A 110,732-nucleotide genomic window follows, 5' to 3' on the forward strand; every position below is an offset into this window, starting at 1 on the left:
ATGTAAAGCAATTTCACTGTGGAAAGTCCCAGTTTTGCAAATGCAAAACTATCACAAAATATCACAGAAAATTTCCAACAATCCTTTCAAACAGAATTTAGAAGTGATTGTGGCTCATTGGAGTTGTACATTCAACCGGATTGGACTCTAATTCCACTTTGTGCAGAACTTGAACTGCTAGCTAAAGCTTAAAATATATACAGAGAAACCTCGATTATCCGGCATTTAGCTACACGAATATTGCATTATCTGGCAAGATCGCAAGGTCCCTATGCTTTGCTAAACTGTTATCCAGCATTTGATTAACCAAACTAAATACTCCCAGCCTGTGTCCTTTGGATAATCGAGGTTCCTCTGTAGTGATAGCATTTGAGATGTGGAATAGCTTAATCACTCAGTAATTGCAAGATGTTTATAAAGGAGAATACATCTGAAAAATCCTTTTGAACCAAGTCAGTCTATCGTGTTCAGTATATATCATCTTGGTGACCAGCAGGGTTTTTTTTTGATGAGGTCAGAGCCAAGATAATACTTTCACAATTGCAAAAGACAATGGTTCAGTGCTATTGCCAGACTCAAAACCTTTTTTTTCCTTCCCCCCCCTTTCAGTAACCTGCGTTATAATGCAAAAGAATGGAGCAGGCTTGCACACTGCTAGTTCATGCTTCTGGGATAATTCCGTTGATGGTAAGAAAAAAAAGCAACTTTATTTTGTTTAATCCATTACTAATGGTAGAGCCAGTATATGATTGAAATTAATTGCACATAGGCCGAGCTGAAGGCATAAAATGCATCTCACTGTTCAGTTTCAAATTTATGGAATTTTGTGATGGCTTGTTTGTGCAAAATCCCAAGACCAACTTGTAAAGAACTCTGCTACAACAGTGGTCCTGGATTTTTCAGTTATGACGACAGTGGAACTGCCAGTATTCACAGTCTTTCTGCACAAGAGATAGCAGCTTAAAGTGTCAATGGATTGGTCAGTTAACTGAGAGAACCCAGTTGCTGCAATGAATCCATCCAACGAACAATGTGCACTGTTGGAAATTCTGCAAACAATCTTTAGAAATCAGCGAATTGACAATTTCCCATTTCAAGGTGCAATATCCCAAAAAATTAAAAACTAGTTCCAACTCAAGGCAGAATGACAATATAAACAAAATTATGAACAACCTCTCTGACCCTGCGAACAATTTTGAATATCAATTTGCATGATAAATTCTATCCTTAGTCTTCTATATTATTTACTCCAGCATGACCCAATCTTTTCAAATACATTTTACAAAGAGCAAAATGATAAAAAGACAATCAGTGCATTATTTGCTCTTCAGAAATTCTTGAGATTGTCTGCTTTGCTACTTGATGCCATCACTGGTAGTCACACTTCACTAGCCATCAGATTAATAATGTTGGGAAAGGTGAGCTCCACATTGTAAGAGAATGCTCAGTCTTTATTAGGACAGCATTATTCATGGATAGCAGCAAACATGGCCACAAAATTGTAAAAATCCAAACTACCACTTTAACTTCTTAATGCTTTTCCAAAGTTAACACTAGATTCTACTGACACAATCACAAGTTATGAGTTGTCTTCACTGTTGCATGTTTCTTTGAACATGCCAAATTCATAACATAACCAAAAGGAAAAATGCTTTCATTCATCCATTGACAGAATTTAGGTTCAAGGGAGTGTTGCTGAACAAAGAGACCTTAGAGTGCAAGTTCATAGCTCGAAAGTGGAGTCGCAGGTAGATAGGATATTGAAGGCGTTTGGTATGCTTTCCTTTATTGGTCAGAGTATCGCTTACAAGAGTTGGGAGGTCATGTTGCGGCTGTATGGGAAATTGGTTAGGCCACTCAATGGAATATTGCGTGCAATTCTGGTCACCTTCCTATCGGAGAGATGTTGTGAAACTTGAAAGTGTTCAGAAAAGATTTACAAGGATGTTGCCAGGGTTGGAGGATTTGAGCTATAGGGAGAGACTGAGTCTGTTTTCCCTGGAGTGTCAGAGGCTGAGGGGTGACCTGATAGAGATTTATAAAATCGTGAGGGCATGGATAGGATAAAGAGACAAAGTCTTTTCTCTGGGATGGGGCAGTCCAGAAATAGAGGGCATAGATCTAGGGTGAGGGGAAATATATATGAGACCTAAGGGGCAATAAATGTATGGAATGAGCTGCCGGAGGAAGTGGTGGAGGCTAGTACAACTGCAACATTTAAAAGGCATTTGGATAGGTTTATGAACGGGACGAGTTTGGAGGGATATGGGCCAGGTGCTGGCAGGTGGGATTAGATTGGGTTGTTTCCATGGTGTACACCTCTATAACTCTAAGTCTAGTACAAGACTATGCTCTCACTGAGCATGACAAGTCAGCCATTTTTCCTCTAGTTTTATCTAATTTGGTTGAAATTCAATGAAGTATCAATCCACAACAGTCAACACCTCAAAATGATTCCCAAATGGCTTTTTTAAAAAAGAAAGAGAACCTAGACTGAGTATCAAAATGTTCAACTTTTAATGCTGACTAGTGCCGCATCTTTGGTTGACATGGCACTGTCCAGCAGGGGGCACTTCATTATTAGGAGCTAGAAACCTAATCAACTTGAGTCTCGCCTCCAATATAGCATTATGGAGTGATCTAAGGTGAATATGAAATTTGGGACCTTATGGTTTATAGCCCGTTTGTGCAGTTTCCTCATCAAATCCAGTAGGAACAGTTTCAGAGACCAACTTTGGCACATCATAATAGTTAGCCCTGCATGTGCACTCAATACTCAGTTTACTTTTAAATCAAAGCATACCAAATTAATTATACAAGATACAATGCCACTGTGAATGTGCCAACAGGACAAAAAAAAGGCTAGCGTTTATGGTTAGCACACTACTGATGACAAAGAAAGCTGTTTACAAAGACCTGTAAGATTCCTTTCCAATGTTTTCCCCATTTCCAACAGCAGTTAACATCTGGACGTTGGGGATGTAGGGGGAATGGTGTGCAGCAATGACATTAGCAAGACATTAAACAGCCAATTGCTTTTCCAAACAGTAAATTACGAGGTAATGGCACTTAGTCTTTCACTTTTATTTTAAACTGTCAGAGTAAATTAAATGATTGGATTAAGTTAGGAACCAAAAGGTAATTTTTTTTTTACATGTGGAACTTGGAGAAATGATATTCTACAAGTATCAAATCAAACTTAAGGGGCAGTGAAGGTGCACAGAAGTAATGATGAATGTAGCACACAAAACCAGTTACACCTCATCTTACCAGCTGTAATGCTTTCAAGGGGTTGTACATGACTATTAACAGAAGAATTGAAAGTTAATCAATGCAGTTGATTTCTATTGTGGTAGGTCCTCTCTGGCTCATCCTCTGGTAAAGTACAGAATCACCTAAACTTTTAGATTTCTGCTTTGCTCTGCAAAGGTGCAGACTTCAAAAGGCTGCTGTCAGTTTCAGTGGAGCAGTGCTGACAATTGTCAGTTATGGTGTCTTAGTCAGCACAAACTGTGGATCAAAATAAACAAAGGACGCCAGATCCACCACAACTTAACCACCCTCCAAATGGCCCTGCTACATAAAACCTGCAATACAAACCGAGCATTGTCAGATCGCCTCACACACTGCAGCAATTCAAGCTCACCATCACCTTCTTCGAGAATTGGTAATGAACACTGGCCTTCATGTCTCAAGAATAAAAAGTTTAATAAAAAATGATTCTAAAGGAAATGAACACTACACAGTAAATGTACAATTGTCAAACAATACATTTTACTAGTTTTTGCACTTATCTTACCTGATTTTGTAATTATCACTTATTTTTGTTTTTAGGAAGCTGCACTGTCAGATGGGAGAACAAGACCATGTACTGCATTGTTAGCATCTTTGGCCTTGGTGTTTAGAACTTCAGTTATTGCCGCATTTTGTCTATAAACCATCTATAAAATCATCTCAAGTCTATTATACCAAAATGCATTACTAAGGGCTGATTTTTGTCATTAACTAATACTGAAATGGCATTCAATAGAATTACAAATGAAAGTTAATGCAATGCAATCTTGATTTGAATTTTAAATTGTTCTAACTCATTTCTGATACATAATATCAGGAAAAGGGTGGCATATTATTTACAGAACTTTGCATATCTGGTGCCTGATTATCATTTCATTATCTCTACCCATTTGCATCATCCAAAAACTAAGAGAAGATCGAGGAAACAGCTGTATTGCTCATTTTAAGTTTTTATGAAAACGATATACCCAAATAGGAAGTTCTCAGTTTCTTTCCTACACATGAACCATTTATTAGAGTAATGAAATTACAAAAAAGTAGTGCAGAATGATCTCTACTTCAGGATACAGACGCTTAGCTACACAGACAGGGTGCATGACAGGTGGTTAAACCAAACTGACTGTCCAGTTACAGCTGGAGCGTATTATTTTTGCAAATAGCTACAGTTCCCCTGCCCTGGTCAGAGAATCCAGATGATCACCGCAGATGGGTTGCAATGAGATAAACAGAATTAATCAATATGCAGTAACTGATTCTGTGTGGTGCAAGTTTACAGGGATTTTAAATGGGAGTGGGGGCAGGCAGGATGCGAGTAGGAATGGTCTTGCCCAAAGTAGCCTGATCTCACCATAGTGAATTGTTTAAGCAGGCCAGAGATCTCAGCTGGTACCTGTGGAACAGATGTTGGAATTGGGAGGTGAAGGGAGAGAAAAACAAATCCACACCAATAGACAGTTACAGCAATACCAATTCATCACAAGACCTCAGAACCTTCAAATTAGAGTTGGGCCAGAGCTGATGTGAACACTTCAAACAAGGCAACTGAAATCTGAAACCCTCGCCAAAAGATGACATTGAAAAGAGATGGAATTAAGGTAGCAATCGGGTATGATCTTCAAAACAGATTTTAGGGCTGATTGGCCTCATGTTTTCTTGGCTGACTCACAGGGTTTGAAGTGCAAGTCTCATTTCAGAGCTACAGCACAAAACTCATGGTTTGCATGCAACTACAATATTGAGTGAGTGCTGCACCACCGGAAGTGCCATCTTTTAGAAATGTTAAACCACAGCCACATCTGCTGTCACAGCTCGAAGTTAAAGATCCCCTGGCACTGTTCAAAGAACAGGGGAGTTACCTTCAGTGTACTGACCAAAATATTTAGCCTTCAATGAAAAATAAATCAGATCACTTACAGGACTGCCGATGACAGCCTGCTACAATGTCTACTGCACAATAAAGTACTTAATTAGCTTTTAGTACTTTGAGACATCTGTAGTCATGGAAATCATTGTATAAGTGCTCATCTTTTCTATCACTTCCTCAAACTGCTCATTAGTTCTAATATTCTCCTAGCCAGAACATATGCACAAATTCAGTTGTGATATATTAGACACCAAAAATCATTGCATAAGGCTGTTTAGATTTTCTTTAAAAACCTTAATACAATCTTCGGAAACCTAACTCGGAGGCATGTTTGAAGCCCTTTAAAACCTCTTTTGTAAAAGCCAAGGACAGATTTACCAATTAGTCTCAGTATGCATTAGACAACATTGACCAGTTGATATCTATAGAACATTACAGCGGAGTACAAGCCCTTCAGCCCTTGATGTTGCACTGATATGTGAAAATCAATCTGAAGCCTATCGTTCCTACACTATTCTATTTTCATCCATATGTCTGTCCAATGACCATTTAAAATTCCCTTAAGTTGGCGAGTCTACTACTATTGCAGGCAGGGTGTTCCATGCCCCTACTACTGAGTAAAGAAACTACCTCTGACATCTGTCCTATCACCCCTCAATTTAAGCTATAATTGTGTTTGTTACATGAACATTTGCTAGCGACATAAACTAACTATGTCTCAACTTAATGGCAGCAATGTCTGCAACCTTAAGAGATTAGAGACAGGAAACAAGACTGTAGAGGAATGAGAAATTAAATTCTTGAGATTTAGCCAGGAGTCGATATAGGATCAATGAGAACAGGGTTGATGGATGAATATGACTAACATGAGTTGCAACAGTTGCCGCAGTGTTTTGGACAATAAATTTACAAGAGAAACTGATCAGGAGTGTAAGAGTTAAGTGTAAAGATAATAAAGGTATTGTCAAAGATGTCAGCACATCAACTAGCTGAGGGTTATTGGAAAATGTTAGAGTTGGAGATGGATGGTCAAACAAGACACCGAGGTTGCCAATTGTCTGATTCAGTAGGCTGTTGTCAGGTGAAGGGAAGCAGTAAGTAGCTAGGGAACAATTTTACAGCAAGGACCAAAGACATAGATTTCTCAATATATAATCAGCAGAAATTTCTACTCACCCAGTACTGAATTTTGAACATACCAAAATTTAGACAGTAAAAAGTTTGATGGGGTTGATGAGGGATAGAACTAGAAGTCATCAGCTGTAAAACTGTTTTAAAATGATTTTACTGAGGATCATATAGATGAGAAATAGGGAGGAGTCAGATAAATCTTCAGGGGACATTCAAGCTGAGAAAGCAGAGGAGCCACTGCAAGTGACTGCTGGTCAAAATTAAGCATATACGAATAGAACTAGGAGAGAGCAGCTGCTCCCCACTAGACAATAGTGGACAAATGTTACACTATGGTTAAGAATGTCAAAGACTGCAGACAGGGTGAGAAGAGTGTAGGAATAGGTTAACTTCGTCACAATCTCACAGATGTTATTTATGACTTTGAGAAACCTGCTATAAGGGATTAAAATCATGGAATTCCAACAATGATGAAGACATTTTAGAAATGACAACATATTCAAGAATCAGGAAGACAGCTACAAAACTGGTAAAGAAGCAGTCATTTGCAACGATGGCAGGATCAGGGGATAGTTTTATTTTAAACTGAAAAATGATGCCAGGTTTGAAGAGTAAACAAAATTGGATAATATGTTAAGAATGAAGGGCAAAGTTGGCTGGTCAGTAGTTTAGATTAGATTACCTACAGTGTGGAAACAGGCCCTTCAGCCCAACAAGTCCACACCGATCCTCCGAAGAGAAACCCCTGACTAAACCACCTAATACTATGGAGAATTTAAGCATGGCCAATTCACCTAATCTTTAATGGCATCTTAGACAATGAAGTCTATAAATTGGTACAAAATCAAACTGCTTTGAGTATGGGAAACCGCATAAATCACTGTGGTGGAAATACTCAGCAGGTGACTTGGCTGTGTCTCTGAAGAGTGAGAAACAGAAATAATTGAATCAATGTTTCAGGTCAACTTGGGTTCTGATGAAAGGTCACTGGCCCGAAACATGAAGTGTTTCTTTCTCTGCTAGACTTGCTGAGTAATTCCAGTGTCGTGTTTCTAGCTACAGCTGAATATTTGATGATCTATTTGGAATACACTGAAGGATAATGGAACAAGGTCAGTCAAGACCAAGCTGCTTTGGTAGCCCTTGAAAGCAGCTCTCAATGAATTCTAAACTGTTTCCAATGTTTGGTATCCAAAACTTGTGTTGAGTTTGATATCAGCAACTGAGATTCACCCTTAAAATTAGTTACTCCTTCAGCTCTTTTCAGAGTTAACTTACAGGTTTCAGATTAAGGATCCAACACAACATACGCTGGAAAATGCTCCACAAACTGAGGTGCTATACCATCACGTGGTAATGTTTGAAATTCTAACTTTTCCCTACATTCATACAAGTTAAAAACCAAGTGTGGTTAAAAATGACTATGATAATTTGTTCACCTGTAGGCAAGAATGAATGTAAATGACAATTGTACTTGCTTAACTGGACGAAAGGTGACTGAAGCTTTTATCCTCGAATATGTCCCTGAAGGTGACATATTAGTTAATTCAGTTAAAATTAGATAGAATGCAGAAGTGACTTTTTACATTCAAGGGAAAATGTAAGAATTCACAAGGAACAGAAGTCAGGTTTTCTTTTGGTACTTTTAAACTGAACAGTCAAGTGAGAAAGAAAAGCCTGGTATTATGTATAATGTAAAGGGGTTTCACACAGTTAAAGTACCTAGCAGAGGAAGAAATCACTTCCTGAAACTGGTACTTGTTAGCTTCTGTAGCAGTGAGAGAAAGGATTACATTTCTTGGTCTGAAAAGTATTTTTTTAAAAATATCAGTGTCTCGGTGATTTCGTCCAATTGCCTTGTTTCAAAAAAGTTGAAGGTATCAAGGATAAATTATATTCACCTGCTTTGGCTTTGTTTGCATGTCTTGGATACGCCTTTCAAAATGAAAGAAACAAATATGTATGGGGATGTAGAATGAAGAGACAAATCAGAACGTCTCAAAATAGAAGAAAGCAAGAAGGGTGCTCTCTTCACTTCACAGAAGTCAACAATAAGAGGGAATAAGAATAGAAAGGACAAGCAAATCAAGGAAAGTGATGGAAAGGAGTGGCAAAGCTACAGTTGTCTCACGTCCTCCAACCCATATGTAGCCTACACCTCTGGCTAGTTTCTACCAATACTAAGTGATCCCCATATAAAAAGGAAAGGTAGAGTAATTAAAGGGCTCACTGAGAAAAAAAATAGGTGGAAGACAAAGAGAAAGGAGGAGAAACAAAGTCACACAGCAAGACAGACAAGTAATCACATTCTGAAGACTTACTGTTGCATACCAGGGAGAGACATGAAGTGTCTGAAGTCCATTTAAATCAACTTCCTGTTAATAATGAAATCATATGGTAATATTTCCTTAACAGCATTGTGAGTTACCTACAGCACAGACTGCAACGATTCAAGGTAGCAGCTCACCACCACTTTCTCAAAGGAGGTTAAGGGTGGGCAATGAATGTTGGTCCAGCAAGCGTCATTCTCAACACTTGAACAAATTAAAAAAAGCTTCAATTGTTAGAAAGTATCACTCTTATGATTGCGAGATTCTGGGTTCTTTTCTGACGGGTATAGGTGGAAGGAAAGAGACAGAAGGGAAAAGAGAGAAAATATGGAAATCAACATGTGAACATGATTTGTTATTTTATTAGTTTAAATGTCTTCCTCTGGCCCCACTACCAAGTTGGAGTTTTCCTTTTGAAGTAAAGCATTTAGGGTTGAAGCACAATGGTTTACAGTGAACTGTTACAGTGTCATTATACAATAGCAGAACGTGGATTTAATGAAGTTTTTGCAGTCTGCAAGTTTATTAGCAGTGAAATTAGAAAAAAGGAGACATGATTGACATCTTACAGCAAGGAGATAATTTGATGGTAAAGCTCAACAGAGCAAAGGCCTGCCCGAAATTTGCTGCAATGACATTTAAGATGCAGTGAAATAAAACACTTGGCTCGGTCTTCAAGTAAATGTTCGTTAAAATACTAGAAAGTGTGTGACTGTGCATTTGGGAGGTTTAACATTTTCATTTGCATTTTGGTTTAAACTCGGCAAAAAGTAAATGAATGCATTTGTTTCAAACTAGCATTGCAGTACTTAAAACGCAAAGGCACACAACAAGTAAGCTATACAAAGAACAAGCACGTTAAGGTCAAAGACTGCCTCATTTGCTGAGACGACCCATCAAAATTTAATACTTTGAACTTACTAAGCTGCATCCCATTAGTTTAATGGATTTCAAAGCATGAGTCAATCCAATACTAATAGTAGTCTCATGAACTTAACATAAAACTAATAGCTCAGTAGCCTAATCAGCAATCACAAAATTAGGTTAAAAACAGAACTTCATTCAAATTTGTACAAAGTTATTTTATAACTGCAAAGTGTAATTTGACGTTCTATAATCAGGCCAGCTAGTAAAAATCTTCAGTTCACTTTTTCATTTTGAAATTAGTTACCATAGATTTAATTGTCAGTTCCAACTTATTCCTATACTGCTTAGAATTCCTAGCAATAGTTCAGGAAATTCACTTCAAAGTAAACAAACTAAGATATTATTATAATAAAAGGAGTAGGCTGTTCAGCCCACTGAGTCTACCACGCCATTCATTCAGATCACGATTAATTTTCTTTCTCAACACAACTCTCAAGGATTCTCCCCTAAATTCCTTCTAATCTGCTCAGTTACTGGGAAGGTCCACAAACATCAACTAGAATTCTTAAGAATGACTTGCACTTCCAAAAGCTGCTAACAGATCTATGTAGTGCCAAAGAAAAAGGGAACATGGTTTTTTTTCCTCCTAAACCATTCTCTGCACACTCCAAAAAAAAAAGCTTCTGAATGAAAGCTCCTACACAAATACCTCCTACACAGGTATAGTAGTCAAGTTTAAAAAAACTTGAATGTTATTTGCAACACGTAACTTCCTTTATAGAGTTGTGATGCTTTGGAACTACAAAACCCCAAAAAGTGCAATGCTTTCCAAGAACAAAGAGCATGTATTTAATCAATTTTGTTATGCTTCAGGGGTCCACAGGATTAGTCTAATTTATCCAGTTATCAGATGGAAAAATATTTCAATAGAAACGGATTAGAAGCCCACTGTAAAATCTACAGAATAAGAATCACTGTATTTAAATCACTTATTAGGAAGAACATTATCTTCAGTTTTCTCATGATCCTTGAAAAAAAATTCAACATATCGCTGTGTCAAGGCATATGGCAACAAAGACAGGATTAATTAAAATACACAGCAAAGTGCTGCAGTGTTCTATTGGAGCATTTTATAAGGAAAGTGGAATCCAAGAAAGAGCTTCACATTAGTAAGCTCAGGAAAAATTCCATTTATAGCAATACAAAAATGGAGTCCATTTATGATCAAATTTTAAGCCAATATGTGTGTAGAAAATCAAGTTGAACAGGTGGAAACGTCCAAAAACAAAGTAAGCCACAGTATTTGTATAAATTGAGCAATTGGTTTCTATGTCTTTGCAATTTCAGAGTAAGCAACAGGTTTTACTTAAAACTGGGTTGATCAAAGCTCTACTGCAGCACAAGAAATATCTTCTTTATTGATAACTTAGCCATCAAGACTATATTGATCCCCAGAAATCAATTAGGTGACCAATGTGCCTTTTTCTCCCCCAAATGCATCAATACAAGTCAACTTATGATACAAATCCATCAGTACAATGTTTTGTGAAAAATTGCCATTTAATTGACAGTGTGTACTATCTCAAAACCCATACATAAAGGAGATGTAGTGTACAATATATTACAGAAGAGCACCAGTATGTGCACATTCAAGTCAAGTTCTTTTAGTAAGAACTACTAATCCCCAATAAGTACCCTAATACTTGTTCCATATACACACACACAATCATGCACAAAAACCAGAACAAACCAAGGTTTTGTTTCCCAAACGGAAGTTCCAGGTGTATTCACTTTTTATTCTCTGCAGCACTGTTTTCACTGTTCTAAATAGGTTACAGTATAGTGATTTCAGTTTGCACAATAGATACACTAGTTCTATGAACTTCCCACACAAAGTTCATCACTCTTTTTCGTTGGAAACAGTTTTAGTAAGGGGTTGGAAAACTCTGATCTTTCAAGGACTACTACTGGGCGAAGAAAATGAAGTTGCTTTAAGGCTAAATCTCCACAGTCTGTGAGTGCCTTATCCAATATTGTTCGTAAGTTCTCCAAAGATGGAGACTGCCCCGGTGAAATTAGAGGCTCAATTGCTGGAAAACTGCTATGTACAGAGTTATTTTTGTTGCAGTCTGAATTGTACTCTTTATAGTTTTCCATTGTCGGTTCTTTCAATCCAGTGTTAACTGCTGACTCCCTCTTTTGTGAACTATATTTTTTGCAGCGCTTAGGTGGCTCCCAGTGCCACGTGTCATCATCATTCTCAGTGTCTTCACTTTCTTGAATAAACTTCAGAAATGACGCTTCAAATCCTATTGGCTTATATGTGGTCAAGTCAAATGGTTTCTGCTGACCATTCTGGCTCTGTTGGCCATCTTTGGTGCCAAACATTGAGCCTTGTGTCAAAGTGGTATTTGTTCGCTGTGCTTCCAATTCAGATTTTCTTTTCAAAGGCTGCTTCAATTTCGTGAAAAGTAAATTATTCTGGCTCCCACTTTGTTTTGCTGAGTTTGTAATTAACCCTCCATTTTTAGGTACAAAAGCCCGATTTGCAACATTTTCTTTGAAGCTTGGACTTCGGTGTGTCATCCCCACGGCAGAACCGCTACTTACAGTTTTCCCAGTGAACATTACACTTCCACCACTGGAAAGACCATCATTTCCATTTCCTACGCTGCAGTTATGCAACTGGTGTCCTGTTCCAATTTGCTCCTGCTCAATTTTAAACTCAGTTTTCACAGGTACTTCTCCATTTTGTTGCCTGAGAACACTACAACCTGGAGTTTCCTCGGTTTGCTCAGGGACCACATTTTTAGCATGTTTTGGTGCATCAGATCCCAATTTTTCACAATGTGATGGATCAGAGTATTTCTTGCACACTAGGAGTGTGTTAATGTTCTGTTCAATATATTTAGCTGTCATCTTATGCTGTATCTTATAGTGTCTCAAAACACTCCGCCGGCTTAGGACAACTGCTTGACAGTCATCAACCATGCATGGAAACTGATCTCTCAAAACCTCCACTTTGCACATGGCAAACCCGTGATCTATACTCTTCAACAAAAAATCACGACACTTGCCCAATTTTCTTGAATCCTTTTCAGAGTCATTCACAAGGGAACCATCCAAGGACAGACAAGATTCGTTTCTCTCACTATTCACCTCGTGCAGTACCGAGTCACTTGTGTCGTCAGAATGATGTTCAGTAACGCTCTTGCCTGAGTCGAATTCCAATCCTGTTGCTTTTCTAAACCCTTTATCTTCAAGATCACCACTGCTGTGATTTTCAAAGTTAGATTCATGATTTATTGCTGCATTGAATGAGTCTAGATGCTCCTGGTAACTTTCAAAATCAGGCTCAACGTCAGATTCCGTTTCACTACTGCCTTCATCAGAAACATGGTTTGCACCGACTCGTTCCAAGTTAGGCTGACTCAGTAGTGCAGAGCCACAGCTGTCTTCATCAGTGAGATGTGCTTGCCCAAATAGCTTATCAGGTCCTACCATAGATGAGCTATGAGCACCTCTATCAATTACATGGCTGAGGTCACATCTTTCCAAATTAGGTTTATGGTCATACTGAAAGTTTTTGCGAGGCCTCACTAATATTGACTTGTAGTGGGCTTTATGCTGTCTTTGGACATGGCGCAGGTAACTGGAGCGGATAGTGTAAGTGCGGCTGCAACCATCTATACTGCACTTGAATTGTAAATCACCCAGGGTCTCTCTTTTGACTTCAAGATTAATCTCATGAGCTTGTTGCAGGTGGCGTCTAAGGTTGCTATACACATTGAAAGAGGCTAGACAATCTGGCTGATTACAGGCATACTTTCCAGTTTCACCACCTGCAACCTTGTGAATTTCACTGTAGTGTCTCAGAAGCACTCTAGGATATTGAAAGCGTTTGGTGCAACCTTCAAATTTGCATTTGAAGATTTTCTTCACTTTGGTATTGTCTTTCTTGGCATTTCTTTGATCTTCTTCCAAACACATTTGTTCCCGGTTGTACTGGTGTACAGTCTGGTAATGGCGTATCAAATTTGGTTGGCCAGTGAAAGCCGCAGAACAGCCCTTATGAATGCAGTGATAAGGTTTGTGATATTTATTTAAGATGTAACACAAGTTACTTTTAGCACCAATCCTTCGGCTTCCTCTACCTTCTTCCTTGGATTCGGAATCATCTGCACTATCTGGCATTATACTAGATTCTATGCTACCATTCAAACGCATCTCCTCAGATTTTATAGATTCGGTGGATTCAGAACATTCCCTTTCAGTAGTGAAGGATTCGTTCATTGTATTCTCTGAATCACTTTCAGTGTGACGCCAACTTCCACTCACTGTGCCAAGGTGTGAATGTTCATCATCGCCAAATAAAGTCAAGCTTTTTGTCTGGTAAGAAACACTCATTGGGTAATGACAACTCTCTTCATTCTTAATAGGCCCAGCATTCTCAGACAAACTAAGCCTTTCAGTGACATTCTGAGCGCGATTCACAGTCTCTTCATTCATGTGCAGACTGTCATTCTCAGTTTTAATTATGATATTTGGCACATTCAGCTGTGGATTTGTATTGCTAGGAACAGAAACACAGTTTATATAGGAAAACTTGCCCTTCTGCATGTCCTCTTTACTGAATCTATGCATTTGTTTATAATGAGTTCTAAGATTAGTTTTTCTTGTAAATGTTCGTAGGCAGATGTGGCATTTGAATGGTGCAAACCTGAGTTGAAATCTGCTTAACTGAAGAACCTTCTCCTTAGAGTACTTGTGAGTTTTCACATAATGGTTGATGAGGCCATCTTTGGTCATTGCCTTAAAGGCACATCCTTCGTTGTCACAGACAAATGGCTTAATGATTCCAGAATCCTCTTTAGATGAATCACTTTGGAAGAGCTCTTGAGAATGTGGTTGCAACTGAGAATCATTATCTGAACGTGCGGAAACGGAAGCATCGCTGGTGAGGATCGGTGTAGAAGGCGGCTTTGCCAGAGGTGAAGGTAAAGTGGAAGCACATGTCATCACTTCATTTCTAAACACTTCAGATTTATCTAACCGCAGCTTCTGCAGAGCTCTTATAAGGTCTTCCAGAGTTGGCACTGCAGGAGCACAGCTGGCGACACTTGCAGACTGGCCTTCATATCTCTTCATAGGAGTGGTCTCTGCATTATTCTCAGCAAGTAACGGGCATTTTATTTTGCGAGCCAGGTGGCCACCAAGTGATTTGGGATTCGAAAACTCTTTAAAACACCTGGAGCATACAAACTTATTATCCTTAAAAATGGCAGGCCATTTGGCATTCCTGTTGTTCTTAGGCTTCTTAGCTCTCGGTGTTTTGAGCAGCACACTTTTACCTCCTGCAAGATCATCAATTACAGGTGGAACTGACTCACCTTCCAATCCAAGAGAGGTCGGTAATCGTGATGCCTGTGGTCCTGCCTCAGTTTTAATTTTGACTTGATTTGATACAGAACTTTTCAAAACATCTCTGCGGTGTTTATCAATTCGTTTCTTAGCCTTGTAGTAGTTTGGATGAGCCATTTTGATATGCTTCCTGAGGTCCTTTGTCAAGGCATACACCATAACACAGCCATCAATCCCACAAGCAAGCTTATTTAAGGATGGAGAGCTACCTCCAACCCCTGTTGGGATTTTGTGCCTTGCCAGGCTCCTGTTAATTTCTGGATGAAGAGTAGCTGCTTTCATCATATCCTCAATGTCACTGAGTTCTTTAAATGATGCCAACTTTTCCAAGGGCACAAGAAGATTTTCGGAATAAACATTCTGTTGATTACTATTTCCAGATCGATTCTTGCTGTCAAAGCCTAAATTTGCACCATCAGTACCTTGTACCACTGGATAACGTGAACCGCTTGGGCTGTACTGTGCTTCATTTTCCCTTTTAACAACTTCCTGGGGCAGGGAATAGCTGCAACTTTCTGAAGATCTTTCTGATACTGCATTCAACGTCTCACTTGTATTTTCTGTGCAACTGTCAGACAGGGGAATGAGTTGCTCTTCTGAAGTCACAAGCTTAGGGCCATCATCAACCAGACCTTCTGTCGTGTCACTCTCTTTTTTCAGAAATTTGGCCTCAAAGTCTTCCAGTCTTGTTATACCATGTGTTTGCAGATGATTTTGAAATTCACTTTTTGAAAAGTAGAATTTCTTACAGCCAGATAAATTACAGGAATAGGCTGCTTCCCTGTAATGCTGAGCTTCATGGTGATACAGCAAGCAAGATCCACTGAAAACCTTATTGCAACCTTTAAATGTACATCTGGATCGGAATTCTTTATGCTGTTTTCTGTGCTTCACTAGATCAGCAAAGGCCTGAAAGCTTGCATTACAGTCCATCTGAATGCAAATGTATGGTTGCAACCCAGAGTGTACCTTTAAGTGAGCTTTAAGATGGTAGTCACTGACAAAATGACGCCGACAGTACTTACACAGTGCCTTCCTGTTATTCATTTCAAGGAAATGTTTCACATTTTCATCATTGTCCAAGTGATCATTTTTCAAATGGGCTGTGAGATTTTTGTAGTATTTAAATGACCTCAAGCAATCTGTACCTGGGCATGGATAACTTTCTGTCCACTGCGAAACAACAGCTTCATCTACTTCAGCTTTGGGCAGGTCACCTTGACCTTCTTCCACCGAGTCAGTTCCACTGAAGATTATGTAGTCATTTTCCTCAACTTCTTTTTTCGCCAAACCTTTCACTTCATCCACAGAAGGTTGCTGCTTTGGAGGTGTAGCTGCACTTAATACAGGAAGTGAAAGTTTTTCAGCTGCTTCTAGTTTCTTTTTCTGTTTCTTCTCTCTCTTCGGTTTCTTTATATGCTCCTTTACATGTGGAGTAAACTGTTCCTTTCTCTTAAACTTTTTTGCACAAACAGGGCAAGAAAATATCCCGTCCCTAATGTGCGTCTTCGCATGGTGTACAATTCTTGCTACAACATAATCTTTCTTGCACAGCACACAGAAGAACATATTTTGAAGCCATCTGTAATATCTCTCAGACATCACCCTTTCTTTCTTTTTGTTTAAATTTTCTCCATCTTTCTCTCTTCCATCAGTCACTGTCTCTGGAATTTTACTCATCTGATCAAAGAGTTCATTACCATCCAATTCATCTTCACTGAGTTCATCTTCCGAAATGGCACCAGCTTGGTCCCCCAGATGCCCCCGACAATGACGTTTGAGTGTTTTCCAATCCCAGAATTCTGGATCGAAGGGCCAATGGGATTTCAAAACCAGTAGAAGTTCACAGTGTAATGAATTGGGAATAGGACCATTTTCCTCATCATATTTTTGATCAGGCTGCTTATATAACTTTTCCACTTCACGGTAGGCATCCACTGTCGGTTCCAGCAGGAACTGAGTGAGCTGACAAGCACGTCGGACTTCAAGGTCATCTGGCATTAAGCATGCAATGGTTTTACAGATAGAAATCTTCATCTCTGCATTTTCGTTAGACTGAATACGAAGGGCTCCTACACACAGTTCAATAGAAATGGGGAGACCAGCTCCTTCTGCCTGCAAAACAAACAGAAAGTTTCTTGCTTCACTAAAGAAATGTGTACTGTTTTAAAGTCTCTTGGTAACACCAATTAAATGCACTTTATAACATTATGCACAAATCAAAAATATACAAATTGACACTAATTTCTTATTTTGGAAGTCAAGACAGACAGTGCTTCACATGAGCAAACAGTCACCTGCGTTTTCCTAACAGGCATTATACAAGCTAAATGAGAACAGGTAACCTGTTGGCCACCTCCAGAGCAGATATCCTACAGGTTAGGGACGTTTTAGTACCATTTTAAATAAAACACAAAATCCCAGTACAAGGGATTGCTCAACATTTTGGTACACCATTACTGAATACTCTGAAATCTCAGCATTGGAAATCACCAAATCAACTTGAGAAACAATGTTTTGAGAAGAAAGCATCCAAATCATGTATATTCGGAGTTTTGCTCAGAGAGGAGAGTAGAGATAGAGAAGGTAAAAGAGGAGAGGGGCATAGGTAGGAACAGAAGCAAGACTAGTGAATAGAAGCACAGTAGTGAAATGGAAGGGCATCAGAACTTTTGAAATGAGATAACTTAGAACACTATTTCCCATAAAAAAAACTGCATTGATAGAAAGGTTATGGGTAACTTTTTGTTTTGCATAAGATGCGTTCTGAAACGGAATAAAAGTTACCCTTTTAGCCAGTGTCTCTCAACAGTTGAGCTCAAAGTATCTGCAACTTCAAGTTCAAGGCCTTCTAGCTTCAACTACATTCCACGATAGGATAACCAGCTAAGAGTACATATTTCGATTGTATTCAGGTAGTGGATCACTGAACAGAATGTGTTCTAACATCCAGTTTAAGGTGTGCTGGTGTAAACAATATTTACAACATTTTGGCTCATGGTAGATCACAAATCCATACCCAATTTCAAATAATTAAAATGAAGATGGGGATCCAAGATGGCGGCATCCTAATAGGATTGAGATTGCTGGGCTCAGTGTTGCAACACTGACCCGACAGAGCCAGGACCCATCCAAAGCACTTTACTGTGCGTAAAAACACAGTAAAAAGAGTTGGAAACCTGAAAAATTTTACTTCCTTTTGACCTTGCAGCTGGAGAATGCCGAAGAAAGGTTGAAGCTCACCCAGGGCCTGAGCCACTGAAGCAGCTGCCTTGCTTACTTACCAGACCCTGGTTGAGGAGCTAACAAAACCTCACGAGGTCCTGGGAGGCAGATCCAGGAAAACATCGAGGAGAAGCTGCCTCCTGTATCCTCTATGCTGCAAGACCTGGGAAAAAGGACCGATGAGCTCGAGCGCTAGACTGCAGGGGTAGAGGCAGAGACTGACTCCTCCAACAGCCAAATTAAAGCCTCGGAAACACAGGTCCAGGGTCTGTTGGATCTGGTAGACGATCTCAAAAACAGGGGCAGAGGAAAGAACCCATGCGTTGCTGGCTTACCAGGTGAGCAGCTGATGGAGTTCTTCGAGAAGTGGTTCCCAGACTTTCTACGTTTGGAAACTCAGAAGGGAAGGATAACAATTGAAAGAATCCATCAGATCGTGATACGAAAACCAGTCCAGATCAGTGCCCACGCTGTGTCCTGGTAAGTTTCCATGATTAAAATGACAGAGGGTCATAGAAGCCTCTAGAATCCAGGGGAGGGACCCAAAGGCATTGGTATGTGACTGCTCCAGGGTGATGTTTTTTCAAGACTTCTCGGCGGCAGTGGTGCAGAAAAGGAAGTCCTACGATGGCGTCAAGTGGAGACCGAGAGCGTGCTTGGGATCCAGTATTCTTTAAAATTTCCAGCAGTGCTTTACATCAATCATACTAGATCCATATATTTGTTCGACTTGTCAGAGAAAGCAAAGGACTTGGTGGACACACTGACTTAAGTCGAATGGCCAAATAGGCGTAGAGGACAGAGCAGTGCGGGTTTTCTTTTCTTTAATAAAGGACTTGATGAAGTCTCGTTTCTTGTAATAAGTTGCATGAAATGATGTCTGGGATGGACTGAATATTCATTTCTAGTGTCTATTTAAGGGATGGGTGACATTTATTTTTAGTTTACTTGTCTGTAGTGCTAACTTTGCTCTTGGGTGTTATTTTTTCCTATGGGTGGTTGGTGCATGTGGCGCAACCCTAGCTGGTAGCAATTGAGATGGTTAGTAGGGTTGTAGGATGTGTATGCACCCACTTCAAATGGGGGGGATAATTTCCTCTAATCAGTGCCTTTGGCGATTTTTTTTCTGTTTTTGCTATATATAGATTTTATAAGTTTGTAGATTTGTTGGATGTAGTTATTTTAGTCCGTGTAATGTTTGGGTTCTGTGGATTCTTTTGCATTAAAGCTTGGCGATCTGTAGTCTGGGTTTGTCCTCTTTCGAGTCTAGATGGTGCGATGGAAGGTGATGGCTCAAGATGTGGTTCAGTGGTGGACCTGGAATATTAAGGATAGTCACTCACCTGTCAAGAAGAAGAAGAAGATACACTGCAGCCTTAAAAGAGAGAGGGTGGATGTTGCCTTATTACAAGAAACACTTGGATGATGCATAGCATTTGAAGCTGCACAGAATGGGTACAGGCGGGTTAATTTTTTATCTTTCAATACAAGGAGTAGAGGGGTGGCCATTTTAGTTAGAAAGAATCTCCCATTTAAGTTATTGGAGTGCATTAAAGATACACACACGAGATTTGTAATCCTTAAAGCTTTGATATACGGGTAAGAATACAGGATCTCAAATGCTTATTTGACCCCTGGTCCAACCCCTTAAATTCTTGACAGATGCACTTTCTAAACTGGTTAAACTTGCATCTCAACATATGATCAGAGGGGATTTCAACTGTATCATTGAGCCTACAGTTGACAGATTGCCCAAAGGCCCGCTGATATCTTCTTTGCGATCTAAACAATTAAGCGATTTGTGCGCTGAATTGGGATTGGTAGATGTTTGGAGGAACCTTCACCCTACTAGCAGGAACTTCACGCTCTTCTCAAACTCACATAAATGCCATACCAGGATTGATATTTTTCTGGGCTCGATGGCATCATGAACAGTTGGCAATATCACTACTTCCAATCATGCTCCAGGGTAGTTAATGGTTAAGAATAAGGATGTGGTGGTAGGTTCGATGCACTGGCAACTGGACCCCTTCATCCTTAAGGATAGCAAGTTTATTGAATTCTTTCCTACTGAGTTCAGGGCTTTCTTAAATATTGATTCAGGCTTGGCCAGTAGCCCATCCATTCTTGGGAAACAGCTAAAGCCTATGCGAGGGGGTTGGTTATCTCCTATTCAGCCAGTAAGAAGTCACAGAGAGGTGAGCAGCAACGCCTGCTCAAGTCAGGTCTGAAAGTAGTTCAAAAGACATACTTTGACAGGCTGTCACTGGTGAAACTGCAGAGGATCACAGCGCTCTGGTCTACGCTAAACTCCATGCTCACTTGGACACCAAGAGGGAGCTTACATTTGCAAGTCAAAAGCTGTTTGAGCATGGGGATAAGCCAGGCAAGTACCTAGCAAACCTTGCTAGGAAAAGGAGTCCCCCTCAAGCCATTACCTCGATTATAGAGGACACTGGAAATTTGACCTATGATTCCAAAAGAATTAACGCAGCATTCCAGAAATTTTACTGAATTATACCAATCTGAAAGCAGAGAGCACAGGTGGGTTAGAATGGTGTCCTTTAAAGCCTTCTGGGAGTGACCCCTGAACAAGAGTTTCTCCACAATGCCCCATCGTCAGAGCAAGAGTGCAGGAGGCTAACAGACAACTCCAGAATGGGAAGGCAGCTGCTCCAGAATGGGAAGGTGTCAGGTCCTGATGGGTTCCCAAGTGAGTTCTAAAGAATTTAAAAGTACATTGTCAGGGCCAATGCTTAGCATGTTTAGTGACACACAGTTGTGACCTCCACCCACTATCACTAAAAGAGGCGAACATCTCTCATTCTTAAAAAAGGGGAAGGCCCTGGAGGACTGTGTTTCCAACAGACCCATCTCACTCGTGAACGTGAACTTCAAATTTCTATCCAAGACTCTGGCATTAAGGCTAGAAACTCATTAAGGAAAACCAGATGGGGTTCATAAAAGGTCGCAGATCGACGGGTAATGTCAGGAGATTATTTAACATGATCCAAATATGTCAACAACAAATCAGTGCAGAGAATTGTGATCTCCTTGGATGTGGAAAAGGTATTTGACAGGGTCGAGTGGCCATATCTTTTGCATACTTTGAAGCGGTTTGGCCTGAGAAAAACCTTCATCAAGTGGGCGGAGGTTTGGTATAGTGATCCTCTTGCCGCGGTCCTCACCAATGGTGTACAGTCAAGCAATTTTGATATTTGTAGGGGCAGTCAACAAGGCTGCCCCTTGTCATCATTGCTTTTCACATTAGTGATCGAACCACTGGCAGAGGCAACACACAGGGATCCCAATATAACCGCTCCAAAAGTGGGAATGAAGTCATGCTAGATAGCACTGTATGCCGATAACAATCTAGTCTTCCTCTCAAATCCAACAGTCTGTGCCATATTTGATACAATGCATCAATCTATTTGGTGGCTTCTCAGGTTAGAAGATCAATTTAGCGAAGTCAGAGGCCAAAACAGTGGGTGGTTTCCTGAGAGTGCTTGATCCTGAAGGCGGATCTCTGTTCCCCTTTAGGTGGTCGCAGGAGGGCTTTCTCCACTTCTGCATATTTATTACTCCCATTTTTGATCACTATTTAAAGCCATTTTTTCCATTTATTCAACAGAATCAACCAGGACCTTCGTAGATGGGAGGTGCTTTTGAACTCTTGGTTTAGATCGGACAGTTCTCATTAAAATGAGCATTCTGCCCAGTCTGTTCTATCCTACACAAATGCTTCCTCTACTTTTTACTAAGCAAATATTTAGAAAGCTGAATGGCTGGTTTAGTTCTTTTACCTGGCATCACAAGCAGTCCCTAATTAAATTTACTAAATTGCAGTTATCTTACAGACCGGAACAGACTGGGCCTTCTGGATACCAACAACTATCAGTTATGCTCGTTACTGTCTTACTCAAATTATTGGGCTCAGGGTGACGCTCACTCACGTTGGTTGGACATCAAAGCAGCTCAGGCAAGATACCCCCTTATTAGCCTGCTGTTCTTAGACAAAATGAGAACAGTAAGGAATATTGCCGTAGCCCAATAGGCATCAGTATTGTTAAGGCGTGGAGGGCCATGGGTCCTGGTGCAGGCAATATTGTCAAATCATTTTTGACACCCATAGTTGGTATGCTGGGCTTTCAGACAGGGATGACAGATTCTGGGTTTAAACTATGGGCGGCTAGGGGCATGCTTCGCCTGGGTGATTTATTTGAAGGGAACATACTGTTGTTTTTTTGACCAGTTGGCTCAGAAATATGAATTGCCCAGTTGGGACCTTATTTAGTTCTTCCAAATTAGAAACTTCATACAAAAAAGACCACACTTCTAACTGATCCTTAAAAGTCCAATATGGAGAAGAGGATGTTCAGTGCTGAGAGTATATTATCAGTAAGCAATGCTTATCTATTGGGAGAGGGCCCCTCAGACGAGACAGAATGGCTTTGTAGGATATGGGAGAGGCAATTCGACGTTGAGATCTCTTCTGGGAAAATGCAAGAAGGATCCTGATTTGCAACAGCACCCATGCTTTGCAATTGAAGATTCTCCACAGGGTCCATCTGGCCCTAGACCACCTCGCTAAATTTCAAGTGGAAGCATCTCCAATCTGTCCTAAATGTAAAGTGAGCATGGGCACACTTACTCATTGTCTTTGATCCTGCCACAGACTGCGGGCATACTGGAGTGCTGTGGTAGGCGAAATAGAGAAGGCCTTTGGGATGGAGGTGAGCATAGAACCGGTATCTTTTCTTCTTGGCTTTGTTAATTCAGTTTCATTAGATGCACACAAAAAAGGCTTTTCAGCATCCTCACTTTTTGTGCAAGAATGAACATTCTATTAGGTTGGGTGTCAGAAAATCCCCCAGGGCTGCTAAGCTGGCATAAGCTAGTCATGGAGCACACCCCCATAGACTTTCTGAAGAGTATGGTGCACCATAAAACTCAATTTCTATTAGACGTTTCAGCCCTTTTTGGATTGGGTACAGATTTGTCCACCATACTAATAAGAGCCTTTATATAGCCATGGCAATTCTAAGCAATGGGTTTGGTATCCAGAGGAGAGGAACTATGAACATATGAATGCATACAAACTTCTGCGCACAATAGAGGGCTATTCTTTTGTTTTGCTGAGCTGTGTTATGGTTGTTATTCTTATTATTGTTAAGATTTTCCTTTTTTAGCTTAGCTATTAGTTATTTGTATAATTAGCAACTTTGTATTTTTAATATTGGTTTGAATATTAAACCAATTTTGTATTTGTATTTGATTTTGTATTTGCTATAATATTCAAAAGAAACTTTTTTAAACAAAAATATTTTTTAAAAAATGAAGGCAACACTGGCTAAAGAACTATCATATTACAAATGAAATATTTAACAGCTTGCATTTTTAAAAATCAAATAACTCAAGCAAAGACTATTAAGTGAGTTAATTTCAAGACAACAGTTAAAAGTAAGGCACTGCAAAAAAGAAATTACTGAACAGCTTTTCAATGTGTTTCAATTTCAAGAAATCAACTGGTTACTTACTTCAGATTGGATAACTTTTATAAGGAAGAATATGTGGTACACTGTTCTTGCAATGATACCAAGTTGACGACAGCGTTCTAGAAAGGAATCTAAAGAGGGATCCATTCTTCGCTGCAACTTGCTCCAAAACAGAGTAAGTTCCCTTGAGGAAAAAGGATGGCAAACAATTATTTCCTTTTTAAGTACACTTTTAAGATGTCATACCATTTCTGGCTTTAAAAAGTGGCAGTATAACTAGATTCCATTCTCACAATCACTACATGCAGACTAAATCGTATGCCTCTCGTTGTTTTCTCAGCAACATAATTCACAATTAAAACCACATACAAACATAGAGGGCATTTATTTAATTTACCAATTTTGATCTATTTTGGATAGGTACCAAAATATAACCAAAAACATGTTGAATTACAATATAGCAGTGAGAACGTTCCTCATGATGAAACAGTAAAATGATTCTTGCTTGTACCGAGATACCTATTCATATACATGGCAGCAAGAGTCATTCACTTGGATCCAGATTCCTTTGGTTAAACGAGGGTAAAGATCAACTCAAAGTTTCTGCTTCCGTCTCCAGAAAGCAGACATGGATGAGGATCAGATCAGACTCAGCTGTGACGCTATGCACGATAAATACGTCACATAGTCTTTTCCAATTCTGCTTCGATGCACATTATGGCAAGTTGAATGAAGAACAAGACAGCAAAATCCCAATGAATTTTTACTTTCACAAGAACAAAAGGTCAGGGTGGCAATGAACTATAGTTACAGTTTCAAAGCAGAGATTAAACACAGGTGCTCAATTTACAATCGATTAGCTAGCCCGAACTACAGAAATACAAAAGGGAAACAATCACACCACTCACTATCACTGAGTTAGTACACCATGCTAAAATCCAAATAATAATTCTCCCAGCAAGTGTGAACGTAAAGGCATGGAAAAATCTGATACCTCAAATATTTTAATACTTAAAATACCTAAAACTTACCAAGAGCAATAGACACTTTCCTGCTGTAGCTGATGTGTAAGGAATGTTGTACACAGGACAAAAGCTGCATTATCCTGACCATCAGACTCCAAATTACAAATAATATCCAGTACTTCCTTGCAATCAACATGGGCAATCTATCAGAAGAAGAACATTTTGGATATTAGACAGGATAATCATTGCAATTTAATTTAGATACATAATGCAAAGTTCATTTCAAAATGTGGGACAAAACCAAAACAGACACTCAATTTTCTGAAAATGACATTATTCCTGGAAACTTTTAGAACCACATTGTCCATAAGTAACAATGTACTTAATTTAAATATTGCAAGAACACAAGACAGATACCAATGAAGGTTATTCAAGCAATGTTCCAGAATGACCTTTCGATCCAAGACAATAACAGAGGATGTAAAATTATTCCAGTATTTTAGTCTCCAACACTCAACCAAACATCTATTTCACGTGTTGGTTGCTTTTGCAAATTAGATTAGATTACTTACTGTGTGGAAACAGGCCCTTTGGCCCAACAAGTCCACACCGACCCTCTGAAGAGTAACCCACCCAGATCCATTCCCCCTGACTAATGCACCTAACGGTATGGGCAACTTAGCATGGCCAATTCACCTGACCTGCACATCTTTGGACTGTGGGAGGAAACCAGAGCACGCGGAGGAAACCCACGCAAACACGGGGAGAATGTGTAAACTCCACACAGTCACCCAAGGTGGGAATTGAACCTGGGTCCCTGGCACTGTGAGGCAGCAGTGCTAACCACTGAGCCACTATGCTGCCCCAAATCTTTTCAAGTCTGCCTTAAAGTTTCATGGATTTGTAGATGTTCCTATTTTATACTATTATGATTCACGATAAAGTTCAAGACTTGATTATTCTATATGCTGTTTTATTTGATAATCTGTATCACATCTTTTAAATCCAAAAACCTTAAGTTTCTTTTGCTTCCCTTAGAACTCAGTACTCTGAGTTGGAGGACCGCCTCGAAGGTTCTCTCTAAACTGCCATGAGCTTGAAGGATTCCCTTAAGCTGTGACAACCGCAGCACTGTCATCAATTTTCATTACTGCCCACAAGAATCTGCTTTTGTAAAAATTCTTTCCAAATTTTCAGATTGGGGGTCTATATTCCTTCTAAAGTAATGGATCTTTCAAGAACAGAAAAGCCTCTACTTTTTAAAAACTACTTACCTCTTTTGCTGCCTCCTCATTGGGTCCCATGGTGCAGAGACAAGTGAGGTAGATTTGTCGAAAAGCACCTTTGTTGTTAATTTCTGCATTTTCTGCACAACATTTCGCTAGCAGCGTTGCTTCGAACTTACGATCTGTCTTCATCAAATGTTTAATGCGTAGCTCAAGGAATGCAGGCCCCTCCTGGATCAAGTAATTGTTGACTATATAAACAGAAAAGGTAATTTGGTTATAATCTATACCTTGCACGACTATCGTGATATTTAATAAAACAAAGACACGTCAGAAATTAGGTTACCAAAATTAAAGTTCGCATCTGCAATGCAAGGAAATTAATCTTGTCAGAGTGGTTTATACTCTGCTACCCAATTCTGATGAATGGTAAATGACTAAACACTCTTTCCTGGCTCGAATTAACTTTCAGTCTGGATTTAGCAACATAATATTTGAAGGACTGTAGTTTCAAATGCTGCCTGAAATCAGTACAAAGACTTTTCAGGTATATCGTTTATATTAATCCAAAAAGTTTGTGTGCATCAATAGCTTAATTGCATATTAAATTGCAAAAATACAAGAATCTTAATTAAAAAGTTTCTTTCAGAATTGAAAAATGGTGAACTAAATAGCCTCTTCTGAAACAAAAGTTTGAGCAGTACCACTTGTACATGTGAAAAATAAGCCCTCATTTCATTTTTGTGGTACTAGCTACAGGTAAAAGTTCCAGCGTAATTATTCTACTACATTGAGTCCACATTTCATGTTGGCTAATTATTTCTGAAAGCTATTTCTTGATCAGAGATTGTATTTCTGACTTTTGTCCTGCAATCTTGTTTTCACTTTGCATCCTAATCCCAAGACACCAGCTTTACTGGTCCTTAAATGCTTCTTCATACCAGCAACCTAGCCCAGCAGTACCATCAGGCAGACAACATTCTCAACTATTCAGTTGAAAACACATTTTCCATTTGTCTAAGCATTCCAATAAATTATATAGCAACATGAAATGAAGAGCATAAGCACAACCTAATCAAACTATTAGTTTTACTTCACCATCCACCAAAAAGACTATTATTCCTGTAACCTAATATTAACACTGCATCAGAATGCAGTTTTTTTTTAAAAGACAAAACACAGCCCTTCCAGAGCTTTTATTCAGCAAATGAAACCAACAGCCCTTTTATATAAATTCTTAGATTAATATTGGAGGAGAAAAAGCCCAACATACATAAATATCAAAAAGATATGGTTATAAGAGAATCACTCAATTGATATAAATTTCTCTACAGGACAGATTTATGAATGATTTTATTGCAGTAGTGTCGCCAGATTATCAAAGTCATCCTCCAGGAAAAAAAATTCACATGCCTTGTTTGAGCATCTGGAAAGAGACAGATCAACGGGCACTTACTGTTCAAACACTCATACTTAAGTGGTACCAGAGTATATCTGGCATCTACGACCACTGCTACCTACGAATGTAGCTTTTAAAAAAATAGCAACAGGGATTCTGTTCCATTAAGATCCTTATCTATAGCACACCCAAGTTTTAGAAAGGAAATTAAATGCAAGAAAGAAAAGTGGAAAAAAGGCAAGGGAACCTGTATATTGTAAAATACAGCACACCAATTTCAATTTAAACAAGCTGTTTTCTATCAATACCATTCCGCACTGCAGAATTAGAATGATACAGACAGAGGACCATGCAACACATTGTGTGTGGGTTAGCTCTATGGGCCAGCTCTCTAATTAATCCCATTCTCTTAGTCTTCCCTCACACACCTATCCATTTCTTTCCCTTTAAGTCTTAATCAAATAAATTCTTGAATATTAGCATCAAAGCTGATTTTAACCAGCCGCTTCAGGTCACAACTCCCTGCATAAAAATAATTCATGTCATAGCTTTCATTTTTAAAGCACATTTACTTCTCTCAAAAATGAGGATGCATCTCATGCACACAACTTTCAACTTTGAGATCTTACAAACTTTTAGTACCTCCTTTTCATTCTATCCAATGAAGTTAAAATGCCTCCTCCCTTACAGCTGTTTGGGCAGCATCCTCTTCGGGTGAAGGATGCAAAACACCTCAGATTCTGCATTCACAGATTGTGTGTTTCAGTCCCACCATTTTACCATTGTGTAGTTATAAGACAGTTTTGGATTATTTTTGTTGTAGCTATTATTCTATTTTAGTACACTCACTCTTTTGTTCCGAACATTCAATATTCAGCTTACCTCTGCTGTACCTTTACAACAGATTTAAATTAAAAATCACAACACCGGGTTATAGTCCAACAGGTTTATTTGGAAGCACTAGCTTCCAAAGTGCTGCTTCTTCATCAGGTGGTTGTGAAGCAGGACGATAAACACCCCATTTATAGCAAAAGGTTACAGTGATACAATGATACATTGAACAGACCTAGATTGTTAAGTCTTTCACCTTTCAGAATGGACTTGCTGGTTCCGGTTCTTTAATATGTAAATCCCAGATGTACATTATTTTGGCAATGAATCCCTAACCTTCTTTCAGACATTTAACTGTATAATTGAGTGTAAAAGACAAGGCAGTAAAGGCTAACAGTCACTGTTTTTTCTCTCTGAAAAGGCACCAAAGCTACCAAAAATCAGCTTTTTCAGTCTCGACTTTGAATACCAGATTACTAAACAAACTTCCCATAGATGTAAAATTAGGTCCTCAAATTTATGCTCAGAGGTTGGCATCTTTCCAGTTGACAGGGATGATGGGCATACAATCTGTGAACTTTTGGAAGGTTAAACAAAATCAACTACTGCACTTATGAAGGCAAAAGCCAAGTCTGAAAGGGCAAATGGTGCAGAAAGATATCTGCTGACCCCTTATTTGAAGTCTTGGTGCCTATTTTGCAGCTTCAGAAACCATATAATTGGGATGGCAAATACCCTGCCCACTGTTGGTGCTGGCAATTTTAACGATTGCCAGGTAGTTTCTCATTCTTGACAATGATATTGATGCTGTGGTTTGATAGTCCATTCTCTGATTCAAGAATGTTGTCTCCCAAGTTTCACAGCCTCGGAGAAACAATTTTCCATGTGCCCAAAAAAGCCGAATCACGCCGTCTTTGTTTGATCACTGCTGGCATGTTCAGCATGCTCGCCTAGAAAGGTTTACTCAGGTGGTGACATTTTCCTTTCAATATAATGGCAAAGATGTTGAAATACCCAGGATAGAAGCTATAGGGCCTTTGTTCTTCCTACTTGTGAAGATACACAGTTGCAGATAATCGCCTTGTCCGAAAAGAGGCTTCTTTCTTTTCTCTTCCATGCCTGCTTTGTTAGTTGATCAAAGTTGGCTATTTCAACCATGTTGAGCTCATTATGAGCTATCAGTCTGTCAATGTCGGCCCAAGGTAGAAAAAAGTACTTCTAATAGCACGTTGTTGCTGAACCTGATCACAGACAGAGACAACATTCTGTCCCATAACTACATTGCGCCTGACACCAAAGGGGAGGAGAAAATGACAAACATGGGTCAATCCATTGGCCTCTGAAGTTCAATTATCTTTAATGTAAAATACAGAGGAACCTCGATTATCCAAACGACACGAACAGAGTAATTTGTTAGACAATCTAACGTTCAGATAATCGAATGCCTGCTAACACAATTTAACCAAGCATCGGGATCTTGCCGGACAATCCGAACTTCAGATAATTGAATGCCAGATAATCAAGGTTCCTCTGTGCTTACTGAATATTAGATTACCCACAGTGTGGAAACAGGCCCTTCGGCCCAACAAGTCCACACTGACCCTCCGGAGAGCAACCCACCCATTCCCCTATATTCACACTTGAATAATTCACCTGACTTGCACATCTTTGGACTGTGGGAAGAAACCAGAGCACCCGGAGGAAACCCACGCAGACAAGGGGAGAATGTGCAATCACCACACAGACAGGTGCCTGAGGCGGGAATTGAACCCGGGTCCCTGGCGCTGTGAGACAGCAGTGCTAACCATTGAGCCACCGTACTGCACAGTATTTCAGAATATCACAAACTGAATGCATTTCATATTTAAGTGTATTAAGGGCTTTTGTGATCATCAACCTACTTTTGAGCAAAGAAACCCAAGTTCAAGTCCACCTTTTTTAGAGGAATGTCATAACATCTCTGAACAAGCTTACAAACCTTTTTAAATTATATCTAGAGACTTAGATCAAGTTTAAATATACATGCAGCATGAATTATTTCTGAAATGGTGGTTAAGAGAATCATTAAACTGCATTCATGCATACCTTCTTCAATGTCTGCTGGTTGCTTGGTAAGAATGCATTGTAGGAGTGGATTTTTCCATGCACCACCTTCACTTGTGATAGCAACAAGGGCCTGCAGTTCATTATGCCCAAATTCCAGCAATGTGATGTGAGAATCCTATCAAAAAGATAGTGAAAAGTTTACAAGCACACCATGATGAAAAGCTGCATATTGTTTGGCTTTACCCTCAGAACAAGGTCACTGATAAATGTATTCACGAACACAACATCTATTCTGCTCTGTTTTTATAGTTCACAGCACATTTCAGTTACCTGTTCATTTCAACAATTTCATAAAGCATAAAACCGGCATCAATATTACAGCAACATGGTCTTCTGCACGAATGTATTGAACTTTCAAGCCAATTCTCAGCTCCAAAGTATAAAACTGTTGCAATTCTGTGCACACTATTCTACAAATCTTAGCAAAATTAGCTTCAGAAACTAAATCCATTAACATATAAAATCACATGAGCTATTCCACATGGGCCATTTTAGATTAGGCCCTTCATAGTAAACACAGAAACTGCCAGACTAAGAAGCTTCATAATAAAATGCACAGTAACATGCTGTAAAGTGTGATTCATTAATCCATTTTGACAATTTATTGTTGGAAATTGCATTTTACTTCAGTGGGCTTTTTTCCCCCCTCTTATTCCAGGAGGGCTACATATGACAACTTTCATTTCCAAGAAGAAGAATTTTTTCTAGGAATGACACCAGAAAGATCTTCAGGACAGATGACCATTGCAGAAGCACTCAACTAAATAAAAGTTTGAGAATGATCACTCACTCCTCCCAAAACCAAAATATACAGTTTATAAAATCACGAGGGGCATGGATAGGATAAATAGAGAAAGTTTTTTCCCTTGGGGTGGGGGAGTCCAGAACTAGAGGGCATAGCTTTAGGCTGAGAGGGGAAAGATATGAGAGCTAAGGAGCAACTTTTTCAAGCAGAGGGTGATGTGTATGGAATGAGCTGCCGGAAGAAGTGGTGGCGGCTGGTACAATTACAGCATTTAAAAGGCATCTGGATGGTTATATAAATAGGAAGGTTTTGGAAGGATATGGGCTGGGTGCTGGCAGGTGGGACGAAATAGGGTGAGAAAAGGACGACTAGGGTAGGAATTGGGCCAGTCAAAGACAGAAGTGGGAAGTTGAGTATGGACACTGTGGACATTGGAGAGGTGCTAAACTAACTTTTCACTCAGGAAAAGGAGAATATCAGAGGAGAAGAATGAGGTACGAGATATTAGACTAGAAAGGATTGAGGTTAGTTACAAAGAGGTGTTATCAATTCTAGGAGTGTAAGTAAACAAGTCCCCTGGGCTGAATAGGATTTATCAGAGGATTCTCTGAGAAACTAGGGAGGAGACAGCACAGCCTTTGTCTCTGATATTCGAGTCATCATTGTCTACAGGTTTAGTACCAGAGGACTGGAGGATTGTAAATGTTGTACCCTTGTTTAAGAAGGGCAGTAGAGATGACCCAGGTAACTGTAGACCAATGAGCCTTACTTCTGTTGCAGGAAAGGTTTTGGAAAGGATTATAAGAGATAGGATTTATAATCATCTAGCAAGTAACAATTTGATTTCAGATAGTAAACACTGTTTTGTCAAGGGCAGGTCATGTCTCACAAACCTGAAATTTTTGAGAAGGTGACCAAGCATGTAGATGAGGGTATGGCAGTTGACGTGGTGTACATGGACTTCAGTAAAGCCTTTGATAAGGTTCCACATGGTAGGCTGTTGGAGAAAATGCAGAGGCATGGAATCGAGGATGATTTAGCAGTTTGGATTAGAAACTGGCTTTCTGAAAGAAGGCAGCGAGTGGTGGTTGATAGAAGATATTCAGCTTGGAGTCAGTTACTAGTGTTGTGCCACAAGGATCTGTTTTGGGCCCAGTGCAGTTTGTCATTTTTATAAATGACTTAGACGCAGGCATAGGTACTCAATTACTAAGTTTGCAGATGACACTAAAGTCGGTGGAGTGGTGGACAGTGTGGAAGAATGTTACAGGTTGAAGGGGGACTTTGATAAACTGCAGAATTGGGCTGAGGGGTGGCAAATGGAGTTCAATGCAACTAAATTGAGGTGATTAACTTTGGGAATAACAACAGGAAGGCAGACTACTGGGTCAATGGAAAGATTCTTGGTCGTGTGGATGTGCAGAGGAATCTTTCAGACAGTGACAACAGAAGTTCAAAACAACTCCTAAAATTTTAAACAGGGTTAATAAGTGAGTCCATGTACATCGATCCCTGAAAGTTGCCACCCAGGTTGATAGAGCTGTTAAGGCATACAGCTGTTAAGGTTTCATCGGTAGAGAGACTGAGTTCCGGAGCCGCAATGTGATGCTGCAACTATACAAAATGCTAGTGTGGCCGCACTTGAAATACTGTGTATAGTTCTGGTCGCCCTATTACAGGAAGGATGTGGAGGCATCGGAAAAAGGTGCAGAGGAGATTTATCAGGATGTTGCCTGGTCTTATGAGGAAAGACTAAGACACTTGGGTCTGTTCTCATTGGAAAGAAGGCTAAGGGGAGATTTGATAGAGACATACATGATAATCAGAGGATTAGATAAGGGTAGACAGTGAAAGTCTTTTTCCTAGAATGATGTCAGCTGGTACTAGGGGTCATAGCTACAAATTGAGGGGTGATAGATTTAAGACAATGTCAGAGGCAGATTCTTCAGTGTGGTTAGGGTGTGGAATTTCATATCTGCCAATGTAGCTAACTCAGCCACATTAGGGAGATTTAAACAATCCTCGGATAAGCACGTGGATGATGATGGGATAGCATGGGGGGGGGGGGGGGGGGAGAAGAGCTGAGAATAGTTCACAGGTCGGCACAACATCAAGGGCCGAAGGGCCTGTTCTGCGCTGTATTGTGCTATGTCCTATATCTGGTCAGTATGGACGAGTTAGACCAAAGGGTCTGTTTCCATGCTGTACATCTAATAATCAATTTAAGAGTCATGTGACACCGTACAACAAACGTTTTGAGAAAAAAAAACTTTATTTGCCAAACATTGCCCTATTACTCTAAAGTATAAGTTGTTCCAAAGGTATCTGCTACATCATCAATTATCTGCATGTGACATTTCGTAGCACGATGTTTATTTGTCATGAGGAATAATCACAGACAAGCTGGATCCTCTCCTCTCACATTTACATTTTCTGATTTCAAATCAGGAGTGGGATTCCCACACCAAATTCAATTACAATGCTCCCACTGCTACTTTGGTTTAGATTATGATTGGGAACTGAGCACAAGGAAGCTGTCAGAATCAGGTTTCAGTTCAGAAGAATAGTTTCATCTCAGGATAGCAGATGGTTTGTGAAGTCTTCAAGCAGGAAAGTAGTCAAATTTTTTTAAAGCAGTTCCAGCACACATGGGCTGTAAAAGACCAAATTTTTCTCTGATTCAGTGGAAAGAAATCAGTCAGTAGTTTTGTGTCTCTAGGAGAGACAATAACGGAGAGAATCACGCCTGGAGAATGTGTAATTGCCAAAAGGAAAAGCTTGCAACTTGTCAGCTCAGCAAGTAATTAAAGACTTTAGATAGGAGTTATATTTTACTTAGATGGACTACCAGCAAATGATAAAGTGGTAAATTGTCGAATCTTTCCATGTTTCGATTTTTCTACTTCATAATTAACCAATTGTGGTGATAATTTGCTTTTTTTATTTATAGAAGATTTGTTGACAGTTTAATGTTCAGGGGTCGATGACTATGATGACCGAACTACAAAGATCATTTTATGATCTATCAAGCCAGGTTTCACTGAGATGGCTCTTGCCAATATTTTCGCCAGCTGGGATTAGAAAAAAAATCTCCATATTAAAGCACTCCAATGAATGAAATCAAGGTTTGGATTATTATTGACTACAGTGTAATTGAGAATTAGAGCAAACAAAAACTCATTTTAACAAATATTCCGCCATTTCCAACTGCTCACTCACCTGTAACGTCTGTTGCAGCTGTTGCCATACCTCTTGTGGAATCTCATTTTCAGACAGTGACAATAGAAGTTCAAAACAACTCCTAAAATTTTAAACAGGGTTAATAAATGAGTCAGCTAACTCCTTTTGAAAGGTTCACTTATTCTACTGAAGATCTGTTGCATCTGTTGCCAGGAAACAAAAACAAATGTCTCTTCAGAAAAGCAAACATTTATTCTGTTGCCAATAAAGATGAGGAATCTTACAAGTGTAACTTATTCTATACAACTTATTCTACACAGTGTTTCATCAAATCTGATCAAATGCTGATGCTCAAGTACCAAATAAACAGCCATAATATCATAAACCATAATGTTTTTAGTAAAGTGACATTTAGATGGTTTTAGAATTTCCACCATGTGGTTAAGTTCCCCAAATGCACCTGGATGCGTAAAAACTGTGGATGCCCTTCTGAAAGGCATTGAGGGTCTAACTGCAGAACATGGACTGCAAATAGTTCAAGAAGGCAGCTCACCATCACCTTCTCAATGCCCATTAAGAATGGTGGCCAATAAAGTCTGGCCAGTTAGTGACACCAATGCCCCACAAGAATAAAAAACCTAACATCCATTTAGCAATACTAACGACAAGGAGTACAGCACAAATTCTACCGCAAGACACCAAAACCCATTGCAGTCCATAATACGAACTACTCAGTCACAGAGTTATATTGTACGGAAACAGACCCTTCAGCCTACCTGTTCCTCCCAACCAGATATCCTTGATTGATCGAGTCATATTTGCTATCATTTGACCCAGATCTCTCTAAACCCTTCCTATTCATATACCCATCCAGATGTCTTTTAAATGCTGCAATTGTACGCACCTCTGGCAACTCATTCCATCTAAACACCACCCTCAGCATGAAAGTGCTGTCCCTCAACTCCTTTTAAAATCTTTTCTCACCTTAAACCTATGCCCTGCAATTTTGGACTCTCCTACTCTAGGAAAAAGACCTTGGCTATTCACCCTATCCATACCCCTCAAATGTTAACCCTCAGTCTCCCATGCTCCAGGAAAACGTCCCCCAACCTATTCAGCTTCTATAGCTGAAACCCTCCAATCCCACAACATCCTTGTAAATCTTTTCTGAATGTTAAGAGTTTAACACCATCTTTCCTATAGCAAAGACATCAGAAATGAACACAATATTCTAAAAATGGCCTCACCCATGTCCTGTACAACCACAACAGGATGCCTCAATTCCTATATTCAATGCACTGACCAATGAAGGCAAGCATGCCAAATGCGTTCACCACCTGCAACTCCACTTTCAAGGAACTACGCACCTGAACTCATAGGTGTCTGTTCAACATCACTCCCCAGGCCCGACCATTAAGTGTATAACTCCTGCCCTGGTTTGCCTTACCAAAATGCAAAACGTCACATTTATTAAAATTAAATTCCAACTGCCACTCAAAGAGCAAAAAAATCCCAAGCTTATTTTCTACACTTAAGATTCTTGCAGTTCAATTTTCTTAGAAAAATGCCATTAAGTATAGAGACACTTACACTGCTAATCGATTCAGTACAAAATGAATATGAGCACATTCCGTAGTCAGGTAAGGCCTTGCGTTTGTGTAACTTTGGATAGAAATCCGATACACCTCCAATAAAGGTAGGAGTTCTTCAGAGGCTTTGCACTTCTCACCATATTGTACGAAGATCTACAGTGAAAGAACGAGAGTCATTATTTCAGAACCCAATCACCAAATTAGCTGCTCAAGAGAGTGTGTTTTCTGTAATCTGCAGTGATATGGAAACATTTTTAAACATGCTTTAAGTCAACAGTAAGCTCAAAAGAGCAGCAGTGTATTAACTTGTTTCACCGGCTAAACCAATACTGACAAGAACTGAAACACGTGGCAATTAGAACTCAAAAAAGTACCCATCACTATTACAAGGAATGATTCAGAGCTGAAATCTCTGGTTTTTAATCAATATTTCACCTTCTCTCCTATTTCTGGGATTCCACGCCAGAGGGCCAATTCATTTGCCTTCCAGGATGGAAAATGGCTATTCCTCCAATGAAGCAAGCCACCAGTTCACATTAATTAAAAAATTAAAATGTTTTGAGAGCATAATGTGGAATAGTTCTGAATTCTACCAGTGAATGTGCATACCACCACCTGCATTTTAAGGTATCTCAAAAACAAGTGCCAAATAGCATCTAGAGTTGCTATCCGCAGATCCAGTGTTGATGAGGAGCAGATACTAAATTTAGCAACAGTACCAATGACAGTGAAGGTTGACATTTTGGTGGCCGCCAAACCCAATACTGCTACATACTTAAGGTGCAGATTTGGTTCAGTGCATTTGGATCACTAAACAAAGTAATATATCAAAGTGATACAAAAAATCAACTCAATATGTTTCAAGGATGCTAATTTTTTTTAACCAAATTCCCCAAATACCAAAAGGCAATTCAAAGAAAAAAAACCCATGCACCTATCTTATGAGTCCACATTTAGAAACATGACTGAAATGATCTGACATATTCAAGCCAAAAGCAAAGAATGAAGATAAAATAAATTATGCACCAAAACTGGCTAGCATATACTTTTAATTTACTTCAATTTTCATATCTCCAGGGACTGTTAGTTATACACGAACACATGAATTAAAAGTAGTACATTTGACCCCTAAAGCCTGCTTTGCTATTCAGTAAAATGATAGCTGATTGAATTGTGGCTTTAACTTCACTTGCCTGCCTACTGAAAACTTGATTTGTTCTTACTGAAGGATCTCTATCTCTGCCTTTAAAGCATTCAAAGGCATTGCTCTGTGGGGGAAGAAAAGACCACAGAAACTGACTGAGAAATAGGGGTCATCTGTGCCTTAAATGGGAGAATTCTTATTTTAAGTTGTTTCTGTTAGTTCTAGTCTCTCCCACAAAAGGAATAGACTCTTTAATGGAGTAAAATACCCCAAGGTGCGACACTAGAGAGAGCATAAAACAAAATACAACCAAGCCACGAGGACATATTGGATTAAATGGCCATTAGTTAGAGCAAACAGCTAGGTTTCATGGAATGTCTAAAAGGAGGAAAGAAAAATAAAAGAGTCAGAGAGAGGGTTAATGGTGGAGTAATTAAAATTGGGGCTGCTCAAAAGGCCAGGTTTATATGAAAACATATATTTCAGAGGGAGGTGAAGCTGGAGGTGGTGACAGAGTTGGGAAGAGGCAAAAAAAGGTATAAATTTAAAAACAAGGATATTAACTTTAAAACTGAGGCTGTGCTTGAACAAGAACCCATGCAGGTCAGTGAGCAAAGGGTGGGTCAGGACATGGTCAAAGCTCTGGGTGACCTCAAATTTATGGAGGGAAGAATCTTGGAAGCTAGTAATGTCAACCTCGAAACTACAATGGCTTGAAATAAAGGATTCAACAGAGATAGGGGCAAAGTCAGGCAACATTACAGGACTCATGTATAGACAGAAGCTGATGTCAGGATAAAAGTTGGTTTAGTTCTGGGCATTTGCCAGGGAAGGGGATGGAGTCGACATGCACTTCAGGTGCAATCAAACAGAATTAAATAAATTTTTAGATAGAAATTATATCATAAATGAGGCACGAGAAAAGATATCTGGTCATTCATGGTTTAACATTTCAGAAGTTCCAACCTGATATCTGCATTCAGTAAAAGTCATGGCCAAAAGGTTAATAAAATTCCTCTTTAAAAAGGACAGGAAAGTAATGACGAGATGCAAATTCCAGTTTCCTATTGTGAGAGACTTGTGGAAATATTTACTGCAAATATCAACGCTAACTTTGAGGCGAATGAGTCTTTTGATTCTTTAAGTCTTTAAACTTGAACTGCACTTGACATGTCACCACTTGCAGAATTTAAGCTCATAATAGAAGAACCCATTTTTCTTAAAACGTTCCTCGCTACTAGCTACCTGCACCACACAAAACATTTTCAATACAAGAATTACATTTAAGGTTCTGTTATCAACTCTAGACAAGTTGTTAATCTTTCATCAGAACTGGGAAAGGTTAGACAAGGAATAAACAGGTTTTGGGCAAAACAATTTTATTAATCTTTAATCTTTTCCAGTTCTGATGGAAAATCATTGGCCTGAAAAATCCAGTTACTATGCAAGCTAAGAATTCCAGCAGTTTTTAACCTGACATTTCCAGAACAGACAATATTTTGCTTTCTGATTAGAACCAAACTGCATTGATTTTACAATGACTTCAGGCAACCTGCCATTTTACTATCTCCATGGGAATGTATAACATCCCAGAATGCTTTGCAGAACCATTAACATATGACACCAAACTACTTGACCAAAGTTAGAAATGATCAACATTGACAGTTCTAAAAGGAAGGTGACAGTCTGGGGACCACGTTTCAGAGTTTAAGTAGTGATACCATGGCTGTCATCAGCGGAGTAATTGAAATTGAGAATGATCAGGTGGTCAGAATTAGAGCAATGTAAATGTCTTCAGTTCTGTGGCAAGGTTACAAACAGATTTGAAAACATTGACAAAAAATTTAAAATTAAGGCAGTATTTAACTATCCAATTGAACAAAGGTGTACTGGGCGAAAGGAACTTGATAGGAATTGATTGTACATACAGAGCTACAGGCGAGCTAAAATATATGAAGGGTACCATAAAAACAGGCAACCTAATTGTTAGGATAGTTGATATCAAACCTTAATCTGTTGAAACAGCCTCCAACTTAACGATAAGAGATTGAGGGGCAAATAACATACAACTATACATAAAGGTTTCCACAGCTGCAGCAAAAGGATACTTTTTTGTACTATGTTATCAGTAAGCCTGACAATAATGATAGTAATTTACCCACACTTTCAGCAGAGGCTAGATGTTAGGAATAAATATATCTGATGTTTATCAATGCTCTTTTCTTTTCAATTTATCACAGGAAAGCATTAGAATTGACTCAACACTTTGCTAATGCTGCTACAGTCTGATCTCTTCAGTACTCATCTGTGGTAGAGCATTTCCTTGCTGCATTACAGTGCTTCTGTGCATATTGAGCAAAATGTTTTAAATGCAATTCAGGACCACGCAGAAATACTTCCTTCCAAAAGAGTGGACAGAAACCTTGAGATCTTTTCTTTGCTTTTGTTACAATCAGTGATTTTTTTTCAAGGTCAAAAATGAACTCTACAAGAAGCAAACACATCCTAGACATTCTTAGTAATGCAGTTCCAAAAATCCCTACCGGCATTCAAATGAAAGTAAATTTGAAGCTCACTGCAGGAAAGGCATTTAGTGCCCAACATCTGTGATGCAGAACCTAATGCTAAATTTAAAGACATCAGATGTGCAACAAGTTCAGTAGGGATAAGGAAGCATCTTATGCATTTATTTGCAGTTTAATTATAGGAACTTTACTACAAAGAAGCATAATTAGTGAGAGACAGGTGAATCAATAGTTTCCATTACAAGTATAGGCATTTGCAATCTTAAAATTAAACAGCTGTCAGAAAATCAAAGTGCAGAAACATAATTTGTTCGTTAGTTTTCACTAAGTGTAAAACAACAGGAAATCAACAAAGTTGCCCGTGACATTGAGTAAACTACTGTTTTGCAGATAGGAAGAAGGTCTACACTGGGATTCCTGAAGGGTGATACTAAAACCACAACTTTTTGTGATCTATGTTAATGACCTGGGTGTGCAAACCTCAATTTCAAACCTGTCAGGTGACTAAACTTAGAGTACACAAACTGAGGTCAACAATGATGGACTTACAGTCACCTAGTTCAGAAATTGAATATTACTTAAAAAAGATACTACAGAAGATTTGCATCTTTCATTCATCAGAAATAAATAGCAAGATACTGAGTTTCAAAGGTGAACAATTTATACTACATAAGAAACATGTTGGTGATTGATTTGAGATGATGCTGAAGAGAATGCTCAAGGGATCCTAGCTCTCATGCAGTATAAACTGTTGCTCTCTGAAATTTAGTATTCTTGCAATTTTGTTCTGATGAATGCAACAACGCCAAAAAACAACTCTTTTCTCAGGAATACTGAAGTGATAGATTTAGAAGGACAATGACAGACAGGCTAGTGGAATGCACAAGCAAGTGGCTAGGTAAATTTGATGCACAGAAGTGTGAAGTGATATATTTGACGAGAAGAATGAGGAGAGACATACGAAAAAACAATTCTAAATGAGGTATTAGAGCAGAGGGACTGGGATACCCATGCACAAATCGTGGTCAGTGCAGACAGACAGGTGTTAGTTAGAAATTTCAGCTTTGTAATTTGAAGCAGTGTGTATAAAAGATAGTTATGACCAACCACAAAAATCAGATTAAACCTGAAATGGTGTAGTGCATCCAATTGTGTGTCCATTCCATGTCACACTAAGAAGAATGGTGAGGTATTAGAGAAGATGCAAAAGGATTTACTTCATTCTCAGCTTAAAGATCCTCAGTCACTTAAATCAATTTGAGAAGCTGGGACTATTATCCTTTAAACAGAAGGCCGAGAGAAAGCTTGAAAGAGGCTTTCAAAATCACAAGTGGGCTGGGCAGAGTAGATAGCAAAGAACTATTAGCATTGGTAGAGGATAACCGAATCAAAAAATATAAACACAAGGTGAATGGCAAAAAAAAGTGTCATGTGAATTTTAAAATACAGCCAATGAATAGGATCTGAAATGCACAATCTGTATTTGTGATGCAGGCAGATTCAATTGTGGTTTTCACAAGGGAACAGTATAAAGGTCTAAAGGAGAAAATGACTGATCAGAAAGAAAGAATGGCAGATGGGACTAACGGAGTTGCTTTCGCAGAAAGCTGGCATATTTTGAGATTCCACAAATATAAACTGGAAATGGATTTACACAGACAAAATTAATTCAGAATGTGTTTTAGAATGGAGGCTGACAGCAAGACACAGACCTCAGCTAAGACAAATGTTTTTTTGTTTACAAAACGTTCAAGTTCTAAATTGAAGGAAGGCGGATTTTGACAGTATTAAGCAAGAACTTTCAAAAGCTGATTGAGGGCATATGCTTGCAGGTAAAGGGATAGCTGGAAAATGGAAAGCCTTAAAAAATGAGATAATGAGAGTCCAGAGACAGTATGTTCCTGTTAGGGAGAAAGGCAAGGCTGATAGATGTAGGGAATGCTGGATGACTAAAGAAATTGAGCTTGTGGCCCAGAAGGAGGACCAAGCATATATCAGGCATAGACAGCAGAAATCGAGTGATTCCCCAGAAGAGTATAAAAGCAGGAGTATATTTAAGAGGGAAATCAGGAGGGCAAAAATGGGATATGAAATAGCTTCAGCAAATAGGGTTAAGGCGAATCCAAAGGGATTTGACAAATACATTATGGATAAAAGCGTAATAGAGAGAGAATAGGGCTTCTTAAAGATCAGCAAGGCCACTGTGTGTGGAACTGCAGATGGGTGAGATACTAACCAAGTGTTTTGCATGAGTGTTTACAGTAGGGAAGGATATGGAAGATGGAGCACATGGGATATAAATAGTGACATTTTTCACAATGTCACTACTTCAGATGGGATGGTGATGGGCATCTTAAAACACAAAGGTGGAAAAAATCCCCGGGATCTGATCAGGCACACCTTGGAGCTCAATGGGAAACTACAGAAGAGATAGCTGAGCCCTTTGCTAAACGTTTTGTGTCAACAGCCACAGACAAGGTGCCAGAAGTGGGATAACGTGGTGCCACTGTTTAATGAAAGCGTAAAAAAAATGGTAAGCGAGTGAACCTGACATCAGTGGTGGGCAAGTTTTTGGAGTGAATCCAAAGGGACAAGATTTACGTGTATGTGGAAAGGCAAGGACTAAGTAGGGACGGTCAGCATGGCTTTGTGTATGGGAAATCATGTCTCAGAAACTTAAAGATTGAGTTTTTTGAAGTAACAAAGATGACAGCTTCAGAAAAGGTTTTTGACAAGGTTCCTCATGGCAGACTGGCTAGCAAGGTTCGACCACATGGAATAGAGGGTGGACTAGTTATTTGTATACAGAACGAGATCAAAAGGTAGGAGACAGAGGGTGGTGGTGGAGTGCTGTTTTTCAGACTGGAGGCCTGTCACCAGCAGTGTGCCACAAAGATCAGTGTTGGATAAATGATTTGGATATAAACATAGGACATCTGGTTAGTAAGTTGCAGATGACACCAAAATTGGAGATGCAATGAACAACAAGGTTACCTCAGAGTACAATGGGACCTTGATCAGATGGGCCAATGAGAGGTAATTTAGATCAAAGTGAAGTGCTGCATTTTGGAAAGACAAATCAGGACAGGACTCACACTTAATGATTAGCTCCTGGGGAGTGTTGCTAAACAAAGACCTTGGTGTGCAGGTTCATAGTTCCTTGAAAGTTGAGTCACATATAGGATAGTGAAGGTGGCATTTGATATGCATGCCTTTATTGGTCAATGCACTGAGTATAGGCATTGGAAGGTCACGTTGCAATTGTACAGGATCTTGGTTATACCATTAATGGAATACTACATTCAATTCTGGTTTCCTTGCTATAGGAAGGATGTTGAGAAACTTAAGAGTTCAGAAAACATTTACAAAGACATTGCCAGGGTTGGAGAATTTGAGCTACTGAGGAAGGCTAAATAAGCTAGGGCTATTTTCCTTGGAGCATCGGACACTGAGGGAGTGACGTTATAAAGATTTAAATCATGAGGGGTATGGACAGGGCAAATAGAAACGGCCTTTTTCTTGGGGTAGGGAGCTCAAAAATAGAGGGCATAGGTTTAAGGTGAGAGGGGAAAGATTTAAAAGGACTTAAGGGGCAACATTTTCACAGCGGGTGTTATGGGTATGGAATGCACTGCCAAAACAGTGGAGGCTGGTACAACATTTAACAGGTATTTGGATGGGCATAGGAATAGAAAGGATTGAGAGATATGGACCAAATGCTGGCAAATGGGGCTAGATGTATGGATGATATCTGGTTGGCATTGACGAGTTGGATCAAAGGGTTTGCTTCAGTGCTGTATATCTCTTGACAATTTCAGGCAATTGCAGAAAAATGTTTTGATATTTGCAAACTATTGTAGACAAAATGCATACAACAATGCAGCAAAAACATAAAATAAAAACAAAAGATTAGAAATATTTGCTAGATCTGACAAATCTGCGCAGGAGACAAGTGCTTGCATTTTAGATAAGTACTGGTTTAGCTTCTCTGAAAAGAAGGAAGGAAATATCCAAAATGTTTCTGCAATTTGTGGCTGGGAATTCAATAGGTAGATGAAGTTGGGGGAGGTGTTCAGTTGGAGGAGGGTGGAGCGGACAGATGGGAAAGATGATGGCCCAGCCAACAGGACAGTGCAAGTTGGAGACTTGGGACTGGGATTGGGGCGGGGGGTAAGGGAAGTGAGGAGACCAGTTAAATCCACATTGATTCCATGTGGTTGCAGGGTCCCAAGGCAGAAGATGAGTTGTTCTTCCTCCAAGCACCAGATGGTTAGAGCTTGGTGCTGGAGACGAGCCAGGACCTGCATGTCCTTGGAGGGGTGGGAGGGGCAGTTGAAGGGGACAGGGGTGTTCGAGATTGTCCTGGTGAATTTTAGGTTGGGGTAAAAAAGATATTACTGAAGTTGATGACTAGCCGATACATAGTCGTCAATGTAGCAGAGGAAAAGGTGGGGGATGGTGCCGGTGTAGCTGCAAAAGATTGACGGTTCCACGTACCATACAAAGAGACAGGCAAAGCTGGGTCCCATGGTTTCAAGGAAGCGGGAAGATTGGAAGGAGAAGTTGTTATGGGTGAGGACCAGTTCAACCAGGCGGATGAGAGAAGGGTACTGGTTGGGATGGCGTGAGGGGAAGAAATGGAGGGCTTGGAGGCCTTCATCGTGACAGATAAACGTGTCGGGGGACTGAATGTCCATGGTGAAGATAACGTGTAAGGCGCAGGGGAAAAGAAAGCATTGAAGGTGGTGAAGGATGTGCATGGTGTATCCCAAATGTAAGTGGGGAGTTCCTGAACTAAGAGGTGAGGACAGTGTCAAGGGATGCAGAGGTGAGTTCAGTGAGACAGAAGCAGGCTGAGATAATGGGTTGAGTGGGAAAGTCAGCTTTGTGAATCGTCGATAGGAGATAGAATCAGGCAGTGCAGGGCTCGTTTTCGATGAGGTTGGAGGCTGTGGATGAGAGATCCTAAGAGGTGATAAGGCTATGGATGGTCTGGTGATGGGAGGTGAGGTCGTGGTCGAGGGGGCAGTAGGAGCAGGTATCTGCAAGTTGGTCCCTGGCTTCAGAGGTGTAGAGGTCAGTGTGCCAAACTACCACAGCACCCATCTTGACTGCTGGTTTGATGGTAGGGTTGGGATTGGAGCAGAGGGAGGGAAGGGCTGCGTATTGGGAGGGCAGGAGGTTGAAGTGGGTGAGTGAGTTTGTGTCACGGTGGCGGTCAGAAATGAAGCGTTCAAGGGCAGGTAACAAGCCAGCATGCGGCGTCCAGGCGGTCAGATGTGGAAACTAAAGGGATAGCCATGAGCACCCGCATGGGCTCCGGCTATGCCTGCCTATTTGTCGGGTACGTGGAACAGTCCCTCTTCTGCAGCTACATCGGCACCATCCCCCACCTTTCCCTACGCTATATCAAAGACCGTAGTGGCACCACCTCATGCTCTCATGAGTAGGTTGAACAGTTCAACTTCATCAACACCTTTCACCCAAACCTCAAATTCACTTGGCCCAATTCAGACACCTCCCTCCCCTTCGTGGACCTCTCCATCTCCAGCAACCAACTAACCACAGGCATCTACTACAAACCTACCATTTCCCACAGCTACCTGAACTACGTCTCCTCACACCCTGCCTCCTGTAGAAATGCCATCCTTTATTCCCAATTCCTCCACCTCTGCCACATCTGTTCCAGGATGACCAATTGCACCTTAGAAAATCCCAGATGGCCTCCTGCTTCAAAGACCACAATTTCCTCTCCCACGTGGCCGATGATGCCCTTCAGCACATCTCCTCCACTTCCCGCATCAAGGCCCTTGAACACCACCCGCCCGCACCCCCCGTCCTCACCTTACACCTCACCAACCTTCATATATATCACATCATCCTCCGCCACTTCTGCCACCTACAAACAAAACCAGCACTGGAGATATATTTCCCTCCTCACCCCTATCAGCATTCCAGAGAGACCATTCCTCCTGCAATTCCTTGTCAGAACCACTGGCCCATGGCTGAACACTTGACTCTCCCACCCACCCCACCAAGGACATGCAGGTCCTGGGTCTCCTCCATCATTAAATCCTAACCACCTTGAGGAAGAACATCTCAACTTCTGCCTTGTAACCCTGCAACCACAGGATTAATGTGGATTTCTCCAGCTTCCTCATTTCTCCTCTCCGTTATCCCAGTCCCAAGCCTCCAATTTGACACCGCACTCCTGACCTGTCCTTAGTCTTGTCCTATCTATCCGCTCCACCATCCTCTCCAATCTATCACCTTCTCCCCCCACCTTCATCTACCTATTGCATTCTCAGCTATCTTCCGCCCCCACCCCCCTCGCCTATCACTCAGCCCACAAGCCTCATTCCTGATGAAGGGCTAATGTCCAAAATATCAACTCTTCTACTCGTCGGACGCTGTCTAACCTGCTGTGCTGTTCCAGCACCATACTCTCGACTCTGATCTCCAGCATTTGCAGTCCTCCTGTCATCCCATTTCCCTATCAGTTGAAACACTCAGAAAAAAGCATGGCTTTATCTCCTTCATCTTTATGCCACGCCTTAGAGGGAGAGAGAATGATTGCCCATGTGCGCAGAGACACAAGTTCTTGGTCTTCTCTCAAACTGCAGATTCTTAATGATGAATTACATAGTCACTTACAGGGAGCACCATCCAAATAAGGCAACTACCTATATGGATTTGGTGACCGTTACAATCAGCGAACATCAGCAGTAAAGATTAAGCCATCTGGTGTTATACAATGAACGTTCTTAACCTTGATGAATGCTTTTGCACCTCGTCAACCCACCACCCTTGCCTCCAACATCTCATTTACTGCAAGTTCTTACGTGATCCAAGTCACGCTAGCTGAGCCTTTGTTTTTCACAACCCAAAACTTAACTCTTTCCCTACCTGCTCAAACCTTAAACACTTTCTCACTCCTTTTCTTCTAACTGTAAACCACTCAAGTTACACAAGGTTCCAGTCACTTCACATTATAAGTTTCTTTTTTTCCAAACTGGATGATCTGTTCAATAACATATACCCCTCTCGATTGCCATCTGATTATACTGTTCTTGTAGAATCAGAATACAGATTGTTTTCAGAATGGTACTACCACTACAACCGAGAGGTTCAACTTCCAGTAACCAATCACATAATAATAGAAGGGAATCGAACAACTGCAGCCCCAGTGGTAACTGACAACCCATTTGTGCACTCAGCAAAATTTCTGCATCCAAATGATGTTGATTCCCATCACTGTAAACTCTTGACTATGATAAAGGTACAATGTATATTTAACCTAAACGTTAAACATGAATATTTATAAAGTAAAAATCCTTGTTTTTTTTAAATTGGACTAATATTAAGGTCCAATAAAAGAATCTTTTCAGCATTGATAGAATACATTAAAAATGTAACCCAAGGTAACAATATTGTTTAATGTGTATTTCCTTTTTACAATGATTCAATATGATGTAGTTCACAAGTGTTCAAAGTTTGCCAGTCAACCAGACTCCTAGTTTCTGGTCAACTTCCTATCCTAATCTCAGCCAGATGAGTTTATACCTCATTCACTGAAATTTTTGCTGTTTATTACTGGTTTAATAGAAGTTGGAACCAAAATTTAGTCTTATTTTTTGATAGTACTTACACCCCAGTGTCTGTTGAATCTATGACTCAACAATATCAATATGACATTTAAAATTGAAAATAAATAAATTCATTAGAAGGCAGTTCAAATGTTTTGAAAAACTGGATCAGAGTTTATGCAGTACTCTTGAAAACAAAGTGCCACAAAGTACAAGTAGGGTATAAGACCAGTAAAGCTATGGTAATGGTATAATATGGCTGGTATCCTAGAGTATATCAAACATTAACATGATGTCAAGAGTCATAGATTCAACATTCTGGGATTTAAGTACTATCAAAAAAAAGGACTAAGCTTGGGTTTCAATTTCTATTAAACTAGTAATAAACGGCAAAAGATTTCACAAAGTGAATGAGATTACAACAGGATCTGGACCAGATGGGCCAATGAGCGATCATTCTCTCTCCCTCCAGGGCCCAGAACAAAGATGAAGGAGGTAAAACTACTGTCTCTGAGCGCTTTCTTCAACTGAGGCGGGAACAGGATGACAAATATATTAAGCTAAGCCTGTGATGTATAGATGCTATCTTCTGAAAATGTAGCAATAAAAAGCTTATAATTTCATGATATCCATCTCATTGAAATGTAACATTCACTGTGCAGTTTACCAAAGACTTGTATTTTCTACCAAGTATAATGCATCACAATTCAGTTGACCTATCAAGCCTCACGTAAGCAACAAGACAAATCCCAAAAGGGGATTTCACTGGGTATTCCAATGTCTGAATCATTCATTCAAATACTGGCAATCATTTGGAAAGTACTGCAAGTTTTTAAACTGCTAGAGCAGACAAGTGGAAGCTGCTTCACAGAAAAGTTTCACCACTATGAAACAGCAACCCAAGAATCAATAAAGCCTGTGCAACTGGAGCTGATACTAACCAGCTTAACAGTTCTTAATTTACACAGTGCCCTCAAAATAGTCCTACGTTTACTGTGTAAAGCATTCTTTTCAGAAACATTTGCGAATGGCATTCAGACCTCACTCAGTTTCAGCAGGAAAACGACCCTAAAGATGTTCAGAACGCAAGATTCAATACAAAACAGGATTATAAAAACACCCACATTCATGCCAAAGAACGCTCTTCTTTCCAACTGAGATTTTATGGGGCAGTTGAAAGTAACTTTTCGCAATTTACTAGAATCTGAAGATTACAGTATGATGTGCACTATTGCACAAATTCAATAGCAAAGATTTTACCCTCAACAAGTACTACTGCTCTGAATATAGCCTAATGGGACAGAAGTGCTTTGCAAGAAAGCAAATTGCATACAAAGATAAACAGCCAAAAAAGCAGCTCAATTTTTACTGGTTATGATTAAGTGACCTCCAGGATTGACAACCAAACCCGAATTATAGGAGGCAGACTGGAGATTAGATTCAAGGGTACAACCAAACTGGTCAGCCATAATCTTGTCAAATGGTGAAGTAAACTTGAAAGGCTGAATCAAAGGAACACTATTTGAGATAAGTGTGAACCTTTGCTATAAAAATCCAACAATCATTTCCATTGCACAACAATCCAAAGTTCCTTTGCTTTTAAAGCAGTTAAACAAAGAAAATAGAAGGAATATTTAAAATCTGATTGAAGATTTGTAGCTCGGGTGTCCGTTGTTGTGGTTCTGTTCGCCGAGCTGGAAGTTTTTGCTGCAAACGTTTCGTTCCCTGGCTAGGGAACATCATCAGTGCTGTTGGAGCCTCGTGTGAAGCGCTGCTTTGATGTTTCTTCCGGTATTTATACCGGAAGAAACATCAAAGCAGCGCTTCACACGAGGCTCCAACAGCACTGATGATGTTCCCTAGCCAGGGAACGAAACGTTTGCAGCAAAAACTTCCAGCTCGGCGAACAGAACCACAACAATAGAAGGAATATACTATTTGGCTTCAAAGTCTGCTCTGCCATTCAACATGTTCTAAGCTGGTCATCCAACTCAGTAACCTGTTCCTGCTTTTGCCCCATTAAGAATTTCTTTGCATTAGTAAAAGTCTCAATAGATAGTTTAAGTTCTTTAAGTGTTACTTAATAACTGCTTAATGTACCTACACATACCCCAATGAATAATTTTCAGGCCAAGAGATTTGAATTTTCAATCAAACCACTTAATTTTGGTCTTGGGAACAGGAAGAATTTTTAACTCTCCTTTTCCAATTCACCCACTGCCAGCTGCAACAGAACTGGCAAAAGAACTGTACATATTTACAAAATCTCAATTTTAGTACGCCACGCCATATATACTTTAATGGGATTAAATCTTAATTTTAGTCAGCCAGTTGCATTGAATGTTTAACTTTAGAGTGACAATTTTACATCAGTCATTTCCACTATAAATAGAGATACTGACCGAGAATGAAAAAGGTGACATGGATGCAAACAAGATTTTACCAAATTTGATATAAGTCACAGCTCCTGGGTATGCATTAAAATCTAGGCAAAAGTGAGTACTGCAGATGCTGGAGATCAGAGTCAAGATTAGACTGGTGCTGGAAAAACAGCAGGTCAGACAGCCTCCGAGGAACAGGAAAAATCAATGTTTCGGGCAAAAGCCCTTCATCAGGAATGAGGCTCGGAGCCTCTGTGATGAAGAGATAAATGGGGAGGGGGTGGGGCTAGGGCAAGGGCACGGGGAAGGGAACGGAGTGCAATAGGTGGCTGGAGGTGGGGGTGAAGGTGATAGGTCAGAGATGAGGGTGGAATGGATAGGTGGGAAGGAAGTTTGAGAGGTGGGGTTGATTGATGCAGGTATCCCGGAGATGTTCTCTGAAGTGCTCTGCAATTAGGCGCCCTTGAATTTTTTTTGGAGTTGGGGGGAGGAGTTTTGTTTCCTGTGCACAGTGGTGTCCGCTCCAGATGGAACTCCAACTACAAGCCTAAATGATGCATATATCGTGTGCAGGAATGACTTTGCATGAATCTCCTTTGCTTTTCCAGAATCTCTGAATTGTATACACAAAAAAAAAGGTAAAATGTCACCCTCTGACACCATGCAAGTTTAATAACGCATGGATACCATATGGAATTAATCAATCACAAGACCAAACAACCAGTAATAAATACAGAAATGCAGGAAACACTGAATCAGGAAATGATTTAGGCATGGTGCTCCCTCTCACTATTAAGGTTGGCGAACATCTAATTGCACTTGCTCAGTTCACTTAAAAACCGCTTTGCTTAGCCTGGTTTGTCAAAGAATAATTAACAAAAACAAGCATTGGAAATATCAAACAGATGTGGCAGTATCTAAACAGAGAAAGATAATGCTTCAGGTTCATAAAACAGAACTGGATAATCAACACACAATTCTTCATGAAGGGCTCTGGCCCAAAACATTGATTTTCCTGCTCCTCGGATGCTTCCTGACCTGCTGTGCTTTTCCAGCACCGCTCTAATCTTGACTCTAATCTACAGCATCTGCAGGTCTCTATTCAACACAATATTAATGGTCTTTCTCCACAGGTGCTGCAACACATGTTTTGGTTCAGATTTCCAGTACTCAGTATTTTGTTCTGTTTCTAAAAAAAATTAGCATCACTATTGTAAATTGCCATTTGCACATGGAAGATAATTGATACGTTGGGAGTAGTCTCACAAATTAACCTTGCTCTTTTTACAAGACAAATATAACATCTACTAATCCTCACTGCTCTGGCAAATGTAATTATACAGAGATAACTCAAGAGGTACAGGCAAGTCTCCATTTTCCTACTGAACAACAGTCAGGGCTTTAATGCATTTACACAAAATGGCATAATTAACATATAATACCTCTCCATAACGGACATTAATACCACTCCACCAGAGATACTGAAACAGAATACAGGAATAGACCATTCAGCCCTTCAAACCTGTTCTACCGTTCAACACAGTCATGGCTGATTACCTAACTCAATAGCCTGTTCCCACTTTCTCCCCATTCCCATTGATCCATTTAGGCCTAAGAAGTGTATCTAACTCTTTGAAAAGGATTAATATTTTAACATCAATCACTTTGCGGCACAGAATTCCACATGTTCACTACTCTCTGGGTAACATTTTTTCAGTTCTAAACACCTACCCCATTGCCTTGGACTGTGAGCCTCTCTTTTGAACTCCTTAGTCATCGAAAACATCCTTCCTGCAATCACCCTGTCTGGCCCTGTTAGAATTTGTAGGTTTCTGAGAGATGCACCTTCATTTTTCTGAACTCCAGTGTATACAATCTTAACTTGTCCAGTTTCTCCTCAGGTATGAATCCTGCCATTCCAGAATCAGTATGGTAAAACTTTGTTGCCCTACATAACCAGAATTTCCTTCCCCAGATAAGGAGACCAAAATCCAAAATATAATACTCCAGGTGTAGCCTCACTGGGCCCCATATAATTGCAGAAAGATATCCCTGCCCTTGTACTTAAATCCTCTTGCTATGAAGGCCCAACAAACAATTTGAATGTACCATCTATAGCTCAACTGGGTAAAAGGCAAACCCAAAACATCCAAGGGGAAATAATCAATATTTTGTTTACGAACAAAGTGGATAGTGATTCAACACACTGACCTACCAATTACTCAAGTCTCAGCACATCAGCTAAATTTTCTGAATGCTTCTGAAATACATGTGGGAGGGTGACTTTTTTTCAGTTGGCTCCTATGTATTCGACTTGCAGACCAGTTGATTTAGATTCCAGTAATAAATTCCAATAATTATCAATTTGCACCAAAAAATAGAAATGTCTTTGATCATACCAACAGTCCATGTATCCCAGTAACAGCACTTCTATCGAAGGTTTTGTGAATACTAAACAATGTTTTACACTTGTCCCAGAGGATCTAGGGCTCTATACCTTTAAATTCAGCTCAAGTACACCAATGCACTCGCTAAAACAGGATTTCCAACACAAAGATTTTAAAATAAAACCGGTAATGCTGAACTCCCTTAAATATTTAACAACACACCTGCACGTGGCACCTGAACTTATCACATAAGCACATCAGTAAGTAATTGCTCTGGGGTATGGAACGCAGAAACTAAACAGGCTTAATTGAATCTCAGCTGGATCACTGAGGAACTGGAATCAAAAATAGCAACATATACTTTAAGGAGTGAAGGAAGCACACTGACCAAAAATCAACTCATTTTGAGGAATTCTTGTTCTGGTATTAGTGCAGCTGAGATGGTATATAGGTCATGTGTGATATCTCCATCTTTGTAAGCCAGCTGGCTCCATCTCCATTAGATCCAATCACAGGTTCACACTGTATAATCCATGAGTACATATCACTGTCTCAAGGGAATGCCATGAAACATCTGAGATGGCATGTGGGTGGGAACTTAGAAATACAATTTAAGTCCAAACATTATCATTGGCAGCATGAGGACTGCTTTAATTAATTTGCTTTTAAAGTTGAAATTGTCTGCAATGATGGAAGCACTGCTTAACCTAAAGCTTTTTCTAGGTTCATGCAAACAGCACTAAAATTATTTTCTAACCAACTTGCTCAGAGATGTCATTACACATCTCTAGAGCAGGTGGGACATGAAACAGAGTTGCCTGCATAGTCCATACAAAAATCAAGGTCTTTTAAGGTCCAAGAAAGTTCTATGCTTAGCACATTAAGGCCATTACTAAGCCAACGCTTTCAATTTGTTGAGTCTAATAAATGTCCTCAATTAACAAAATGGCATAAAGTTAACAAAGAATGTGGAGCTGAGATTATATCAGAGCCAATCATGGCTAACCACGTGGAAAGCAAACTTACTTGACTCTTGCTCCTACAGATCAGCTAGTGTCAGGAAACTTTATATTCTAACCATAACCTTTGACAGCTGAGCCATCAAAATGGCTCAAAATTTACTGATCCACAACTTAATTTAACAATGCATGCAGGAAGCATGGATACGCATCAAGTTGCGACCATAAAGGGGTCAACAAGGTCACACAGTTGCACGTGACATCATCTTTAAAAAGCTGAGTCTCCAATGTTGTTGTTGTAGTAGTAGTAGTACTTCTGAGTTTCTTGTATAGCTGCAAGGCCATGAACCTGAAAGGTACTAAGAAATTCCACGTGCATCACCTGCAATTAATGCAGCATATCAAACAGTAGGCAAAATCATGAAAGTATCATTAAACACTACAACTGCCAACAATTTCAGTTTGATAACAAACATGTTATTGCAAGCTGCAAAGATAAACATTCCAAAAGTAGGCAGAAAGCATTTGAAGATGGTTTAAAATTCTTTTCAGCATATGTAACAAAACCATCCAACGGGAAGACACACCACAACACTTGCGCATCATATCACTGCAATATTACTTCTCTGAAAACAACATACACAGAACAAAAAGCTTTCAATTATGTAACATTTAAGTACATCCGAAGGAGTTTCACAAGGGCATGTTATAGAACCTAATATTACCCTTGTGGTCAGCGTGGGTTTTACATGCAAGTACTATTTGAGCCATCTGCCAAAATGAAATAAACTTCATTAGATTCACAAACCAAAGCTGGTTCAGTGTGATCCTGCAATAAGGCATGCATTTTCAGGTCGATGGAAACATGGAAACATTAAACTACAGGCATCGATCCATACTAAGCATTCAGAAATGATCAGCAATATTTACAATCAAAGCTAAGGAAAAAGTACTAATACACAAGAGATTGTTTAAGTATATTAAATGAAAAAGAACAGGATCCCTTAAAGGCCAAAGTGGACATATACATGTGGAACTACAGGTGATAGGCAAGGTCCTCAAAGAGCATTTCTTGTGTTTACTGTGAAGACATGAAGACTTAAGGTTAATGGCAACATCTGAAGGAGGGTCCATATCACAGTAGAGGTGGTGTTCGATGTATTAGAATGCATATAGGTGGATAAGTCTCCTGGTCCAAGATACATCCAAGAACTCTGCAAGAGGTTAGAGAAGAGATTTGTAGGGGGCGTGGCTGATATTTGCATCACTGTTAGCCACAGGTAGGTCCCAGAAGACTGGAGGGTAGCAGGTATTGTGCCCTTATCCATGGGCTGCACAGAAAAACACTGGAACTATAGACCAGTAAGCCCAACATTTATGGTAGGAAAGTGATTAGAGAAGATTCTGAGGGATAAGATATATATGCATTTGGAAAGACAGGGTTTGATCAGGAGTGATCAACATGGCTTTGTGCATGGGAGATCATGCCCCTCAAATTTGACAGTTCTTTGATGAAGTGACCAGGAAGGCTGAGGAGGGCAGTGTGTCGAAATGCAGTCAAAATGGATTTCAGTAAGGTGTTTGATAAGGTTCCACACGACAAGTTGCTATGGAAGGTTAGATCACATGGAATCCAGGGGGAGTTGGCAAATGGAGACAATTGGCTTGATGACAGGAAGTGCAGGGTAATAACGGAAGGATATTAATCACAAGCCTCCAGTGTGACGAGTGGTGTGCTTCAGGGTCAGCGCTGACCCATTGTTATTTGTTTTCTATATCAAAGATTTGAATGAGAATGATTCAATGCATGATTAGTAAGTTTGTAGATGACTTAAAAATAGGCAGCAGAGACAGTGAGTAAAGTTATCACAAATTACAGCAGGACCTTGATCAGCTGGGAAAGTGGGCTGAGAAGTGACAAATGGAGTTTACTACAGTTAAGTGTGAGGTGTAGCATTTTGAAAAGTCAAATCAAGGTAGGAATTTCATTGTGAACAACATGGCCCTAAGGAGTGTAATGGAATAGAGGGACCTTTGACTTCAGGTGCACAGTTCTCTGAAAGTGGAGTCACAAGTAGACAGGGCAGTGAAAATTTACTTTAGAGCGTAGGAGACTAAGGGGAATCTTACAGAAGTGTATAAGTTCATGAGGGGCATGAATAGGGTGAATGCACTCAGTCTTTTTCCCAGGGTTGGGGAATCAAAGACTAGAGGCCATCAGTTTAAAGATAAGAAAAGAAAGAATAAATGAGAACCTGAGGGTCAACTTTTGTTTTTGTGGGAGGGTGGTAAGCACATGGAATGAGCTGTCAGTGGAACTGATTGTGGTGGGTACAGTACATTTAAACGGCATCTCAAGCATATACTCCCTCACACTCGCACAAACTCTGTCTCAAGCACATGCTCACACCCCCTCCCCAACAGTCTCTCTCTCTCTCCCTTTCTCACCCACTCAATCTCGCTCACCCTCTCTCATCCCCCCAACACACACACACACAAATCTATGTGGTGAATTTGCTTATTTGTATTGGCAGATACATTATATTTTGCTCAAAAAGCACACTATCTGTAGACAATGTGGCATTTTAAAACAAAACTAGCCTGACTCCAGGTTGAGACACAGACTTGAAACAAGACCTCACATCTAAAATGTATAGTCTAATCTGAGATGTCACTTTTATACTGGTAAGTTATCTTCGGGCAGTATAAATCTTGGGATTTACATATCAATCAATCAAAACCTGCATCACCATTCTTACTGATTAGACTTAATAGCCATCTAGGCTTATTCAACACATGTGCATAAGTTGTATGATCCAGTGATATTTTATTTATAAATACTGTGTCCAATATATTCTCTCTCACTAGCTGCCTAAGGAGGGAGTGCTGCTCTGAAAGCCTGTGGTTTCAAATAAACCTGTTGGACTATTACCTGGTGTGCCCTGATTTTTAACATTTAAAAGGCAATTTATAAAAACATGATAAGAAAGGTTTAGAAGGGTATGGGCCAAATACAGGGAAATGGGGTTAGCGTAGATGGACATTTTGGTTGGCATGTTCTATTTTGGGCTTCTATGACTGAGCTTCTGGCATAAGATGTTCAATTCATTTGCTTCCAATCCACAATTGCCTCAAAGAAAATACAACTACTCGGTGTCAGAGAGGCACAGAACAGGATATAAAATTGTCATGATTGACATGAAAATTTAATTATGACACTTACTTGACAAATCAAATTTTGATACCCAATTCACTTAAGCCCAATCAGCATTAGTTTTCATATTAAGAGCTAAACTAAAAGTGAATGCAAGTCAATGAGTAGAAAGAGAGAGGTCACAGCAAATCCATATACTGTATAAAACAAATGTATTCTACCATTAAAAACAAAATCAGATCCTAATGACCTGGTTTATCTTGACAGTTTGCATAACATTAAACTGTCTCAGCGAAGGCAGGACAGACAAACTGCCTTCAGTAAAACTTAAAGCGGGAGAAATCAGAAGATGAATGTCCAACTGAAATACCATTCAACGCATGACTGGCATTCATTAGATTGCATAATCCTGTCACACTGTCAACCCAAAAGATTAATAACAGATCTTCAAAGTTTTATCTTAACTAATTGATGTAATATACTGTTTCAAAAATCTTTGTTAATCTGCATTCAACTTGCTCTAAAAGCACTGAACACATCTTGACATCTATGTAACATTTCAATGCAATAGCTGAAACAATCCTGAACTTAAATTTCCTGCAATGAAGGGAGTTCAAAAGTTTTTGACACTGATAATTATAAGATCATTTGCTCCATCTCCCAATGTTAATGGATCCTTCAAAGTAAATCCAAAATGCAGATCCAAACTTCAACAGTTACCAATTCTTTCCTGGTCTACACTGTAGCTCGATTTTGTTGAAACCTGTGAAGACTATTAGCACTGGCCACATCTATGAATGGGGTCACAGCCCCTTGAATTTACATAACCACATCATCAAATCATACTTAATCAACCATGACTCCACTTTTCCTCCCAACCCTCATATTCCTGGTATTCTTGTGTGCCCAAAAATCTACTGTACAGAAACCAGCTATTGTTCAAGGCAAAACAAGGCAGGACTTATACACTTAATGGTAAGGTCCTGGATCTTATTGCCAAATAAAGACTTTGGAGCGCAGGTTCATAGTTCCTTGCAAGTGGAATGATAGACAGGACAGTGAAAGCAGTGTTTGATGTGCTTGCCTTCATTGATCAGTACATTGAATACAGGAGTTGGGAGGTCATATTATGGCTGTACAGGGTATTAGTTAGGCCACTTTCGGAGTATTGCGTTCAATTCTGGTCACCCTGCTATAGGAAGCATGTTGTGAAACTTGAAAGGGTTCAGAAAAGATTTACAAGAATGTTGCCAGGGTTGGAGGGTTTCAGCTATAAGGAGAGGCTGAACAGGCTGGGGCTATTTTCCCTGGAGCATTGGAGGCAGATGAGCAATCTTAGAGGTTTATAAAATTATAAGGGACATGGATGTGTTAGGTTACTTTTCTGACTTTCCACATGAGATGCAATTCTCACACACCAACTTCTGCAAACAGTTAAAAAGTTTATTAAACCATGTACAAGCTAGATGACCCCTTTGACACTCTTCGCAGGTGTGCGGAATAGAGTCAAATGTGCCCCGAGCAAAGGAAACAGGTCAGTTGGTAATGCTCACAGGTTCTCTAGCGACTCCCCCCACCATAACCACGTTACCCTGGGTACAATGGTAGGATGAGGTCATTCTCAGAGATAATGTAAATGCCCTGATCCATGGGGAATCATTATGCAAATGACTTCCTGACTCAGTGAATCCCCAAGACAATGTAAGTTTGATGTGCCTCAGTATTAGGGGATGATAATGCAAACAAATTTCATTGGCTGGGGGCTGGGCTACAAAGCATTGCTGAATGGAAGGGACTGAATGAGAGTTTAATTTGGTAATAGCAGTAGTGTAGTAGTAAATGTCTGCCTAAATAAAGTGGGAGTCATCCACATTCCTGCATGAATGTCGACCCCCACCCACTTCCTGTATGCTTAGCTTCTGGGAGAAAGACAGTGCAGTTTAACCCTTTCACATTACATTGATGTCTAGAGAGATAGTACAATTTAATCTTTTAATATTACAGATAGGTTGAATAACCAAGATCTTGACTCTGGTATAGGAGAGTCAAAAACTAGAGGGCATAGGTTTACGGTGAGAGGGCAAAAATTGAAAAAGGGACACAAGGGGCACCTTTTCATGCAGAGGGTCGTGTATGTATGGAATGAGCTGCCAGAGGACGTGGTTGAGGCTGGTACAATTACAGCATTTAAAAGGCATCTGGATGGGTATATGAATAGGAAGGGTTTAGAGGGATATGGGCCTAATGCTGGCAACTAGGACTAGATCAATTTAAGATAGCTGGTCGGTATGGACAAATTGGACCAAGCTGTACTTCCCATGCTGCACAGCTCTAAGGGCTATTCAATTAATTACATTTGCCAATTCCACATAACACATACAAAGTTACTCTTTGAAGTAGTTAATACATTTTCAATACCTATTTGAAAATTACCCGTTTGAATGTCAACATTCCTTCAGCCAATGCATTTTACACTAACTCGCTGCGTAAAGGAATTTCTCTAGTCTGATTCTTTTCCCAGATACCTTGACAAAATCATTCACCAGTGGAAAGACGGAGGGTGGAAGGTTGTTTTTCACACTGGAGACCTGTTATACAAACCATTTGGATGAGAAGATAGGAGGCATGGTTTGTAAATGTGCAGATGACACCAAAATTGGTGCTATAACAGACAATAAGATTTGATCAATTGGGCCAACGGAGTTACAAGTGGTAGATGGAGCTAATTTGAATAAATGCAAGCTATTGCATTTTGACAAAACAAACAAGGGTAGGACTTATACAACTCATGATAGGGCCCTGGGTAGTGTTGTAGACCATAGAGACATAGAGGTTCAGGTACTTAATTCTTTGAAATTTGCACCACTGGTGCATTCAACATGCTTGCCTTCATTGCTCAGAACTTTGAGTCTAGGACCCAGGATGTCATGTTGATGCTGTACATGACGTTGGTGAGGCCTCTTCTGGAGTACTGTATGCGGTTCTGGTCACTGTCATAGGAAGCTTATTATTAGAGCGAAGAAGGTTCAGAAAAGATTTATCAGGATTTTGCCGGAATGGAGGGTTTGAGTTTAAAAGAAAATAGGCTACATAAGCTGTGACTTTAATATTACAGGAGGTGATGGTTAAGGGGTGACCTTGATAAAATGATGAGGGGCATAGATAAGGTGAATAGCAAAGTTCTTTTCTCTAAGGTGGGTGGGGGTGATAGTGAATACTAGGGAGCCTGTTTTTACAGTGAGAGGAGAAAGATTTGCAAAAGACTTATGAAGCAACTTTTTGATGGTTCATGTGTGGAATGAACAGCCAGAGGAACTGGTGGATGCTGACAGTTACAATGTTTAAAACACGTTTGGATAAATGCATGAATAGGAAAGGTTTGAAAGCATAGTCAGAATGAGGACATGCCGCATCCCAAAGGACTAGCCACACTACCATACATCAAGAGCATTTCTGAACTGACAGCCAGACTACTGTGACCACTCGGACTCATAACAGCACACAAACCAACAGCCACTCTCAGACAACAACTCACCAGAACGAAGGACCCAATACCTGGCATGAGCAAAACCAATGAAGTGGACAAAATCCCATGCAAGGACTGCACAAAACACGACATAGGACAAACAGGAAGACAGCTAACGATCCATGAACACCAACTAGCCACGAAACGACATGCAGATGACAAGCAACATGAATTCGACTGGGACAACATTACTATTATAGGACAAGCCAAACAGAGAACAGCCAGGGAATTCCTAGAGGCATGGCACTCATCCACAGATTCAATCAATAAGCACATTGACCTGGACCCAATATACCGACCACTGCAGCAGACAGCTGGAACTGACAACCGGAAGCGGCAGATTCAAACCACTACAAATGCCGGAGGAAAGACCACACAAGCGCTTCACAGGAGGCTCCCAAGCACTGAGGATGTCACTTAGACAGGGGACGAAACGTCTTTAACTCAAATTCCCAACTCGGCGAACAGAACCACAACAATAGTCAGCACGTACTAGTTGTGCTGAGAGGTCAGTCCCATGCTGCACAATTCTTCAGGTTAAAGTCTTTTACAAGTCTCCACTTAACCTTTTCTTTTCTATGGAGAAGAATTCTTATTTCCCTAGTTTCATCACATCACTCAAATCCTTCATGCTGGTATCCTTCTAATCCTCCCCTGCATACTCTCCAAGATCTTGAAATCACTTTTAAAGTTTGATGCTAGTAACCAACTACAACACTCCATCTGGGTTCTATTACTTGATAGATGTTCCTTTACTTATGCACTCAATGCCTCCACACATACAGCCAAAGGTTTCTTATACAACCTGCATTGCTGACTGAACTTTGGAGGAGGACAAAATGCACTCAGAAAACCGAATGACAGCAAAACAGTCTCAAAAAAAAAACAGAATGGGAATGCAAAACCATCACACATCTAACCAATTAAGACCACAGCCACCTCTAGGCTTTCTAATCACATTGGTACTTGACACGCATTAGTTTAGAATTTTCATTCTGGATAAAACAGATATTTCAAAGGAAAAACGTATACCTGGTGATTTATATTGATCAATATGGGGAATGCCATGGCATGATAATTTCCACTGTACACTTTGACATTCAAAATGGCAAACTGAGTTGTCATGTACAGTTTCTTTAACCTCTATCCTTTTCAACATATTTTTATACCAGCTTAAAATATATCGAGCTTACACTGCATAATGATTCAGTCTGTAAATTTTGTTCAATTAAAGTTATCAAAATGGCAACCTGATACCTCCATAAACTGACAACAGCCTCAGACTATAATCCACTCTCCCCAACATTGTGGTGCATAAAATTGGAAGTTACTTAAAGAATTACTCCATTCACACAATGAAAAACAAATACATTAATGGAGTCATCTGTAATTTTATGGATGTCTGATACCTCCATGGAATGCTAGCAGTGGTAAGCAAATTGAAATCTGTACAAATCTATTTTATTTAAACATGCTATCCCCATTATAGTTGATGGAATATTTGAAGAACTCTTCAAAAATGCAAACTACTATGCCTGTAATGACCAATCCCATGATGGAAGCATACATCCTGAACAGAATCACGCACTTTTAGAAAGGGAAAGTGTGTGATATCAGCTTCATGCAGGGCAGAGATCAAATAGATCAGCGTTCATCACATTGAAGGTTGGTACAGCCTGATGTTCCAATGATCAACTCTAATATCATATGAGTAGCAGTGGACTGAAGTACACAGAAAGTTGAGTTTTTTTAAATTACTGTTTCACTGGAATGCATGTGTCGCTTGGAAGGGAGTCTTGTGTTCAGCCAGTGCTCTAATGACAAATTACTTGTGGACTAGAGAAATTTCTGCTATCTGGTTCGAATCCTATGGCTTCCTTTAAAGAAATACAGTTTCGCACCGGGGCACCTAAAGATTGAAGCAATGGAAATTCAAGATAATGGTATAGGAATGGGTGTGAAACAACAGGTATGCAGATGAAAGGGAAAGGAAACCAAGTGGAGATCTCTAAGAATTGGTCAGATGATTTTCATGTTCAGATATCCATGTTGCAAACTTTAATTCAAAGACGTCCATTGCAAATTGGTCAAATTCACAGCACATTAAAGTTGTGTACAGGAATTGCATGTTTTACTGGCCATAGAACAATATTTAACAAGAACAAATGTACTAAAGAATGCACATAGAAAGAGAGCGCAAATAAATATACCCAAACAGTGACAAAGTAGCCAAGGATGACATTGGAACATCCAGATTTGTATCTACTTATTACTCAACATGTCCAACTGCTGCAGGCCAGCAATCAAAGCCTACGTATAATTCAAAGATATAGTTAACAAAATTGTGCTGTATTAGAACAATGTACAAGTCAAATCAAGTCTCTATTACCATGCCTGAATTCTGGTCAACAAGATATCAGACAAGAATTTAAATCCTGATGGCAAGCCTAAATGAGATTGACAAGGACAAATTCCAAGTACCAGATGATCAAGCCGGAGAAACAAAGCTTTGGTGGTTCAGCCTTGAAAGACAGTATTAATAGGAGAGAACAGACAAGATTAACAGGGCTGTAAAGAAACATGGAAACACCGCTGCAAACAGAAGCCTGACTGTAGGTGGCAGTGGACAAAATGGATATAAGAAAAATTTAACAATGTTATCAAGTCTTTCAAATAAGTATTTGAATTATCCATCAATCTAAAAAAAGCGATCTGGGTGTGGGTGGTTTTGGGGCAGAGGACATAATAAAGGTAGTAACTTGTAAATTAAGTCTGACAAAAAAAGGGAAGGGGGGGGTGTAACTGTTTGAGAGCTTCAGGAGAATAAGTTATGATAAGCTGATGCAAGTACACCTGAGAAATTACTGCCAGTAATTGCCTGTATAAAGAATTCAGTTCCGAATATTACCAAGACTGCTTTTTAAACTGGCAGCCATAGAATATTGTACTTTTTGGCTCAATTCAGAATGGCTATTCGGGAAAAAAAAGGAAGCTGACATGAGCTGCTTTGTAACCCAGTGGAAGTCAAACATCATTGTTGATGTTGGAAGAAACAGAACCGATTGGCCACTATTCACACCATTACTTAAGCAGGTGTCATGAGAGCTAGGCAGTCTACTTTTCTCTGCTCCAAATACTTGCTCCAGAAAATGTGAAACAGTTCAGAACTAGTCAAGATCATTTCCCACTTCGTTGAACTAACTAATATCAAAGTAGGAAATTGACCCAACACCTTCCTGGAATCAAACCTCTCCTTTAACACCTGTTTAGCTACTGCCTGGATGAATGTCCTGCATTTTGTGTAATCTGTTCTGGACCTCAACCTGCCTCTTATTTGATATCTACCTTGGATCGAAATAAACCTATTCCATAACAACACTACTTTATCATTTCATTTCAATGTATCAAATGATAAATGCCATATATTGCTACGAGAGACTCGATATACACTTGCTCAGTGAACCATTACTCACTAAGCATAGCACAGTAAAAATAATCCTCATGGGAAATGGGAAAATATTTCCTTGGAGAGTTATTGCTATTTAAAAGTAGTCCCAACAAACTTTACATCAGGATGCAAATTCATACAGTCAATGGGAAATTGAGTTGTGTTTACATGAGGGACAATATATGCGTAATGGTATATTAAACAGCTATTTGACAAGGCCTAATTTAATATGAAGGAAGCCTTTCAGAACTGTCCCTATTATTCCAACGATACTTTTTTTTTGCAGCAGTCATCCATACAATTTGTTCTTGCAAAATACTCAAATTTACTATCATTAGTACCATGTTATCTCAAAGCAAAACAAGTATTGCTTGCTTTAATACCCCTGACACCAGATGTTTGAGACAGCCAGCAACCAAGATAAAACTTGCCAGGATTACTAAGGTCAACCAACTGTCTTACTTATATGGTAACTGTACTTTCTATGATGCCAGCAGCTGTATCCATTATGAGCTAGCAATACTAGCATGGAAGTACAATTTACATTTATAAAGTAGCTTGATGCAGTAAAGAGTTGCAGTGTTCTCCACCAGAAAATTATCAAACATTAGATAATGAATGACAAGGAAAAATTTGAAAGGTGATCAAGTGTTAGATCAAGAGGTAAATCTTCTGAAGCATCATAAAGAGAAGTGTTAAAAAAAGTATAAAAAGGCTATCCCACATCAGCAGGTCATTAACTACCAGTGCAGATCAATTAAAATCACAGAAACTTGAAAAATCAGTCAGAAGAATAAAGAAGTCTCAGATAGTTGCACAGTTGCAGTACATTGAAGATGAAGGAGGGTAAGGCCATAACAAGATATAAAAAAGGACAAATTAATTGAAGTGGTGGATAAGCTGTTGGAGAGAATTCTGGTGGACAGGCTTTATGTATTTTAAAAGATAAAGTCTGATTCGGGACAGTCAACATGCCTTTGTGTGGGGGAAATAATGTGGAAAGAAGATTGATGAAGGCGGAACGCTGGATGTTGGCGACATGGACCTCAACAAAGTGTTCAACAAACGTTTGCACAGCAGACAAGTTAGCAAAGTTAGATTGCATGGAATCCAGGTAGAGCTAGCCATCTGGACACAAAATAGGCTTTAAGATAAGAGACGAAGGGTGGTGGTGGAGGGTTGCTTTTCAGACTGGAGGACTGTGACCAGATGGGCCACAAGGATCAGTGTTGAGTCCACAGTATTTTGTCATTTATGTAAATTATTTGACTATGGATATGCGCAGATATGGTTAGAAAGTTTGCAAATGACACCAAAATTGGTGGTTTAGTGGGCAGTGAAGATTATCACAGAACAATGGGACCCTGATCAGATGGGGAAATGGGCCAACGAGCAGTTGATAGAGTTTAATTTAGACAAATGTGAAGTGTTGCATTTTGGTAAAAAAAATCAGGGCAGTTACTGTTAAGATCCTGGGGAGTTGTTGCCAAACAAAGAGACCTTGGGGTGAGGGTTCATAGTTATTTGAAAGTGGAGTTGCAGGTAGACAGGGTAGTAAAGGCAACATTTGGTACGCTTGCCTTAATTTCTCAGTGCATTCTGTGAGTTGAGGGGTCATGCGGCGGTGCACAGGTCATCGGCTTTGGAATTGCATTCAATTCTGGACTCTCTGCTATAGGAAAGATGCGGCGGAACTTAAAAGGGTTTAAAAAATTTACAAACACGCTGCCAGGGTTGGAAGATTTGAGTTATTGGGAGAGGCTGAATAGGTTGGCACTATTTTCCATGGAGCATCGAGGATGAGGGATAACCTGATAGAGTCAAGATTAGAGGGGTGCTGAAAAAGCAAAGCAGGTCAGGCAGCATCCAAGGAGTAGGAAAATCAACGTTTCGAGCAAAAGCCCTTCTGCCTGAAACGTCGATTTTCCTACTCCTTAGATGCTGCCTGACCTGCTGTGCTTTTCCAGCACCACTAATTTTGACTCTGCTGTCCAGCATCTGCAGTCCTCACTGTCGCCTAGTTGATTGTAAACTTGCAGAGGCTTATAAAAATCACGAGGGGAATGGATAAATAAATAAGATCTTTTCCCCCAAAAGTAAGAGAGTCCAAAAGTAGAAAACATCAGAATTATAAAATGCTAGTTTTCACAATCTGATTTTTAAGATTTGAGACAGTATCTTTCTTCCACAAGGCTTTCTTTGGTTGAAGTTGGACTATTTGTAACCCTCAATATCCATGTCAATTGTTTTTAACTAAGGTTCACCATGGGAGACTGGTTAATAAGGTTAGATCTCACAGAATACAGGGTGAACTAGCCATTTTGATACAGAACTTGCTCAAAAGTAGAAGACAGAGTGGTGGTGGAGGGTTGTTTTTCAGACTGGAGGCCAGTGACCAGTGGTGGACCACAAGGATCAGTGCGCTGGGCCCACTACTTTTCATCATTTATATAAATGATTTGGATGTGAGCATAAGAGGTATAGTTGTAAGTTTACAGATGACACCAAAATTGAAGGTGTAGTGGACTGCAAAGAAGGTTACAGATAACAACAGGATATTGATCAGCTGGGCCAATGGGCTGAGAAGTGGCAGATGGAGTTTAATTTAGATAAATGAGAGATGCTGCACTTTGGGAACACAAATCTTAGCAGGACTTCTACACTTAAGGGTATGGTCCTAGGGAGTGTTGCTGAGCAAAGAGATCTAGGAGTGCAGGTTCATAGCTCCTTGAAAGTGGAGGTGCAGGTAGATAGAATAGTGAAGGCGGCGTTTGGTACGCTTTCCTTTATTGGTTAGAGTATTGAGTACAGGAGGTGAGGGGTCATGTTGCAGCTGAACAGGACATTGGTTAGGCCACTTTTGGAATTTCATGTGCAATTCTGATCTCCTTCCTATTAGAAGGATGTTGTGAAACTTGAAAGGATTCAGAAAAGCTTTACAAGATATTGCCAGGGTTGGAGGATTTGAGCTAATTTGGAGGGGTTGAATAGGCGAAGGCTGTTTTCCCTCGAGTATCAGAGGCTGAGGGGTGACCTTATAGAGGTTTATTAAATCATGAGGGGTACAGATAGAGTGAATAGACAAAGTCTTTTCCCTGGGGTGGGGGAAGACCAGAACTAGGGGGTATAGGTTTAGGGTGAAAGAGGAAAGATATAAAATAGACCTAAGGGGTAACAGTTTGACGCAAAGGGTGGTGCATCTGGGGAATAGACGGCCAAAGGAAGTGGTGAGGGCTAGTACAATTGCAACATTTAAAAGACATCTGGATGCACATGTGAATTGGAAAGGTTTGGAGGGATAGAGGCTGAATGCCTGCAGGTGGGACTAGATTGGGTTGGGATATCTGGTCAGCATGGATAAGTTGGACCAAAGGTTCTGTTTCCATGTTATACATCTCCACGAGCTGAAAGTGTGTTGCTGGAAAGGCGCAGGTCAGGCAGCATCCAAGGAGCAGGAGAATCAACATTTCGGGCATGAGCCCTTCTTCAGGAAGGGGTACTTCTTGAAGAAGCCATACATTTCTATGACTCTATAACTGCTCCATCAGTTTACATCTAGCTTGTTTGCTTATTGGGAAAAAGGGAAGCATGTAAAACTGAACGAAGCTCTGAATTTAGGATGAGTGAATCAGGTAAACAATATTATCTGTATTGTCTTGGAGAAAAAAAGTGGAGACCTGCATCTATTGAAACTGTAAGAGGCAACTTTTATGAATATGTGAGATCAGAGGGACCTTGACTTGCAGAACAAAGGGTGTTTCCACTTGTAAGAGAATCTAGAAGAGTCACTTTTAAAGGGGTTGCCCATTCAAGACAGAGATAAGGAGAACTTTTTTCCTAACTGCCTCAAATCTTAGGAAGTGTTCCTCAAAAAAATCATGAAATCTGATGCACTGAATGTGATTAAAGTCAGGGTGGTGGGGTCAAGGGATAGGAAAATTAATGAAATGTGGAGTGATCAGCCATGAATTTATTGAGTGGTGGAGCAGTCAAGGTGGTGTGTTCAACCCTTGCTCCCAATTCGAGAGAGAGGGGAAAAAGAGTAAGCAAGTAAATGAATATGACTTGAGAAATTCAGAACAATATCTTCCAGCAAGATACTATGAATGTTACAAAAGCTATTTAGACAACTTATTTAACCTTTTAAAGCTTTTATTGCAAATGAGAAGAGAACTTGCGTTGCTCTCCCACCTATTGTGACCTCATTAAATTCTATTCCTCGAAGTTCCAGAATTCAGAGATAATAATCCCCTTCAAGATATCAGAACTTTATAACATTTCAGTGGCAGAATTTTAAACAAAAGTCTCAAAACACAACAAGATTAAATATAAACAATTTAACAAGTGCGATACATAAAATTTGGAATTATGCATCAGAGTTCTACACATTGCTCTGACACTCATCATACATACCTACAAAATGCTGGTATGATACTACCTTATTTTAATCAAAAATGCAAAGTCTAAGCAATACAACTTCCCATTTCTACCAACAGTTACAATGGATGAAAGAAGTGATTTTAGTTGAACAATACTCAATGTTACATCCATCCTTATCTTACAACTTCAGGCAACTCAAACATGACAAACCACTGAAGAAACTAAAATATACATGAGACAATAAAAAGGCAGTGAAAGTTAAATGCATAACTAAGATGAGACAATTAAAAAAGACATTAAGCAAAATATTTAAAGCTGACTTTAATGATTTTACTGAAAAATGATATGACCAATTTGTATGATCCTTGCAGATTTGGAACGGAACATTTATTTTGCTGTATTCAACGCTACCTAATAAACGAGCCCCACACATGCGTGAACTGAGATACAAACACGACCAATAAAATTAAACACCAATACACTAACACGATATCAACAAACCAATACAGCCTCATCGCTTTTACATGGAGGCTCAGGATTCAGTATATTTTTTGACTTCACAAGAGACTAACTTCCTAAAAAGTTAAATTGTGCAAAACAAAATTTGCAAAACTTCAACAGATTTGAGGCATTTAAGACGCTTCATCGAATTGGCAAATGCCGTCCTAAATAGAAAGCATTCGAAGAAATGGTAACATATCTAATCAGTCACTGCAGCACTAAATTTACTGAGATCAGAATTATTTTATAAAATGCTAGAATTCACAACCAGGTTTTATGATCGGAGATTGCCATTTTGCACGAAAAGAGCGCAATCTATTCATTAGAAAAAATGGATTATTTGTAAATCATTTGCCCCTGTTGAGTTGTGGAAAGGTTGTTCTTTCAGGCTATTGTTCGGTGCTGAGGCAACACTTCAGAAGCAGGGGGGGTGGGAGAATCACGATTAACTATTCGAGACCAGTGTGCGTGAACTGAACATAAAAAAAACAAGGGCTAGTTTAACGGTTAACTTTTGAACCGCAATGATTGTAGTGTGAGAAGAAGCCAGGCGAAGTAACAGGGGTGGGGGTGGCGAAGAGAAGATGGTTATTCTGTTAGCCCTCCCACATTTTCGGGCCCAGTGCGAGAGTGAAAACCCCACTAGAGTACATCCCTTCCCGTCCACCTACGTCCGTCCCCGACTCCGAGTCTCCCAAGAAAACAACCCTCCGCCTTCACCACCCCCACCCCCTCCCCACGGCCAAACCACACCACCCCACCATCCGGCCACTCGCTTCGATACCGCTGCAGAACTGTCCGCTCACCTCGCAGAAATGCTGGCAGTACTGCGCCGAGGACTCTTCGGACAGGCCGCACCTCCTCAGCTCGGCTTGGGCTCTCCTCAGCCGCTCGGTGAAAGGCTCGAGGGCCTGCTCGCTCTCGCCGTCCGCCATCTTCGCTCTCCACTGTTGCGCGTAGACACCACTCACGTGACCAGCCCCTCCTCCTCCTTCCTTCCTCCCGCCCGCCCCGCGGAAGGGAGGGTCCACCCCATTGTGACGTCAGAGCGCGCACTGGACACGCCCCTCACATCCCCGCCTTCTTATGACGTCGGTCTATCCCGCCCCCTCCCCGCCCACACTGGTCTGTGACAGTCTCTCCTGTTTACATAGAAAAATCTCACTGTCCACAGGTTGTTATTCCTTTATAACACATGCAAGTCATACACTGCATACAGGATTACATTCCTTTGTAACATGTAATGCACTTAGTGGGGCAGCACGATGGCTCAGTGGTTAGCACTGCTACATCACATCGCCAGGATCCAAGCTTAATTCCAGCCTCAGGGACTGTGTGAAGTTTACATTATCTCCCTGTGTCTGTGTGGGTTGCCTTCGGGTGATCCAGTTTCCTCCCACAGTCCAAGCGTACAAATTAGGTGGATTTGCCATGCTAAATTGTTTTGTATTGCTCAGTGATGTGGAGGCTAGGTCGGTTAGCCATGCTAATTACAGGGCTACAGGGATAGAGTAGAGGGGTGAGTCTGGATGGGATCCTCTTTGGAGGGTCAATGTGGACTCGATGGGTCGAATTGCCTGCTTTCACATTTTACAGATTCTTTGATTCACAGGTACATAATGTCAGAGGTTGATATTACTTTATACCAGTTAGAGTATCGTCACTCTGCCCACGTTTTTATTTCTTTATAATGTTTATGATCAACCACAGGTTAGTTTTCCATTTATACTTATAGTGCAATTACACATTGAAGGTCTGCTCTCTCAAGAGATAGAGACCAATGATGATGGTTTAACCTGAAGGGTCACCGGACCTCAGGCAAGGGGAGAAGTTGAGGATGGGATTCATTCATTGTTTCCTCAGTTTGTGTATGAATTGAACTCATGCTGTTGGCATCACTCAGCATTGCAAACCAGTTGTCCAAGATAACCAACCCGTGGGCAGTGTCATAAATGAAAATCAACCTGAGGGCAGTGAGTGATTTTTACTGAAACTTTACTTTTACTTTTACTTTTATTGTGCAATCACACACAGCCTGCAGAATTGATAATTCCTTCCAAGATATCACACATATGATTACATAACATGAACTGATTGTGTTGGGGTAATATGTTAACATGGGTAAAAGATTGGCCACTTAATAGTGTTCAGATGAAGAGGACATCTTCAGGATGACGGTCTGTAACCAGTGGAGTGCCACAGGGATCAGTATCGGGACAAAAATTATTTGCAAGATCTATTAATGACTTGGGTGATGGAATTGAATGTGCAAACACCAAATTTACAGTTTGTACAAATAATCAGGAAGGACCAAGGAGTCCACAGAAGGATACACACAGGTTAAGAGATTGGACAGAAACTTGGCAGATTGTAATGAAATGTGGGAAAATGTGCACTTTGGCAGGAAGAATAGAGGAGCTGAATATTATTTAAATAGGGAAATGCTGCAGAAAGCTGCAGCTTAAAGGGATTTGGGGGTCTCAATGCATGAAACACAAATAGCTGGCATCTAAGTTCAGTGGGTAATTGGGAAGACAAATGAGCATTGATCTTTGTTTCAAAGGGAATTGGAGTATAAAAATAGAAATGTGTAGGTAAAACTATTTAATGCATGAGTCAAAGCACATCTGGAATACCATAAGCAGGTTACTGGCATTGGAGGCTGTCTTGTTATGACACAGGTAAACCTCCTGCTTAATTTAAACCACTATACAGAAAAGATTTATCCCGTGCAGTAATTTGTGAAAATTTGAGAGGCCAAGAAATATCTAAAGTAAAAGTAACAACTTTATTTCTTAAAGCATAACAGAGAATAATTAATGAACAACTATTTACAACTCCTTCCTCTAATCTTTCTTTTATCTTCCCCTTCTATAATACCAGTCCAATAAAAAAATACCCAATTACGATTTATTGAAAAAATTCATATTTCAAAACTAGCCAGATGTCGAATCTTCTTTTCTTCTTCATAGGGACTTCTGCTTCACAGGTTGTTGATTGATAAAGGTACTTTAAGAGAGCTATTCTCTGGACAGTCTGCAGAAATAATTGGCTTGGCAGTTCTCCTCCCAGCTGTTCAATTTTCCTTGGTCTTTTACCCTGCCAAAGCATCAGATTGTGTCACTGGCTTTTAAGATTGTCAATACGCTAAATTCAAACTTGATTGGAGATTGATATTTTTCGGGGTATAATTTAAACTGATCGGCCTAATTCAAATCTGTTTGGTTATTTCTAGGCAATCTAACTAATCAAGCTATCGACCAAGTGTTACATTGTTACCTTATTCAGAACACTTGGAGCTGTCAGGTAGTTCTGCTAGTTTTTAACTCTATTAAAACTACAGTACATACACATCTTCATAACTCCTCCTCCTTAAGAAAAAAATGAACCATCATAATGAAAAGATGGCTTCATTTTTTTTCCTATTCTTTAAACACATTACCCTAACAATCAGATAACTTTAATCTATGTTCACTTTAACAACTTCCCATATAACTGTGTATATGTATATAACATTAAATAAAGACAAATCTCATCAAAACTTCACCAGTTAAATCTGCGATAGCGCTTCTGCGATCACATTCTGACAACCTGCAACATATACGATTTTTAAATTAAATGTCTGTAATATAAGACTCCAATGTAATAGTCTCATATTCTTGTCTTTAAAGTATTCTAAGAATAAACGGATTGTGATCCATGTACACAACCACCTCCGACACATTGTTCATGACATTCACATTGAAATGTTGTATGGCCAGTACCAAACTCAATTGTTCTTTTTCGATTGTGGAGTTATCCTCTGGTGGATGTTGATCTTCTTCAAAAAGTAACCAACTGGAAGTTGGATCCCATCCTCATCTTCCTGGAGGAGTACAGCTCCAGCTCTTATGTCACTAGCATCGATGGCAACTTTAAAAGGTTTTGAAAAGTTTGGTGTAGCTAAAACTGGTTTGGTTGTTAATGTGGCTTTCAAATGGTCGAATGGCTCTTGGCATGGTTCTGTCCACCGAAACATTGTATTCTTCTTCAGCAAATTGGTTAACAGTACCACTACACTGTTGAAGTTTGGAACAAACTTCCAATAGAGTCCGCTGTGTCCTAAGAATTAAAGCACCTCTTTCTTCGAGGTTGGCGTGGAAATTCCTCAATGGCCTTCGTCTTTGCCCTCCATGGGGTCAACCTTCAATGACCGATGTTATGTCCCAAGAACGTCATCTCTGCTTTCGCAAATTCTGTTTTATTTAAGTTTATCACCAGTTTTTCTTCTCATAGTCGTTCCAAGACCTCTGCCAACTGTACCATGTGATCTTTCCAGAACTTACTAAAGATCACTACATTGTCCAAAGAGACTACACAGTTTGTTAATGCAGCCACAACTCTGTTCATGAGTCTTTGGAATGTGGTTGGTGCGTTCTTCATTCTAAAGGGCATCACTTTAAATTGATATAGCCGATTTGGGGTTACAAATGCTTAGCCGTCTCTGATAAAGGTACCTGCCAGTAACCACGCATTAAGTCCAACTTGGTGGTGTAACTGGCTTCTCCGACTTTCTCGATACAGACCTCCAATCTAGGAAATGGATAAGAGTCCAATTTTTGTAATGGTGTTGACCTTCCGATAATCCATGCAGAATCACTGAGTCCTGTCCAGTTTAGGATCTAAGACGAACTCCACTCGCCCTTGGTTCAATGATATCCTTGTCAAGCATGGCCTCCACCTCCATCTGGACGTGAATAGCTTTGAAAGGATTAAGCTGATAGGGGTGTTATTTTATTGGAGCAGTATTCCCTGCATCTACTCATGTACAATAGCATTAGTCCTCCCCATCTGATCCTTATATATGTCCTTATACTGCAGTAACAAATCTTTCAACTGCATTCTATGCTCATGAGACAGATAGCTTACTAACCTATCCTACTCCTCAAGTACTTCTTTATTTTTAAATCTATTTTGAGGCACATCAAAACCCACATCATCTGGATTTGATTTCTCACTCTGCAGGACAGTAACTAACACCTATTTCTCCAGATTTTTCTCTCTAGTGTAACATGGTTTCAACATGTTCACATGACATACCCGATACCTTCTTTTTCTATCTGACATCTTTACTAAAAAGTTCATCTGACTCAACTTTTTCTTAATTTGATAGGGACCACTAAACCTGGCTTTGGAGGGATCTCCTATCACTGGTTACAGTACTAACACCTCGTCCCTTCAGAAAAACTTCAAAGTCTCACAGCCTTTATCTGCCACCTGTTTCATTCTTCACTGTGTCCTCTTTAGGTGCTATTTAGCTAACTCACTTACTCGATTTAGTCTCCCCCTCACCTGCAATACATAATCTAAGGTGAGATCCCCAACTTTGGTCTTGTCAATTTTTCTTTAATTAATTTCAAAGGGTCTCTCATTTCATGACCGAATATTAACTCAAAGGGAGTGAACTGAATAGATTAATTTGGGCCATCTCTCATGACAAACAATACAAATGGGATAGCTTTATCCCAATCATTTGGGTAATCCTGACAGTGTGCTCTAAACATGGACTTTGAGGTCTGATACGACCTTTCTAGAGCTTCTGGGATTCAGGATGATACACACTGTATTTAAAGTGCTGTATACCTCAGCTAGCTATATCAAGCTGTGATATACATCTATGTAGAATGCTTTCTATGATGCATCTATAAAACTTGGTAAGAATCATTGTGGACATGATGAATTTTCTTAGCCTGAGGAATTGGGGTTGTTGGTGTGCTTTCTTGACTGTAGCATCAACGTGACTGGACCAGGTTAAATTGTTGATTACTTACTCCTAGGAATTTGAAGCTCTTGATGACCTCCACCTCAGCACCGTTAATCCAGGGAGGGATATGTCATCTACTTTGCTTCCTAAAGTCAATGATAAGTCCCTTCATTTTTCTGACATTGACGGGGAAATTGTTTTCTTTACGTCACGTCACTTAGCTGTCTATATCTTTTCTGTACTCTGTCTCATCATTGTTATACTTTTATCATCTACACCCAGGAATTAAGGAATGAGACAAAAGCTCAGTAAAGCTTCTATCATTTTTATTTTCAATAAATGGATCACGTACATTAATTACATTACACCTTTTTTGGCTATCTCCATTATAAAAGTTTGAAATGAACTCAAGTGTCTTTGATTCGTTGATTGTCTTTGGCATCACAATGTGATTGAATTTTATGCTAAGTTTCAAAGTGAGGTAGTTCAATTGGAAATAAGGGTGTTAAATTTGAATAAGAGTAACTATGAAAGCACAAATTGGCTGAGCTAGATTGAAAAATGGCATGATTGTACATAGGTAATGGACAGTCTTTAAAGAACTATAACATGACTTATATCCCATCAAAACTCAAGAAAGGTCAGTTACCTGTGGCTGACAAAGGTAACTGGATTGTATATAATTAAAAGTAAATGCTTATCAAGTAGTTACACATGAGAATAAATCTGAGGATTTGCTTGGGGATTATTACTTTAATTTGAGGAAAAACTGGGTAGTGACAGAATCGTGTAGCCTGCTCCAAATTGTCCCCAACAAAAATTGATGACTTGGTTGCTATGGGGCATGGCAGGCCCAGAATGACTGACTGGGAGGAAGGTGCAAGACATTCAGATCCATGAACAATGTCAAGTGTAACAATACTGATTAGGGTCAACTTTTACTCGCTGTGTTTCAGAGAGATACAAGGTACATCAGGCTTGAGAAACAGTTATACTTAAGCTGTCTGTTAAGTTCTAAGATAGATTGGAGTTGGGATCTAGAAGATAACCAATTAGCATTTCTACCGGGATTCTTATTGCCAGAGAGGTGGGCTTTGGAAAGAGAAAATGTCAATAGAAAGCTATTGTGGTATCAGGTTGCAATTTTTTTCTGTAGTGTCTGAACCTCAGACACTCGACAGTCTGTAACAATCTGACAGGCAATGAGTAAGAGTTAGAGGCAGCCAGTCCTGCAACAGAGAAAATGTTAACTCTGTCGGACAACATTCAAAATGTGAGTGGCAGATTGTGTTCTGATTGAAAAGATATAGTTTGAAAGGATTTAAAGAGGTTGTCAGTTTGCCATCATGGACTGAAAGGAAGGTTTCTTCAGTATAACCCTCAAAGTGAACATCAGTGTGGGATTCCCAACTGGGAAAGAAAGAAAATGAAACTAGCTATTAGAAGTGAAGAGTTAATTTGGCACTAATTCTTGGAGAGTGAAGTGTCACTTAAGGTAAAGTGTAAATAATAACTGTAGCAAGCAATTTTCAGTCATTTTAAAAGCTAAATGTGGAATTTAGTGTTTGGATAATGTTGCCTTTAGTTTGTTACAGTACAATTTTAATTCTATATCTATTTTGGTCATGTCATTTCAGTCACTGAATATTTAACTTTTTTAACTATCTTATTTTCGATCTAATTTTATTTATAGGTCCCTTCTAATCTTCATTTAATAAAAATCTGTTGATCTCTTGTTTAAAATTAACTTTGATCCAGCATCAATTTTCTGCCTTGTTTTGTGAGTGCCAGAGCTTCCTAATTACATTTCTGAAATGATTGTTTCCACTTTTTGGACACTGACCCCTAATCGGAGATTTCTAATCAGTAGAAATAGATTCTTGCTTTCCAAACTTTCGGTTTCCCTGCATATCTTTTGAAAATTACTCCTTAAACTTGCTAAATTCCATGGAATGCATTAGTTTGTGTAATTGATCTTCAAAATTTAATCCTTAGAGTCCAGATCTAATTCTTGTCAGTCAATAAAACTGTCAGAAAAAGTGTTACACGCAGATCTGCCCACGGTACTTCAGGTGTGATCTAACCAGGGTTTTGTAAAACCGAAGCATGACTGCTAACTCTCACATTCTGAACTCCTGGATATCTAAGCCAACATTCCATTTGCCTTTTTGATCAACCTCTATATCTGTTCATGACATTATAATTATTTATGTACGGAAAGCCCACTATCATCTCCCTCCCACACAAAACTTTCATTGGATCTTCCTAGATCCCAGCTTCTCACCATTTAGAGTCATAGAATCATAGAGATGTACAGCATGGAAACAGACCCTTCAGTCCAACCCATCCTTGCCGACCAGATATCTCAACCCAATCTAGTCCCATTTGCCATCACTTGGCCTGTATCCCTCTAAACCTCCCTATTTATATACCCATTCAGATGCCTTTTAAACGTTGTAATTGTATCAGCCTCCACCATTTCCTCAGGCAGCTCATTCTATAGACACACCCACCCTCACCCTTAGGTTTCTTTTATATCTTTCCCCTCGAACCCTAAACCTTTATTCCTTTAGTCTGGACTCCACCACGCCAGGGAAATGATCTTTTCTATTTATCCTCTCCATGCCCCTCATCATTTTATAAACCTCCATCAGGTCATCCTCAGACCCCGACACTCCAGGGAAAACAACCTCAGCGTATTCAATTCCTCCAACCCTGGCAACATCCTTGTAAATCTTTTCTGAACCCTTTCAAGTTTCACAACATCCTTCCAATAGGAGGGAGACCAGAATTGCACACAATATTCCAAAACTGGCCTAACTAATATCTTGTGGGCCGCACGGTGGTTAGCACTGCTGCCCCACAGCGCCTGAGACCCGGGTTCAATTCCCGACTCAGGCAACTGACTGTGTGGATTTTGCACGTTCTCCCTGTGTCTGCGTGGGTTTCCTCCGGGTGCTCCGGTTTCCTCCCACAGTCCAAAGATGTGCGAGTCAGGTGAATTGGCCATGCTAAATTGCCCGTAGTGTTAGGTAAGGGGTAATGTAGGGGTATGAGTGGGTTGCGCTTCGGCGGGTCGATGTGGACTTGTTGGGCCGAAGGGCCTGTTTCCACACTGTAAGTAATCTAAAAACATAACCTCTCAACACCGATATTCAATGCTCGGTCCAATAAAGGAGATCATATCAAATGCCTTCTTCACTATCCTATCTACCTATGACTCCACTTTCAAGGAACTATGAACCTGCAGTCCAAGGTCTCTTTTTTCAGCAACACTCCCCAGGACCTTACCATTTAGTGTATAAGTCCTGCTCTGATTTGCCGTTCCAAAATGCAGCACCTTGCATTTATCTAAATTCAACTCCATCTGCCACTCCTCGGTCCTTTGGCCCATCTGATCAAGATCCCATTGTACTCTGAGATAACCTTCTTTACTGTCCATGACATTTCCAATTTTGATGTCATCTGAAAACTTACTAACTGTACCTCCTATGTTCACATTCAAATCGTTTATATAAATGACAAAAAGTGGTGGACCCAGCACCAATCCCTGTGGCACACCACAGATCCCCATGCTGAAAAGCAACCCTCCTCCACCACCCTCTGTCTTCTATCTTCAAGCCAGTTCTGTACCCAAATGGCTAGTTCTCCTTGTATTCCATGAGATCTAATCTTGCTCACCAGTCTCCCAAGAGGAACCTTGCTGAACCTTGACTGAAGTCCATAGAGCACATCTACAGCTCTGCCCTCAGAAAACCAATCAAGTTCATGAGACATGATTTCCCACGCACAAAGCCATGTTGACTAACCCTAATCAGTCCTTGCCTTTCTAAATGCATGTAAATCCTGTCCCTCAAAATTCCCTCCAACAACTTGCCCACCACCAATGGCTCACTGGTCTATGGTTCCCTGGCTTTTCCTTACCACCTTTCTTAAACAGTGGCACCACGTTTGCCAACCTCCAGTCTTCTGGCACCTCACCTGTGACTATTGATGATACAAGTATCTCAGCAAGGGGCCCAGCAATCACTTCTCTGGCTTCCCGCAGAGTTCTCAGGTACACCTGATCAGGTCCTGGGGATTTACCCTCTTTAATGCATCTTAAGACATGCGGCACCTCCTCCTCTGTAATATGGACATTTTCAAGATGTCACCATCTATTTTCCCACATTCTATTTCTTCTGTGTCCTTCTCCACAGTAAACACTGATGCAGAATATTTGTTTAGTGTCTCCCCCAGTGCCTGCGAGTCCATACATAGGGTGCCTTGCTGATCTTTAAGGGGCCCTATTGTCTTCCTAATTACCCTTTTGTTCTTAATATATTTATAAAATCCCTTTGGATTCTCCTTAACCCGATTTGCCAAAGCTATCTTATGTCCTCTTTTTGCCCTCCTGATTTCCCTCTTAATTATACTCCTACCGTCCTTATACTCTAAGAATTCACTTGATCTCTGCTGTCCAAATCTGACATATGCTTCCTTCTTTTTCTTAATCAAAACTTCAATTACTCCAGTCACCCAGCATTCCCTACACCATCAGTCTTGCCTTTCACCCGAATAGAATCATATTGTCACTGGACTCTTGTTATCTCATTTTTGAAGGCTTCCCATTTTCCAACCATCCCTTTACCTGCAAACATCTGCCGCAATCTCTTTTGAAAGTTCTTGCCTAAGACAGTCAAAATTGGCTTTCCTCCAATGTAGAACTTTAACTTCTCGATCCAGACTATCTTTTTCCATCATTCGAGTAAAGAGTTGAGTAGTGTAGCTTTATTTGTCATTTCTATCACATACAACTGAATTTCAGATGGGAGAGAGTCCGATCATACTGTATTAAGGAGCCTAATGGCTTGGGGGAAGAAACTGTTACACAATCTGGCATGTGAGAAACCGAATGCTCTGGTATCTTCTGCCAAATGGCAGGAGGAGAAGAATTTGAGTGAGGGGTGTTAGCCTTTTGGATGCAGCGTGTGGAGTAAATGTCTGTAATGGGGGGAAGAGCGACCCCAATGATCTTCTCAGCTGTCCTGACAACCTGTTGTAGGGTTTTATGATCCGAGATGATGTAATTCCCGAACCATGCAGTGATGCAGCATCTCAGGGTACCCTTAATAAACCCTCTGTAGAATGTGATGAGGACGGGGGTGGGGGGGGGGGAGATGGGCTTTCCTCAACCTGTGCAGAAAGTGGAGGCGTGCTGGGCTTTCTTGGCTATGGAGCTGGTGTTGAGGGCCAACGTGAGTTTCTCCACCAGGTGTATGCCAAGAATTTGGAGCCCTTCATGATCACCATGGGGGAGCCATCGATGTCCAGTGGAGAGTGGTCACTCTGTGCTCTTCTGAAGTCAACACCTATCTCCTTCATCTTTTCCACATTGTCCACGTTCAGAGACAGGTTGTTGGCTCTGCACCAGTACATTAGCCGCTGCACCTCCTGCCTTGTTGTTCCTGCTGATGAGACATGATTCAACCTGTGCATCACTGCACAGTCGTGTGTCAGCAGGGTGAACAGCAGTCGACTGAACACAGCCCTGGGTAGGGGGCGCGGTGGAGGCTCATGCTCAGTGTGATGTTGTTGGAGATGATGTTTCCAATCCAAACTGACTGAGGTCTCCCAGTTAGGAAGTCCAGGATCCAGTTACAAAGGGAGCTATTTTAAAACTAATAGAATTATGGTCGCTGGCCCCAAAGTGCTCCCCCACTGACACCTCAGTCACCTGCCCTGCCTTATTTCCCAAAAGTAGGTCACATTTTGCACTTTGCTGAAAATGTGTTGCTGGTTAAAGCACAGCAGGTCAGGCAGCATCCAAGGAACAGGAAATTCAACATTTCGGGCCAGAGCCCTTCAAGGGCTCTGGCCCGAAACGTCGAATTTCCTGTTCCTTGGATGCTGCCTGACCTGCTGTGCTTTAACCAGCAACACATTTTCAGCTCTGATCTCCAGCATCTGCAAACCTCACTTTTTACTCACATTTTACACCTTCTCTAGTAAGTACATCCACATACTGAATCAGAAAATTTTCTTGTACATACTTAACAAATTCCTCTCCATCTAAACCCTTAATATTATGGCAGTCCCAGTTTATGCTTGGAAAGTTAAAATCCTCTACCATAACTACCCTATTATTCTTACAGATAACTGAAATTTCCTGACAAATTTGTTTCTCAATTTCATGCTGACTATTGGGGTGGTCTGCAATGCAATACCATTAAGGTGATCATCCCTTTGTTATTTCTCAGTTCCATCCAAATAACTTCCCTGGATGTATTCTCATGAATATACTCCCCAACTACAGTCATAAGGTTATTCCTTGTCAAAAATGCTACTCTCCTTCCTCTCCTGTTCTCCTTTCTATCTTTCCTATAACATTTGTATCCTGGAACTTTAAGCTGCCAGTCCTCCATCCCTGAGTCACGTCTCTGTAATTGGTATGATATCCCAGTCCCATGTTCCCAACCATGCCCTGAGTTCATCTGCCTTCCCTGTTCAGCCTCTTGCATTGAAATAAATGCAGTTTAATTTATTAGTCCCAACTTGTTCTCTGCTTTGTTCCTGCCTGCCCTGACTGTTTGACTCTCTTCTGTTCTCAACTGTACCAGTCTCAGACTGATCTCTTTCCTCAGTATCTCCCTGGGCCCCCCCCCCCCACCTTATTAGTTTAAATCCTCCCGAGCAGCTCTAGCAAATTTCTCTATTAGTATATTAGTCCACTTCCAATTCAGGTGCAATCCGTCCTTCTTGTACAGTTCACTTCTATCCCAGAAGAAATTCCAATGATCCAAAAATGTGAACCCTTCTCCCCTGCACCAGTTCCTCAGCCACCCAGTCATCTGTTCTATCTTCCTATTCCTACCCTCACTAGCTCGTAGCAACAAGAGTAATCCAGATTTTACTACCCTCGAGGACCTCCTTTTTAAATGCCTGCAGGACTTTCTATATTCTCCCTTCAGAATCTCAACCTTTTCCCTTCCCGTGTCATTAGTTCCAAAGTGTACAACAACCTCCTGTTTGTCCCTCTCCCTTTTGACAACATTTGGAAAATTTTAAACTTTTGAGATCAAAAGTGGATGACTTCATATTTGTATACTTTGGAATTCATTTGTCAATGCTTTGCCGGTTCAGTTGGAAGAGCTTTTTGTAATGCTTTGCTTCCATTCTCATTGCTTCAAATACTTTGTCAACAGCAAACCAAAAATGAGGTATTCTGTCTAGTTGGCTAAATTGTTAACCCCTTCCCCAGCGACCTTTTTTGGAGAAAACGTTTCATTTTCAGACAAAATATTTTATTGCTTTTTTATAGTATTTTTAATGCTGATTATGGAAATAACTTTTGTTTTTATCTATTTTCAATATTTTACTTGAAATTTTATTTTGAAGATACCATTTTCGGCAAAAAAAAATTGGTCTTTCAAATAGCTCATCTTTCGACCAGTCCATTTCTTGATCTGGCATTTTCACAATACCCCCAAGTATTTTCAAGGCGAAAAACACACAAATTTCTGTCTTTGTTACAGGGCGCCACATACGATCTCTTTCTCCAGTTCGTTCAGCAAAGCGATTAGTTTCGTCCACAACTCGATCAATAATTCTGTTGTCACATAAAAGACTAAAAAAATCCAAAGGAGTCATATCAGCTGTGTCTTGATCAATTGATATTCCAGGATTTCCAGTGAATGGGAAGCGTGGTGATGGAGGAAGCATGCATTCTTCCGACACCACATATCGACACCAAATTCATCCATCCTCCTCCTCCTCCTCCTCCTCACTTGAAAGAGAATAGCCATTATCAGACGAGCTTGCACTCTCATTTGATGTATCCAAGCTTCTAATAGAAGGTTCATATTGTTATCTTCTGAGCTCGACATCTGGGCGTAATTTGTAAAAAAAACCCAGCAAAAACCGAATGACAGTGTGTGCCCAAAGTGGTGCGTCGACGTTTCTTGCAATGCCTGAGGTGGAAGAGACACAGCTACCAGACATATGAGTCACCAAGTATACTCATTTCTAGCTGAGAAGGACCCAGAAATGCCGAGAATTGACGTATAAACTTGTCTGCGGCTGAAATTATACGTTTTGGACGGGTTTACTCGTCGCACTCTGAAAAAGACAAATTGGGTGAAGACAAGTTTACTCGTCTTTGCCGGGTAGGGGGTTAATGAATGCAGCAAATAGTTGAAGCTGCAACACAGATCCTTGCGGATCATAACCAGTCTAATCCTACCAACTAGAGTACTTGCCCATTATTCATGTTCTATATATCCTGCCATTCAGTCAATTTAATCTGTCCATTAATTTGTCTGCAATTCCACACACTTCAATTTTAGCAATCAGTCTTTTATGAAGGGATTTATCAAATTCTTTCCGGAAGTCCATACAGTCCTTTCTGCTATTACATGGGTTTCATCCACGCAAATTATCTGTAATGCGATTGATGAATAGGTGAATGCTGTTTGTAAAATGTGAACTTTTGCATATGTGTGTTAGCTATTACGTAATTCCATCCCCAGCACTTTAAGTGTCATGGTGCGTGGAAGAAAACAATGTTTACGCCAACAGAGTCTCCGTGACAACAGCACATGTTCAGTTGACTCGCATGCTTTTTGAGTGGTATTCTGTAATTTTTGATCTTTGATTTGCAAATTTTGCTGTGTTACCCATAAATATGGGAGGAAACATTAACAAGAATGTTTACAAGAAACATCCTGGTGATAAAATTGCAGGTGGTGAGTGTAAAAGAAATGCTATAACACTTGAAGAGCAGCTAGATTTATAAAGCATTTTGAATGTAATGAAAGAACATGTGATATTGCCCATGCAACAGGAATAAAGGAGTTTACATTACACACCATTACAGACAATGCAGAAAAAATTAAAGCAAATTGTATCGCTGGAACAAGCTGTTCACTTCTGGATTAACTGTTTTTTGTCCTAACCCCACAACCACAATTGCGCCTGAAGGTGACAATGATGATGACCCTCAGCTCCTGTCTTAGTAACTCAGCAAACTCAAAACCACCCTCCTCTCCCCATCAATTTATCTTCACATTTTAATTTTACTGTATTATTTCATTATTAGATATGAATTTAACATGTATTTAAATTGTGCTATCCTTTGTGTTAGGTTAACTACTATGTTTGTTTTGATTTTGAATAATATTTTTGATGGTCTGCTCCCCCCGCCCTATTCTTTCCAAAAACCCTATTATTTTTACTGTGTGGTTTTCTGCAGCGCGAGGTCACACAAGAATGTAACCATCGTGTTATTGCAGAAAGGGCTGTACATAGTTTCATTGCTCAATCCACCACCTCCATTATGTTTTCAAAAAATTCCGTCAGGTTTGTCAGGCCTAATGGTTACAATTTCCTGACGATTGAATAGATCTGATTAGCTGTTTGTGCACAGCTATGGGAGCCGCATTGTAGGGACGATGCAAATACATTGGAGAGAACACAGAAGTGATTTACTAAAACAGTTCCAGGTGTGAGAAACTTCATGGTATGTGAATGGATTGAAGACATCGAGACTGTTCTCCTTGACTGAGAGAGATCAGATTCGCTGTGAATGCTTGTAAAAGTAACAAGAACGCAAGAGCATAAATTGGAAATGATGTGCAAGTGAAGCAAGGGTTAGCTGCTAGGGTTTGGATGCATTGCCTGAAAATGTGGTAGAGGCTGGTCCATTTGAGGCATTCAAGAGAGCATTGGGTGGTTATTTGGATAGTAATATTATGCAGTGATATTGGGAAAAGGCAAGAGATTGTCAGATTTTTCACAATCCCTTGTTTGAATATATATATCAAAACTACTCTTTGCAAAGTTCCAAATGTCATCTAATGTGACTGTGGTAATTGGCCTCCTCAACCTTTACACCATGTCTGCAGCCTTTGACAATAGTTGATTGGCTATGCCATCCTCCTATAACACTTCATTACTGTGCATCTGGGTGTCCCTGCAAGCAACTGCTTCTATTCTTTTGTAGCTAAGCTTTGGCAGACCATGGCTTTCCATAGAAAAACTAGATGCAAATCTGACTCCAGAAATATGAGCACAAAATCAATTCTACAATGGAACCTGTACTGAGGGAGGTCTGCATTGTTGAAGGCACTGTCTTTCAAATGTAATATTGAACTAAGAGCAGATGGATATAAAAGATCCCATGGCAATACTTTGAAGATGGACAATGGTGATTTTCCCAGTCGCTTGATCAATACTTATTCTTCAATCAACTGAAAAAATACACTATCTGGTCATTGTCACAATGCTGTTTATGCACACCTCACTCAGGACAAAATAATGTCTGTGTTTCCCACATTACAATAGCAATTACACTTCAAAAATACTTAATTGGCTGCAAACTCGTTGAGATGTTCTGAGGTCAAGAAAGTTGTGAAATGAATTCAAACTTCTTCAAAATTGTCTGTCTTACAATGAGCAGTGGCACAACGGTGCTGTAATATTTAAACAATCGTGAAGTGAATCCATTACGTTTTCTGTTCCAACTCAACTCAGCTGTTATTGGGCACACAGTATTAAACTGTAAATATAAGTTTTGCTAGCTTAGAAGGAGAACAAACAACTCATTATAAACCAAGGAAAACATGTTAAACTCTATGTTTGGATTAGTAGATAGCTTTTAGAGCTACTGGAAAGTTTGCAGACTTTTGAAACTCCCTGGGAGAAAATGCCCAGATGGCCACAATCGAAATTCAATGTTCCCTGGCCCCTCACCAACCTTCCACAGAAATTTAATTTGGTGGCAGGGCCATTTAATTGAGCAGAAGGGTCTTGAATAGGGATCTTGTCACCTTCCCAGATTTCCAAATAAGGCTGTGATAGAAAGGGTCATGGGAAATCTTCCCATCCCATCACTGAGCTGTGCCCACTCAAGGGGCTTGTTCATCCAATAGTGGGTGGAGTCTCACTATGCAGAACGTCAAAGAGAAAACCATGTGTTTGCCTGATCAAGAGCTGCCCACTGCCTTTTCTACCAAATGCCATTCCTCATGAATCCCTCTGCCACCTCACAATCCTCCCTGCTGTGTGACCTGCATCCATTGGCGATACTGAGCCCTGACTGGATGCAATACCAACAGGGACTACCATCTCCCAGTGGTGCTGCTGTTGAATGATGTAGCAACTAATCTATGTTTGACCAGCAGGTCAGTGGATGGGACTTTTGCCCAAGGGTTCTTGATCCTGAGGCAAGCCAATTGCTACAAGCTAAGTGCCTGATTGGCATTAATGCCACAGGCTTTCTGAAATAGAGCAACACAGGGTTGTTGCCGCCTCCCCAGCCAGCAGGCAAGACCCCATTCATCTTTTATATTCTACTGATGATACCTCAGGCATTGTGACTTAGCACAATCTACCTCACTGCTACCATTTAATCCTCTGGGAGAGGCAGAATTATTTATTTGTCAACAACATATACTTTTTAAAACATTAAGTGTTGCCTAACAAAGTGACCTTGGAATGCAGGTTCATATTCCTTGAAAGTGGAGTCACAGGTAAACAAGATAGTGAAGGCAGCATTTGGTGTGCTTGCCTTTATTGAGTACAGGAGTTGAGAGGTCATATTGCAGCTGTACAGGACATTGTTTAGGCCACTTTTGAAGTACTACATTCAATTCTAGGTCTCCCTCCTACAGGAAGGATGTTGTGAAACTTGAAAAGATTTACAAAAGATTTACAAAAATGTTGCTAGCTTTGGAGGGTTTGATGCATAAGGAGAAGCTGAATAGGCTGGGGCTGTTTTCCCTGGAGCATCAGAGGCTAACGGAGGACATTACAGAAGTTTATAAAATCATGAGGAGCATGGATAGGGTGAATAGTCAAAATCTTTTTCCTTGGGTAGGGGAGTCCAAAACTAGAGGACATAGGTTTAAGATAAGAGGTGAAAGATTTAAAAGGGACCTAAGGGGCAATTCTTTTCATGCAGAGGGTGATGCTTGTACGGAATGAGCTGCCAGAGGATGTGGTGGAGACAGGTACAATTACAGGATTTAAAAGGCATAGGTATATGAATAGGAAGATTTAGAGGGATATGGGCCAAATGCTAGCAAATGTGAGTAGATTAGGTTAGGATATCTGGCCATTATGGATGAGTTGGATCAAAGGATCTGTTTCCAGGGTGTACAGCTCTATGACTCTAAATGAGCAAGGAGAATGGTACCAAAGTGGTAATGTTTCTGAATTAGTCATCCAGATGCCTAGGATAATGCTCCAAAGGTATGAGTTCAAAATTAAATTCAATTCTGCCTGATTAAAATAACATCTTTCAGGGAGATATATCAAATCATTGAGTTACATCAGGTCACTACAGATGCGGATGTGAGTGTACCACTGGTTTGCAGTGACTTAAAGAAGACGCTTTCCATTGAATAAGGTATGATGTGGAGGTGCCGGTGTTGGAGTGTGATGGACAAAGTTAAAAATCACATGACACCAGGTTATATGGAAGTACAAACTTTCGGAGCAATGCTATTCCATTAGGTAACTATTAGGGCAGGATCATAGGACACAGAATTTACAGTAAAAAAATCAAACTGTCATACAACTGATGGGATACATTAAAGGTTCAAAATGCACACAGTATGTAGGCAGTCAGTCCATGTAACACTTTATAAATTCCTACTTTGGAAATAGAACCAGTCCGACTCAAAGTTGGAATATAGATAGACTCTAACCTCACACCTTTAATGCATTCTCTGAGCTGAGATGTCACCTTCCTTTTATAAAACCTTATGTTATCTCGGGAATGTGACTTGAAAGAAGTTCTTGGATTTACATATTAATGAATCGAAACCTGCATCCCCATTCTAAGTGATTAAAGACTTAACAGCAATCAGGGTGTGTTCGATACATCTTATCAGTTGTTTGACACTTTAATCTTTTACTATGAATTCTGTGTCCTATGATCCTGTCCCACTAGCTTCCTGATAAAGGAGCTGTGCTCTGAAAGCTTTTACCTTTAAATAAACCTGTTGGACTCAAACTTGTTGTTGTGTGATTTTGAACTTTGAATAAGTCAGTTAGCACCTAAAGGGTTAACTGGAATCACAAGACAAGCTCCACCCACAGGGATGCAAAGGACTGTTCCTGTCAGGAGCTAACCAGTTTTTTTCAGGCTCTAAGTGCTAAATTCCATGTGGCTAAACAAAATGAATACTTACTCTGAAGTCTAGCCTGAGGTCTTACAGGAGACACCCATGTGATACAAAAGAAATGTAACTAGTTGTTAAGTGCTATGTAATAAACATATTCTGCTCAACAAGACCAAGTCTCTATACTGCCAAAGATTTCATGTGAGCATCTTCCCCACTTGGTACCAGTAACTAAGACTTAAATATATTCAAGACACATGGGGCTTTGCATGCTTGGGGAATTAGAGTTATGGGGGAAATGCAGGTAGGAGGAGCTGAGATGATGGATAGATCAGCCATGATCTTAATCCCGAAGCAGTATGCAACAAATCATATTGTGCTCTTTTACTTTTTAAAAATTACCACATGGACAAAATGGATTTGAGGAGACCAACAAGATTAAACTTTGTTAACATGAAGAGACCATACCAATGCTTATGGGCGCGTTATACAGCAGAAACAAAATACCTTAACATTGAGCAGGAATTTTATAAAAAGTGAGAAACCGAAGTTGAGTTCAGCACAATTATAGTCAAAAGGTTTGGGAAACCTTTAAAGACAGGGAGAGAAAAATTTAACAATCATGTTCCAGAGAAACTACAGAAAGAAAGAAGAAAGGATGTTTGTTTTGAGAGCGTGCCTTTAATATACTTCTAAAAGGAACTTGCATCTTTTATGGGACATTGCAATGTGACAATGACCAGGCAATCTGTTCCTCGTGATGATGGTTGAAGGATTAAAAATTGGTTAGGACAACTATGTTTTCTACCTTAAGCAGTAAAAATATCAAATAAAAGAATCACATAATAATAAAGATACAAGCATATTTTTAAGATATGGCATTACATAGCACTTGCTATAGTAGTTGTCCAAATTCTCTTGTGCTTCTGACCCTCTTCGATTTGTACACTACATGTGGAGCATGACCTCTGCTGTTTAATACCATGGGAAATGAATTGGGAAAGTTCTATGTATTGTTTATGGTCACATTGTTGCAAAGCTGGGATGTAGGAGTGCAAATGATGTCTTTACTTCAGAGGAATTAAATTTCAAAAGTAGCTTGTAAGAGATGAGCTCAGAAACTGTGAAGTAAGCGATCTTTATTTAACCTTGGAAAACAAATGGTGGTTTCATTCTCCACTGAAGGAAGATCAATAAATAAATACATATGTTCTATGATGTACTCGAGTTGCAAAAGATATTTCTCAGGGAACTGCTACGTTATCTAAAATGACACTCTGTTGTCCTTTACCTTTGTAACAAGTACTTTGTGTGTTCACAACAGTTCTATTTCAATCAGCCTATTTCCCCTATAATCAAGTAAAGGATCCCCAGGAGCAAATTCCAAGACAAATTTGACACTAAGCTACACAGAGAGATGTTAGGGCAGTTGACCAGATGCTTGTTTAAACATGGACGCAATACAGAAGCTCTCTCCAGAATTAAATAAGGACACTGTTGTAGAATTTCTGCAGTTTATGCTAATCACCATTGCTTGTTATAAAATTGAGATACAAGAAATGCAACTGATGTAGCTATTCAGAAGTCATTATAAAATATAAAGATTAAGCAGTGCCACATTTTAAAGTAATGCATTTCATTTGATTGAATCAACAATTCCGGAAAAATAGCTATCATCTGCTGTTAGGAAAGTCAACTGGGAAAAGTTGACAAGTTTGCCATTCAGAGCATTTTGATATCTTCTACAAATTAAAATCTGGCTACTTACCTCTAAAGGATAATATTCTCAGGAAGAAATAAATAATCATATTAATGTGGCTCTTGTTACATCCTCAGGCAATTTCAAAGCACCTTATAATCAATTAGTGATTGTTGAATTCCAGTCACCCTAGGTATATGGTCAATCAGAGCAGACAGTTTGCACATAAAGCAGGCCATTAAATAAAATGAATGACTACTTAATGTGCCTCAGCAGTGTTGATGTTGGCAGGAATACTGGCAAAGAGATGAGAAGACCAGTCAACACCTCGGTTATGTCCACCTGTAATGTAATTTTCTGAAGATATACAGGGGTGCAGGAGAGGGCAGAGCTTATAACTACAAACCTCGGCATTTTCAGGGAATGGTCAGTCCTGCCGGCAAACTTATATTTTAACTGAATTGAAGTGAATTAGGTTCATTGTCACATGTACTCAAATGAGTACAGTGGAATGTTTATATGTCGCCACTCACAGCGCTATTTTAGCTTCAAGGTACCTAGGTACATTTTCTTCAATTACAAGATTAGTTACAGTGTAACAATGTCACTAACACATGACACCATCTTAGGTACAGAGTACCTACAATCAATACTTGGCTACAGAATAGAGAACTGAAGAAAAGTGAGTTACACTACAGTTATACGCAGTCATCAGCTTTCTTGCACAGGGTCACCAGTCATTGGTGACCCCGCACAACGTCAGTGGTTGCTGGTGTCCCCTGCACAGCTTCAGTGGTCGTTGTCCCTGCACAGTGCCACTGGTTGCTGGTGACCCCGCAAAATGTCACTGGTTGCTGGTGACCTTGCACAGCGTCACCGGTGCCCCCACAGCGTCACTGGTCACTTGTGCCCCCCCCCCGCCATACAACATTACTGGTCGCTGGTGTCCCCGCACAGTATCACCGGTCGCTGGTGGCCCTGCACAGCATCACCAGTCATTAGTGTCCTCGCACAGCGTCGCTGTCACTGGTGCCCCGCACAACATCACCGGTCGCTGGTGTTCCCGCGCAGCGTCACCGTTCGCTGATGTCCCCGCACAGCGTCACTGGTGTCCCCGCACAGAATCACCTGTGATCCTGCACAGCGTCACTGGTGCCTGGTGTCCCCACACAGCGTCTTTGGTGCCTGGTGACCCCGCACAGCGTCACTGGTCTCCAGTGACCCCCCCCCTCCTCCCATACAACATCACTGGGCACTGGTACTCCCGCACAGTATCACTGGTCATTGGTGCCCCCCCGTACAACATTACTGGTCGCTGGTGTCCCCGCACTGCGTCACTGGTGACCCCGCAAAGTGTCACTGGTCTCTGGTGTCTCCGAACAACATCACTGGTGCCCCTGCACAGCATCACAGGTTGATGGTATCCCCGCACAGTGTCACCGGTCGCTGGTGTCCCTACACAATGTCACTCGTTGTTGGTGTGTCTGCACGGCGTTGCTGGTCACTGGTGTACCTGTGTGTGTGGACACGGGTCACTGGTGTACCTGTGTGTGGACACTGGTCACTGGCTTTCCTGTTGCGGGCTGCCAGCTGCCAACCTTGCCTCGGACACTGGGAGTTAGAGGCCAGGGCCAGGCGTCCGAAGCCAAGAGAATGGAGGAAAAGAGGGAGAAAACAAGGGAAAAAAAAGATAAAGAATGGGCGGAGCAGATGAACTCCAGCTGGAGCGTCTTATTCTGCTGCCATCTTACCAGAAGAAAGCACAATGCATGCTGGGAATTGTAATCCATTACTTTTAACTCCCTTTAACTGATTGAAATTTTTTTCAGGAATTTCCATGAATGTAAGCTACAAGGTTCTCAGGAAACAACAGTGAAACTCAAAACATTATTACATGCAATTTGAACATAGGAAATTATCATATGAATTTGTGTAAAGGATAAGCTTCTGAGGCTAAATTTTTCATGAAAACATAGGTGGTTGACTTTTACACAAAGGACATTTTTGGAATAATTAAGATCCAACCTCTGCCATCACCTCCGTGTGTAGTTGCTCCAATCAACTCTGCCCTTGACATTCGGAACTGAACTAACTCCACAGAGGGCAGTAGCCCGTCCATCAAGTCACCCTTTATTTACATGTGCACAGTACATAATGCTGATCCAGCTGCCTCAGAGGAGCTCTCAGAATGAACTGAACCTCTGACACTCCTATTTTTTTCTTTCATGTGCAGGTGTGAGACACAGTGAGAGACACATGGTGTATGAATCTTTATTCAATTTCTACCACCAGGAAGATAGGAAAACACCCGGGTGGCCAGGGACAAGCAGTGCCCTTCACAAAAGGCAGTGCTATGAGATCAAACATTGAAGGTGAGGTCAGGGATTAAATTAAAATAGAGTTGGAGGGGGAAATAATGCACTCCACTCCCTGTGGCACCCATCTCTCCCTGAACAACCCCAGGGTGTTGGTGGACACCGCGTGCTCCATCTCCAAGGACACCCGGGCCCTAACGTAACTGCGGAAGAGGGGCAGGCAGTCGGCCCTAACGACCCCCTCCACGGCCCGCTGCCTGGACCTGTTTATGACCAGTTTGGCCAGGCCCAGGAGCAGACCCGAGGTTTTCAGTCCTGCCCTCCCTCCTGCGTACCGGGTGCCCGAAGATCAGGAGCGTGGGACTGAAGTGCAACCAAAAGCAGAGGAGAAGGTTTTTCAGAAAATCAAAGAGGGAGTGCAAATGCCCACACCCAATATACACATGGTCCATGGACTCAACAGCTCCACAGAACAAGCAGTTGGGCTGGGAGTCTGTGAACCACCGCAATCTGCGGTTGCAGGGGACTGTGGCATGCAACACCCTCCACCCCAGATCCCCGAGAGAAAGAGGGGAGGACTCCCGCGTAGAGAGCCCTCCTCTGGAGATCCCCACCCAGTGGCAAATGGGCACACCAGGGCGTGTGCGGACGGTGGATGAGGGAGAAGAGGTGGATGGTGTACAGCAGCAGTTGATACAAGGCCCACCTTTTCACCCCCTGAAAAGAAACAAAATTAAAAATTCCGGAGGTGGCTCAGGTTGTGGGGCACAGGCTACTGCGGGAAGTACGGGACCTTGGGGCCAATGTGAAATTCCGTCCAGGCTGGGATGAGCGCGGACGGGATCCCACCGCACACCTGAGCGTCCAACTGGTGCACTACGTCGGGTCCGAGCACCGCTGTTAAGGCGTCGGATGGCGGTGGCCACGTACCGGACGTCTACCGCTGCCCTGCTCGCTATGTCTTGCGGCAACTTCCAGCCCAGGCCCCCGGCACCCAGCACGTCCCTGACCCTGGTCACCCTCACCACCACGGCCCTCCCCTCCGATACCCACTCGAACCCGCGAGCACGGAGGTGCGGATTCCTGAGCTCCCTGACGACAGCCGCTACTCCTGCCGGAGGGTAGGCGTGGCGCGATTCGATCATGTTCCAAACAGTGATCAGGTCCTGGTAAAAGACAGGCAGCACCTTGAGGGCGACCTCCTAACCATCACGGTCGACTAACAGGAGCTGCGTGTCATAGTTGAGGTTACGCACCTGGCGGAAAAAATACGTCGCCAGGGCGCACCACCTAGGAGGAGGCTTGGCGTAAAGTTATCGCTGCAAGGTCTGAAGGTGGAAGGTCGCGATCTGGGTGTGGACACACACCAGCGACTGACCACCCTCCTCAATAGGGAGACTCAGAACCTGCGCAGCGACTCAGTGCATCTTTTTGTCCCAGAAGAAGTCGACCAACGTTCTCTGGATGTCAGCGACAAAGCCAGGAGGAGGGACCAAAGTGACCAGCCGGTACCACAGCATGGCGGCCACCAGCTGGTTTATGACCAGCACTCGGCTCCTGTAAGATAGCACTCGGAGCAGTCCTGTCCAGCGGCCTAGGCGAGCCGAAACTTTGGTCTCCAGCTCCTGCCAGTTGGCCGGCCAGGATTCCTCGGCCGGGCTGAGGTAGACCCCCAGGTAGAGGAGATGGGTGGTACTCCAGCTGAACCCCCGAAACTCCTCCAGCAGGGAGTCCACCTGCCACGGACCAACCAGTAGCCCGGAACATTTGGCCCAGTTGATCGTAGCAGAAGATGCTGCCGAGTACACGGCCTGGCACTCGCGCATCCTCCCCAGGTCAGCCGGGTCGGTGAAAGTGAGGAGCACGTCGTCGGCGTAGGCCGAGAGGACCACCCCCGTGCCCGCGCCGCGCAGAACCAGCCCTGACAACCTCCCCCACAAGAGGCGCAGGAAAGGCTCCACGCACAGGGAATACAGCTGGCCGGACGGGGGCAGCCCTGACGCACTCCTCTCCCGAAGCGAAGGGGTGCCATCAGGGACTCGTTAACTTTAACCAGACACTCTGCGGCGGCGTACAAAAGTCGGATCCGGGCGAGGAACTGCGTCCCGAACCCGAATGCCCACAGAGTCCCAAGCAGGTACTCGTGATCGACCCTGTCGAACGCCTTCTCCTGGTCAAGAGACAGGAAGGCGCTCGGCAGACCAGCCCGTCGACTTCATTCTCTTCAGAAGGCAAAGGCATTGAGGCAGCCACATCCACATTGTCCGTCTCAGGTTCCGGATTAGTTAGAAAGCTAGTCAATGAGCCAGGCATGTTTGTTCCCATATGTTTGTTAGTTTGCAGTTTCATATGGTCTGCTTCTCTAGGACTGTCGCACTTACCCAATCTTTATTCATCACTGGACCTGACCTTGCATCGATCACTCTTATTATCCATGCAGGGCCATTCCCGTGGTGCCTACATCAAACTTCATCCTCTGAAGCAAACTGTTTCTCTCGCTTAGTGGAGACTTGTGTCTGTTATTGGTCTTCCTGATGCTGTTTCATCCCTCCCCTACCCCGGTCCAGGAAGATCAGATTTAACCTGGTGTGAAATCTTCTCCCCATTAGCAACTCTGCTGGAGCTATCCCTGTAGTTACATGAGGGGTCACCCTTTAATTAAATAGGAACCAGGACCGTTTGGTTTCTAGTGAAGATGTAGGTTGTCTCTTTAACTCTGCCTTCAAAGTTTGGACTGCTCTTTCTGCCAGACCATTGGATGAAGGATGGTATGGAACTGTCCTTATGTGGCAAATATTCGAAAGTCACTGTTGGTAAATGATGGACCTTTATCTCTGAGCAACACTTCCGGGATTCTGTGCATTCCAAAATATATGTGCAGTTTTTCCTTCGTTGCCTCGTGTTTGACAAATGAATGCTATGCACATCCAGCCACTGAATAGACATCCACAATGACTAAGGACGTTCAGTCCACAAAAGCACTTGTACAGACGATGTATAAAGGAATTCAGGGTTTACCCAGCCATCCCCATGAATGTGGGGGAGCTGCTGGTGGTACTTTTTGTCCTTATTGGCATTCTGGGCACTCCCCCATGAGCACAGCTATTTCTGCATCCAATCCCGGCCACTAGACATAACCTCTCATCAACATCTTCATTTTGGAAACCCATGGATCTCCCTGGTGAGGTTTACCCAGTGTCTGGCAGTGACCTTTGCTCAGACAGTCACTCTTGATCCCCAAAGTAATATGCCATCCTCTACTATAATCTGGAGATTCCTGGTCCAAAAAGGTTCCAGTTCTAGTTGTGACAGCCTTTTGGTTTCCTCCCATCACCACCAACTACATCAGTTTTGCTAGGACTGGATCTTTCAGTGTTCAAAGTCTGATATTGTCAGCTGTGACTGGAAGTGGGTCCAGAAAAATTAAAACCATTACGAAAATTCCAGTGGTGGTACCACCGGCAGTGTATCTGCCAGTGGGAGGCAGCTCAATGCATCTGTGTTTGCTACTTGGCCTTCTGAATGGTGTAATTATACGCACTTAGTATTAGAGCCCACCAATGGATTTGGCCTGAAATGGCATTGCTTTGCCCTCTTTAAACAGACATAGCAGGGGTTTGTGGTCTGTTATCACTACAAATTTACATCCATATAGGTATTGATTGAACTTCCAGACTCCAAATATGACCGCCAAACTTTTCTTCTCTTTCTTGAAAATGGGTACAGGGTATAAGCAGAAAGGGAAAATGTTAAGTGCTAAGTTTTGTGAAACAAGAGGTTCAGCTGAGCATGATTCAGAACAGATAACAACTTACAGTTAACAATTGGGTGCTGGAGGCAAGCGTAATGATTAACAAGGTGGAAAAGCAGTCATTATGTACAGCTATTTAACAAAATGAGGTAGCATTCAATGTGTGAGGCCAGTTTAACATGGTGAAAAGCTCTGGATGTCAGTTTGCTCGCTGAGCCAGAAGGTTTGTTTTCAGATGTTTCATCACCATACTAGGTAACATCATCAATGAGTCTCTGAGTGAAGCATCAGTAGCATAGCCTGCTTTCTATTTGTGTTTAGGTTTCCTTGGGTTGATGTAATTTCCTGTGGTGACATAATTTCCTGTGGTGATGTAATTTCCTGTTATTTTTCTCAGGGGGTGGTAAATGGGATCCAAGTCAATGTGTTGGTTGATAGAGTTCCAGTTGCAATGCCATGCTTCTCAGAATTATTGTGCGTGTCTCTGATGTGTTGTCACAATGAAGTGGTGTCCTTCCTCATCAGTATGTAAGGATACTAGTGAGCGTGTGTCATATTTTCTTGTGGCTAGTTGATGTTTATGTATCCTGGTGGCTAGTTTACTGCCTGTGTGTCCAATGTAGTGGTTTATGGTGAGACCGTAAAGATATAAAAGAGAACTAAGGGGCAACTTCTTCACGCAGAGGATGATACGTTATGGAATGAGTTGCCAGAGGAAGTGGTGGAGGCTGGTACAATTGCAACATTTAAGAGGCATTTGGATGGGTATATGAATAGGAAGGGTTTGGAGGGATATGGGCTGGGTGCTGGCAGGTGGGACTAGATTGGGTTGGGATATCGGCATGGTCAAGTTGAAGAGAAGGGTCTGTTTCCGTGCTATATATATCTATGAATCTATGATTCTAGTGTTTGTTACGGTTCTTGCAAGGTATATTGTTAATGACATTGGTTGTACTTGTTGTCTGTATAGGGTTTTTCAAGTTCATTAACTGCTGTTTTAGTGTGTTGGTGGGTTTTTGGGTTACCAAGATACCAAGGGGTCTGAGTAGTCTGGCAGTCATTTCCAAGATGTCTTTGACGTAGGGGAGAGTGGCTAGGGTTTCTGGATGTGTTTGGTCTTCTTGTTTGGGTTTATTGTTGAGAAATCGGCGGGCTGTGTTCTTTGGGTACCCATTCTTTTTGAATACACTGTCTAGGTGAGTTTTCTCCGCTCTGCATTGTTCCTCTGTGCTGCAGTGTGTGGTGGCTCATTGAAATAATGTTATAATGCATTTACAAAAGAACTGTAACAAACACTACATTGGACAAACAGACAGAAAACTAGCCATCAGGATACATGAATATCAACTAACCACAAAAAGACATGACCCACTCTCACTAGTGTCCTTACATATGGATGAGGAAGGGCATCACTTCAAGCGGGACAACACATCCATCCTAAGACAAGCCAACCAGAGACACGCACGAGAATTCCTAAAAGCATGGTATTCCAACCAAAATTCTATCAACAAACACATTGACTTGGATCCCATTTACCACCCCCTGAGAAAAATAACAGGAAATGACATCATCACAGGAAATTACATTGGCAACTCAAAGAAAACCTAAATACATAAATAGAAAGCAGGCCATGCCACCAATGCTTCATCAGGAGTGTCACTGATGATGATACCTAGTATGGTGACAAAACATCTGAAAACAAACCTTCTAGCTTAGTGAGCAAACCTGCATCTAGAACCTCAACCTGAGCTACAAATCTACTCAAAATTCACTAAGGTGAAAAGTATTCATTACGGTGAAGCCAATTATTTATTGTGTAACTACAGATGGCTTAATCTTTACTATTAACATTCATTGATTCAAACGGTCACCCAATTATGTATGTTGCCTTATCTGGATGTTCCTCCCTATAAAATGAGTTCATTGAGAAACTACTCTTCCAGAGAAGACCGTGAACTCGTGTCTCTGTGCACTTGGGCAATCATTCTTTCTCCTCCAGGGCCCAGAATAAAGGTGAAGGAGTTAAACTACACTGTGTCTCTGAGTGTTTTGCTTCGACTGAGGGAGGGATTGGGATGACAATATTGGCGTAGACAGCAGGATCCAAACAAATAGTTACAATCATACAGTGTCAGCAGCTGTCCGAAATATCAGTGTCTCAAGATGGACTGGCCCACAAGGTAAGATTTTAAACCTCGATCCCTCACAATATTCCTGTATGCCGGAGATAGTCCCCTTGTTCAAGCGCTCTCTATTCTATGGATTCCTCAAGTTGTAATTAGTTCAGTTGAGAGACACAATCGCGCCAACAGGCAGAGGCTTGAGGCTCTGCGCTGCATTGGGGGGGAGGGGCGGTGTGAATGAGGTTTGAATCCTCTACCCGGTACTGGGGTTAGAGTCCCCTGGGATGGGTTTGGTTGAGGTTTGAGTCCTCTGTGTGGTACTGGGTTAAAGTCCCCTTGGGGTGGATGTAGTTTAGGTTCCAGTCTTCTGCAGGGTACTGGGGTTCGAGTCTACTGGGTGAGTTGATTTGGGATTCAAGTCCTCCGCACTGTGCTGAGGTTCCAGCCTTCTGTGTTAAGTGAGCTTTGAGCCTTCTGTGTTTAATTGGGATTTGAGTTCTCTGTGTTTAAGTGGGATTTGGGTTCTCTGCGTTTAAGTGGGATTCGAGTTTTGTGTTTAAATGGGGTCCCAGCTCCCGTGAGGAGTAAAGTGAGAAAGGGGTTAAAGCCCCCTAGTGGCAAAATTTGAGGCTCTGTGAGTCTTTGTTCTGGGGGGAAGAGAGTGGCTTGGACTGCAGCACCATGTGGTCAGCTGTGAGGGCTTTCTCTTTTAACAAGTATAATTTCAGTGAGAGGATGCAAAAAAGAGAGAAACGCTGAAATTAAGGTTGTACTAAGGTTTGAAAAGGGAAAGTTTCAATGTATATTGTGCCATGCCTTAGTGTTTGATATTTGAAAATCTTGGTTTGTTAAAATACTGGTTCAGAAAATCTTTTTAAGTAACTGCTTTGCCTTGTTGGAATCAGCATCTCAATTCAATGTGTTTTGTGGGCTACGCAATGGGCACATTTTGTTTTTATATTGACATTGTACAACATTATGCCCTTTTTAAAATTATCAAACATGTAACCTAAAAGCTGGTAGGTATAGCGAATGCTGGATGACGAAAGAAATTGAGGGTTTGGTTAAGAAAAAGAAGGAAGCATATGTCAGATACAGACAGGATAGATCAAGTGAATCCTTAGAAGAGTATAAAGAAAGTAGAAGTGTACTTAAAACGCAGACATGAGATAGCTTTGGCAAATACAATTAAGGAGAATCCAAAGGCTTTTTTACAAATATATCAAGGACAAAAGGGTAACTAAGGAGAGAATAGGGCCCCTCAAAGATCAGCAAGGCAGCCTTTGTGTGGAGCCACAGAAAATGGGGGAGATACTAAATTAATATTTTGTATCAGTATTTACTGTGGAAAAGGATATGGAAGATATAGACTGTAGGGAAATAGGTGGTGACATCTTGTAAAATGTCCAGATTGCAGAGGAGGAAGTGCTGGATGCCTTGAAACGGTAAAAGGTGGATAAATCCCCAGGACCTGATCAGGTGTACCTGAGAACTCTGTGGGAAGCTAGAGAAGTGATTGCTGGGTCTCTTGCTGAGATATTTGTATCATCGATAGTCACAGGTGAGGTGCTGGAAGACTGGAAGTTGGCAAACGTGGTGCCACTGTTTAAGAAGGGTGGTAAAGACAAGCCAGGGAACTATAGACCAGTGAGCCTGTCCTTGGTGGTGGGCAAGCTGTTGGAGGGAATCCTAAGGGACAGGATGTACATGTATTTGGAAAGGCAAGGACTGATTAGGAATAGTCAACATGGCTTTGTGTGTGGGAAATCATGTCTCACAAACTTGGTTGAGTTTTTTGAAGAAGTAACAAAGAAGATTGATGAGGGCACAGCAGTAAATGTGATCTATAGGGACTTTAGTAAGGCATTCAACAAAGTTCCCCATGGGAGACTGATTAGCAAGGTTAGATCTCATGGAATACAGGGAGAATTAGCCATTTGGATACAGGACTGGCTCAAAGATAGAAGACAGAGGGTGGTGCTGGAAGGTTGTTTTTCAGACTGGAGGCCTGTGACCAGTGGAGTGCCACAAGGATCGGTGCTGGACCCTCTACTTTTTGTCATTTATATAAATGATTTGGATGCGAGCATAAGAGGTACAGTTAATAAGTTTGCAGATGACTCCAAAATTGGAGGTGTAGTGGCCAGCGAAGAGGGTTACCTCAGATTACAGCAAGATCTGGACCAGATGGGCCAATGGACTGAGAAGTGGCAGATGGAGTTTAATTCAGATAAATGCGAGGTGCTGCATTTTGGGAAAATAAATCTTAGCAGGACTTATACACTTAATGGCAAGGTCCTAGGGAGTATTGCTGAACAAAGAGACCTTGGAGTGCAGGTTCATAGCTCCTTGAAAGTGGAGTTGCAGGTAGATAGGATAATGAGGAAGGCGTTAGGTATGCTTTCTTTTATTGATCAGAGTATCGAGTACATGAGTTGGGAGGTCATGTTGCGGCTGTACAGGACATTGGTTAGGCCACTGTTGGAATATTGCATGCAATTCTGGTCTCCTTCCTATCGGAAAGATGTTGTGAAACTTGAAAGGGTTCAGAAAAGACTTACAAGGATGTTGCCAGGGTTGGAGGATCTGAGCTACAGGGAGAGGCTGAACAGGCTGGGGCTGTTTTCCCTGGAGTGTCAGAGACTGAGGGGTGACCTTTTAGAGGTGTACAAAATTATGAGGGGCATGGATAGGATAAATAGACAAAGTCTTTTTCCTGGGATCGGGGGTCCATAACTAGAGGGGATAGGTTTAGGGTGAGTGGGGAAAGATATAAAAGAGACCTAAGGGGCAACGTTTTCACGCAGAGGGTGGTACGTGTATGGAATGAGCTGCCAGAGGGAGTGGTGAAGGCTGGTACATTTGCAATATTTAAGAGGCATTTGGATGGGTATATGAATAGGAAGGGTTTGGAGGGATATGGGCCGGGTGCTGGCAGGTGGGACTAGATTGGGCTGGGACATCTGGTCGGCATGGACAGGTTGGACCGAAGGGTCTGTTTCCATGCTGTACATCTCTATGACTCTATGCAACCTTAAAACAAATTGATTGAGTGACTTGAGCCCCTGATGTTTTTTAAAATTCTACAATGCCAGTTTAAAACAAAACAGTTGGGTTAGTGGTCATGGTTTACCCAGATGAGAGTATTGTATTGACATACCTTTGCTGCTGTGTGTTTAATGCAGAGTGTCCACAAAAAGAGTGCATTTTTAATTTGATGTTTTGTTAAGATTTTAGGGAATATCAGAACTTGAGGGTGCGCTGTTTAAATTCTGTTAATTATTGTTAAGACTTCATTGGTCCCCTTCATATTGCAAATTCAAAGAATGTTGATCTCTACCAAAATTGCCACTGTAATTCTGACTGTTTTAATTTGGAAGTTTCATTTGGAGAACATATTTTAAAATATTCAGCATTGGTTTCCCACGAATATTTGAGATTTCAACCAGAACTGAAACTGCCTCTTCAATTGGAAAGCACAGAGAACATATTGTTGTTTTCCTGCTGTTCCAGATTTTTGAAATACTTTTTCTGACAGTTTTCAAATTAGCCAGGTGTCAATTTGTTAAAGGAAAATAATTTTTGAATAACCTGAATGGGGTTCCCCGAGGGTTTAATCTTAGGACCATTGATTGTTGTTTATAATTGACTGAATTGTTTAGGCAGTACAATTTGGAAGTTTATGGATTGTTTAAAAATGGATAATGTCATACATAATGAAGAGTAATAGACTTCAAGAATTCAAAGAATGTTGAAATAGGCAGACATCGTTTAGAGTAGTTAAATGTGTGACTGCTTTTATACTAATAACCACCTTGGCAAGGAGGGAATGAGAGGAAATGCAAAGATACTTTCAGCAGCTAGCATCTTCTCTAGAGTTTCTCTATTCACAGGTAAAGCACATCTTCAGACCACCCCCTACCCCTCCACAACCTGATCCAACAGATTCAATCAACTCCCCAGTCATGAGCACAAAAAGTGAAGAAGCCAGCAACAGTCAAGAGGAGGTCGGAACACCTTTTGTCAGTGGCCTCCCTATGGCCATTAAATAATGTGAGCTTTACCTTGTCTTTTGATCATTAAAGGGATATGAAAGTTCACTGTTCAAGCTAACATCACGACAGCCAGTTGGCTTTGTGACATTTAACAGCAGAGTGGGAGCAGACATAGCAAAGAATGCTGCATTCACCCAGCCTGCTGCCGCACTGCACACTCACATGTGCTGGTATCCTCCATCTGAAGCATCTCTCGAAGGATGGAAGCTTCGTCAGTTTTGTGAAGCATTTAACTGCCCTTATACGTGAATTCAGATTTCTCCATGGAGTGATGTAAAAGGACAGAATAGATGTTGTTTTCAGGTTAGACTTTATTGGAGGAGATTTTGGAGAACTGGCCCATTTTCACTCGACTTGGAGGGGATGGAGTGGTCACTAAGGACTGTGGATTTAAGAACTTTACTGGTGAATTCTTTTTCCACATGGGAGGATTCTTCAAACTCTAATTACTGTAACAGACTAGTAATTTTTTTGTTATAATCATTGTGTGTTATGTATCAATAACTTGGTTAAATACTGGCTGTGAGAGTCTTCTGAAAGCTGGTAGTGCCATTGGTTATCATAAAATGGTAAATGGAGGGAATGAGAATGTGATATAGGGTCTAAGCAGGCAGGGACAGTGTTAAGTTCTGAGTTTTGTGAAACAAGAGGTTCAGCTGAGCATGAGTCAGATCAGATAATAACTTACAGTTAACAATGGGGTGCTGGAGGTAAGGGTAATGGGTTAACAAGGTTGAAAAGCAGTCATTATTTAGAGCCATTTAACAAGTCGAGGTAGCATTCATTATGTGAGGACAGTTTTACAAGATGAGAAGTATTCATTATGTGAAGCCAGTTATTCATGTGTAACAGCAGATGGCTTAATCTTTACTATTGACACTCATTGATTAATTGGGTGACCGTTACAATGTGCATGTTGCCTTATCTGGATGCTCCTCCCTATAAAATGACTATGTAAGTTCATTGAGAAACTGCTGTTCCAGAGAAGAGTATTAATTCATGTCTCTGTGCACATGAGTGATCATTCTGTCACCCTCCAGGGCTCAGAGTAAAGATGAGGGAGGTAAAATTACACTGCATCTCTGAGTGTTTTGCTTCAGCTGAAGGGGGAAACTGGACGACAGGCTTATTTATGCTCTGCATTAGCCAAAGTCCTGGATGCATAAGTGATTGGGCATTCCTCTCCATGGGGCTGACTATGAGCTAATGTCACCTCAATGCTGTACAGGGGGGCATCACATGTTAATACCAGATCTCAATTGTGCCAACACCTTAGAGGATGATAGTTGCTTCTGCACTTCCCTGGATGCTATGGCTTGGCTACACATTCATTTCCAAGGCTGCCCTTTTTTTAAGAGTTGATGCAAAGGTACCAGGATGGAGGCCATGTCTGGATGTTTCACCACAATTCAACAACTCAAGGAAAGACTTAAACTCCGGTACAGACATGGGAGCAGGGGTGTCCTCACTTTATCTTCCAACAAGCATAACCTGGTCACGTCAAATCTGCAGCTCAGGAAGGTCACTTGGAGGGCCTGGAACACACATTTTTCCCTTAGGCATTTGCCTGCTTGAGAGAAACATCTAAGGACTATGTCCAAGTTCTCTAAGTCATCCTTATTGATCATTCCTGTTATTAGCATGCTATCTAGATAAATGGCGACTGGGGTAGACCTTTTAAAATGTTTTCTATCTTCCGCTGAAAATATGCACAGGCTGACAATACCCCAAGTGGCAGTCTCATAAATTGGTATGAACCCTTATGGGTATTAAATGTAGAGTACTTCTGGGAACCCTCATCCAACCACCATTGCAAGTACACATGACTCATGTTCAGCTTCATGAAGGATATCCCCACTCCACTCCAGCTCTGCGTATACATATTCTATGTGAGGGGTTGGGTATTTATCCAGTTGCGAAAAATGGTTTACTATTTGTTTAAAATCCCCACAAAGGCAAACCAACCCATTGGGCTTCACCATCAGTACAACCAATGCTCCCCATTCTTCAAACTGCAATGGTTTCATGATGCCTTCACTTTCCAGCCTTCTGATTCCTGCCTCTACATTTGCCCGTAAGGGGAATGGCAGTGGCGGGGCCTTGTAGAATCACTTCCTGGTCAACGTGCAAGGTGATTTTTGGCTCTTTTGATACTCCCTAGACCTTCCTGAAAGCCTTCCGGGAATTTAATTAGGACTTCACTCTGGCAGCCGTTTCTAAGTGTAAAATATTGAGCCAATTTAGGTCAATCTTTCTCAATCAATTTTACCCCCTCGGCTCAGGCCCAAGCCTTTTATGACAATCAGTGGTATCTGAACCAGTTACTTTTCATAAGAGACCAGAACTGAAGTTGTATCCTTCATCTGTAAAGGTTCCCTGGTATAGGCTTTGTTTTGGGGTTTTGCAGTGGGTTGACCTCGAGTCCCTCTGTTCAGGATATCTCCTGAGTGCAGCTATGCAATTGCCTCGACTCATGTGGTATTCCTCAAGCTCAGTTGGACAGGCAAGGATATCCACTTCCATCTGAATACCCTGCAACTCATATGCTCCACTTGTCACATTTTCCAATGATAAAGACAGTTGTAGTAGCTGTTTGAAGTCCAGCTGGGCTTCATCTAGTAGGAGCATTTGCATATTTAATTCAATAATCCCCCATATCAAATGGTCTTTCAGCATCTCATTCAGGGTTAAACCAAAGTCACATGCCTCTACCAGTCATCTTAACCGACTTAAAAACGCTGATACAGATTCCCCAGGTTCTCAAATTACCATGTAAAACTGAGAGCATTTCAGACATAGGGGTCATAATATTCCTTAACTAAATCTGTCAACTCTTAAAAGGTTTTAGTATTTGGTGCCTCAGAGAAATTTAGGTTCCTAATAACCAAAAAAACTGTGGGTCCACAAGCTGTCAGATGAATTATTTGTTGCTTTTCATCTACCCCAATGTCATTTGCCCAGAAAAAATAACGCATTCATTCCACTTACTGGATCCAGGCTTCAAACGTAGAGTTTATCAAGTCAAGCTTCCCAAATGACAGTATAATGCCTGAAATGCTTACTCCCACACCCCCCAACTCAACAACAACTGTTGCAAGTAAATTTCTTCAGGACAATGGTTTTCTGTCATCACCACTGAAATAACTTCACAGAGACCAGTATCCTGTTGCCAAGTCACTCGTTATTTACACATGGAGAGTCCTTGATTCTGATCCAGCTCCCTTAGAGCCAGTTCTCAGAATGAACAGAACCTCTGACACTCCTGTTTTTTATCTGTCAGCTGGGGCTCCCTGATTGGACAGGTTAACATCCCCAATCAGGGAATCATACGCTATGAGGTCTACCTGGCTGACCTAGTTACAATCATTGTAGAGCCAATAATAGTTTTGCTCTTAAAACTAAATAAAAACATTCATGGAGATGGACAGTAATTTCAGTATATAATTCATTAAATACATTAAATTAATCAAAAAATAAGCCATAAACACACAAAGTTTTACAATTTCACTATTTTTTTCACACTACAGAAAATAACGCTACTTTACATCAGAAAATGCACCAAATGAGTGCTAAACTGAATACAAGTTACTCTCTCCTTGTCTGCAGAAACAAATAATTCTACCAATCTACTTCTTGAATCAAAACATCATGTGAATCAACAACATCATCAGCATTTACATTAATTTGGCCATTTAATTCCATAAATAATCACCTTCAGTGCCATTAAGTATGATAACTGACATGGAAGTATATGAAAATGAATGTTTTTTTTAGCCAGAAGTCAAGGGTCAGATTTTGGACAAGAATGACCATTATTTGAGTATAAGCAATATATTCTATTGTCAATTCTGATATCAACATGTCCAACTCTAAACTTCAAACTGATTTTATATTTTAAATCGGATGTAAAAAGCTGACAAAGATATTCGCCCAAGGGTCAAATGTCTTCTTTTGTGGATTCTCATTACTCCTCCATCTCAAGAGCAAACAAAAGGAACATTCTAGACTGATATGAATCAATGTCACTCAATGGAACCAATCCAAGGTATTATAAAATTGAAAGGATCTTCAAAATCAAATACACTGAATGTCTTAAACTCTCAAGGTGCAAAGCAACAACACAGGATTTTGAATCAAAATATACAACACCCTTTACAAACACAGGCCTTTGAACCTGTAAAATGTCACTTGATGAGGGAGCCATGTTTCGTCTGCTTTTAAAATCAGCCATATGCTGTTTGTAGACAGTTCCTTCAGCCATTGAACCAGTTGACAAAGGGCTAGACCATGACCTAGTTACAAGTCACCAAGCAGCTACACAATAATATCGTGTAAGCAGGAAATCCTAACTTGTTCCAGTTAAAGTTCACTGGATAAATCAAACTCTGACAAATTTGACAATGAGAAACTGTACAAACTACTGAAATCTTTTGCTGTACAACACTCCCATTTCAACCTAAAGCTTTAAAACCATCTGAGAAACAACAGGAGGGAGATTAGAGATCAATAATATGAGAAAACAGATAATTAAAATCTACAACAATAGATTACTTTCCTCTGTATCTGATTTTTATGTGTGAGTGATACTTGACATTCAGTACAGAATAAATATGAGAACAAAAAATCTTCTTTATTTTAAAACATACAAAAGCTTGCTTCCAGGTTATTTAAGTGGGATGTGCAGCCTGGTGGAGTAAAAAAGAACAAATACACTCCTTTTGTCATAAAAGACGCAGATCATGGGGAGTAATGAAACATAATAATTCTGACCGTGACAATTTAGAAAGGTAAGTTCCAGCATAATCCTCAATTGAAATCCAGTCTTCAAAATTTTAGATCATTTAATGTAGATCTTATGTGGCATTGCTCACATTAGCTGATATGCTGGTTTATAAATGCAGGAGTATTAGGTCAAGTAATACTGCAACCTAGAATTTCTGGTGGTGTTAGTTTAATGTTGCAATAATCCAGATATTTTAAGTGGGTCAATATTATATATATGTATATGAGACTGGACTATTTTGTCCGAACCTTATCTGTTCTATAGAGTCATAGAGGTGTACAGCATGGAAACAGACCCTTCGGTCCAACCCATCCATGCCAACCAGATATCCCAACCCAATCTAGTCCCACCTGCCAGCACCCGGCCCATATCCCTCCAAATCCACCCTGTTCATATACCCATCCAAATGCCTTTTAAATGTTGCAATAGCTTTTGTCTGAGTTGGCTGTCTGAATAGCTTAGACCACATGTAAAGTTAAATAAATGAAGACTTGTATTTGTATAGTACCTTTCACAACTTTGGACATCAAAGATTGCTTTGCAGCCACCAAAGTCATTTTGAATTGTTGTCATTATTTATGAAATGCCAATTTGTCAACAGAAAGCTCCTATAAATAATAGCTGTTAATGACCAGGTAACCTGGTATTTTGTGATGCTGATTCAGGGATGGATATTGGAAAAGATGCCATGGAAAACTCCTTTGTTTTTCTTCAAAATAGTGCCAAGGGATCCTTTCAAATCCACCTGAAAGGACAGAGTCTCAGTTTAATGTTTCATCCAAAGATGGAATTTGCCAGAGTGCAGCATTCCATCAGTGCTGGAGTGTCAACCTTAAAATTTGTGCTGATATCCTGGAGCAGACCTTGAACCCATCACACTCTAATTCAAAGGACAGAGTGCTAACAACTGAGCCAAGGGTGAAAGAAAAATGTTGTTATTCATTTTTCTATCTCTCAGTTTGTTGACACAAAAATTCTGGATAATCCAAGATGGAGGTTGGGAAAAATTTCTGGCTGTAACAGCTGCTCCTTTTTTGAGGTATTTTAGGTGTTGGAGGTGATTTTCTCGAATTCCAGGAGCAGCAATTACTGTTTTAGATGCTGTTGCATTGTTTTGGAACTTTAGGAAAAAAAGTCAAAACAATATCAGTTTTAAAAGGGAGAAAAATAGACAAAGGAACCACATGGTGAGATCAATGCAGGAGCGAGAGAGAGAGAGAGAGAGAGAGAGAAGGAAACTGACACTGCCTTTGCTGTTTGCTGTTTGAATTCATGTATCGCTGGACATCGGAGTGCATCTGGGAAAATTAACAAACAGTGAAATTCATAACTGATCTTGGAGGAACTGTTGGGCGAAGTTCACAGCACAAAATCAGATAAATTAATTGTTGTTTTAAGTGTGGCCTACCAAAAGTCTACAGTAGTGAGTAGAATGGGTTCTTTCTTGATTATATGTTTTTGGAGATAAGTCTCTTGATTAAACTAAAAATATAAGCCATAATTATTTTGCTGTAATTATGTTGCTGTTGCAAATTTTTAGTAGAGTGATATGTACTTCTTGTCAGATGTGGAAGTTTAATGAGAGTTTCAGGGTTACTGCGGATTATATCTGCCATAAATGATGTTGGTTATGCATCTTATCAGATTAAATGGATCAGTTGGAGAGACAGTTAGAAGCAATGAGGAATTTGCAACAGCAACAGTATGTGATGGATGGCAATTATAGAAAGGAAAGAAAGTCTCAGATACAGTCACATAGATGGGTTAACTCCAGTAAGGGTAAGAGAGGTAGGCAACTAGTGCAGGAGTCTTTTGTGGATATAACAATTTCAAAAAGGTATGCCTTTTTGGAAAATGTAGGGGGTGATAGATTCTCAGGGGAACGTAGCACGAACAGCCAAGTTTCTGGTATTGATACTGGCTCTAATGCATTGAGGGGTACGTCGGCTTCCAGGAGACCAATTGTGTTAGGGGATTCTCTAGTCCAAGGTACAGACCGACATTTCTGTGGCCAGCAGAGAAAAAGCAGAATGGTGTGTTGCTTCCCTGGTGCCAGGATCAAGGATGTCTCAGAGAGGGTGCAGAGTGTTCTCACGGGGGAGAGAAGCCAGCAAGAGGTCATTGTTCACATTGGAACCAATGACATAGGAAGGGAAAATGTCGAGATTCTGAAGGGAGATTACAGAGAGTTGGGCAGAAATTTAAAAAGGAGGTCCTTGTGAGTAGTAAAATCTGGATTACTCCCAGTGATATGAGCAAGTGAGGGAAGGAATAGGAGGATAGAGCAGATGAATGCATGGCTGAGGAGCTGGTGTATGGGAGAAGGATTCACATTTTTGGATCATTAGAATCTCTTTTGGGGTCGAGATGACATGTACAAAAAGGACGGATTGCACCTAAATTGGAAGGGGACTAATATACTGACAGGGAGATTTGCTAGCGCTGCTCAGGAGGATTTAAACTAGTAAGGTGGGGTGGGGTGGGGTGGGGTGGGGGGGGGACCCAGGGAGATAGTGAGGAAAGAGATCAATTTGAGACTGGTACAGTTGAGAACAGAAGCAAGTCAAACAGTCAGGGCAGGCAGGGACAAGGTAGGACTATTAAATTAAGCTGCATTTATTTCAATGCAAGGGACCTAACAGGGAAGGCATATGAACTCAGGGCATGGTTAGGGATATGGAACTGGGATATCATAGCAATTACCGAAACATGGCTCATGGATGGGCAGGACTGGCAGCTTAATGTTCCAGGATACAAATGCTACAGGAAAGATAGAAAGGGAGGCAAGAAAGGAGGGGGAGCACCATTTTTGATAAGGGATAACATTACAGCTATATTGTAAGAGGATATTCCTGGAAATACATCCAAAGACGTTATTTGGGTGGAACTGAGAAATAAGAAAGGGATGATCACCTTATTGGGATTGTATTATAGATCCCCTAATAGTCAGAGAGAAATTGATAAACAAACTTGTAAGGAGATCTCAGCTATCTGTAAGAATAATAGGGTGGTTATGGTAGAGGATTTTAACTTTCCAAACATAGACTGGTACTATAATGTTAAGGGTTTAGATGGAGAGGAATTTGTTAAGTGTGTACAAGAAACCTTTCTGATTCAGTATGTGGATGTACCTACTAGAGAAGGTGCAAAACTTGACCTACTCTTGGGAAATAAGGCAGGGCAGGTGACTGAGGTGTCAGTGGGGGAGCACATTGTGACCAGCGACCATACTTCTATTATATTTAAAATAGTGATGGAAAAGGATTGACCAGTTCTAAAAGTTGAAGTTGTAAATTGGAGAAAGACCAATTTTGATGGTACTAGGCACATACTTTTGAAAGCTGATTGGGGGCAGATATTCGCAGGTAAGGGACGGCTGGAAAATGGGAGGCCTTCAGAAATGAGATAACGAGAATCCAGAAAATGTATATTCCTGTTAAGGTAAAAGGAAAGGCTGGTAGGTATAGGGAATGCTGGATGACTAAAGAAATTGAGGGTTTGGTTAAGAAAAAGAAGGAAGCATGTCAAGAATAGACAGGATAGATCGAGTGAATCCTTAGAAGAGTATAAGGGAAGTAGGAGTATACTTAAGAGGGAAATCAGGAGGGCAAAAAGGGGACATGAGATAGCTTTGGCAAATAGAACTAAGGAGAATCCAGAGGGTTTTTACAAATACATTAAGAACAAAAGGGTAATTAGAGAGAGAATAGGGCCCCTCAAAGATCAGCAAGGCAGCCTTTGTGTGGAGCCGCAGAAAATAGGGGAGGTACTAAATGAGTATTTTGTCATCAGTATTTACTGTGGCAAAGGATATGGAAGATATAGACTGTAGGGAAATCAATGGTGACTTCTTGAAAAATGTCCATATTACAGAGGAGGAAGTGCTGGATGTCTTGAAACGCATAAATGTGGATAAATCCACAAGACCTGATCAGGTGTACCCTAGAACTCTGTGGGAAGCTAGAGAAGTGATTGCTGGACCTCTTGCTGAGACAGGTGAGGTGCTGGAAGACTGGAGGTTGGCTAACATGGTGCCACTGTTTAAGAAGGATGTTAAGGACAAGCCAGGGAACTATAGACCAGTGAACCTGACCTCGACGGTGGGCAAGTTGTTAGAGGGAATCCTGAGGGATAGGATGTACATGTATTTGGAAAGGCAAGGACTGATTAGGAATAGTCAACATGAATTTGTGCGTGGGAAATCATATCTTACAAACTTGAATGAGTTTTTTGAAGAAGTAACAAAGAAGATTGATGAGGGCAGAGCAGTAGATGTAATCTATATGGACTTCAGTAAGGCGTTCGACAAGGTTCCCTGTGGGAGACTGATTAGCAAGGTTAGATCTCACGGAATACAGGGAGAACTAGCTATTTGAATATAGAATGGCTCAAAGGTAGAAGACAGAGAGGGAACTGGTGGAAGATTGTTTTTCAGACTGGAGGTCTGTGACCAGTGGAGTGCCACAAGGATCGGTGCTGGGTCCTCTACTTTTTGTCATTTACATAAATGATTTGAATGCAAGCATAAGAGGTACAGTTAATAAGTTTGCAGATGACACCAAAATTGGAGGTGTAGTGGACAGCAAAGAGGGTTACTTCAGATTACAACAGCATCTTGACCAGATGGGCCAATGGGCTGAGAAGTGGCAGATGGAGTTTAATTCAGATAAATGTAAGGTGCTGCATTTTGGGAAAGCAAACCTTAGCAGGACGTATCCACTTAATGGTAAGGTCCTGGGGAGTGTTGCTGAAAAAAGAGTCCAGAACTAGAGGGCATAGGTTTAGGGTGAGAGGGGAAAGATATAAAAGAGACCTAATGGGCAATGTTTTCACACAGGGGGAGGTATGTGTATGGAATGAGCTACCAGAGGATGTGGTGGAGGCTGGTACAATTGCAACATTTAAGAGGCATTTGGATGGGTATATGAATTGGAAGGATTTGGAGGGATATGGGCTGGGTGCTGGCAGGTGGGACTAGATTGGGTTGGGATATCTGGCCAGCATGGACGGGTTGGACCAAAGGATCTGCTTCCATGCTGTACATCTCTATGACTCTATCTATGACTCTAAAGAAATGTTAGTGTTTTTATTTTGATGTATTCATTAATGGAGCATCAATACAACAGCCCTTGCCAAATCTTCAAACTAAAGTGTTATGAAAACAAATGAGAAACAAAACACAAATAAGAGTCATTTATTGGCCCTAATCCAAATGCTGGATTAATTTAATGCTACGCGCTTTTTGGGAAATATTTGGATCTGCAGCCAAATAACAGATATATCATTACAAAGAAAACTTCCTATGGATTTTAAGAGCTTCTTCAAGTAATGCAAAAATATGCATATCAGATTATACTGAACATGAAATGTAACACACTTATCGCGAAATGTATTTATATATAGAGGCAGACAAAAAAAATTTTGTATTGTCACATTGTTACACTTTACCTTTTATGATAACTATTTCTAATGTTCATAGAATAATAAATCATGCTTAT

General features: G+C 40.7%; 2 protein-coding genes across 2 annotated transcripts in view; one reads left to right on the plus strand and one right to left on the minus strand.

Annotated features, from left to right (window-relative positions):
- LOC132829955 (dynein light chain Tctex-type 1) overlaps positions 1–3,974 on the plus strand; it is a 14,053-nt gene extending 10,079 nt beyond the window's left edge. Inside the window, exons 4-5 of the mRNA XM_060847383.1 lie at positions 610–687; positions 3,835–3,974. Coding sequence (XP_060703366.1) covers positions 610–687; positions 3,835–3,905 — 149 coding nt within the window. The 3' untranslated portion in view covers positions 3,906–3,974. The remainder of the gene's footprint in view (positions 1–609; positions 688–3,834) is intronic.
- A 7,053-nt stretch (positions 3,975–11,027) lies between these two features.
- rlf (RLF zinc finger) lies at positions 11,028–68,618 on the minus strand. The gene is made up of 8 exons (XM_060847305.1): positions 68,469–68,618; positions 35,670–35,824; positions 34,119–34,200; positions 30,134–30,269; positions 25,867–26,069; positions 24,659–24,795; positions 23,670–23,811; positions 11,028–17,022 (listed from the first exon to the last, which is right to left on the minus strand). The coding sequence occupies exons 1-8, from the start codon at positions 68,595–68,597 to the stop codon at positions 11,362–11,364; spliced, it is 6,645 nt and encodes a 2,214-aa protein (XP_060703288.1). The 5' UTR covers positions 68,598–68,618; the 3' UTR covers positions 11,028–11,361.
- Between the last annotated feature and the right edge of the window lie 42,114 nt (positions 68,619–110,732).

The sequence above is a fragment of the Hemiscyllium ocellatum genome, chromosome 30 (assembly GCF_020745735.1).
Source record: "Hemiscyllium ocellatum isolate sHemOce1 chromosome 30, sHemOce1.pat.X.cur, whole genome shotgun sequence".
NCBI classification, from domain to species: Eukaryota; Metazoa; Chordata; class Chondrichthyes; order Orectolobiformes; family Hemiscylliidae; genus Hemiscyllium; species Hemiscyllium ocellatum.

Coding starts and splice junctions, on each gene's coding strand:
- rlf (XM_060847305.1), bottom strand. CDS start 68,597: ATGGCGGACGGCGAGAGCGAGCAGGCCCTCGAGCCTTTCACCGAGCGG. Junction 34,201..35,669: donor GTACTGAATCGATTAGCAGT/GTAAGTGTCTCT, acceptor TTAAAATTTTAG/GAGTTGTTTTGAACTTCTAT. Junction 17,023..23,669: donor TAAAAGTTATCCAATCTGAA/GTAAGTAACCAG, acceptor TTTGTTTTGCAG/GCAGAAGGAGCTGGTCTCCC.